The sequence below is a fragment of the Pollachius pollachius genome (assembly GCF_949987615.1).
Source record: "Pollachius pollachius genome assembly, chromosome: 17".
Lineage (NCBI taxonomy): Eukaryota > Metazoa > Chordata > Actinopteri > Gadiformes > Gadidae > Pollachius > Pollachius pollachius.
Window position 1 is genome coordinate 1,286,237 of NC_136950.1, and position 140,344 is coordinate 1,426,580.

At 45.0% G+C, this 140,344-nt stretch overlaps 1 protein-coding gene across 1 annotated transcript; it reads right to left on the reverse strand.

Annotated features, from left to right (window-relative positions):
- Nucleotides 1-31,550: 31,550 nt before the first annotated feature.
- On the reverse strand, nucleotides 31,551-107,298 carry vipr1b (vasoactive intestinal peptide receptor 1b; the record flags this gene model as incomplete). The annotated part of the gene is made up of 13 exons (XM_079754569.1): nucleotides 31,551-31,742; nucleotides 33,492-33,533; nucleotides 37,150-37,279; nucleotides 37,753-37,844; nucleotides 43,081-43,153; nucleotides 43,425-43,485; nucleotides 43,642-43,795; nucleotides 53,497-53,629; nucleotides 60,080-60,177; nucleotides 60,943-61,043; nucleotides 88,904-89,014; nucleotides 96,609-96,699; nucleotides 107,215-107,298. 13 exons carry the CDS (start codon nucleotides 107,296-107,298, stop codon nucleotides 31,551-31,553), a joined length of 1,362 nt encoding a protein of 453 aa, XP_079610695.1.
- Nucleotides 107,299-140,344: the final 33,046 nt, after the last annotated feature.

Sequence of the window (140,344 nt, forward strand, 5' to 3'; positions counted from 1 at the left end):
GCCGTAAAACAAAAGAAGGTTTGCAGTCTCCATTTCAAGCCGGAAGACTTCGAATTCAATGTCCTGGGAATGAAGAGAGACGCTCTTTTGAACACGCAATTCTGTCGATATTTACCTTTCCATATGGCGACGAACCGCCTGGGATGTCTGCAACTAGCAGCGCTAAACGCATTTGCCTGGAGGTAAGACTCACTTGACTATATTAATGATAATGATAAAACACACTGATATTCGTTTGCAGTAAAGCACCAGATCTCATAGGAGTTGTATATAAGTTGGCTGTTTATAAAGTAAATCTGCCTTCTTTCGCATGTTTTTGTCGCATGTTCTAATGTGCCGGCGACTCTAAAACTCGACTCCACAGCAGTGAATAAGCAAAGTTGGCAATTTAACGTTAGATAGACTAGCTAGGTTCTATATACGTTTGCTTTTATCGATGTTTTACGATGTTTCACGTGTGTTAGTTTGATATTAAAATGTTTATGCTTTTTAATAACTGCATTACAGACTCAAACAGCGTCTTCTGCAGCTTTGTTCTCGTCGTCAGAAGATGAGGAACACCAGTCAGCACCAATGATGTCAACACCAGTCAAGAATCCTCCCTCTGGCCAAGCAGTTTGCAAGTTTGTACAGCATATTGTCTCTAAAACTACTGTCATTTGTGGAATTTAACATTGAAAATAAACCTCTTTGTTTTATAGTCACCAGGCCTCAATACCAGTGCCAGTAGCCTTGAAGTTGGTGAAACCGACGAAAGCTATCAGCCTGAGTCAACCCTCACCCCCACATCGGCGTCGTCATCAGAAGATGAAGGTGTAAAGGACTGGCGAGAAAAGATTATTGTCAATGAATCCAGCCTCATGTCACTATTCAAATTCAAACATACTGGTGAGAATATATGCCCTTTTTCTCTTGCATATTAACGGCCAAGTTAATGGCAATACACTATGGGGGAAGTGGACATGTCTGCAAGGCTGCAAGGCATCTAGACAACAAAGAAGTCAGTCGATTGGCCTGGCCTCAGTATCAGACTTAATGGCTCCAGTGGGAAGGCGAATGTGAACTATCTTAACCTCTCTCAGTTAGAGAGAGGAAGCGATGTATCTTAAGATAAAGGGAGAATGTATACAATTCCTTTTAATTCGAATAGTAATTATATAAACAAGATTAATATAATTTGTATATTTTAGTTATGATTGATATTTCCACGACACTAATGAACATGTTTTAATGAGTCCTATCCATTCTCTTTTTAATTGCACACAGGGCCACTGGAGATCTTTCATAGTGCTCTCCTGAAATACCTCCCCAATCGCAGGCCTTCTCGTATGATGGAATGAGGGAGAGGTGCTACCTCGCTATCCTAGAGCACAATGAACACATTGTGAAAAGGAAACAAGGTGTGTTACCATGTGTTCTTTGAAAAGTGTAATAACCAAAATTAGAAAGTTCACAGCTAACTCAATGGGCATACGTCGCTGACAGGTTTAATCTATTCCTGGGGAGAGAAGTCTACTAGACAAATCTTCATTCAGATTTTCCGTGTAATCGTATTCCTTGTCATTTACAGGAGAACCACAGTTCAAACAGGTGTACTGCAAGAAGTCCAAGCAATGGATATTGAAAACAATCTTCACGCCACACACCACCCAGTTGATCGCACATCTACTCAAGAGGGTCATGGACAGATGACCCTAACATCAAGTTCAAAGTCCCAACCTCCTCACACACCCTGCCACCACCTGCTTTGTCACCCAATATTGTCCCTGTACCTAAACCACCAAAGGAGGCTGCCACAACTTTGTTCCAAAGCTGCTTCTGAGACCTCTTCCCATAGCACCCAACTCCATCTCTCTCTACTCTGCTCTTCTGGGACACCTCCAGCAGTGCCTTTTTAGATTCTCCCTCTACTGTATATATATTATAATTTAGTTTTACCCTGTTTATTTTAATTTGTTGTCTACCCATGACACAATTCTTTCATTTGTGAATGAAAAATATAATGGTACTCCTGCTCTGTCTGTCTACACCAAAGTTCAACATTATAAACTTGGAAGGAGGTAACTGATATGCAACTAACTTATAGTGCAACTTAGACTTATAATACTTTATAAAAATGATGTATGACCGTTATTCTGCTATTGTTTTCATCTTAGGCAACAGTAGCTTTGTAGCTCCACTTGTGAAATGTTGGTCGTCCAATAATATTATTTCTCAAATATACACTTCGAGCAACATTACTAAAGACTACAACAACGTGAATTTGAACCATTTATTTCAAGAAATATAAACTATGTGTATAAAAAAATAATGTCATTGTTTACATATAAAATATATGTAAACAATGAAACTTATAGTTCCTGAAAGTGTCGGTAGGCTGTTAGGTGATATTGTCTTTACAAAACATTGAGCACACAGTTAGTGATAGATGGGCTTTATGCAGTTAACATGCCACGATAGTCGATAATCACTTTACAGTCAGACGTCCGTTCGTCCCTGCAGGCTTTGGCTGACGTTTCCAGTTCACCTTTTGGATTCTAAAATAGGTCTCCAGGACGCCGCTGTCCATATGCGGTGAGAAACTAGGATGCTCCACAACACATACGTCCGTGTCCTCGTCTGATTCAGAGATTCCGTCCAGAAGACATCCTTGAAATTCTTTGCAGCAGACGGACTCTACCTCTGTGTCCATAGGCGCTCATTGAGAGCACGGGCACCACCAACCCGCCCCAGCTCGAGACATTCCGGCTCCTCGTCCGCGACAGGCAGGTCTTCTGCCTCGGCTGTAGCAGCACCCGCCTCCTGTTCCTCTAACAGCTTCAGCCGCTCGTCGCTATATTGCGGCTCGTAAAGGTAGCCACGAACATCTGATTCGAGCATCCGATCTTCGAAATCCCCATCTTCTATATCAGATCCAGTACCTTCCGCCATTGTCGTTAATTCAGTTTTCTCCACAGCGTCTGTTAGCTTAGCTTCAGACGCTGTGGATGTTAGCTTCTGCTGGTGAAGTCCCAACCGCTGGCACTGATCTAATAGGTCTGTAACGTCAGTGGATCCCACCGATGGACAGATTAAAGTCCCACCCCCTCTTGGGGTTTGGGACTAGTGCTTGTAATCTAGAATCCATCCCTCTTACACTTCCTGTTTTAAATGAGGCAAAAATCGTCCTATTGCGTCATTTAAAACAGGAAGTGTTAGAGATCGATACGGATCTCTCCGGTCTCGGGAAAATAAGGGAATGATGCGCGACCATTCAAAAATATGAGCGGGTTTCTAACGATACAAAGCTTAATGGAAATGGGTGAAGTTTCCCTTTAAACTCTTTCCATTCATTTGTTATCCCTCAGTCCTGACGCTCTGCGGTGACTGACCGTGGCCAGGCGTTTCTCTGAGGATCCAAAAGAGACAGATACAGAGAAAAGCTGTGAGTAGATCACTTCTAAATAGCAAACCAATAGTTCAATATAACTTCAGTTTTTGTCAATATACAGTTCAACACTTTACATCAAAATACTAAAAAACTAAAAAAATTAAAAGCGTTTGCTTAATGCCCTAAATGTACTTTTTCTGCATCTTTTATTCTTGACTTCCTGGGTACAGGATTATGAGGTGATGTTTTATTGTTTGTGCAGGGATTTGCGTGTATCAGGGTCAGGACAAGGTAGTTAATTAGATAATAGATAAGTTCTCAAACTAACTAACCATTTGAGAATGAGTTAGTTAATTCTCAAAGGAAGTCCTTCCAGTGATAATCTCACCGCACACTTTATTGAACAATTTATTGACTGCATTGGACCGGACCCAACAATACTCACAACTAAAACACTGCTTTAGTTATCGCTTAATGACTCAATAAATCTGCTGATAACCTGGAGTTCAACATGAGCTGAATCTACATCAACTCGTTATCCAAAGCTAAACAATTTCAAGTTGATTCAAATTACTTGGTCTTTAATCGTGTCCTTAAAGACACGATTAAAGACCAAGTTTTGAAGGTAAGCACACATTCAAAAACCCTGTCAAGCGTTTTCAAAAACCTGTATGCCTGAAAAGAAAGATGGCAGGGGAGATTAAACACACTCCCTTTCATGGATCGTCACAGACACAACTGCAAATGTGGGTCTGAAAATGTTTTACTACACCTTTCCTTCTTTCTAGTCGCTCTTTTTGAGTCCAGCCAGCCTCAAAATGGACTACATTCCCACATGCATTGCTTGAAAGGATGTCATTTATTTGTCCAATTGCTGCAGCACTTTTCATATCCAAAGGTCAACGAAGAAACGATTTCCAGAAGGTAATCGGCCACGTAATGCACAGGCAAATGTCTAAGAAGCTCGATTGAGCACATCAAGGGAGACATTCATCTTCAGACGCTTCTGTCATTATTTCCATGCCAGGTTGTTGTAGTAAAGGTTATTGGATTTATTTTAAAGGGAAGTGTTTCTAATACTACTTCTTTCTATGCTTTCAACACAGGAACTAAACTACTACTTGGCACATTTACTATGTGAAAGCTTTTGAAACATGCCATCAATGATGTATTACCTGGCTACGGCTGTGAAAGTAATAATGACAGATGAAAGATGTTTATTGCCAAGCAAGACTTTGCAAAACATAGCTTTACGTTCCCCTTCAGCATAAAGTTGTAACTTTGCGTATCATTGACTATTTGACAATAGTTTCATTGGATGTTATGTCAGTTGTTGAACATGAAATTATTATTCAAATATATGTGTTCAAAGTTGGTGAAGTTAATCTGCAAACTAATTGCCATATTACTACTTGAATGACCAAATACAGCATTGGTTCATCTCAGCGGTCAAGACAGAATGCAGCACCTTGTTAGGACGTGAATGCCCACACTGACCTGATCCATACTATGTCATGTAAACAGGGCCTGGGCACCGTGTGAAGCACCATGACTCATGTCTTACACTTCCAGACTCAATTGGAAAATTGGCTTTGAATCATACATAAATGTAGAAAGTGAGCCACAAGCATCCTGTTATTGTATAACTTTGTGAAACCATTTCCTAAATCCTGTTTACACCTAGTGTACACACGTTGCCACCCACCAAACTATACTTGGGTGACACTATCGTACTCTGTATGTGAGTCTTTGACAAATGGCTTATGATTTCACATAGTACTTGATATTTACTGCAGTTATGGGCTGAGTGGAAGCAGGAACAACCCGAGAGGCACCAGCATGAACAACAACATCATCAATATCATATCTTCAACTTCAAGCATACATGTGAAACACAGATTGTAATGGCTCTGCTCAGGCCCAGTGGGCAGTAATGTAGCATTTGAATAACCATGGAAACTGGTTATGAATGGATCCTATCATCATTAGTGTAAGTAGTAACATGTATTTATGGTAATTGCAATTATCAGAGGTTGGACTTAATCACATCTGTTTAATTTCTTCATTCATAATTTAAAAAATTTAAGTTTTTTATTCATTGCCGCAGCTTTTGTGATATTGTTGTAGTTTGTGGTAATATTGGAGGTAGTGTGTGGCATTGCTACCAGTTATTTCTTTGGGTCTGCCTGAGTTCCCATAACTGCTTCACAGCTCGCTGGAATCTTGGTGTGATACAGAGGCCTCGGACACCAGCCTTCCGAGTTGGAAGTGGTGAAATCTCCCAGCTTCCTGCGGCATTTCACGGAGGCACGCCCCCATTTGGTCGAGCCCCCTCGGAATTCTGAGAGTATACCGAGTTCAGTGATGACGCTCTCAACAAGAATAGCAGCGCCCGTAAAGAGATTTATTTTCTTTGTATTTGTAACACGTTGGTCATTTTAATGTTGATTTTAAATGCTCTTACACACTTGATAACATTGCTACTTTGTTCCGGTCACCAATTTATGCATTGCACGGTGTTGCTTTGCGTGCAATACAATGTAAAGTTGTGTTGTTTGTTTTGAAACATGAACACGGTCTGCCTTAATGGGCAGAAGGATCTGTGAAATTATGATATCTGCAGGGCCTCAAGTGAGCGCTTCCTTAAAATTAATGTCACGCAAACTAACAGATACAGATCAGAGTTTGAGCCACGCCTCCCTTGAAAGTCTTTTGGGAATGAATGAGGGTTCGACGCCCAAGCGAAGAGCACACGGTCATACATGCTTGGAGGTGTCCTTCTGTACCTCCACAGGGAGACGCTCATCAGGGCTGATCAGTGGAGGGGCAATGGGAGGTGATCTTGAAGTAGGCCGAGCTACCAAAGACGAATCACCTGACCCCAGGCCTACGAACCCATCCATTCAGAACACACCTCCTGGCACTTGCACATGCCCGCAGACACAGCCACACCTGCACACACACAACGCAACGGAGGTTGGACCATTGTTGACCAGTAGTCTCTTGGCGGACCAGCTCATATCCAGGTGTGCGCTTTACTTTCTTTTGTCTCATTTTGTGCTCCTATGTTGTGGAGGCGGGGGTCTGCCAGCATTTGATAGGGGAACATAAACTGAGGCAGCAGCAGCAAACCGTGTCTGTAAACACTTTCCAATCAACACCGTGTAGCCTAGTAAAATCCCCTCTCACAGCTTATTCCAATGAGCAAGTTGGTTTTCTTCGGTAGAATATCTCTGCAATTAAACTGGAAACAAGGCGTAGCTCCGCCCCTTGCACCAGACGAGGGAGACGGCCAAGCGAATCTCCCTAGGAGTTCTGCTATAACACAGTAGGACTGCTGGGTCAGAGGTTCTGCTATAACACAGTAGGACTGCTGGGTCAGAGGTTCTTCTATAACACAGTAGGACTTCTGGGTCAGAGGTTCTATAACACAGTAGGACTGCTGAGTCACAGGTTCTGCTATAACACAGTAGGACTGCTCAATCACAGGTTCTTCTATAACACAGTAGGACTACTGGGTCAGAGGTTCTGCTATAACACAGTAGGACTGCTCAATCACAGGTTCTACTATAACACAGTAGGACTGCTGGGTCAGAGGTTCTTCTATAACACAGTAGGACTGCTGTGTAAGAAGTTCTGCTATAACACAGTAGGACTTCTGGGTCAGAGGTTCTATAACACAGTAGGACTGCTGGATCACATGTTCTGCTGTAACACAGTAGGACTGCTGGATAAAAAGTTCTGATGTAACACAGTAGGACTGCTGGATTAGAGGTTCTGCTATAACATAGTATCACTACTGGATCAGGAGTTCTGCTGTAAATTACAGCAGAGCTCCTGATCCAGCAGTCCTACTGTAACACCTCCTGGATAGCTGAGCAACGTTTACGTCAGTCCACTGGGTAGGCTGGTAGACTGATCTATCCAGCACAGATCTAGGTGGACACGCCCACTAGTGATGTCATATGGGGCGAAATGGCTTGTAAGGCTAATCACACTCACACCTGGTGGCATAATATGTCCCCTTTAAAATTGTTTAACTGTTATTCAGGGCCGAAAAGTGCATTGACATTGAAAAATGTAAGGCAACTACTATTGGTTAGTTGAAAATAATAATCATCATTGAGATTAAAAATCTCTTCCAGTGTCCTGGCCAAGACAGGCAGCAATAGCCTAGAGTCACACATAGCATACACACAAAACATAACAAAAATGAAACAGTCCACAGGGGGGAAGGGGGATATCAATATCGCAAGACATTTCGGGAGGCTCAAGGAGGGGAGTAATATTACGTTTGAGCAACAAAGTGTAGTCTTGTGGTGGAGTCAATAGACATAATTCACCATACTGTGTTATTGACATATTTTCGTTGTGTTATAGGGAAACTGTCTCTTTAAATCACGTGACTTGTGTGTTGATATGCCGGTCGGTGCAATGTTTGAATTTAACGTTTTTTATATGACAAAATGAACAACCTGCCGTTGCTTGTCAAGGTGAGAAATTGTCTCTTCCCTTCTTTTATTGCAATTTCTACAGACAGAACGTCTTACCTGGGAGAGCTTGTCGACGGCGGAGACGTTATGTTTAAAAACATAACGTCTTACCTGGGCGAGTGTGTCGCTGCGGTGTGTGCGTGTGTGTTCTTACCTGGGCTCGTGTGTCGATGGTGGAAGCGTTGTAATGGTGCGGAGCATGATAAGCATGATAAGGCACAATGATCAGAAAAAGTTGACAAGGGTGCTAATTATCCGTTTAATTTTATCAGCTGAGGTCGTTTTCATTGCCGTAACAAATTGAGCTAATGAACCACTACAACATGTTCTAGACTAATACCATGGGACTCATAGTATTAGTCTAGTATGTTGTAGCCTACTTGTTGATTTTTTTGCATCACAAGTTTTATAAAAATGTATGTTGATACAATATTCCGAAACTTTATTTGTTTTGAAGTTCACATTTTACTTTGTCTTCACATTTTTAGCATCAATTTTCCATATTTACCATGCATAGTTTACTTTGAAAACCAATGTGTTTCAGTAACTGTGTAAATACAAAAAAAAGGGGAATTCCTTCATCCAAACCATGGACCTATTAAAGAAAGGACAGCTGACTAAAACATGGCCGCCCATTTATTCCTATGAAAACTGCTCAATGGCACTGGGCAACATCAAGGAGAGATTTGCTTCCGCATCATTGGCGCCTAGCCACGCACTAGTGCATGACGTGCCGGATGCAGAACTATTGTCGTTAACGAGCATTGCTAGCATTGTAGTATCATAAGCAAGAGGTCTGAGCGAGCACAGTCGCATTGTTTACCAACCATGGAAGTATAAGTTAATAGTCGATGATTCTCTATATGTGGTCTTTAAATTACACTCCTCCTGCCTACATAACTCGTACCTCGGCGACGTGCTGTGTGTGCGCGCTTCCGTGTATCTGTCGCTGCCGTTGTCTTGACGTGCGATGTGTGCACGTGTGTGTGTGTCTGCGCGTGTGTGTGCGTTTCCGTGTATGTTCGCGCGCATGTGCGTGTGTGTGCGGTGTGTGTATGTGCGTGCTTGCGGTGTATGTATGCGCGTGCTGTGTGTGTGAGCTGCAGGCTATGAGGGACCGCCTGGGACAGAATTCATACTTGGTCTTACACACACTATTATAATCTTGCATATACACCAGTTTACTCATGCACACTATTATACTATATACTCCTTTTACATGTATGCATGTGAGAGAGAATAGTAGTGTATGTGAGAGAGTATAGTTGTTTATGCAAGAGAATATAGTAGTGTGTGTGAGAGAGTATAGTTGTTTATGCAAGAGAGTATAGTAGTGTGTGTGAGAGAGAATGGTAGTGTGTGTGAGAGAGTTTGAATGAAACAGAAGAGGGTTTGAATGAAAAGGAAGTGAGTTTGATTCCTCAGTTCCTGATTGGCTGACAGAAGAGGCGGTAGCTTCTGGCGCTCAAAATACTGTGCTGTAATTTCACTCTAGGCATAGGCTACTGTGTAAAACACTGTTTAGAATTAATGTTAGTGTCATGTACTGATGACGTCAGCACGTCAACGTTGTAACGGGCATTCTTGACGGAGACACCTTGAAGTAAAGTACGGTAAAACTTGGCTCTCAGTGTGTGCGTGATTCAATTCAGTTTCTAGGCATAACATGCCATTAGAAGTGTAACATTGGCGACGAGGATGACCAAGCTCGGTACTAGTTAAATCTGAAGTGAGTTTAGTTCGTCTACGAGATGGAGAACAATAATTCTAACGTGCCGAAGTTTGAGTGCTACAATGAGCCTGCTACGCTAGGACCTCGCTGGACACGGTGGCTGACAGCGTTTGAGCTGTTCGCAGACGGCAAAGGTTTGATTATGGCGGAAAATGTGAGCGATAACACTAAAATTCGGAGAAGGGCATTACTCTTGCATCACGCTGGGACAGATGTGCAGGATGTCTTTTCCACTCTTGAGGACACGGGAGGTTCAGAGGACTATGTCAAGGCAGTGGATGCTCTGAACAACTACTTTGTGCCTCAGGTGAATACCGCGTTCGCGCGCCAATCTTTCTATCAAATATCACAGAACAATGGGGAGACTGTACAGCAGTTTGTAACGCGTTTGCGGCAGACAGCCAAAGACTGTGCTTTTGGGGCTGACATGGCTAACCAGCTAAGGGATGCTGTACTGAGTAGATGCACTTCGGAATATGTGCGGAGAAAGTTGCTCGAGGAGGGCTCGGCATTGACTCTAGCAAGAGCGCTGGAGATCGCTGCACAATGTGAACGTGTTGAATAGCAAATGGCGGCCATGCGTGTGAGTACCACGGAGGCTAAAGGCACTGAGACTGTAAACCAGATAGCCAAAGGAAAATGGGCGAATAAGAGCCGAAAACGTGATGGAGATGAAAAAGGGAAAGAGAAAGTGTGCTTTAGATGTGGGCACGGAGACCACTTTGCAAAAGATGAGAAATGCCCAGCACGTGGACAAACCTGCAGAAAATGCAATGGTAAAGACCACTACGCCAAAATGTGCAAATCTAAAGCTAGCAAGGGGTCGGTGAAATATGTAGACTCAAGAAAGGAAGAAAAGCAGGATAATGATTTTGCATTTGTAGTACGTGACAATAGCTGCATTGACAGACTAACATTTAATGTGGGGGGTGTAGACCTAGTGATGTTAATTGACTCAGGGGCTACGACCAACATAGTAGATGAAAATACATGGGAAGGATTAAAGAAAGAAAAGATACAGTGTAAGTCATTCAAGTCCGATAAAAAACTATACACATACTCATCAAATGAACCACTACCAGTGAAGGGAGTATTCACATGTGAAGTGAGGATAGGGAAAAGGGAAACAAAAGCAGAATTTACAGTAATAGCAGGTCAGGGAGTACCGCTATTAGGCCGAGAGACAGCTACAAAGCTAGGTGTGCTAAAGGTGGGTGTAGATGTAGCAGCGGTTACTGATGTAAAGGCAGAGGTTAGAGGGAAGTACCCAAAGCTCTTCACAGGGGTGGGTAAACTCAATACCAAGCAAATCAGGCTGCACATCGACGACAATGTGGAACCCATAGCACAACCACTGAGACGGATACCATTCCACCTGAGAGAGGCGGTTGACAAGAAAATAGAGGAGCTGCTGAGAATGGACATTATCGAGAAGGTTGAGGATCCAACACCGTGGGTAAACCCAGTCGTAGTAGTTCCAAAAGCAAAAGACACTGACATTCGTCTATGCCTAGACATGAGAAGGGCAAACAGAGCTATTATCAGAGGAAGATATCCGATCCCGACAGTTGATGAACTGCTACACGATATGAATGGCTCAGTTGTGTTTAGTAAGCTGGGGCTACCACCAGATGGAGCTCACAGAACAGTCAAGAGCTATAACGACGTTAGCCGTGCACAGTGGAACATACCGCTACAAAAGACTCATATTCGGGGTCTCATCAGCGAGTGAGCAGTACCAACACGAAGTGGCGACGGCACTGGCTGGCATCGAAGGAGTGGCCAACATATCAGACGACATCATCGTCCATGCACCCGACTGTGAGACACACAACAAGCGACTACACGCCGTACTGGAGAGACTAGAGAAATGCGGCCTAACCTTAAATGGTGAGAAGTGTCAGTTTGAGATGGACAAATAAGTTTTCATGGGCATACTGTTGTCAGAAAAGGGAATAGGACCCACAAATGAGAGAGTGAGAGCACTGGTCGAGGCACGCGAGCCAGAGAATGCATCAGAGGTCCGCAGTTTTCTGGGTTTGGCTGGGTACAGTAGCAGATTCATACCCCAGTTCGCTGCCATCTCAGAGCCGCTGCGGAGACTGACCAAGAAAGATGTGCCATTTGTCTTCGGCCCTGAACAGAAAGTGGCATTCGAGTCACTCAAGAATAAGTTAGCCGAGGCGAGCACGCTGGCATACTTTGACAAAGATGCCCCCACAAAAGTGATAGCTGATGCAGGGCCAGTGGGCATAGGAGCAGTTCTGATACAGGAGCAGCAGGGAGCTATGGTGCCTATATGCTACGTGAGCAGGAGCCTGACAGACTGTGAAAAGAGATATTCCCAAACGGAGCGTGAAGCCCTGGCACTGGTTTGGGCATGTGAACGCCTACATCCGTACATATATGGCAAGAGGTTCGACCTGGTAACAGATCATAAGGCCCTGGAGGTGATCTATAGCCCCAGATCAAAGCCATGTGCGCGGATTGAGCGTTGGGTGCTCCGCCTCCAACCTTATGACTTTCAAGTAATACACATAGCCGGGAAATACAACATTGCTGATCCTCTGTCTCGTCTCCTGGGGGAGACGGCGAAGAAGACGACACATGCACACGGAGCAGAGGAATACGTGCGCTTCGTGGCGGTGCAGGCGACGCCCAGGGCGCTGACTACGAGGGAGGTAGAGAGAGCCTCCGCAGAGGATGAAGAACTGTCTGAGGTGAGAAAAGCAATACAGACGGGCCGATTTGATAAGTGCTCAGCTGCCAATGTGTACCATTGGGCAATTAGTGCTGAGGGGGACACGGATTGTCCTACCACATGCTCTACAGAACAGAGCGTTAGCCTTAGCTCATGAAGGACACTTAGGCATTGTAGGGACAAAACAACATTTGAGGGGAAAGGTGTGGTGGCCAGGAATGTATGGGGCGACAGAAAAATATGTCAAATCATGCCATGGGTGCCAACTAGTGGCACGGCCTGACGTACCAGAGCCATTGCGGCCAACAACTCTCCCTGATGGACCATGGCAGGACATTGTCACAGACTTGTTAGGTCCATTGCCAACAGGACACTCCATCCTGGTAGTTGTAGACTATTACAGTCGTTATTATGAATACGAGATCATGCGATCCACCACGACAGACAAAGTGATAGACTGTTTAGAGAACATCTTCAGCCGCCACGGTCTGCCTGTCTCTATCAGATCTGACTGTGGGCCACAGTTCTTGTCATCACAGTTCCAGGACTTCTGTCAGGAGAACGGCATACAACACGTGAAGACGACGCCTAGGTGGGCACAAGCGAATGGAGAAGTTGAGAGGCAAAATGCGTCGATCATGAAACGGATCCGCATCGCACAGGCAGAGGGACTGGATTGGCAGAAGGAACTACGCCGATACGTCACCATCTACAGATCCATCGACCACTCCACCACGGGCAGGAGCCCCGCCGAACTCCTGTTCAATCGGAAGCTCAGGGGAAAGTTGCCAGACATCAGTACACCAAGGAGTGACCTTGAGGCCAGAGACACTGATGCTGAGCGCAAGGGCAAGTCCAAAATGTATGCTGACGAGCGGCGCGGAGCCAGACTGTCCCCAGTGCAGGTGGGAGACAAGGTGCTTTTGAAACAGGACAAGACAGATAAATTCACAACAACATTTAACCAGACACCTCACACGGTAGTTAGTAAGAACGGTAACTGTGTGGTAGTTGAGTCACCCACAGGAGCTCAGTACTCCAGAAACACCACACATGTCAAAGTGTACACACCAGCTCAGCAGACACCCCCACCCGGTGGAAGTGAACCAAAGACAGTGAGTGAGACAGTAAACACGCCACCAGAACATGTTGTGACGTCCACACCAGAGACGCTCGCTCAGGGGTCAACACCATGCCGACCTCTTACAGTTCAGACGGAGCGACCGCGCCGAGAAGTGAAAATGCCCCAGAGATTCACAAGTTTTGTTATGAAGTGAATGTGTTATAGTAATGCATATGTTCATGTTTATGTTCAATGAAAATTAATGCACAATGCTAGAGGACATAAATGTTTATTGGAAAAAGAACCAAAGGTTTATTCTGACAGAGAATATGTTGATTAGATTCATTATATGGTTAGTGTTCAAGTAGCCAAACTGAATGTTTATGTGAAGGGAATATTAGAGTTTTAATCCAAGTAAGGGGGGGATGTCATGTACTGATGACGTCAGCACGTCAACGTTGTAACGGGCATTCTTGACGGAGACACCTTGAAGTAAAGTACGGTAAAACTTGGCTCTCAGTGTGTGCGTGATTCAATTCAGTTTCTAGGCATAACATGCACAAGCGAATGGAGAAGTCGAGAGGCAAAATGCGTCGATCATGAAACGGATCCGCATCGCACAGGCAGAGGGACTGGATTGGCAGAAGGAACTACGCCGATACGTCACCATCTACAGATCCATCGACCACTCCACCACGGGCAGGAGCCCCGCCGAACTCCTGTTCAATCGGAAGCTCAGGGGAAAGTTGCCAGACATCAGTACACCAAGGATTGACCTTGAGGCCAGAGACACTGATGCTGAGCGTGAAGTGTAACAGTTAGTATCAAGAAAAGATAGACCCACCGGTGGGGGGAGATATTATGTTTTATTTATGTTTTTGTTATAATGCAAACGTGCATGTTGCAGAAAATGTGCAACAGCGCCCCCTGGGGTCACACTTTTCGGTGGGTCGCAGAATTCGGTGTATCACCGGAGCTCCTCCGGCGAGGAGCTGCAGGAGGTCCCGCCGGCCCCGGGAGCTGAGCTCCCGGTCCGCGCCGGAGGAGCTCCGGGAGTCCGCAAACGTCAACAACGCCCTTTCTCCTCCATGTCGTGGTTCAGTTGTAATGACCACGGAAGAGGCAGTGAATGAAATATTGCTTAGAAAGAGATTTATTAGAAACCACCACTAATAAACCGTTGGAACACACACAAGACCGGTAACCACGACAACGCCGGTAAACCACAACAAATCCTGCGAAGCCGAATCCCCACGAGAGCTCCCCGCTAAGGCCCGCCCCCATCTCCGTAACCCCGTGACGCTACAATATTATATTATAAAGATATCTATATATTATATCATCTTATATTATTTAGATATAGAGCTCCTGAACTCACGCCGGAGTTCCCGGAGGGTTCTAGATTAGAATATTTGATAGAACGGGTGATATTATGAATCCTAAACGACTGCGTCGTTTTTTTCTGACGTCTCTGGTAGTTCCACAACACGTAGAGACCGGCCATGGTTGAGAATGAATTGGCGGTCACAAGAGGAAGCCTCTCTCAACCTCAGGCGGCCACTTGAGCAGTATAACAACATCGCTGGAGATTCAAGAGTGAAATGACAGCGTATTATTTTCAGCGCCAGAAGCTACCGCCTCTTCTGTCAGCCAATCAGGAACCGAGGGTTCAAACTCACTTCCGTTTCAGTCAAACTCTCTCACACACACTACCATACTCTCTCACACACAATACTATTCTCTCTCACACACACTACTATATTCTCTTACATTAACAACTATACTCTCTCACATACACTACTATACTCTCTCACAAACACTACTATACTCTCTCACACATACATTGAAAAGGAGTATAATAGTGTGTGTGTATGAGTATAGTGGTTTATATGCAAGATTATAATAGTGTGTGTAAGACCAAGTATGAATTCTGTCCTAGGCGGCCCCTTATAGCAGGCTGCTTGGCACATGCGCACATTACCAACTTGAGTGACTGGTGCGACAGGCCTGCTATTATGGTAGTAATATTAATCAATAAAGATGTAATTGGTTATTGATGTGCTATTGTCTTTCAGTGTGTATATTTGGTAACACTTTATTTGAAGGTGTATGCATAAGACTGTCATAAGACTGTCATTACACTGTCATATCCATGACATGACACCTGTCATGAACAATATGAATAGTTATGACTGTTGTCATTAAGTGTCATTCGGTCAATTATGTCACGTTTAATGCAACATTGACATTGTATGAGATGTCTTTGTTATGACAACCTGAAATAAGCTGAGACCAAATAACTTGTCGATGTCTTTGTTATGACAACCTGACATAAGCTGAGACAAAATAACTTGTCCATGTCTTTGTTATGACAACCTGACATCAACAAAGGCCAAATATCTTGTCGATGTCTTGGTTATGTCGACTTGATATTAACCAATAACATGACCTGTCATAAACATGTCATAGTAGACTTAATAATCAAATGTAAAGAAACTATTTCGATTTAGGTAAGATTACATTAAACTGTCATATGCGGAAGTTTTTGACATTGACTGTCATGAGACCTTTATTATACTGTCATGAATGATTCTGTTGGCCTCAAGTAAAGTGAAACAATTTGGACAGTAATACAATAATATGTCATTAAGAGTTACTACACTGGCTGATTTTTGACATTGACTGTCATGAGACCTTTATTATACTGTCTGAATTATTCCCTTTACCTCAAAGTGAAACAATTTGGACTTTTCAGTAAATGTTATTACACTACAGTAGTCGCAACTTCATAAATGTAACATGAAGCACGTGGGTATTACATGAGGAAATACCTAAACAAAAGCAATATATAAGTCAAGACAGTGTCTTTAATTTACATTAAGACACAAATCAAAAAATGTATACAGTGGATACGCCTGTTTCCAAAATGATTTGGAAACAGGCGAAGAGTGTATGTTGGACGGAGGGAGGGGCAGAGATATAAAAATTAGTGTCTCATGCCATGTTTCTGAAATCTTTTTCTCATTTATCCTCTGATTATCATAAACGACCTCTTACAGCAAACAAGATCATTAGAAAGCTATTTTTATTTAGTTTTTCTGGGTCAGATTTCTCATTGGAACAATTAACGGCAGGCAGACTGGGACATCATGTGTTTACCGAATCCGAATATTAAATCAATGCTCTGCTGTCGTAGGAAACACTACCGCTTCAGTCAAAAGGTGCTGCTGGAATCAAAAGAAACTTCCTCTGAGCTACTTCAACCTAACAACCCTTACACTTTGACCTTAGCTGTTTTTTCACATCATGAAAAAGTCTGCCCAAGACACCATCATAATGGTGGACACCTAACCAGTTGTGCCACTCGATCATTTTGAGGTGAATCTTCAGGGACTCAGGAGTCCGATTACCTCTATGACGCCATATTTCTACTTTGTATCTCTGCCATGCACGCTCAATATGTTGGGTATGAGCACCACTGACTTGGTCGACAAAGTTCCTTTTATGGCAGACAGAAAACTGGTCAAAACCATAGTTAGAAAGCTGCCCTTTGTAAGCACGTCATTCATCAGTCAGGATGGATGTTCTTGGTCTGACGTGTTTTTTGATTTGGTGGATAAGGGTTTTCCGTGTGCGGTCCCTGACGAGCCTCAGAGTGGGTCTTCTGGAGGTCCCATCTATCTCCAGCATGCCGAAGACCCACTGGCGTTCCCTTCTCCAAGTGTTGCCACATCGGTCACGATGGTATTGCAAAGTAAACAAAAAAAAGGAACAAAGAAATATACTTTAATAAGGGTTGGGCTATTTAATTTTTAACACATTGGTATCCTTTCCACTTACACTACATACATACGGTATACAGTATTTTCGTGCTATTTAAAAAATAAATAAACACAATTTCGGACCAAAGTGTAATCAGCACTGTGGAAAAACAACATACTTACGAAGCAAAATATAGTCACAATAACAGAGTGGCACAATATTTATAAAATAAATAGAGGCATAAGAATATACTAAAAACACAGGTAATGATACACACAGAAAGAAACAATAGACACAACTAAAAACCTCTCATGCTGGGTAAGCCAATGAGTAAAACTCAAAAATTAGTCTTAAGATGTGATTAAAAAACAGGCAGTGTGGGGGGCCGTCCTCACATGGAGGGGCAGCTTGTTCCACAGTTGATGTTCACAGTAGATGCTAAAACTACGAAAGCTCAGTCCCCCCTGGTCTCAAGTGTTGTCTTTGAGTCTGAGACTGGTCAAACGACCTCAAAGACCTGGAGAGGACATACTTGTAAAAGGTCTGTAATGTAGTGTGGTGCTAGGCTATTTAAAAATTTAAAAGCATATAATAAAACATTAAAATTTATTCTAAAATGCACAGGGAAACAATGGACGGAGGCCAGGATTGGAGAAATGGGTTCTCGCTTTTAAGTGCCAGTTACAAGCCAAGCGTCAACTTTCTTCACTTCATTAGAGCCTCAATTGATAACAATCTTGAATCTAGAGTTCACTTGTTTATCTATTATGTTTACGCATGTTAATTAAAGCCGGAATAAGTGTGCACACAAGGAAACAGTGTACATCTGAATTATTCTCCTCAAATTAGTAAAAATTACAAATGTGAACTTAAGTAAAGATATGGTACAGCTGCATACATTGACAACCTACCTTTCGTTTGTGGGCATATTTGCTCTCATCTGTGATGACAAATCGATGACGACCACCAATTTTTCAAATCTAAAAAAAAAAGTAATATGGACCTAATTGGAGCAACTCAAAATTGTACTGTTGTTACAATAAAAGCCTGGCCTGCATAATTGCCTGTTATTGAATTGGGCTGACCTGAAACTAAAAGCAAAGGGTACTATGCTTAAAATTTGTTTTGCTAGTACCTAAGTTTAATTCAAATTCTATTTGAATCAATATAAGAATAACATTTGCAACATCAACATTTTGAAAAATGAAACTATACCGGAGCATGAACTCAAGCCATTACTTCAAAGGGGTGTGAGACCTATTGATACTTAACGCACCGAGAGTGTGGAACCTTTGTCATGCTTACAGACCCTGTGAAAAAATAAGGCAAATTTGTGAATAATATCAATTATTTTATTTATTTTTTAGATTTCAGGAGGCTAAATTGAAAAAATTAAAGTGAAGCAAATCCAATGATCCACTTAAATGTATCTGCTCTATGACTTCGTAAATCCGTAAATTATAAAAACAAAATATAAAATAGCTAGCAAGTTAGAGCGTTTACCACATTAGCCCATCGCTGCGATTGAATTTGACCAAATGCATACACATAGGCCTACACGTAGATCCACATTTGATCAATTATCGTATTGTTTTTGTCATGCTGATCCGGGTGAGTCTTCTTCGTTTGTTTATTTCCGGCAGCTAGCTGCCTCCCCACCATGGAAAGCTCCCCATTTTGTAAATGAAACGGAAACCGGACCGGAAGCGGAAAGGGGAGTGGTTGTCTTTTCACTCTGTTCTCCGTATCAACAGTAGGGCTAGAACCGAGCAAAAAGACTACAACCACCCCCCCATTTCCGTTTCCGGTCCGGTTTCCGTTTCATTTACAAAATCCCGATTTACAAAATGCAAATATAAAACATGACAGAAACTGTATTTCGCTACGATACTTGATGAGGAACATCAACGAACACCACTAACCACTCGATGAGTTTCACATTTCTGAAAACAAAGGTTAAGGGGTGTTTGTGAATGCCCATAGCCAGCCATTGTGAAGCAGGCAGGGGCGATTCGAAATTAGTCAAATGCTAATACTAATTATTAATGCGTTCCAAACAAGCTAACGCCAAGATTTAAACCAGCCAATCAGAGGGACGATTCTAAATAATGCTTTGCCAATGAGAGGGTGGTGGAGGCCATCAATTGAATTTGGGAAACGAAACAGACGAGTTGGCTGCGCACCAAAGACTGTCAGAAGAGTCAGACGATAATCTATTCTAGGTAAGCAAAAAAATGGTATAACATTTATATTTGACATTCACTTGTGTTCTTTGCTTTTACCAACTAGCTACCATATGGAAATGGAAACGCGTTTTAAGGAAAAAATAAATAAAAGAAGTTTGCCCAACCCAAATTGAGTCAAACAAGGACCAGTCAGTGGACGACCAGCCAGGAGAGGAGGTCCCCCCCCCGGACAGGGCTCGGAAGCCCTGTCCAGGGCGCAATTTAATGTCGAGTCGCCTAGGGCACCGAAACGGTCCTGCGCTGGCCCTGCCTGTTAGACCAAAGAAAGTCAAAAAGAAAGTCAAATATTCCCCAAGGAAATAATCTAAGTGTTTTCCTGTTACTTTTGCCAGCAGGGTTTAACGTTGTTGGACAATAGTGAACTTGTGGTATATGTGGAGTATTATAATTATATAGTTGTCACACTTAATTATTTGTGAAAGTTTAAATTAAACTCTTAATAGCTGAATAGATGTCAAAGTCAGCTTTATTGTCAATTGCAAAATATGTGCCAGACATGTAGAGTTATCGAAATAACGTTAGTATCTGACCCAGGGTGCAATAAGAACAAAAGGATACCATTTTTTAAAATAAAATAAGTAATATTTACAATGAATTAATTAATGTGCAAATGTTTCAGTGGAATACAATAGACTTATTTCAACTAATTGTAGTCTGTAGGCCTAGTGAATTGGTCTCGGAGTTTGTTCAGACGAACACAATCTTAAACTGATATCAGTTATAACAGCCAGTAATTTAAATGTGAAGACTGAATTCACAACCTATGCATGTAACAAACTTACAGGTTCTGAAAAACATCCTGTAACACATTTTATGTATTTTTCATTTATGAGTAATAGGAATTTACTTTGTTGTAATTTTCTGGATATTACCCTCCTTTTGGGGGAGCTTACTTCAAATCTTTTACATCTGTTACATTTGTTTGCTCAAAATGTACGGGGTCACCAACAGGGGCAATGGAGTTGAACAAACTTAAACAACAAACCAAGATGGATAAACAGAAGATTGAACACCTAGAGAGCAACATTAAAAACCTGGAGGAGGCAAACAGGGAACAAGGACTTCCTAATTGCCCAAATTCAGGGAGCCCCCAATGTCCATGCCTCTACTAGCAAGTCAGGTACAAAGGCAATTCAATTAACATTATTCATGCAGTATTAGAGTATAGCGTTGTATAAATATGTGCTAGATAGATAGCAATAAGAACACAGATGAGATGTCAAATTGTTTGGTAATGTGTTTGGGGAATTGTGGGGGAAAAAATGGGATTAGCTGTGATACAGTTGTGTGCTTTCAAAAACTCAAGAGAGTACCCAGAGTGAGCCTACATTGAGTCAGCTTCTTTCTTTTATTGAGTATTTTTTACTTAGGGTGCACAGGGGGAGGGGGGCCAATCGTGCTTGAGTACGAAACAGGGCAACTTTGCCTAGTGTGAGTGCGCCCTTATACATCTCTCTGCTTGTCTACTCCTCAGCCCCCCGTCTCACAGGCTCTGAAAGGACTGCAAAGATACTGTCTTCATCATCATCATCTCCCGCCCCCTCCTCTTCCTCCTCAGACTTCAGTCCTCTGAAGAAGAGGAGAGGAAGAAGAAAAAGAAGACAAAAAAGTCAAAGAAAAAATCGGATTCATACAGCCGTTCAAGAAGTAAGCACAGGTCGTCTTTATAATCAGATAGTTTCTTACACTAAAGTTGCCCATTACTTAACTGTTTTCTATAGTTCATATACATATTAAAAGCAGCTTAGGTAATTATAATCAGAGAGGGACTAAGAGTTGTTACATTATGTCCATATACTGCACGAATTCTGCAACCCTGTGTAATTGCTACATTACTGTCATAAGGCTATACTGTGCTCGTCTGGTAATGTTAGAAATACACTGCCCTGCCCAAAAAAAAGTCCCACACTCAAATATGTTGTTCAACCATCTTAAGCTTTGATTACGGCACACATTCTCCGTAGCACAATTTAATGACCTTTATTTGGCACATAAAAAGCAAATTGAAGCATTTCTTCCTGTTATGCCTCACTGAGGAGTGGTTGTCTTAAGGCTACACAGCTGTATAGTCGATATCCCTTATGTTCTCTTCACATTGCCTGTGGAAATGCTCTTACTTTCACTATTAAAAATAGCCAGGAGTTTTACTGTTGATATTTTATATTTTGATTGCATCAAATATTTTAAGAGATATTCCATCACGATCATTCAAGATTTTTTCTGACCACATTTCTCCCTCAAAGAATACGGTTCACCACTTTTTATTCCGGTCTAAATAATGCGTTGGACAGATCTTAACCCGATTTTAGTAGTTTCATCTTCTCCTGAGTAGTTTTCCTTGTTTGATGCAGGCCAATAATTTAACAGTTCTGAAACAGTGACATCTTTTCCACAACCACAGCATATGCCTTCTGACATGGTTGTTTAAGAAATAAGAAGCTATTCACTGCATCAGTTAGGGTTAAATAATTTGTTGCCAACTGAAACATACCACTGTATTTTTTGACTGATGGAGGGCTCTTTCCGATTTGCTTAGTAAAATCCAGGTGGTGACTTTCTTTTTGGCTGGGCAGTTTTACTAGCCTCCAAAGCAGATGCAGGATTCTAATTACCTTAGTTGTTCAATGCGCATCCTCCATCCTGGCTTGTTATGTTAGGTAAAGCCTCTGAGGCAGTTAAGAAAGGACTCTACTTTTCTGTGCTGGAACTTCCAGGCTGGCAATGGCACCATTGCTAGTCACAGGGGCATATAGAAAAGTTCAGTTCAGTTTAGTGTGTGACTTTTTAATTTCCCTTTTAAGTACCTCACTTAGTACTCAATACACCTAGTTCTCTTAAAAAACGATGAGAGGGGGTTTCAAAATAATTTAATACACTGTGTGCACATTGTGTAAACGACTGTACAAGCTTCATGAAAAAAACGATTTGGCAACATAACTATTTAAAGACATTGTACAGCGAATGAAATCATCAAAATATGAAACTGCACAGTCAATGTTTGAGTAAAAAATTAACAGCACTGAAGAACTACAACCTGTGCTCAAAGAGTACACTCATAGTTTCAGAGTTAATTTAGAAGGACTGCATGCAACAATGCAACGATAAGAATCAGCTCTGAACATACACACAAAATATCCAGTTAAATGTACAAATACTACTCTCACACAGACATTAACATTAGTTAGTATTTGTATGTATAGAACAATATCTCTCTTGGCATGAAATTATATCACACTCATATCCAAATCAGAACCCTCCAAAAACAGTCAAGTACTATAAATCGTAAAATAATTCAAACAACGTGTTACAGGTTCCAACATTATATTTTTGGCATGATGGTTTTCATGTCCCGATGAAGCTGGTATCAATATTCATGTATACATCCATCAATGTGATACTGAAGGCCTACTTCCACTGACTCACAATTACATTTTATTTATTTATTTATTTTTTACATTTATTCAGATCCCCATTAGCTTTCACAGCTGTGGTCGCAAATCTTCCTGGGGTCCACATAAAACAAAAAACAATACACAGACATATAAACATACATACAGTACAAAAACCTATCAATATCACAAAAGTTAGAAAAACTGTATATACAACACTTCAATACATTGTACAAACATCATTAACCTCTCAATAAAAAAAAAAAAAAGTTTACAAGTACATCAAGCATAGAGAGTCATTCCTGTTGTGTAGATTCCCTCAGCATCTGTTTTAGTGATTTTTTTAGACTATATTTACCTTTGCCGCTTCTTATGATAATGAGTAAGGAATTCCACTGACTGACAGCTCTGTAAATGACTGCCTTGTTCAGTTGATTTGTTTTGGGCTGTGGGAGGTCAAAACAGCCTTTTCTGACCAGTCTAGTCATATGACTGTGCCTTGAGCATGTCTGAACAAGCTGTTCTGAAAGAAAATGGGTTTCCTATCAACAACAGGATTTCAGGTAAACATTACAAGACTAGATGTTACATTAGCCTCAACGGTCAACCATGACAGACTGTTGTGCATCTTCATGACATTTGTTCTTAAAGTACATTGAAGAGCCAATCTTGCAGCTGTATTTTGAGCCAGCTGGAGTTTCTGTATATGTTTTTTAGCGACGCTGGACCACACAACCATACAGTACCCTAAGTGAGAGAAAACTAGAGCCTGAATCACCTAATTCCTGACTGAAGGTGTCACATAGTAAGAACATTTTCTAGTCATAGCAATACCCTGTCCCATTTTTACAACAATTGAATCAAATATGGTCAGACCATAACAATTGATCATCTATTATAATGCCAAGTAATTTAATTTTCCTTACTTGCTCTATTTGAATACCACCCACAGATAGATTTAAACAGGAGTCTCTGGCAATCCTTCTCCTGGTACCAATTAGTCTTAGTGATGTTCAATACTAATTTGTTGTCCTCTACCCAATCAGACACAGTTTGTAATTCTTTGCATAATACATCAGTCAGTTCCTTGCATGTAGACGCAGCACAGAACATAGTTGAGTCATCAGCATACATTACTACTTTTGTCTATTCCAGAACATAGGGCAGGTCATTGGTAAAGATAGAAAATAAAAGAGGACCCAGACAGCTTCCTTGAGGCACTCCACAGAGGACATCTTTGCTGACTGATAAGCTTCCATTGAAAAACAATCTTTGCCTCCTGACAGACAGATAACTCTCCATCCAAAAGAGGGCAGTATCAGCGAAACCATAGCACTTGAGTTTAGCAATTATCAGTGCATGATCAATAATGTCAAAAGCCGCACTAAAATCAAGCATAACAGTGCTTTTGTTGTCCATTTCTTTAAAACATTTGTCCGTCATATGAACAATAGCAGAGTTAGTTGAGTGACCAACTCAATATGCATGCTGGGATTTTGTTACAAGTTCATTATTAATAAAGTAGTCTTGAATTTGATTAAAAACAATCCTTTCCAATATCTTGCTCAGTACTGGTAGTAGACTGATGGGCTTACTATTAGCCCCAGAAAAGGTAGCTTTTTTATTTTTTGGCAAGGGGATCACTTTAGCTTCTTTCCATAATGCAGGGCACGAGGAGTTAGTCAAACATCTATAAAAAATATGACATACAGGAACACAAAGCTCTCTGGCTACAACCTTGAGTTAGACTGGGTAGCCCCGCTCATTCTGCCGGCAATTTGAGTTTGCCCTGCACAAGGGTCTGGAGAAGAGCAATTCATCGCTTCCGATATGTTTTTGAGGGAACCAATCACCAAGCTGGCTTTTCCCCTTGGCGCGCTATTGGCTTGTTTAATACAATGACAACAGGGAAGCGACGGCAAACAGCCAATCGCGTACAGAGTCAGTTAAACTAGGGCTGTTGATCATGCCTCTTGTGCTGAAGGAAATGAAAGCAGCTTCCCCAGACCAACGTGCAATCTACGATTGAGCTTGGTCTTGCAATAGCCAGACTAACCTTGAGTAGTATCCCATCTGCATTGTCAATTCCAGGAGATGCTTCATCAGAAAGGTGTAACAACATTTCCTCAACCATTTCAGGGTCTACATTTTTTAATTCAAAAGAACACCGTTTCCCTCTCATAATACAATTGTCAATCAATGCATGTGATAGAGAGCAATGATTAGGAGTCATAGTGGCTCTTAATTTATCAATTTTATTAATAAAAAAATCATTAAAATAATTAGCAATTTCCTGTGGTTAGGTAATGAAAACACCATTACAGTCAACATAAGTGTTGTTCATGTTTGATTTCCGTCTCACAATTTCATTGAGTGTTTTCCATATTTCCTTGCTGTTGTTTTTAGCATCGAGCTGAGCTTCTGTTGATAATAATCTTTTTGTATGTTCTTGTTCAGTTTCGTAACCATGTTCCTTAATCTACGGTATTTTTTCCTATCATTCAGGCAACCTGATTGATTTGCAACCTTTTTAGCATTATCACACTGGGTCATCAAAGCCTTCAGTTTCTTACTCAACCATGGAGCACTGTTATGTCTAGCTGTGTGTTTCCTTAAGGGGGCGTGCTTGTCAGCCACCTTGGTTAGCTTTTCCATAATCTTACTCAGCGCAATATCTGGATCATTCTCCAAACACACATCTGACCACTGCTCATCACTGATGTCCTTCACATAGAGGTCATGATTAAACTTCCTGAACGACCGGCGGAATTTTATCTTTTTACCTGCCTTAGGAACCTTGATTTTTCTAATAATGGCAACCAGGTTATGATCACTGAAACCTATGGATAAAGATACAGCTTTTGAGCAATGCTCTGGAACATTAGTATAGATATGATCAATACAGGTTGATGACTTGGTACCGGTCTTATTTATAAATACCCTGGTTGGTTGGTCAACAACTTGGGTTAAATTAAAGGTATTGACTACTGAAAGAACCTTCTTCTTCAGATGGCAATCTGAAGAAAGGTAGTCAATGTTGAAATCTCCCAGCATAAACAATTCTTTGCTTTTGTCAGAAATGTTATCAATGAGGTTACATATTCCTGTCAAGTATTGTATTCTAGCATTCGGGGGCCTATAACAGCAACCAAGAAGTATAGACTTTGAATGTGGTAGGTGAACCTGAACCAAAAGAGCCTCAATATCATCCACCATTAAATCATTACTCACTTTAGCTGCTGACTCTGTATATACATGGCAACCCCACCTTCATTTTTATTCCTATCTTTCGTAAACAGGGTGTATGCTCAATTCAGCATCCTCTAAAGAGGAGTCTAGGTGAGTTTCACTCAAAGCAAGGACATGTGTGATTAGATTAGAAAATTTGGTCTATTTCATGAATTTTGTTTCTCAGAATACATACGTTGAAATGAGCAATAACCAAGCCCTTTTTTGGTAGGCCTAGGGTTAAGCTTGTCATTTTGTCTTTGTAGAGAACCTTAAATTAACTGAATGACCTAAGTCGCTCAGCTTGACCATACCAGTGTCTACCTTTGGCCTTGTCCTCTTGGCTTCACAACGAGGCGGTCATAGCTGATGATTGTGTAATCTCCTCTTGCTCTCGCCTCCTTCATAGCAGGCAGCAGCTCAGCTGTTCTCTTCCTCACCCTTTCAGAAAAGTCCTCACTGATGTAGTTTAAGGTGTTCTTCAGGTTGGCTCTAGCCCTGGCCATGACTAGCTGTTTATACTTGAAGCGCAGCAGCTTGATCCCCACTGTTCTCGGCTTTTCCCCGTTGCCTCTGAACTTCCCATTCGTATGAGCACTCTCAATTTCCACAGAGGTCTCCATCTTCAGTGTCGTGGTTAACATCTCTAGCACCTTAGCCTCCGTTTCATCCCATGTTTCATCCTCTTTGTCAGGACCGAGACCATTTATCGCAAGATTATTCCTCCTGCTTTGATTCTCTAGGTCAGTGGTTTTCAAACTGTGAGGCGCGCCTCCCCTGGGGGGCGCCAGAGTTCTTCAGTTCAGGGGGGTGTTCAGGGGGGGCGCGACGTGAGAAAAAAATATACCAGAAAAGGTAAAGCAAAAAAAAACGCAAAGAGACGCGCTGTGTTCGAAATCGTTCCCTATTCACTCACTCACTATTCCCTATATAGTGTTTATGGTATAGTGCACTATATAGGGAACGAACAAACGAGAATTCGGACACTACGCTGAACATTTCTAAACGTCTTTTGCGTCAGTAAATGCGCCGGGTATTTGTGTGACGCAGACAGATGCGCCCACATCATGTAAACAAACCGGGCACCCACGAGGAAAACAGGAGGTTGTATTGATGTTGAATGTTACATTTCTTTGATCAAGTTTTTTTTTTAAATTAATTTTGAATATTACATTTTCTATGTTAAATCCCAAATAAATTGTTGACATTTCTATTCATTTTCGCAGTTATTCAGCTTCTTCTTCTCCTCCGGATAACACGACCGCATTGCATTGTGGTATACGGGAGTAACATGTACGGAACATCCTATGTTCACTCAAATTTTGGATATTTTAAGTCCACTATATAGTGCATGAAATTTGCCACTGAGAATTCGAACACCACTAAAAAATGGCGAGCACCCTATATAGTGCACTATGTCCGTGATAGGGAACGATTTCGAACACAGCTACGCAAACTCATTGCTCCCACTAAAGTTGAGGTGAGCTAAAAAGGAGGCTAAACAGGCAGTTTACAGATTAAGATGTTCAAATGTATTTTAAAAACGTTAAGCAAAAACATGCTTAGATAAAGATGTTAAAATGTGTTAAATGTTTAAAAATGCACAAAGATGTTTAGAATGTTTCAAAAATGTGTTTAAAATGTTTCAAAAATGTTTTAAAAAAATATGATCAGAGATGTTTAAAATGTGTAAAATATGATCAGAGATGTTTAAGATATGATCAGAGATGTTTAAAATGTGTAAAATAATTAAAAGATCTTTCAAAACACAGGGATTTAGAAAAAAAATTGGGGGGGGGGCTCAGCTGAAATTTGTTCTCTGAGGGGGGGCTCAACCTCTCATACGTTGAAAACCCCTGCTCTAGGTAGTCCATCTGCTCACACTCTCCCTTTGCAGCTTGACCTGATTTCAGATTGTTCACTTGCATGGTTAAGCTCTTGGACTCACTTTGTTGCACACTTAGATCTTATTTTAACTCTATATGGACTCTTTATAGATTTTTAACTCAATATCATTTTAGGAGTAATACAGGCTCACCTTAATTTCTTGTAGCTCATTCAGAACTGAGTCCACTCTTTTGTTTGTTGAGTCCATGATCATTTGAGAAAAACTGTGAAATGAAGTCTCCTGCCTCTTCGGCAGATCCTCATAGAAGTTCTTCTGATGGTCCAGTAATTCCATAACCGTGTCCATTGTCACAAACTGAGGATCACCAGGATCATTGCTTGAAGCACCTTTGTTTGTTCTTCTGTTGCCATTGCGACCAGTCATAGTGGAACAGCTCCAACTTTCCTAATCCAACTTTTAGGAATGATATACAGCAGGCTTTCTTACCAAGATGTTACCAGGAGTATGTTTGTTGCTGTTTATGGGGCTCACCCAGCTTTAGAACTCAATCCTTCAGATATCTCCACTTTTAAAAAACATCCACCATGTATGAAGCTTTGGAAGGAGGTATTTTCAATAGCACAACATATGGCTCTTAAAATGTTCAAAGAATTCTTGTTAGAAATCAAAGAAGTTAGAGCATTCCTTCACAAACAAAGTGGAGTGTTAGGCTTTAGCGGCCCTCTGGGGACATGTGATCTAGTGCTACATGAGAACATCAACTGGAGAATAAACCAAATCATGGTTTATTCATGGTTTATGATATGGGTTTAATCTCTTGAGGGGAACCATAAACAAGTTATTTCTCTGCCAGCACTCATGGCAGCTCTCTAGTTTGGGCCAGACGTTCTCTCTTAGAAAGCACACAAGGCAGTCTGCGTCTTGAGTTTCAAGTCCAACCTCCTGAAGTGGAAAACTGGTGACAGTATTGTGAAAGGGGCAATTCACTTAGCTTAACATAAACTCTGACAGCCGCTGCTGACGGAGCCGCAGCACCTCGGCTAGCTAGCTGACTCCTGGAGGGCTGCCTACCGTGAGCAGCTGTCTCCACACACACGCACGTGACTTCATTAATCCACTGATGACTGATGGAGAGAGTCAAGTGTTGTGAAGCGTTCTCGGCCCCCTCCTCGCTCCACAGTGCCCCGGGTGTCACAGCAGTGTCTAGCCTAATGACGGATCCGACTGGAACCATTGAAGGGTTATGATTGCCCCTTTACACGAGCAGTACGAATGTTCTGCATGAAATGTCCTGCTTTTTATCATGTCCCTGTAGATCTAATGGGTCGGAATTATTGTGCCAAGGCAGTTTATCTGATGTGGTTGAGACTATCAAATACAGTTGAAACATTGTCATACAAACCTTATTGACCATTCTTTCATGGCGATGCTCATTTCATTTTAGCACAAATAAATGAAAATGTAAAAACATTCCAAAAAATAAGAATTACTAAAGAATGTATCTTTAACCAGGTCAAAAAAGTAACTCTAACAGACATGCCTCTGAAAGTCTCTGGAGTGCCCATAGACAATGAAATGAAGAAGTTAGACAGAACAAACCTAACAAGAGAGAGAAAAGGTTACGATGAAGGCCCAGGGTCTGGTGAGGAGGCTGGAGAACAGTCTCTGATGAAGACGAGGCTCAGGGTTGGTAAGGAGGCTTTAGCTGGACTGTGGGGTGGAGGACAGCCTCTGATGAGGACGACGAGTACAGAGAAGAGCGTTTGATAAATGAACAATCAGAACCACCACCACTAACGATGATTGCTCATCCCACTAAGGCAATACGATATTGCCAACACATTTGTGTGAACAACCATCCCAATCATCAACACCCTTGGATATTCCGATTCAGTTTTCTCCCATTTACTCTCTAGCTGACACAATTCCAGTAGTATTGATTCCTAAGTATTGATTATGTTTTATTTCCTGTAAGATGTTTGTGGGAGGGGGGCATTCATGTAGGGGATCAGGCAGCATAGGGGTCAACCTCTTAAGTGATTTAGTCAATCAGTTCATAATTAAATAAAAGTGCAGCGCCAGCAGATTTTCTTTATTTTCCCTGCATTTCACAATTGGATTCTCAGCCAAAGCTAATAAGTTACATCTCCTGTTGCTCACTGACAGGGAAGCTTAGGGAATCAATGGGAAATCAAGCGAGTATCCGTTGTAACACGAATCATCCAGCGCCCTGAACAGAGGGCTTGGCCTGCGAGGGGATGCCTCTGTCACCTTCCCTGTCCTCCTACCTTCACTGTAAGTTGTCATCGCTGGTGGAAACACAAGAGGATCAGCTGTTGCTGGTTAATGAATGCATTGATATTTTTCTTTTTTTGTGAGTAAGTGTGATGAGCTGCTTGTGAAAATGGGATATTTATAATCAGCGATTTTACATGCATAACCTAATTTTCTAATTTTGTCTGCTCGTGCGCAAATATGTATTTATTTTTCTCTCCTCCCTGTGTCTGGAAGCTTCCATGTAGGGCGTGGATATAATGCAGGAGAGCTAAGGTGTTGGAAGCTTGTCGTTTGAGTGTAGAAGAAAAACATCCACGTATGAATTGCGATTCTTATCTTCTGTGATTCTGAATCGATTCACAGCTTCCAAAAGTCCAATAAATGTGTATCCTTTTGTCTTTGTGTGCCTTTGTGTGTTTACATTATTTCAATCAGTTATTATTATTATATTCTTTAAGTAATCATACACACTTCACTCCATCTTCACCCATGATCTGATGACTATATACACAGACAGGTACATAAGTCATGACCTGGGGACTATGTACACACAAGTACATAGATCATGACCTTGGGACTATATACACACATAGGTCATGACCTGGGGACTATGTACACACATAGGTCCTGACCTATATACACACAGGTATATAAGTCCTGACCCAGGGACTATACCCACAGGTACATAGGTCCTGACCTATATACACACAGGTACATAGGTCCTGACCTATATACACACAGGTACATAGGTCCTGACCTATATACACATAGGTACATAGGTCCTGAGCTATATACACACAGGTATATAGGTCCTGACTTAGGGACTATACCCACAGGTACATGACCTATATACACGCAGGTACATAGGTCCTGACCTATATACACACAGGTACATAGGTCCTGACCTATATACACACAGGTACATAGGTCCTGACCTATCTACACACAGGTACATAGGTCCTGACCTATCTACACACAGGTACATAGGTCCTGACCTATATACACACAGGTACATAGGTCCTGGTCTATCTACACACAGGTACATAGGTCCTGACCTATCTACACACAGGTACATAGGTCCTGACCTAGGGACTATACCCACAGGTACATGACCTATATACACACAGGTACATAGGTCCTGACCTATATACACACAGGTACATAGGTCCTGACCTATATACACACAGGTACATAGGTCCTGACATATATACACACAGGTACATAGGTCCTGACCTATCTACACACAGGTACATAGGTCCTGACCTATATACACACAGGTACATAGGTCCTGACCTATCTACACACAGGTACATAGGTCCTGACCTATATACACACAGGTACATAGGTCATGATGGGACAGCCAGTAGGCTTGATGACGGAGCAGTCCTTGTGGTCGGGGATATATACACACACGTTGACACGTCTCCATGGCGATGGAGGTCAGATGACGGAGGAGTCCTCAGGGCCGGAGTAGGAGGCCTGGCGGTTCAGGGGGCTGCACTTGGTCAGCATGGAGATCTGGGTGCTGAAGGTGTTCCCGTTGCTGGACGGCTGTGGGTACTTGGTGGAGTCTGAACTCATGTAGCGCTGCAGCAGCCACCGCCGCCACTTCCTCTTCACCTCCGCCTGAACCTGGTGGAGGAGAGAGGGTGGAGGAGAGAGGGTGGAGGAGAGAGTAGAGGAGAGAGAGGGGAGGAGTGAGTGGAGGAGAGAGGGTGGAGAAGAAAGTGGAAGAGAGAGAGTGGAGGAGAGAGGGTGGAGGAGAGAGGGTGGAGAAGAAAGTGGAGGAGAGAGAGTGGAGGAGAGAGGGTGGAGGAGAGAGGGTCGAGAAGAAAGTGGCGGAGAGAGAGTGGAGGAGAGAGGGTGGAGGAGAGTGGAAGAGAGAGGGTGGAGGAGAGAGAGGGGAGGAGTGAGTGGAGGAGATGGAGGAGAGAGGGGAGGAGAGAGAGGGGAGCATAGAAGGTGGAGGAGAGAGGGTGGAGTAAAGAGTGGAGGAGAGAGTAGAATAGAGAGAGGGGAGGAGAGAGGGTGGAGTGGAGGAGAGAGTAGAGGAGAGAGGGTGGAGGAGAGAGTGGAGGAGAGGAGGTGGAGGAGAGGGGAGGAGAGGAGGTGGAGGAGAAGAGGTGGAGGAGAGAGAGGGGAGGATAGAAGGTGGAGGAGAGAGGGTGGAGTAAAGAGTGGAGGAGAGAGCAGAATAGAGAGAGGGGAGGAGAGAGGGTGGAGTGGAGGAGAGAGTAGAGGAGAGAGGGTGGAGGAGAGAGTGGAGGAGAGGAGGTGGAGGAGAGAGAGGGGAGGAGAGGAGTTGGAGGAGAAGAGGTGGAGGAGAGAGAGGGGAGGATAGAAGGTGGAGGAGAGAGTGGAGGATAGAGGGTGGAGTAAAGAGTGGAGGAGAGAGTAGAATAGAGAGAGGGGAGGAGAGAGTGGAGGAGAGAGGGTGGAGGAGAGAGGGTGGAGGAGAGGGTGGAGGAGAGAGAGGAGAGGGTTCATGTTGTGTTCCATGTGTTGTCGTCTCTGGCACGGCTTCTAAATAACCTGACAAATGGAAACACATTAAATCCCTCTGAGCTTGGTCTTAGCATCTTCTCAGTATTCACATGGGCGTCACACAGCCAGTGACTTCATATTCTGGAGCGGCAGCCAGCCTCCACCCACCCCAACCAACATCCCACCCCAAATAAAAGAGTTCCAAGGAAGCTGCCCCAAGACACAACCCTCCATATACTTCTCCTCCACCCGTTGATCGCCCCTCAGACCCAACATCCACCTCTGTGAGTGTGGGTCCCTGCATGTTTGTGTGTGTTAGAGTGTGAGTGTGGGTCCCTGCATGTTTGTGTGTGTTAGAGTGTGAGTGTGTGTGAGTGTGGGTCCCTACATGTTTGTGTGTGTTAGAGTGTGTGTGTGAGTGTGGTTCCCTGCATGTTTGTGTGTGTTAGAGTGTGAGTGTGTGTGTGAGTGTGGGTCCCTACATGTTTGTGTGTGTTAGAGTGTGTGTGTGAGTGTGGGTCCCTGCATGTTTGTGTGTGTTAGAGTGTGATTGTGTGTGTGAGTGTGGGTCCCTGCATGTTTGTGTGTGTTAGAGTGTGATTGTGTGTGTGAGTGTGGGTCCCTGCATGTTTGTGTGTGTTAGAGTGTGAGTGTGTGTGTGAGTGTGGGTGCCAAATATTGTGCTTGTTGCATTGCATTAGCGGTAGCACATGTTTGTATGTTTGTGTGTGTGTGTGTGTGTGTGTGTGTGTGTGTGTGTGTGTGTGTGCGTGTGTGTGTTTGTGCGTGAGCAACTTTGTGTGTGTATGGGTGCACATGTGTGTGTGTGTCACATGCCATGGTGAGAATGCCAGGTCAGAACATGAATATCAGAGTGTGTAAGGCGCTGGTACCTACCTCCCCGTTGAGGAAACAGTACAGCACGGCCACCACGAAACCCTGAGGACCACACGTACATATCAGCCCGGTCTGGGGTACACACTCTACGAACAGCCCGGTCTGGGGTACACACTCTAGAGATCAGCCCGGTCTGGGGTACAAACTCTAGATATCAGCACGGTCTGGGGTACAAACCCTAGAGATCAGCCCGGTCTGGGGTACAAACTCTAGAGATCAGCCCGGTCTGGGGTACAAACTCTACAGATCAGCCCGGTCTGGGGTACACACTCTAGATATCAGCCCGGTCTGGGGTACAAACTCTAGATATCAGCCCGGTCTGGGGTACAAACTCTAGATATCAGCCCGGTCTGGGGTACAAACTCTACAGATCAGCCCGGTCTGGGGTACAAACTCTACAGATCAGCCCGGTCTGGGGTTCACACTCTAGATATCAGCCCGGTCTGGGGTACAAACTCTAGATATCAGCCCGGTCTGGGGTACAAACTCTAGATATCAGCCCGGTCTGGGGTACAAACTCTAGAGATCAGCCCGGTCTGGGGTACAAACTCTAGAGATCAGCCCGGTCTGGGGTACAAACTCTAGATATCAGGCCGGTCTGGGGTACAAACTCTACAGATCAGCCCGGTCTGGGGTACAAACTCTAGATATCGGCCCGGTCTGGGGTACAAACTCTAGATATCAGCCCGGTCTGGGGTACAAACTCTAGATATCAGGCCGGTCTGGGGTACAAACTCTACAGATCAGCCCGGTCTGGGGTACAAACTCTACAGATCAGCCCGGTCTGGGGTTCACACTCTAGATATCGGCCCGGTCTGGGGTACAAACTCTAGATATCAGCCCGGTCTGGGGTACAAACTCTAGATATCAGCCCGGTCTGGGGTACAAACTCTAGATATCAGCCCGGTCTGGGGTACAAACTCTAGAGATCAGCCCGGTCTGGGTTACAAACTCTACAGATCAGCCCGGTCTGGGGTACACACTCTAGATATCAGCCCGGTCTGGGGTACAAACTCTAGATATCAGCCCGGTCTGGGGTACAAACTCTAGATATCAGCCCGGTCTGGGGTACAAACTCTAGATATCAGCCCGGTCTGGGGTACAAACTCTACAGATCAGCCCGGTCTGGGGTACAAACTCTACAGATCAGCCCGGTCTGGGGTACAAACTCTACAGATCAGCCCGGTCTGGGGTACACACTCTAGATATCAGCCCGGTCTGGGGTACAAACTCTAGATATCAGCCCGGTCTGGGGTACAAACTCTAGATATCAGCCCGGTCTGGGGTACAAACTCTAGATATCAGCCCGGTCTGGGGTACAAACTCTACAGATCAGCCCGGTCTGGGGTACAAACTCTACAGATCAGCCCGGTCTGGGGTACACACTCTAGATATCAGCCCGGTCTGGGGTACAAACTCTACAGATCAGCCCGGTCTGGGGTACAAACTCTAGAGATCAGCCCGGTCTGGGGTACATGCTCTAGAGATCAGCCCGGTCATTACACATGACATTACAGTATGTGTAAGAAAGGTAAACTAACAGGAGATACATTACCATTTAAATACTTTTATCCAAAGCAAAGTGAGGCTGAGCACAACCCATCTCCCATCAGTGTAACTACAAAACACTCCACATGCTGGCGGAGAAGTCTGGGACAACTGAGACATCAGGTTAACAAGGAGTGTGGGGACAGAATGTTAATCTTGTTAATTAAGCAGTACTCTTAGTCAGGTGGTCTGGCTCCTCTCCCTCTCATGGCTCATTGGGCAGCAGGCTGACCGCTGTGACTCTGTGAGGGTGAGGGATCCACTGGGACAACTGGCATGTGCTCCAAACCTGCCCAGTCAACTTCACCCTGTTGAGGTCTTCTGTCTCCAGGGTGGAGTCGACTACACCCTGATGAGGTCTTCTGTCTCCAGGGCGGAGTCGACTACACCCTGATGAGGTCTTCTGTCTCCAGGGCGGAGTCGACTACACCCTGTTGAGGTCTTCTGTCTCCAGGGTGGAGTCGACTACACCCTGATGAGGTCTTCTGTCTCCAGGGTGGAGTCGACTACACCCTGATGAGGTCTTCTGTCTCCAGGGCAGAGTCGACTACACCCTGATGAGGTCTTCTGTCTCCAGGGCGGAGTCGACTACACCCTGTTGAGGTCTTCTGTCTCCAGGGTGGAGTCGACTACAGCCTGATGAGCTCTTCTGTCTCCAGGGTGGAGTCGACTACAGCCTGATGAGCTCTTCTGTCTCCAGGGTGGAGTCGACTACACCCTGATGAGCTCTTCTGTCTCTAGCACACAGGGTGGAGTCGACTACAGCCTGATGAGGTCTTCTGTTTCTAGGACACAGGGTGGAGTCGACTACACCCTGATGAGGTCTTCTGTCAACAGGGTGGAGTCGACTACACCCTGATGAGCCATCGCTCGCTGGCTCCCGAGAATACGGATCAGCAGGACAGATCCAGAAGTGAACGACTTGTAGTCACAATGTCTTTTATTTAATATGAAGACGATTGTAAAATAGTACAATGTTCTCATGGATTCCTTTGACAACTATTTATGAATATTTATATCAATGTTGTATCAATGTAATGAAGCAGCAACACCATTACAAATACATGACCACTCCTGATTCCTCCTGCTCCCACCGATGATATCGCAGACAAGCAGTTCTCTGCATGTGAGTAGCCAAAGGTGTGTTGTACAGTCCCACAGAGTATGAGACTTTTAACACTAGAATAGGGCCTTCTGCAGGATTTACACACTGAATTTTGAAAATGCTGACTACAAGGGCTGATCAGGGGTTGTTCTTAAGTGACATCTGAGTGCCTCTGTAAAGGCTTTCAGACGTCACTAAAGAACTGTCATAGATTACTATGTTGATAAAGTTTCATAGATTACTATGTTGACGATCATATAAGACATATATTTAAAACTAAATAAAAAGGGATTCGGGTTCAACGGCTCCTTAAAGAGGTTTGCCGGATGACATAAAAAAAACTCCAAAACACTTCCTGGTTAAAAGTATGATAAACTGACTAGCCTTGATCCAAAGGAGCTTCAATGTCTGCTGCAAGCTGCATAGCGGCTCACTATATAGTGGGACAGTACGTTCAATGGTGGTACAGAGGAGGACATAGAGATTCACCAAGCAAGGTCCAGCCAAAAACTGCAAATCCCAGCAGGAATCCAGTAAAGTCCATGCTGGTTCTAGGATCAGTTGGGACGAGGTGTTCCGCGCCATAGTTTAAGGGCACTGTGAAAATGAATTCATGTAGGCCATTTGGTGGCCGCTTTTTTTTAAAAGGTCTTTCCATTTGGATACACCCGTAGAATAGAAGAGTGGAAATTGAAACCCAAACCCGGTGCAGTGCAAACCCCATGCTATACCAGCAGAGCTACACAGAACCACAAGAACATACGCACTTATTGTACGTCATATTTTGTTACAGCACTTAGCTATGTAGCATCTTATCCTTTGTTGTTTACGGGGAATGGGTTAACCTAGATATGTTGTTTAACTTTTTTTATGACAAATGTACTTATTGTAAGTCGCTTTGGATAAAAGCATCTGCTAAATGTCCTAAATATAAATAAAATGTAAGTAGAATATCCACTACTGACCGTTTAAAACAATGCTAATGCTAAAAGGGCCCCAGTGTACCTGGAAGGATCCCAGAATCAGGTCGAACACCAGGCGCAGCTCTGTCTTCAACTGCTCCGGGATGAAGGCGAACACGATGAAGTTGATCCCGAACAGAGGGATCAGAAGCAGGGTAGACTTCGCCAATCTCCTGTAACAGAGGAACAAGAGTTTAGAGGCTTAGAAAGTTTGGATGAAGCCTAAAGGGGATAATAAAACTCTCAACAGAGAGTTCCTCTTCCCAGGCGATCGTTGAGACAGACGGAAAAACAGATGTCAACATCAGCTGGGAAAGAACTCACGCAAAAGTAAATCCTAGTAGAGAAAAATCAAATATTCCAATAATATTCCAATAATCTTAATCTCCCTGCCACAGGGAGATTAAGATGAGCCATGGTTTCATGTTTAACTCCCACACAGGCTATCGATCTTTACCCAAACGCTACCTTGTACACTTCTAAAATAAACTTGTACATCACGTTAACCTCCACAGAATGAGGACCAAGTTTGGACCAGGACATAAATAATACACCATAGGGTTACCATTATTATAACTAATGAAGAAGAAGAAGACAAAGAAATAATACAGATTGCAATAGGAAAGAAACATTCAAATTAACTTACAAATACTGGTTTGACTCGTTTCTTCCTATATCCGGGCAGTTGATTTTTTGACGAAGTATTCGAATGATACAGATGAAGAGGAAGAAGTTCATCTGCACAACATTTGCAAGAGATGGGAAGAAATTATGAAGCATGCTACAAAGAAATGCCCCAGACCCTGGAGCATTTCTTCATAAGAATCAATTTTTCTTATATACATATATATGAAAATGTCAACGATTTTAAATAATGTTTTAAGATAGAAGTTGAGAGCCATGTATAGTTGGAAAGAGGTTTCACCCTTAAGGTGATATCACCAGTCTGGAAGAAGGTTTTAAGACAATAATACACTTCAGATGAACACCAAGAAAACAGAAGAGATTGTATTTGGCTTGTATAATCCATCAAGAAAAAATCAAGCAGGTGTCTTCATTTAGATACTTGTGTTATATTTGTGGGGCCTATCTTGATGTCCTGTTTTTGATGTCCTTTCCTGATGTCTTGTCCGTGATGTTTGTAAATATAGATGCTGGGATGAAAGACAAATTTCAGACTTGCTCTGACAATAAAGTACTATTGTATCATATCGTATCGAATAACAAAGAAACGTTTAATGAAAATTTTGGCATTCAAATGGGATTAGCGTCCACGGCGGTGACCCAAGCTTTCTCCACCACTGTCCGGCCGCCCCAGACAGCTCAGGAGATACTACTGAGGCCAGGTCGAAATGGTAGGCTTAGCACCAAATAACAAAGCAGAACGTGCCCAGCCAAGTGACCTCCTAAGTAATGCGCCGAGAGACAGAAGCCTTGAAAAGAGGCCATCAAAACATGCATCACACATGAATAATAGACGTCAGAGAGCTTTATCAAAACACAAAAGTGTTTGTGTGCTTTTGATATAGTCTGCTGGAAAAAGACAGCTGAGACTCAGGGAATAATAGGACAAGACTTTCGCTTTATGCTTGTGTTCCTTTTCCAAGTCACTAAAGACCTAGAAAATACTTTGTGTTCTTTTTCCATGCCACTAAAGACATGAGAAGTACTTTATGTGTTCCTTTTCCATGGCACTAAAGACCTAAAAAGTACTTTATGTGTTACTTTTCCATGTCATAAAAACCTGAAAAGTATTTTATGTGTTCCTTTTCCATGTCACTAAAGACCTAAACAGGACTTTTGGGCTCTATTCTAACGGTCTGAAACGTGAGATGCTCAAAACGGAAGTAGCTTTGTGGGCGGGTCTCTGGTGCTGTTGCTATTATACCGGCGGAAAAATGACTCTTGCGCACGTCACAAATCTAAAAATGGCTGGTCTGAAGTAGCCTAATTACCCGTAGGTGTGTTTTGGGCGTAACATGCAATAAACCAATGAGAGCCCCATCTCCCATCCCCTTTAAGAGCCATGAGCGCATTTTAAATTGACGAGTTGACATTTTGACAGCGAGTTTGCAGTCTCCCCTGAAACAGATGCATGACCACATACATTTCAAACTGCAAATGGCTAAGTTTATTTGCAAATAATATGGACTAATTCACCCATGGAATAGCGTTTTCTTTTACAACTTCAGAAACACTGAGTCGTCATGTAAATTTCGGCAAAGAAAACTTAACACACATATGATATGCGGTCCTGTGGCCACAACTGTGGGTCTATTTAATGATATGCGGCAATACATTAACAAACATTGTTTCTTACCAGTATTGTATACATTATCGTTATCAACTTGTGTTCATAATATGCATGTGTCCCCCCATTAATATATATTGCCATGGACTGTATTATGTATTAGCCTACGTGATTAGTTTGCGTGTGTTTAAACAGACACACGCGCGCCAAGCATCCCCCGCATTCATTCATTCTTTTAAACACTCACTCGCGGTACAACTACTATCAATCCTAAAAGTTATGGGCTTGTACATGGTGTATTTTATGTGTTCCTTTTCCATGCGACTAAAGACCTAAAAAGTATTTTATGTGTTCCTTTTCCATGTCACTAAAGCTTTTTAGAAAATACTTTTCCACCTTTATTGAATTGCTGCTTCTCACTTTTAACCCGCTCATTTCACACATTTTAAAATGGAAAAAAACTCATAATTAACTGTGTGTACTTAAACGTACACACAAATACACACACACTAACATACTTCCACTAAATTCAATTGTTTTGCATTCTAAAAGATGCTATTCCCTATTGTGATACTGTATTTGAGTGCTTGGTGCTGTGAAACCAAAGAATGCTTAAATAGACATAGGAAAGCCTAACTGTCAGGTAAGCGACGCCATGGACAAGAGACCAATTGCTTGTTATCATCTTATCATCCGTTCCTGACAACTCTGGAGCCCTGAGAGGTCTTACTGACATCTTGGTTGTATCGACGTGTGATTAAAATGAGGAAGAAGAATTATACCAGCAATAATCTCCAGTGTTTGAGGAGATGGATATAGGGCACCTACTATTGAGTGTCGATGGACGACTATATAATAGTCCAGGAAATGTAACCCTTTTTTTACTCAACTTGGAATAAATTGCAACAGAATTTATTTTAATGCAGAGCATATCTATGATGGCCCCTGAACAACATACTAAAAGTCCTAAAAAATAACATTTGTTTGATTTGTTTGTTTGATGAATAACATGTTTAATTTGCATAAATCCAATATGGCCACAAAATACATAAATTGCCATATCTATGCTCGCACAACACACAATTTAATGATTTAAAATGCTAAAATATGTTATTTTTGATACAAGGATTAATTTAGAATATGTCATTATTTGTTTGGATTAAATGTTCATTTGCATAAATCCAAATGGCGGTATTTTGTCATATCCTTTCTCTCATACATCGTATGCAAGTTATTGAAATAGCGGAAAGTCACAGAACAATGTTTGCTGGAAAAAATATTATTGTGAATTGGACAATGTATCATGCAAGCAATACGTACAAGGGCCATACTAGCACCTCTGCAACTAGGCCTTCAATCACTTTTCATCCCGTTTCTTAGTAGACACGCTTCATGGACAAGGTTTCTCATGTGCCTATGAGATATGAAAGGAATGCAGCAGCACCACAAGGTACTGAAATACCTGGGTATACATCAGAACACAATATGTCGATGCAGTCGATGGTTCAGGTACGTTCTATGGAATGGGTATAATTGTTGCGGTTACACCAGCAACACAAGGCAACAAGCCTGTTCCTAGAGTACATTTGTCGGCTGCTGATATTGCTGCTGTTAGTCGTATCAATATTAAGTATTTCAAGATCTCTTCATCAATACCACCTCCCACCTACCTGCCCTTACATCATGTATTGAGGAAGAGCTCACTACTCCTTCGCTCTCCAAGGCCAGACTGGTCTTGAATGATGCAGCTGTCACACCAATGTCACCACCCAGGAAAGGCTTCTGTAATGTTCCTACCAATGATTGGCCTTGATCCAAGCGATGTATCCTGCATCTACTCTACACTGCAATTTGTATCAGCTCAGGCTGTGCAATTATAATGTAACTCAAGTCCTCACATTTGACCAGCCCTCATACCGAAAAGAATTGAAATTATTATCCGGTCTCAGCAAGACACCAGTCCCCTGATGCACATGATTCTCAGGCTTGTTGGATTTCACATGCACATGAGCTTCCTGGGCAGCATTGGACCCCTGATGGCAGGCTCAGGACTGCAAGAAGTCCTCGAGGTTGTACACCCTGGCAACACGGTCAGCCACATCATGACTTGCAAGGCTGTGTAAAGGGCAGTGCGTGGCCATATGCTAGTAGATGCTGCACTCAACCCCATTCTTGTTGCAGATGCATACAATGTACCAGTACCAACCAAGGAGACAGCTGAGGAATCTGAAGACCAAATACCTTCTTCTAATCCTGACGGAAATTATGAAGGGATACAAGACACACAACGAGATATAGTCGCAACCAACTTGACAGCAGCAGCGAAACTGTATGATGGCGCAATGTCTGGTACATTATCTGCGGTACAAGTGTGTTCAGCAGAAGCATTGGTGACAATCCAAGGTAAAATAAACGAGAAGAAGGAAACGATTGCACCTTTAATCGGTACATGAAATGCTGCCATACTTTGAAGCAGCCGGACATAGGCTATATGCAAAGTCTGCATTCGTATACCTTCATCAGATGATCAATCTGACTGAAACACCCAGATGTCCATCAGAAGTTTGTGGAAGAATATCATGTGGTGCGGCGTATATCATGTGGGGGGACTGTTCGCAGACCTCATTATTGAACAGGTGATGATGAGAAGTTATAAGACGCACGGGCCCCGACGCAAGGAAAGGGCATGACAGAGACTCAACGCATAATTTGGGTCATGATGATGCCTGCCTGTGCAAACGTCAATGACGCCATGCAGAAGTTCAGTGGGGTATCTTATGAAACCAGCGAACAGCACAAAGATATGTCGAAGGCCAGACAGGAGAGAGATTTCAGTGACACACTAGACTTGATCAGCCATCTCAGAGACAGAGATCCCTTCATCGAGAATGCTTCAAGAGTTCATATTCCGGAAGGCTGACCAAACGATGACACTTTGATCAAGATCAGCTGTGAAGATCAAAGGAGAATCCATAAAGGTGGACCCACAGCTGATATTTAAGAGACTGGTAACCTTGGGAGAGCAAACATAAGATCTTCCATCATTGTGTGCCATCAAGTATGAACTCTTTAGTCACGCCCCTGGACTGTTTGAATGACCCTCTCTTCCCCTCCAGGCAACCAAAGCAGTCATGCTGATGTCCTCTGGTGTCTGAAGTCCGGTGGAGATTTCCAGTGCTCTTGATGGTGGTGCATTACTCCACCACCACACTCAAATTGCAATATAGTTCAAATGAATCCTGGTGTACCAAAGCAATATTGTATGAGTTAGAATCAGTTGAATATGTCTTCTGAGAGCAAAAATATGGGAAATTTAGATTTTTGGCAGCCATATTGGATTAATGCAAATGAGAATTTCATCAAAAAATTAAATAACCATGTTTCCAAATATTATTGGAGTCCAAAAAAACAGATTTTAGTATTTTTAAATAAATTAAAAATGCCTTCTGAGAGCAAATTATGGAATTTTGCACCCATATTGGATTTATGCAAATTAGCTATGTTTCCGCAACAGTTGCTTCTTAGGACTTTCAGTATTTTGTTCATAAAGCATCATAGATATGCACTTTGGCAAAGTAAAATCTGTTGCAATTTGTTTCTAGTCAAATCTGAGTTTGCCTGGACTATATTGCAAAAATCTGAATTTATCTTTCAGTTTCTGTCTCTGATGATATAGTAAACATTCATAAATAATGAAGAATGTGTGTATTAGTGGGAACGTACCAAAATGGAGAACAGTATGGGAGTTTTAATTATCCACCAGAGCCCATCCGTGTTCTCGATGATATCCCAGCACCTAGCACAGGAAAACAAACACAAGTCAGTCCAGCATCACTCTAGGAAACAACGGGTTTGGGCCCACTACGTCACTCCAGGACACATCATTCCAGTTTTGGCCCTTTCTGTCACTCCAGGACACACTCATTCCACTTCGGGTTTGTTCTGTCACTCCAGGACACACTCATTCCACTTCGGGTTTGTTCTGTCACTCCAGGACACACTCATTCCACTTCGGGTTTGTTCTGTCACTCCAGGACACACTCATTCCGGTCTGGGCCGGTTCCTACCCCACATCGTTGTACTTGGCCTTTGCGATGGTCCAAGCTGTGATGAAGACCATCGGCCCTCCTGGAAACACAACAACAAACGTATGAACACAATCTAGACACATTCTTCCATCGCTGCCTGTCACTTCCTGTTGTGCATCTATACTGCCTCTAAAGGCCAAGTTCCTATTTTTGTTTGCAGTGTGGTGAAAAGGCATGATTCGACAACCATTCTTACCCCAACCAATCAGAATATAGGCCCAGAAGTACTTCCTCTCGGAGAAGAAGGAGACAGCCAATAGGGCGTGGAGGTAAAGCCCCTCCACCAGCAGCCAGAAGAAGCTGGCCATGACGCCGTACTGGAAGAACACCATCGCCACCTTGCAGCCCAACAGCCACTAAACACACAGACACAATTACAATCAGGCACATGCATACACCTACAAACACGCACACACAACACACACACACACACACGCATGCATGCACACACACACGCACACAACACGCTCAAACACGCACGTGCCCGCGTACACAATGCACACACAAATGCACAATCGCCTATGCGCGCATAGAATTAGACTTAGACTTGGCTTTATTGATCCTTTGGGATGACTCCCTCAAGGAAATTTCATTTCCAGTAGCTTACAGAAACACAACACAATATATAAACAATATAAGATAAAACAATAAACTCTTAGCTAATATTGAAAGTAGAGATAAATATAGATAAATATATGGCTGTATATGGCATTGTGTTGTCATACAGTGGATAAATAAATAAATGATGAATGACAAATGACCTTCGCAGAAATTAGCAGTTAAATAAATTTAATCTGAAGTTAAATTAAGAGGTGAATTAGGCTATTGCACAAAAAAAGAAGAATAGTGTCCAGTTATGTATTTCGGTAGATTAGATTATTGTTATTGCACTGTGCACCTCTCCTTCCCTTCTGTGCTCTTTACTCTATTTCCTCCATTTCCTCCTCCTCCCCCCGAGTGAGGAGGTGTAGAGTGTGATGGCATGAGGGACAAAGCAGTTCTTCAGTCTGTTGGTCTTAACCATGGGAAGGAGCAGCCTTCAGCTGAACAGGCTCCTCTGGTTGCTGACGACGGTGTGCAGGGGGTGGCTGGCATTGTCAATAATGTTCAGCAGTTTGTCCAGTGTCCTCCTCTCTGCCACAGTCACCAGTGAGTCCAGCTTCATGCCGACCACAGAGCCGGCCAGCCTGATCAGTTTATCCAGTCTGGAGGTGTCCCTCTTGTATATGCTGCCTCCCCAGCACACCACAGTGTAGAAGTGGACGCTGGCAACCACAGACTTGTAAAACATCCACAGCAGTTTGCTGCAGATGTTGAAGGACCGCAATCTCCTAAGGAAGTACAACCTGCTTTGTGTCTTCCCATACAGGTAGCTGGTGTGTGTTGTCCAGTCCAGTTTATAATCCAGCCACACCCCGAGGTATTTGTATGATTTTACAGTCTCCACCTCAGCTCCCTCTAGCAGGACTGGTCGTAGCCTTGGTCTGGACCTCCCAAAGTCAATGACCAGCTCCTTCGTCTTAGAGGTGTTGAGCTGTAGCCGGTTAGTGTGGCACTAGAGAGCAAAGTCCACCACCAGAGTCTGATACTCTCTGATCCTCTCTGTCACCCCTTATTCACCCAACGATGGCTGTGTCATCGGCGTACTTCTGTATGTGACATAGCTCCGAGTTGTAACAAAAGTCTGAGGTGTACAGGGTGAAGAGAAGAGGGGCCAGCTGTGTGCCCTGGGGGGCTCCAGTGCTGCTGACCACAGTGTCAGACATGGTGTCCTTCAGCCTGACGTACTGTGGCCTGTCAGTGAGGTAATCGTCAATCCAGTCCACCAGATAGGGGTCCACTCCCATCCTGTTCAGTTTGTCCTGAAGCATAGGGGGCTGGATGGTGTTAAAGGGACTGGAGAAGTCCAATAAGAGAATCCTCATTGTGCCGCTTGCCTTATCCAGATGGGAGTGGACTCGGTGTAGCATGTAGAGGATGGCATCCTCCACACCAACATCTGGCTGGCCTGTTCTTCTTTGGAACCGGAACGATGCAGGATGTCTTCCCTCTCCCTAGCCGCGGGCTAAGGTTGAAGATCCATTGTAGTGGTTTCCCCAGTTCTGCAGCGCAGGTCTTCAGTAGTCTCGGACACACTTTGTCCGGGCCTGCTGCTTTCCTGGGCCGGAGCTTCCTCAGTCTGTCTGGTCTGTGGTGATGTGAGGCGGGGATTGTGCTGAGGTTGGGGGGGGGCAGTCTGCATTGTCCCCCCTGTAGCTCCGGTCTTTGTGTTTTGACCTGTGATGGTCCTTCCCAAACCTCCCTCATGTTGTTCTCCCTCAGCTTCTGCTCCACCTTTCTCCTGTAGCTGTCCTTAGCTCCCCTCACACAGTGTTTCACCCCCTGCTGTGCTGCCTTCATGGCCTCCCTGTCCCTGCTCCTGCTCCTCCCTCCAGCCTTCTTCTTGTTGAGGACAGCCTTGGCTTCCCGCGTTACCCATGGCTTGGTTGGGTAGCAGCGGACAGTCTTGACAGGGGAGACCACGCCTGCGCAGAAGTTCAGGTACTCCGTCAGACAGTGTGTCATCCCCTCTATATCCTCACCAGGCGGGTCGATCAGCACATCCCTTACTTTGGTGTCGAAACAGTCTCTCAGGGCACTTTCCATCTCAGGGGACCACCTCCTGATGGTGCGAGTTGTCACCGGCTGTCTTTGGACCAGGGGGGTGTACAGTGGCTGTAGGTGAAGCTATGCATGCACACGCACACCAAAAAGAAGCTGGTTCAGGTGAAATCAGGTAACAATATAATATATACAATTTAAGAAGCTGTCGTAAGCCAAAACCTTAAGAAGCTGGCTTCTATTCAATGATGAAATGAAAGTGACTGAAAGAATTCTATGATGCAACATTTATATCCAAAGTACCACCCTAGGTGGATCAGGTCCAAGGCGTCAGGAGTCTGTCAGCGTTGACGAATGTTGCTCGCATGACAGGCTTCCGACACCGGGGATCGTACCTACAACCTCATGGGCCAATAGTCCCCACACCTTAGCCACTGTATGAATCATCACACCCCCTCCCCAAGCACACAACATAAGGTAGACACTCGACACACAGGCCTGCATTGGTAAAAAGGAAACCTTGGGGTCAGTAGATGGACAGGAAGTGGAGGGAGTGTGTGCCAAGCTGGTGGGCTTGTCCTGTGGGTGACGGAGGAGGACGGAGAAGGGCTCCGTCATGGTGTAGCTGGGACACTCCCTCAGTGCTTTGTGCTTTAACAAAGCAGGATCCCTCTAAGCTCTCTGTGAGACAGGCTGAACTCACAGCAGCAGAAGATAAGGAGGTGGTCTGTGGAGAGGGAGTCGGCGGCTGCTTATAAATGTCTGTGTGCGTCTGGCAGGGCTTGCATATCTTCTTTAATCTAAAAGAGGGGGCTTTAGGGTGGAGGATGTGTCTTACAACTTGGGTGTAATGCAGAAGGGAATACATAATGAAGGAGTAGGTTTCCTTGAATTCCAAAACCACCCTGGAAGGGGGTGGGGGGTCACAAACACATGGATGATACCAGGCAACGTTTATAGTGTATTATATTAATCCCTGCATATTTTATTCAGCACAGCTTGCTATCTCAACCAGAGACATATTGGCATATGTCAAGATGCCTTCACAGAAGATGATCTGCACCAATGCTGCGGTCATATGAAACCAGTGATTCTTGGACAAAGATCTTTACCTCTGGGAGCAGGGAACCAGGCAGAATAAATTAATCATACCCCCAAATCCCTCTCTGGTTCACGGTGGTCAACAGCCAGCTGTGGGCAGGCAGCACACAGGACGCTTCTGTCCAGTAACTAGTGGCAGTTTCTCAGAGGCCAGTCCAGCTCCTCCAAACCCTGTCCTAGGTGGCCCCATGTGATGAGGGACGACAGAGAACCAACATAGCTCTCTCCCAGAGGGGGAGGCTGCAGCCAGACCAAACCCTGTGATGAGGTAGCAGAGAGAACACTCAGAGCTCTCTAACCTTAACCCTCTCCGAGAGAGGGAAGGCTGCAGCCAGACCAGGCTGGAACGGCTCTGTGTGCAGTCCATCAATGCATATTAAAAATGTAAAATACAGAAGCAAAAAAGGCCTATGGATTGGAGAACAATGAAATGATGTGGACATTTATTAATAATGAACAACAACAATGATGAAGATGATGATGAGGAGCAAGATGAAGATGTGCAAAACAACAAAGCATTAACAAAGATCGCTGGCTCATACTCTACCAATTACCGGCAACAAACAAATCACACACATCACACACACGCACGCACACACGCATGCACACACACACACACACAGACACACACACACGCACGCACACACACACACACACACACACACACACACACACACACACACACACACACACACACACACACACACACACACACACACACACACAACACAGCTTCTGGCTTCTACCTCTTCCTCTTCCTCTTCCTCCCCCTCAGAAGCTATAAATGATGGATGCGTCTGAAGGCTTACCATGAAATATTAACCGTCTGAGCCCTGGAGAGAGGCCACACTCACCATCCCCGGACCTCAGCCACTGCTACGCACCACTGGGTCAATGGTCAGACACACTGACCCTCCAAAGACACATGCCAGCTAATGGTGGACGCTAATCCATCCCAACAAACGCACGGATACTGGCCTGTGATGCTCTAAAGACCTTTGACCTACATACAGAGAGACAATCAGAGAGACAGGCAGAAAGACAGACAGAGAGACAGCCAGGCAGACAAACAAAGATGGACAGAGGGACAGACAGAGAGACAGACAGATTGAGAGACAGATGGAGAGACAGACGGAGAGGCAGACAGAGGGACAAACGGAGAGAGAGAGAGACAGGCAAAGAGAGTGACTGACAGTACAGACCGGCATTGTATAAAATGTTAATGGTAAGATCTGTTTAAACTAGAAGAGAACCTATAGAGGTCTGACTGGAGTCAAAAAACATACTGCCCCTCTTCTGCTTTTGTCTTCTGCTGGTGGGAGGGTCAGGGTGGATGCATGTTAAGTGGGTTCTCTGTGGTCCCTCATCACATGGGGCCACCTAGGACAGGGTTTGGAGGAGCTGGGCTGGCCTCTGAAACACTGGACAGAAGCAGCCTGTGCGGGCCTGGTGTGAGGGTCAGGGTGGGGGTCTTGTTCCTCCTGTCCCGTGGGCCTGGTGTGAGGGTCAGGGTGGGGGTCTTGTTCCTCCTGTCCCGTGGGCCTGGTGTGAGGGTCAGGGTGGGGGTCTTGTTCCTCCCGTCCCGTGGGCCTGGTGGGAGGGTCAGGGTGGGGGTCCTCCGGTCCCGTGGGCCTGGCTCCTGGCTCTTGGGAGGGGGGTTTGGGTCTTATTCCTCTGTGTACTGGGGGCCTGACTCCTGGGAGAGGGCTGGTCATCCAGAGAGGGTTGGACCGGGCCCTTGCTGTCAGTAATCATATTCTAAGCTTGTCCGTCCAAAGGTTCCTAAACACCCATAGACGGGCTTGTCCATCTCTCGCCCCTCGTGGAGGTTCTCTGAGTGTCTGGTGGTACCATAGACTGGGATTGGTTGGACATGGAACTGGTTTCCTCACGGTCTGTTGAACGGTGTGAATGGGCCCCTGGTGGCTCACTTCCTTCCGCTGGTTTGAATTCTCGCAAATCAGTTCAAATCACTCTCATGTGCCCCAGCTTTAGCCAACAGCTGTCAAAGACGAATGGGTCGTATACACCAGAGATCAGCGGATGAGTCTGCTGCAGCAAAGCCCAGCCTTTAAAGACACCACTTTCAATACGCTTTCAAACACATGCAAGAACCTGTGCACACACACACACGAGCACACACACTCACAGTCCCTATCAGAGCTGTGATAACGGCCCAGGTCCGGGATTCAGCCTGGCCTGTAATGCCCCCTCGGTCGACAAACCTACCTGGGAGCACCATAATGAAGCTTACCACTGTGCGATTAATTTGCTGTTGTTACAAAGATTGAATAAAGAAGACCAACATTTTACAGACCACCTCACCAGTAGGACCACTCTAAGGGAGCCCCACTAAGACCACTGGAACAGAGCCCCACTTGGACCACTGGAACCCCACTAGGACCACTGGAACAGAGCCCCACTAGGACAACTGGAACCCCACTAGGACCACTGGAACCCCACTAGGACCACTGGAAACCCACTAGGACTACTGGAACCCCACTAGGACCACTGGAACCCCACTATGACCACTGGAACCCCACTAGGACTACTGGAACCCCACTAGGACCACTGGAACCCCACTAGGACCACTGGAACCCCACTAGGACCAGTGGAACCCCACTAAGACCACTGTAACCCCACTAGGACCACTGGAACCCCACTAGGACCACTAGGACCACTGGAACCCCACTAGGACCAGTGGAACCCCACTAAGACCACTGGAACCCCACTAGGACCAGTGGAACCCCACTAAGACCACTGGAACCCCACTAGGACCACTGGAACCCCACTAGGACCAGTGGAACCCCACTAGGACCAGTGGAACCCCACTAGGACCACTGGAACCCCACTAGGACCAGTGGAACCCCACTAGGACCAGTGGAACCCCACTAAGACCACTGGAACCCCACTAGGACCACTGGAACAGAGCCCCACTAGGACCAGTGGAACCCCACTAGGACCACTCGAACAGAGCCCCACTAGGACCACTGGAACCCCACTAGGACCAGTGGAACCCCACTAAGACCAGTGGAACCCCACTAGGACCAGTGGAACCCCACTAAGACCATTGGAACCCCACTAGGACCACTGGAACCCCACTAAGACCACTGGAACCCCACTAGGACCAGTGGAACCCCACTAGGACCTCTGGAACCCCACTAGGACCACTGAGCCCCACTAGGACCACTGAGCCCCACTAAGACCACTGGAACAGAGCCCCACTAGGACCACTGGAACACCACTAGGACCACTGGAACCCCACTAGGACCACTGGAACCCCACTAGGACCACTGGAACCCCACTAGGACCAGTGGAACCCCACTAAGACCACTGGAACCCCACTAGGACCAGTGGAACCCCACTAAGACCACTGGAACCCCACTAGGACCACTGGAACCCCACTAAGACCACTGGAACCCAACTAGGACCACTGGAACCCCACTAAGACCACTATAACCCCACTAGGACCAGTGGAACCCCACTAGGACCGCTGGAACCCCACTAAGACCACTGGAACCCCACTAGGACCACTGGAACCCCACTAAGACCACTGGAACCCCACTAGGACCAGTGGAACCCCACTAGGACCACTGGAACCCCACTAGGACCACTGAGCCCCACTAGGACCACTGAGCCCCACTAAGACCACTTGAACAGAACCCCACTAGGACCACTGGAACACCACTAGGACCACTGGAACCCCACTAGGACCACTGGAACCCCACTAGGACCACTGGAACCCCACTAGGACCAGTGGAACCCCACTAAGACCACTGGAACCCCACTAGGACCAGTGGAACCCCACTAAGACCACTGGAACCCCACTAGGACCACTGGAACCCCACTAAGACCACTGGAACCCAACTAGGACCACTGGAACCCCACTAAGACCACTATAACCCCACTAGGACCAGTGGAACCCCACTAGGACCGCTGGAACCCCACTAAGACCACTGGAACCCCACTAGGACCACTGGAACCCCACTAAGACCACTGGAACCCCACTAGGACCAGTGGAACCCCACTAGGACCACTGGAACCCCACTAGGACCACTGAGCCCCACTAGGACCACTGAGCCCCACTAAGACCACTTGAACAGAGCCCCACTAGGACCACTGGAACCCCACTAGGACCACTAGAACCCCACTAGGACCACTGGAACCCCACTAGGACCACTGGAACCCCACTAGGACTACTGGAACCCCACTAGGACCAGTGTAACCCCACTAGGACCAGTGTAACCCCACTAGGACCACTGGAACCCCACTAGGACCAGTGGAACATAGAACCACTAGGACCACCATAAGGGAGCCTGACGTGAGACCAGGGCTGAATCTAAAACGTTATTAATCCTAAAGGACAATAAGAACACTTAGAGCTATAAAGTAAGTGTAGCATTAGATTAAGTACGCTTGATATCTTTGAAATAGAAGATGTAATGAGAGTTGCATAATAGTTTTCCAAAACAATGTTTTTTTCAAACTAGCCCACTGAGCAATGTTGTGCTAACACTGAGAAACAACTTTTTTAATGTTCATTGTTCTGTTCACTCTGAATAAGAGTGATTCAACAACACCAGCCATCAGCCCAGGCGCGTAGCCACAAAAGGGCCAACCTGGGCCAGTGCCACTATGATTGACAGCTGATCCACCCTATCAGAAGTTATATACTTGCATTAACTTGAAATTCTAGGAGCGCAAAAACAGCCCATATACTACTCAACATAATGACATACAAAATTGTGTTAGATAAATTTTGTTTAAGTAAAGTATCATTATGTTACAAATACTTACAGAAATGCTATTTTTGTTCATTTTTTATATTCTGCGCTTAATTTTGATTGGGTTAAGCTATGTAGGCGGCCGCAGTGTGCGTCCGTAAGCTGTGATGACAATTGCTGGAACTTGTAGTCTAACTTCTGTTAGACTACAAATATGTCAAAATAAATGTTGTTGGTGTCATTTTTAAAAAAAACCAAGATTAGATTTGACCACTACAGGCATGGAGAGCTCTCTCCATGCCTTCGAGTGTGAGTAGTTCTCCAGACCCTTCTGCCCGTCAGTCCAGGGGTCTGCCTGCCGACCTGTCTATCCAGTCCAGTCCCTGCCCCAGCGCTTCAGCTCTCTCCGAGTCAAACCCAGCCACACCCGAAACGCACGCACGGAATTGTAAATCCCTGAAATGTTTGTTTAACCGAATAGCCTTCAACCTTTTGTTAATATTTTGTCCAGGCTACTTTATGTGGTTCTCTTCTCCATGGTGTTCACTAGCTATTTGAGCTAGTTAGTAGTCTCCATTTTCGATGTCAAAATCACAATTATGCATGCATGTTGGGCCTTAAATTACTTCCGGGGCTGAATAAATTATAATCTATTCATCAATGTAGGACATTATTGTTTTCCATTTATCATCTGATCTTTGATGAAAGCATGTGTTGTTTAATTTTGGGACAATTGCTGTACTGCCTATATCGGAATCAAAAATAGTGGCCAACCCTGTTGAAAAGTCCTGGCTACGCTACTGCGTCAACCTGCTGGGATGATGAGGAACCACGCTGGACAGAACCAGTTCGGACTGGTTGAATCCTCAGAAGTCGGCGTTGTCCAACTTGACGTCAGAAACAACACCATGGCCTTCACCGTTAATGGGATTTCAGTTTTTCTTCAAGTGGTCAACACATAGTTTGATGTGTAACTATGTAATATATGTTAGTTTTGCTATGTTTCGATCTGAATAAGGCCATATGTGGTGTAGGTGCCTTAATGCATATTTGTTTTTGTTTTAAGTTACTATTTTATGCTACTGTTTGGATTTTCATGACTGAATAATAAAATAGTCAAGTGTGATAATTCGGTATGCATAGTTTTATTTTGAAATTTGCACTTGCATTATTTTTAGTGCATTTTAGTGCAGTTCACTTACTATATTTTGAAGTGTGAGAGGAAACTTTATTGTGTTTATGACCTGTGACAGTCAGGATTAACAGGAGCGGAGCCACACTGTTTTTTGACCTCTGTCTCTCTCGCTCTCATTTGATCGTAACCTCCTATTATGGAAAAGGATTTTCGTATTTTGCTTTTGAGAAATAAACCTTTCAAACTTCACGTCGTCGTCCTGTGGATGATTATTGTGGACATTGGATGAGGTATATGTCGAGGGGAAATACGGAGCGTCAAGCTGGAGCGTTGCTAATCCGACCAAATAGATCCTACATGTGGAGTTGTACTGCTGTAGGGGATCCGTGTCTCCTCTTTGTGTTTAGTGTCAGCAGGGAGCAGCAACACGCTGAGCCCCCATATCCTAACCTCTCCGTTGAGCTGAAGGTGTGTAGGTCTGTGGACTTACCGACCCTGAGGAGCAGTTGTCCTCCTCCGCCACCTCGTACAGCACCACGTCCTTCACGAACACCGACACCGCCTTCAGGATGAATGACACGAACAGGTGGAGGTGGATGTAGTTCCTGGTGCAGTGCAGCTTCCTGCAGGTGGAGGACATCAGCAGGCAGAGTCCTTTAGATGGCTTGGTATTGATTAGGGCACGCAAACACACACCTTAAACATGCACACACACACACACACACACACACACATTGACCATGCACACACACCATACACAATACACACATACCACACACACCCAACATACACACGCACACAGGCCTTACACACACACGGACCATACACACGCACACAGCATACCCACGCACCATACACACCAACCATACACACACACACACACACACACACACAAACACACACACACACACACACACACACACACACACACACACACACACACACACCATACACACGCACCATGCACACCAACCATACACAAACATACACACACCATACACACACTCACACTATCAACACACTGGATTAGACTTGATAAAAATCACGGCAACTCTCATTATGCATTATAACACACGCACACACACACACACACACACACACACACAAACACACAAAAACCTTTGATAAGACGGTCTCTATGCTCATTACCAAATGTTCTTGAAGTTAATGGATAGAAGTTGTAATCAGTGCGAGGACATTAACATTTTAATGAACCTTGTATGGGCGGATCTGAAGAACATCATGGTTTTATATAAATATGTGTTCATGATGAGTGGATAAGAGCATTTATGGAAGTTGTAAGTTCTCAAAGGAAATCCAACAGATGTTCTGTCGTAGAATAACATGAGCGCAGATCTGCACCACTTAGCATTTCATTACATTTAACTGAACAGTCCAAACTGATTCAGCAGAAGGAAAGAATACTGTCAGATCAAAGAGGGATGGACCAGTGGGGGTCTGAGGAGGTCTGCACACTGCATGCTGCTCCGAGGTACAACGTAACAACCTGAACACTGCAATACTAAACAGAGTCGCTGAAGGTCAGCGTGTCTGAAGGTCACAGGTGAAGAACCACTTGTTGAGAGGACTGACGCTGACCACGGCTGCTCTTTCAGCCCTTTCTGCGGTTCGCTTACACCAGTGGTTCTCAAACCTTTTCTACTGATTTACCCCCTCTATGATATCGGCCAAAAACTATTATTTTTGGCCGATGTCTACTATTTTGTATTTTTTTTTTATAAATGAGCATAAATAATGTATGTGCGTTCTATTTGGCAGTGTAAACATGACAATTAAAAGGGTACAAATGCTCACAATTTAAAGGTCCAATGACATGCCACCAGGTGCGGGTTGATTAGCCGTTATAAGCTGTTTTGGAAATCTGTCCCTTATGACATCACAATTGGGCGTTTCCACCTAGATGTGTGACGGATAGATGAGCAACGTTTGCTACAGTCTACTGGGTAGGCTGGTAGACTGATCTATCCAGCACACATCTAGGTGGACACGCCCACCTGTGATGTCATAAGGGACAGATTTCCAAAACGGCTTGTAGCGGCTAATCAGCCCACACCTGGTGGTATGTCATGGGACCTTTAATGAGAAACATGGGTCTGTGCTTCATGCAACTGTTGGCTCATTTTTCCCCACAAAAAAGCAGACGCTAGCAGAGGGTCAGAGCATGTAGAAGTATAAGTTTTATCAAATATATTCTTCCTTTCTGGATGCTCTTCCTTTTTCACGTATTTTCCTTTCTCCTTGTTATCAGATTTAAGTTTCAAACACTCGATTTTCTATTGTCTAGCTTTCAGAATTGAAACTTCCTGATTACCCCCTGCAAGAACTCCAAAGTCCCCCTACAGGTACGCGTACCACCATTTGAGAACCACTGGCTTAGAGAATAGTCATGATGCCAATGTAAGCTGACAATATTCATTCTGTGTGTCAAGAGCGGGGGATTGTGGGATTGTGGTCAAAAGGGAGCGAGCGGAGGATCAATCCCCTGACGCTGTCACAGAGCAGAGACATCACTGTCCATCTGATCCCTACAGGCTCCCACAACGCCGTCCCACGGGGGAGAAACAGCCAATCAGAAGGCCTGCTGGGAGGGGAGCGTCGGGGGGGGGGGATGGACAACTAACTAACTAATTTCTGCTGTCAGTGTTTGTTCTCCCTCCCCCATATGCTGCCATGGTTTAACGTAAACCTTCTTCTTAGTATTTTAATTTCTATGCCAACGGCGTAGGGGGTCAATCAAAGATAATTCACTGTCATAGGCTGGAGCAGATAGCTGGCTCCCCTTTGACAACAGAATAGATGACATCTCCAGACAACTATTACATGAAGCCCAGAGTTAAGGAGGGGTCGAGCACACAGGAAGTTACAAGCCTTAAAGTTAAGTCTAGAAAAAACTCAATCTCAATCTCTCGCTTTCTCTCTCTTTCCTGTCTCTCTCTCTCCCTCTCTCTCTCTCCCCCCCTCACTCTCTCTCTCTCTCTCTCTCTCTCTCACTCTCTCTCTCTCTCTCTCCCTCTCTCTCTCTCTCTCTCTCTCTCTCTCTCTTTCCTGTCTCTCTCTCCCTCTCTCTCCCCCCCTTCTCTCTCTCTCTCTCTCTCTCTCTCTCTCTCTCTTTCTCCCTCTCTCTCTCTCTCTCTCTCTCTCTCTCTCTCTCTCTCTCTCTCTCTCTCTCTCTCCTGTTTCTCTCTTTTTCTTTGTCTCTCTCTCTTACTCTCTAACTCTCTCTCACGCTCTCCTCTTCCCCTCTCTCTATCCCTTTCTCGCGCCTCTTTCTCTCTCTCAGAAAAAATAACAGCATGGTGAGGTTTTAGGAGCAGGGTTGGGAATTAGTGGCAGGATGTGGAATTAGGTGCGGCAGGGTAGGGTACTAGGAGCAGGGTGGGCTATTAGGGGCAGCAGGGTGGGGGCATTAGGGGCAGGGTGGGGCATTAGGAGCAGGGTCGGGCATTAGGAGCAGAGTGGGGGCATTAGGGGCAGCAGGGTTGGATATTAGGGGCAGCTGGATAGGGCAATAGCAGCAGGGTGGGGGCATTAGTGCAGGGTGGGGTATAAGGAGAGGGGTGGGGTATTAGGGGCTTGATTGGGAACTAGCAGCAGGGTGGGTTAATTGGAGCAGTGTGGGGCATATGGGGCAGCAGGGTGGGGTATTAGGAGCAGGGTAGGGCATTAGGGGGCAGCAGGTGGGGCATTAGAAGAGGGTGGGGCATTAGGGGCAGGATGGGGCATTAGGGGCATTCTGGGGTATTAGGAAAAGGGTGGGGCATTAGCAGAGGGGTTGGGCATTAGCAGCAGGTTGGGGCATTAGGGGCAGCAGGTTGGGGCATTAGGAGCAGGGTTGGGTATTAGGAGCAGGATGGGGCATTAGCAGCAGGGTGGGGGCATCAAGGGCAGGTTGGGGTATTACGAGTAGGGTGTGGGCATTACGGGCAGCAGGTTGGGGCATTAGGGGATGCAGGGATAGGCATTAGCAGCAGGCTGGGGCATTAGGGGCAGGTTGGGGCATAAGGAGCAGGGTGGGGAATTAGGGGCAGCAGGGTGTGGCATTAGGGGCAGGGTGGGATATTAGGAGCAGCAGGGAGGGGCATAAGGAGCTGGGTGGGGATTTAAGGGGAGGGTGGGGCATTAGGAGCCGGGTGGGCATTAGGGGCAGTGTGGGGTATAAGGAGCAGGGTGGGGCATTAGGAGCTGGGTGGGGCATTAGGGGCAGTGTGGGATATTAGGGGCAGCAGGATGGGGCATTAGGAGCAGGGTGGGGTTATTAGGGGCAGGGTGGGGTATTAGGAGCTGGTTGGGGCATTAGGAGCAGGGTGAGATATTAGGGGCAGCAGGGTGGGGCATTAGCAGCAGTGTGGGGAATTAGAGGCAGGGTGGGGCATTAGGAGCAGGGTGGGGCATTAGGGGCAGCAGGGAGGGGTATTAGGAGCAGGGTAGGGGTATTAGGGGCAAGGTGGGGCATTAGGGGCATCAGGGTGGGGCATTAGGAGCTAGTGGGGTATTAGGGGCAGGGTGGGGTATTAGGAGCTGGTTGGGGCATTACGAGCAGGGTGGGGAATTTGGGGCAGCAGGATGGGGCATTAGGAGCAGGGTGAGGTATTAGGGACAGCAGGATGGGGCATTAGGCGTAGGGTGGGGCATTAGGGGCAGCAGGGAGGGGTATTAGGAGCAGGGTGGGGCATTAGGGGCATCAGGGTGGGGCATTAGGAGCTAGTGGGGCATTAGGGGCAGGGTGGGGTATTAGGAGCTGGTTGGGGCATTAGGAACAGGGTGGGGAATTAGTGGTAGGGTGGGGTATTAGGAGATGGGTGGGCCATTAGGGGCAGCAGGGAGGGGTATTAGGAGCAGGGTGGGGGTATTAGGGGCAAGGTGGGGCATTAGCGGCAGCAGGTTGGGGTATTAGGAGCAGGGTGGGGCATTAGGGGCATCAGGGTGGGGCATTAGGAGCTAGTGGGGCATTAGGGGCAGGGTGGGGTATTAGGAGCTGGTTGGGGCATTAGGAACAGGGTGGGGAATTAGTGGTAGGATGGGGTATTAGGAGATGGGTGGGCCATTAGGGGCAGCAGGGAGGGGTATTAGGAGCAGGGTGGGGGTATTAGGGGCAAGGTGGGGCATTAGCGGCAGCAGGTTGGGGTATTAGGAGCAGGGTGGGGCATTAGGGGCATCAGGGTGGGGCATTAGGAGCTAGTGGGGCATTAGGGGCAGGGTGGGGCATTAGCGGCAGTGTAAGCTTGTCCAGGCCCTGCAAGTCAGGATGTAGGCTATGAATCTGAATGAATATTAGGTAAGTAGGTAGTGGGCATCCCCAAAATGCACCAGAATACAGGAAATCAAATCTATTGAATTCCATTTTTTTTATGGGGGGGGGGGAACCCCAGACCCCCTGTCTAATACTTTGCCCCACCAACATTTTTGATCACCAGCCGCCACTGGTCGTGGGGTAGTAGGAGCAGGGGTGGGCTTAGGGGCAGCGTGGGGCATTAGGAGGTGGGTGGGGCATTAGGGGCAGGGTGGGGCATTATGAGCAGGGTGGGGTATTAGGAGTAGGTTGGGGCATTAGCAGCAGTGTGGGGCATTAGGGGCAGGGTGGGGTATTAGGAGCTGGTTGGGGCATTAGGAGCAGTGTGGGGCATTAGGGGCAGGGTGGGGTATTAGGAGCTGGTTGGGGCATTAGGAGCAGAGTGAGATATTAGGGGCAGCAGGATGGGGCATTAGGAGTAGGGTGGGGAATTAGGGGCAGCAGGGTGGGGCATTAGGAGCAGGGTGAGGTATTAGGGGCAGCAGGATGGGGCATTAGGAGTATGGTGGGGCATTAGGGGCAGCAGGGTGGGGCATTAGCAGCAGTTTGGGGAATTAGAGGCAGGGTGGGGCATTAGGAGCAGGGTGGGTCATTAGTGGTAGGGTGGGGTATTAGGAGAAGGGTGGGGGTATTAGGGGCAAGGTGGGGCATTAGCGGAAGCAGGTCAGGGCATTTGGAGCTGGGTGGGGAATTAAGGGGAGGGTGGGGCATTAGAAGCCGGGTGGGCATTAGGGGCAGTGTGGGGTATAAGGAGCAATGTGGGGCATTAGGGGCAGGAGGGTGGGGCATTAGGGGCAGTGTGGGATATAAGGGGCAGCAGTATGGGGCATTAGGAGCAGGGTCGGGGTATTAGGGGCAGGGTGGGGCATTAGGGGCAGCAGGGTGGGGCATTAGGAGCTGAGTGGTGACTTAGGGGCAGGGTGGGGCATTAGGAGCTGGGCGGGCATTAGGGGCAGTGTGGGGTATTAGGAGCAGGGTGGGGCATTAGGGGCATCAGGGTGGGGCATTAGGAGCAGGTTGGGGCATTAGGAGCAGGGTTTGGCATTAGGAGCAGGGATTGGCATTAGGAACAGGGTGGGGCATTAGGGCCCGCAAAGTGGGGCATTAGCAGCAGGGTGGGGGCATTAGGGGCAGCCTGGTTGGGCATTAAGAGCAGGGTGGGGGCATTAGGAGCAGGCTGGGGCATTAGGAGCAGGCTGGGTCATTAGGAGCAGGATGGGGTACAAGGAGCAGGGGCGGGCTTAGGGGCAGGGTGGGGCATTAGGGGCAGGGTGGGGCATTCCGAGCAGGGTGGGGCATTAAGAGCATGGTGGAGTATTAGGAGCAGGGTGGGGCATTAGGAGCAGGGTGGGGCATTAAGAGCATGGTGGAGTATTAGGAGCAGGATGGGGCATTAGGAGCAGGGTGGGGCATTAAGAGCAGCAGGTAGGGGCAATAGTAGCAGGTTGGGGGCATTAGCAGCAGAAGTGGGGCATTAGGAGCAGGGTGGGGCATTAGGAGCAGGTTAGGATATTAGGGGTAGGGTGGGGTTTTAGGAGCAGGGTGGAGCATAAAGGGCATCAGGGTGGGGCATTAGCAGCAAGGTAGGGCATTAGGAGCATGGTGGGGAATTAGGAGCATCAGGGTGGGGTATTAGGAGCAGCAGGGTGGGGCATTAGTAGCAGCAGGGAAGGGCATTAGGAACAGGGTGGGGCATTAGGTGCAGCAGGGTGGGGCATTAGGAGCAGGGTAGGGTGTTGGATGTGTGGGTTCCAGTGCCTACCTGAAGATGCAGAGGATGAGGACGGCTGTGAGAAGCGAGCCGAGGGAGACGCTGTGGCCGATGGTGTAGCCCACCTTCACCTGCCAGAAGAACCTCCCCTGCAGGAGACAGCAGACACTCACAAACAACAAAAGGGCTTCTGATGGAAAAACAAAGATGTTTGTTGTTGGGTGTGCGACACTGCCAGACAGAGGAGAGGCAGAGTGGTCTGAAAGATCCTTCTCTTTGAGAGGCATTGGATAGAAGTGTCAGCTGCTATCGAGTACCTGCATCTACCAAGGACATGTAATTTATTTCCTATATATTTACTCATTCAATTACAACATGACATTATCCATAACTCTCTCTTCCAAGGCAGGTCTGACCAAGAAAACAGTTGGCATCAGAAGTGACAGACAAAGACAACATTAAAGAACACCCTCCTGTCCATCAGGAAACTCAGCCTCCACAGACAGACAGAGTGAAACGAGGGTCAGCTCGCTGCCGCCCGCTGTAACATCTCTCAGGACACACACCCCTCCACAGATAGACAGGGTGAAACGAGGGCCAGACGTCCTGAACGCTGAAACATCTCTCAGGACACACGCATTTGATGATACCTTTGGAGAAACGTCCAGATCATTATCACTTTGAGGTTTGGCCGTACTGTCGACTCACTGATGAGGGGGAGATAATTCTGTGTGATATTTCTGTGTTTTAGGACTTCAAGGGTGGACATGAATAAACTATTGTCAGCTCCTGAATCTCCTGCCGGCAAATGAACAATCCCCCTAGCTCTGTGAGCTGGCTCCCTGCTGTGTGGTGGAGAGATTCTGTTAGGGCGCGGGGGGGCCCTCAGGGTCTCTGTCGGTGTGTGGCCTCACCTCGTCCCCACTGATGTTGTGGTTGTAGCCACAGTTGACGGCAATGTCGATGGGCAGCATCTCGCTCCAGCCGTCCGCGGTGCAGGTCTTGGTGAGGTTACCTGGAAACAAATGTCTGTTCAGAGAGAACCGGTCTGCAAACCCCGGCAGAGGGAATGGGACCGGCAGCCTTATAGATCCCATATCATGCTTTTTTAGGGTTAATAATTGCACTTGGGGTACTACTAGAATAGCGTTACATGCGTGTATGTTAAAAATACCCCTTATTATTCTCAGACTATTCATCTCTGCAAAACCAATTTCAGTGTCTTTCAAAAACATTCTGTTTTGTATCATGACGCTTTAAGGCCCCCCTCCCGAGTAGCCCAGTCTGCTATTATTGGTCAGCATGCCCACTCTGTTTCGATTGGTCGAATGGCTCAGACTTAGATTTTCTAGCTTATCAGACGTAAAACATGTATACATACATCATATAGAAGTCTAAAGCAAAGGGGAAGTTGAAAAAGCATGGTAGCACCCCTTTAACATGGTACTACTGTGGGGGAGGCCCTGTGTAGACGATGTCCTGTTAGAAGGACACTCAGGGGAAGGATACATGCGGCGGCAGCTGAAATGTCTACGTGAGCTCACTGTATAGGAAGAGTTTCCGATTATCATCTCCGTCTCCGGGAAGGAAATGTAAATTTGAACATTGACACACGAGTCCATAATATGCATGTATGAGCCATGACAGCCCATTCAGTCATCTGATGCATGTGATAAAACCAAGTCTGCTTTCGAGATTCGACCTTCCTACTTGCTTGAATATCTTAAAGCATTGAGAAGAAGGTCTAAAAACCCTGCAATGCAGTCAATGCTTAAAATGTTCCTGTCTGCGGAAGAGGCTGGGGTCTGGACCACACTGTATACTGTAGTGCTGCTGTCACTGAGAGGTCTGGTGATCTATTGCTGCATTACAGGATGGAGAGAGAGAGAGCCTCGTAGCTCGGCCAGAATTCCAAAGTAAAATGAAAACAAAAGAAAAGGGCATTCATAATGAGATCATCTAATGTGATGCTGCCATCTACAAGTTTTGCTGTGTTCACAAAATACACTTCAACTTCTATATGTTTTCACCACATGTTCCAGTGGAGTATATAAGACTGGAATAGCCTTTTCTAAAAGAACAGGGTGTCTGTAGGCCAAACGACTCCCCTGAACAAGAGCAGATATCAAATGTAATGGGATCCATACCACAGTAGCATAGTACTAGGTCCTTGAGACTCGTTTAAACCCTCCCCCTACCTTCCCTTGAATTTGTTAATTACTGAACATTAAACACTGGGGTTGTATAAAACTGCCCGGCTCTTAAAGGCTGTCGGGAGACAAATAGAAGGAAAAGGTTCAACCCTCTGCCCCATTCAAAAGACACTTACAGCAGGTCCACATTCAGATCTGTCACTGAAAAGACCACCACCTCCTCTCACAGCCGGTCTGTCACTCAAAAGACCACTACCTCCCCTTACAGCCGGTCTGTAACTCAAAAGCCTGCCACCCCCTCTGACAGCCAGTCTGTCACTCAAAATACCACCAACTCCAACTACAGGTGAGTATTCATATGAGCAACACCTGTATTCTGTGTGTGTGTGTGAGAGAGAGAGAGAGAGAGAGAGAGAGAGAGAGAGAGAGAGAGAGAGAGAGAGAGAGAGAGAGAGAGAGAGAGAGAGAGAGAGCACACCTGTGAGTCACTACAACGAGACAGGGGATTGTAAAGCTGTTCCTGGAGTCTTTCCATAGCAGCCTCACTGGGCGTGACTATAATGTAAGAATAAGCCTGACACAGATGACCCGGCAACTAAACATCAGGGTTCATTATATCAGAATAAAGGGGTTGGTTGGTTTTGTGATTGTGCAAAATGAAGCGGAGGAGGCTTCGCCCTTTCTCGTTTTGTTGAGTGTTAGATAGTGTCATCAAAATGCAGAGGGAACAACACCAATCCATCGATACAAGTCAGCACATCTTATAGAGCACAACTTGTTGAACCCTGAAACTAAACCCCCTCCCTGAAAGAGTGGGAGAACATTAGTGTAAATAACTCTTAAACGGGGGTTTTAATAACAGATTATCGCTGCCTCTATGCTTTTATTTGTTGTTTCTACTTTACTATTACATGCTTTTACTTTGGTACTCCCGGACCGGAAGTCCGCGACTTTGCACGGAGCAGACGATAACATGTGACGGTCAGAGATCAATATAGCTCCGCAATTATAAGGATTTCCCCGTATGTGTTAAGCACCTGGCTAGAATTGGGAACAAGGTATGTTGTAAAAATATGTTTTATGTGGAGTTATGTGTATTTAGCAGACTTAATGTGAGATTGTTTATTCTCCATGCTAATATTTGTTGCTGTTCATACTAACTTTAGCTTCTGTAGAGTGTATGTATGCCGTGATGCTAAGCTAAAAGGTTTATTTGAGTCATTTCAATGGTTAAGATGGTTTATTTGTTTCTAAGAGCTCATTTTGTTTATTTGACTGTCCTGAGCTCTTACGGTGTTCCAGAAAGGAAAGGACTAATGTACAAAATAAGGATGGAAACATCAATACGCTTCACCATTGTCTGGTCGGGTTCACTACAGTAGTTGACTACAGAATTTCATGTACAGACTTTTTTCAAAGTTTGTATGCGTGTGGGAGCACCATATACCCACAACAACTCCCCAAATCCCAGGAAAAGTGCTGTTTTCATAATATGTCCCCTTTAAAGACAGCATAGCCTTAAACAGGCTTCCCGTTCCTGAACCATTCGTCTTCAGTGGTGATCCAATATGATTCATTGAATGGAAAGCAGCGTTTACCTCGCTTGTTGATCAAAGAGCAATCTCTCCAGCTGAAAAACTCTACTATCTCAAGAAATATGTTGGCGGCCCAGCACGCCAGGCCCTCGATGGCACCTTCTACCGAAATGATAATGAAGCTAACCAAGATGCCTGGAACAAGTTGAATCATCGCTATGGCCAGCCATTCGCTATTCAGAGAGCGTTCAGAGAAAGACTCTCCAAATGGCCAAAGATTCAACCTAAAGACGCTGAGGGACTAAGAAACTTCTCAGACTTTCTGAACGCCTGTCAAGATGCCATTCCTCATGTCATGGGCCTTGACATATTAAAAGACTGCGAGGAAATCCAGAACCACGTTCATAAACTCCCAGACTGGGCGGCTTCACGTTGGAACCGTCAAGTAACACAAAGCCTTAACGAGAAGCAAGAATTCCCCACTTTCAAGGTCTTCGCTCGCTTCTTGTCAACTGATGCTGAGATTGCGTGCAATCCCATTACATCTCTTCAAGCTCTTCGTTCATCAGACTTAAGCACTGAAAGGAGAGATTCCCGAGACATGAAGAGAAATAGGGCCAGCATTCTCACCATTCAAACAGTTGCTGATAATGAAAACCAAAGGTCAGATAACGAGAACCAAAGGTCAAGAAAGGCTACGACTCCATGTATTCTTTGTCAAGATGCCAAACACCAACTTCATGCATGCTCCCAGTGCGCAGAGGGGTCATTAGTGGAGCGCCAAAACTATGTAAAGGAGAAGAAACTCTGCTACGGATGCCTGAAAACCGGCCCCAGCGCGAAAGACTGTCGCCATTGTCACTTTTGTGAGACATGCAAGGGAAAGCATCCAACAGCCCTTCACAACAACAACTATGTGAAGGAAAGGTCTTCATCCGAGGCAAGGATAAGTCAAGGTCCTGCTGCAACATCACTCAGTGTAGCATCAGAAGGCTCATCCAACACAGTTGAAGTTCTTCTTGACACCCAGAGTGACACTACATTCATCGACCAAGAAGTGAGCGATGGTCTTGACACTGACAAGTGTCCTGTGAAGTTAAAGTTGACCACCATGAGTGGAAAGGACACAATCATCAGATGTGAAAGTGTCTCTGGCCTTCTTGTAAGGGGATATAGTTCTGCCGTTCAAGTCAATCTTCCAGTAGCCTACACAAAGGACTGTATACCAATTAACCGCGCTCACATTCCTACTTGTGAGACAGCTAAAAAATGGAGTCATCTTGCAGAAATTGTTGATGAAATCCAATCACTGAAGGACTGTGAAGCAGGGCTTCTCATCAGCTACAACTGCTCCAGGGCTATGGCTCCAAGGCAAGTCATTGTAGGGGGAAATGAAGAACCCTATGCTATACAAACAGACCTAGGATGGAGCATTGTTGGACGCTCATCACAAGGCTATGATTCCCTGAGCACAAGTCATCTGTGTCACAGAATCACAGTAAAGGAGCTGCCTCCAGCAACCCCTGCCGATGTGATCCATATCCTGGAATCGGACTTCAAGGATGGCAGTGAAAATAGCAAAACAGTGCCACAAGATGACATCACATTCCTAAACAAGGTAGAAGAGGGCATACAGAAAAACATACATGGCCACTACGAAATGCCTCTGCCCTTCAAAACCAGACCCTCCTTACCTGACAACAAGGAATCAGTTGTGATACGCCTTAACCACCTAAAATGGAAACTACAACGGGATGAAAAAAGGAGCAGTACATCAGGTTCATGGAAGAAGTCATTGAAAAGGGGGATGCAGAGCTGGTTGAAGACGGTGGGAGCAAGGGGGAAAGGTGGTACATTCCCCATCATGGTGCTCGCCACGCGAAGAAGCCAGATAAACTTTGTGTGGTGTTCGATTGCTCAGCCAGGTACAGAGGGACCAGCTTGAACGACCATCTTCTCTGTGGACCTGACATGTTAAACAATTTGATTGGAGTTCTCATCCGCTTTTGACAGCACCCCATTGCCCTGATGTGCGACATCGAGAAGATGTTCCATCGATTCCATGTTGCAGATGCTGATCGCAACTACTTGCGCTTTCTTTGGTGGAAGCAAGGAGACTTGAAATCGCAGCCTAGCGAGTTCCGTATGAAAGTGCACCTGTTCGGTGCGGCGTCCTCTCCTGGAAGCGCAAATTTTGGGCTGAAGCATCTAGCTAAGGTTAATGCTGACGTCTACCCTCAAGGTTCACGATATATCATGAGGGACTTTTATGTTGATGACGGCCTCACGAGTGTGGAAAGCACTGAAGATGCTATTCAGCTTGCCAGAGAAGCACGTGAACTCTGTGCTACGGGTGGTCTCAGACTACACAAGTTTGTGTTGAACAACAGAGACGTCCTAGAAAGTGTACCATCCTCTGAAAGGGCAACCCATGTGAAAGATATGGACCTCGCCTTCGGTGACCTGCTACTTGAGAGAGCACTCGGGATTCAATGGGACGTGGCGTCTGACCACTTCAGGCTTAACGTCAGCCTCAAAGAGCAGCCTGTGACACACCGCGGCATTCTGTCCACAATGGCCTCTCTGTATGACCCTCTCGGGCTTGTGTTACCCGTCCTGCTCAAAGCAAAGATCATCCTTCAAGAGATGTGCAGACATGGCATGGGCTGGGATGATCCACCCACTGATGAACTTTGTTTACGATGGGAACAGTGGAGAAGTGATCTGGCTCATCTGGATAATGTCACCATACCCCGCACATACTTACCTGCTGGATTTGGAAGGGTCTTAAAGGCAGAGCTGCATCATTTCTCCGATGCCAGCACAAAGGGTTACGGTAAGTGCTCATATTTAAGACTGCAAAATGAAGATGAAGCTGTTCACTGCTCTTTAGTTTTTGGAAAGTCACGCGTCTCACCAACAAAACTCACTACTATTCCAAGATTGGAATTGACGGCAGCAGTTGTTTCTGTGAAAACAAGCAACCTACTCAAGGAGGAATTAGGATCTGCTGACACTGAGGAGTTCTTCTGGACCGACTCAAAGGTGGTCTTGGGATACATAAAAAATGAGGCACGGCGATTCCACACCTTTTTGGCCAATCACGTTCAGAAGATTCAGCTTAGCTCAGCTCCTCAGCAATGGAGATATGTACCGACCAACGAGAATCCTGCTGACCACGCTTCTTCTGGCTTGACCACCAGTGAGCTTCTGTCATCCACCTGGCTCACTGGACCCCGGTTCTTATGGAACAAGGAAATGAAGCTGCCGGCAGATGATTCTCCAGAGTTGACAATTGGAGATCCAGAGGTCAGAAGCGCTTTAGCACTTTCCACAAGAACCATGGAGCGAGTAAGCTTGGTTGATCGCTTATCTAAGTTCTCATCTTGGTCACTGGCAACTCGAGGTGTTGCACGCATTCTAAGGCGTATCCGCAAGAACAAGTCAAACAGTCTCACCTCTGTAAAAGAATGAGAAGATGCAAAACAGTGCATAATCAAGGATCTGCAAAAGTCTGTGTATCGAGAAGAGTTGAAACTGCTAAGCCAAGGGATTCCCCTACCCTCTCACAATCCACTTTACTCTCTCGATGCATTCCTGCATGAAGATGGTGTCCTCAGAGTGGGAGGAAGACTGGGAAACTCCTCTCTTCCCAACTCCATCAAGCACCCTGTAATCATTCCCAAGAATCATCACATCACAAAGATGTTGATTGCTCACTTTCATGACAGGATGAAACATCAAGGTAAAGGTCTCACCATGAATGAGATGAATGAGTCTTACATTCATCAATGTGTCACCTGTAGACGGCACCGGAAACCTACTGAAGAGCAAAAGATGGCAGATCTTCCCCCTGAACGTGTGGAACCATCACCCACCTTTACCTTCTGCGGAATGGACTGCTTCGGCCCATTCCTCACCAGGCAAGAGGTACGGCCTTCTCTTTACTTGCCTCAGTTCCCGCGCCATCCATATTGAGATGCTTGAAAGCATGTCAACGGACGCTTTCATCAATGGCCTAAGATGTTTCATTGCCATACGAAGCGCTGTTCATCAGATTAGGTCTGACCAAGGAACCAACTTTGTTGGAGCCAAAAACGAATTCAAAGAGGCTCTCAAGGAAGTTAATGCAGACCGGCTGGCTGCATTTCTGGCAGACAAACAATGTGACTTTGTCATGAATGCACCCTATTCAAGTCACGCTGGAGGGGTGTGGGAGAGACAAATCAGGACCGTGAGAAACGTCCTCAGGACCACGCTTGCCCTTTCCTCTGATAGGCTAAATGATGCTTCTCTCCGGGCTTTTCTCTATGAAGCCATGGCAATCGTTAATGGTCACCCACTGACCGTTACCAACCTCAATGATCCCCGCGGCCTTGAGCCATTCACCCCAAACCATCTCCTAACTATGAAATCTGCCAAGGCCTTACCTCCCCCAGGAGAATTCGTCAGGGAAGACATGTATGGGAAGAAAAGGTGGCGGCATATTCAATACTTGGCAGAACAGTTTTGAAGTCGATGGCGTAAGGAGTACCTTGCCAATATCGCTCTCAGACACAGGTGGCACACCCCCAGAAGGAATCTGCAACTTGGAGACATTGTGATGATGAAAGGAGACAACGTTAACAGGAATGAGTGGAGATTGGTAAGTCACAGGAACCACTATTGGCAAAGACGGACTCATAAGAAGGGTTAAGATCTGCCTCGGTGACAGGAATCTTGGCAAAAGCGGGGAGCGTCTCCAGAAGATGTCTGAAGTAGAGCGCCCTGTCCAGAAACTAGTTTTGTTGCTAGAGGCTGACTAAAACCAGGTTCCTGCTTCAATATCTTATATCTCTTCCACATACCTTATAATCTTAACACAGTTTAAAGAGGTTTTACCCGTGTTCTAAGCTACTCTATGAGTATTCTTACATAAGAAGGGTCTTTTTCAGTTAAAATCACTCGTGATTAATGCATGATTAATGTAATGTTCCATTATTCACTCATGATTGGTGGGAGTGTAAATAACTCTTACACAGGAGTTTTAATAACAGATTATTGCTGCCTCTATGCTTTTATTTGTTGTTTCTATTTTACTATTACATGCTTTTATTTTGGTATTCCCGGAGCGGAAGTCCGCGACTTTGCACGGAGCAGACGATAACATGTGACGGTCAGAGATCAATATAGCTCCGCAATTGTAAGGATTTCCCCGTATGTGTTAAGCACCTGGCTAGAATTGGGAACAAGGTATGTTGTAAAAATATGTTTTATGTGGAGTTATGTGTGTTTAACAGACTTAATGTGAGATTGTTTATTCTCCATGCTAATATTTATGTTGCTGTTCATACTAACTTTAGCTTCTGTAGAGTGTATGTATGCGGTGATGCTAAGCTAAAAGGTTTATTTGAGTCATTTCAATGGTTAAGATGGTTTATTTGTTTCTAAGAGCTCATTTTGTTTATTTGTCTGTCCTTAGCTCTTATGGTGTTCCAGAAAGGAAAGGGTTAATAAAATCTTTGGAAACATCAGTACGCTTCACCAGTGTCTGGCCGGGTTCACTACAATGAGCCTTTTGGCTCTATGTGCGCACACACACACACGTGTGTGTGTGTGTGTGTGTGTGTGTGTGTGTGTGAGAGAGAAAGATTGCCTGTATTTCCAGTATATGCGTTTACAATCAGTGTTCATTCTCAGAGGAAAAGCAACAGGTTTTTTCCAGGGCCTTAAATTGAAACTGGACAGGAATTAGACAATACCCAGTCCCACCCATCCGTCTGGTTGTAATGGGTAATTGCAGCCAATCTTCAACCAGAATACTTACTTCCATCTTTTTCCCGCCCGGTAGCCCTAGATAATTAAATGGCCCAGAGTCGAGCAGGGATTCAACATGTTCCCTGCAATATGAGGAGAGCCTTTTTCTTATTTATTGACCCTGTCTCATTATGGTGGAGGACACCAGCGCAATCACATGACCACCCAATGCTTTTGTTTTGAAAAGCCTAACTGTGAATAGTGATGGAAATGTGATGGAAATGATTGCAATTGAGGTTTTAAGCGTGCTTTGTCAGGAAAAATAAGGACAAGGGTATAAAACCAACAATATAATATATCAGTTTCACATTTCTCTGCATCGTTTTGCAATGGAGTTCCTCATCTACGAAAAGGATGTAGGGATATTACTGACTTGTATTTGCTCATTCAGTTGTTGGCTTTCCTTAATGAAAATGCAGTGTAATGCAATACAAGGAGTGCTGATAAAACAGGTTTTTGTGGAGTGGAAGCTACACGACATGTTGGCGGGGCTGGATCCCAACACCTCCCTCTCCTGCTAATGGAGAGAAGCCTGCATGTTAATCAAATCATTACTGCCTGCAAATGGTGTGATGGCGGGTGATTGAAAGTGTCCTGTGTGTGAATCAGAAGGCCCCGCTAAGGAGGTCAGGGCTTCACTGCTCCTGCTACGCGATAGTGAGTGTATCAATGTTTAGCGTACAATATTATACAATAATATATACAATATTGCCCAACATTTAGCTAATCATGCACACATTCACACACCGATGGCAACCATGCAAGGCGACAGCTAGCTTGGTAGTTAGGGTGAGGCGTCTTGCTCAGGGACACCTCGACACTCAGCTACGAGGAGCCGGAGATCGAACTAGCAACCTTCCGGTTACCAGCCAACCCACCCTACCTCCTGAGCAACCTGGTCTCACAGTAATCTGGGAAATGACCACGGACGCTTAACTCAAAATCTGTGGAATCCTCACAGAAACACGCCAATTTCCGTGATATGGCCACGGATTTTGCTCCAATGCAAGTTAATGACACTCCTATTCCATTGCACACACACAGATCCCCATTTCAATGAATGAGTCGACCACGGGCGCTTAACTCATAATCCGTGGTGGCCTCACGGAATCACTTAAATTGCCCGTGATAGGCCAACGGAATTTGCTCCAATGTGAGTTAATGAAACTCCGTGACACACACACAGATCCCCGTCTCAACGACCGAGTCAACCTGGTCTCACAGGGATCCGGGTAATTAACATAGCCTATATATCTATATGAATGAAATTCATATTGACAGAATGGCACTATATCGCTGTTCTCGCCCATGCACCCATCTTGAATTTAATAGACCATTTTCGTTGCTTAGAGGAGGTCTGGTGGTCTCCGTACATAATAAATAAATAAATAAACATCTATATATAACGAAATAAATAAATATCTATAAATATGTATGTGTATTTTTAGATATATATATATATATATATATATATATATATATATATATATATATATGCACATACATATTTATACATAAGGCCTATATATTTATTTATTTTGTTGCTTCGAGGAGGTCTAGTGGTCTCCGTATTTAACAAAATAAATAAATATAAAATAGGTATGTAGCCTATGTACCTATTTACATACATACATACATATTTATCTATATTTATTTATTATATACGGAGACCACCAGACCTCCTTGAAGCAACGAAAGTGGTGTATTAAATTCAAGAAAGGCCGGCGAGAATAGGGATATAGTGCCATACCGTCAATATGAATTTCATTCCTTTCCGAGAGGATGGTCAATGGTCAGATACAGATCTTGTTATAACAATAATTTATATCGATGTAATGAGAAAGGATGTAATGATAACGCCAACAAAATAAAGGCTAGGCCTACATGGTTATAATAATTTAAATATAATTAACTTATAAAGCGTATAACAGACAACGAGACAATCTAGTTGTGGGCCAGCAGAGGCTGCATTTTAACCAAATTCGGCCTATAACCTTATACATATAATAGTCTAACTCTATATGTCAAATGTATGATATGTTGTAGGCCTACATATAGGCTATTTTTTTATATTAGGAATATTTAAATATTGTCATACCTGAACCACATTCTCCATAGAAAAAGTACACTGAGTACAACCCTCTTCGTTGATTGGATTGATGGAAGTGGATTGTCAATGGTCAGATATAGATCTTGTTATAACTATAATAGCTACATGGTCTACTTATAATATTATTACTAAATAATTGTATATTTATTTATATATAATATATATTTTAATATTTCATTTATTCAATATTAAACCAATGCATTTCAATCGGGAGATTATTTTCGACTTCAGAAGGGGGGGGGCAGGCTGCTCAGGATTCGTCAAAACAACAATCCGATTTATCAGACCCCCTCAAAACCTGAAACTAACCACGTTCCTTAAACCCAGTCTCACACCAGATTGTAGCAAAACTGCCAGCGGAAAATACATTACAATAACGGCTCTAAACGCCTACGTTTTTTGGCCTATTCTTTTCAATGGGCCTGCGTCCACGTCACGTGACTGCCATGGTTGCTATGGTGGTTGCCATCGACTGCCCCCCATATCTTTCAAATTTTCACAGTTTAGACTTGTAATTAATAAGTTACCTTTGAAATCAACTTGACTCATTTTTTTTAGGTGGATAGTTACGTCACTCTCAGAGATGCGCACAGACATATTTGGTAGAAAGACATATTCGTAAAAGCAGAACATCAGGCTCATTGATTGAACGAGGCAGGGTTATTTGAAATAATTCATTAAGATATCATGTGTGAGAGGTCATTCCTCCCCCTGAGTGTGTATTAACTATTTTGGGTGATTGAAATGCTCATTGCAAGCTTCCTATTTATGTCTAGTGTACCCCTACTGTCCACAAGCCCCACCCCCCCCCCCCCCCCCCCCCATATGGATATGGAGAATTGTTGCCACGCCCCAGTGGTGGTGGTGTCATATCTATTGAAGAGGGCATTCAAATATACTACAATGATCAATAAGGAGGCCGAAGCCCTAAAGGAAGTGATGCAATAGGTAACTTCTGAATTACCTATTGCATTGACAGTGACAAGCAAGCTATAGACCTGGGGTGTCTTTTATATCAACAGGGGTCTCAAAGGACGCATACGATCATCATTTTAGGGATTCCAGCCCTACAAGAAATTACTCAGCAAGTGCTTCATCTCGTTGCACCTCACCCAGCGGCTTACTTGCAAGATTTTGGCCTGACGTTTTTCCCAGACCTACACACTAGCCATCCAACATTCATATGAGAGAATCAGACCTCTCTTTAATAATGACAAAAAGTTATGAGAGAAATTCACATTAACAATTTGTTATCTCATAAGGGGCGTGGTGCCGGCTCCTTTTGACCTTATGACCCCAGACTTCAAAATCTTGTCCACAGGTCAGCTGTATCTACACACCTTAAGGCACACATTTACAACTCCATCCCACCAAAAATTGGGACCAGAAACTAACCTGTCTTATGCACATTTACCTTACTGTTGGAGGTCACGCCCCTTTTCCCGCCTTTTCAAGATAGCTAGAGATGCCAAAATGTATATGCACTCCAAATCTCAGGGTCCCGAGAATGGGACCCTGAGATTTTGAGTTCTAGCCCTTACAGAAAAAGAGTTTTCCAAAATAGACAGTTTTTTGAACAAAGCCTCTTAAAAGTGTTACCTGTAAGACCTAGTGGATCAGAACGTGGTTGAAAGGCAGTTTTTGAGATAGGAAGGTCCTAACGCCCTGAAACTTGCCCTCTCTGACCCCGAGGGCAGGGAGGGGGGGGGGGTCTGAGGTTTTGGGTTAGGGTTAGGGTTAGGGTTAGGGCTGGTCTTTTTCCAGAGACTCACAATTTTCACAGAGTAATCCCAAGATACACCTTGGTTGAAGGTCTTATGGACAAGATTCTATCTCTTGTCAACTAATTTAGATTAATTTCTAGCAAGGGCTTGTTGCCAATGCGTTTCAATGGAGCATTTGATGATGCTGTGTGAGCCTTTCCTGTAAGGGCTGGAGCCCCCAGTTGATAATCGTGTGTGTTCTTTGAGACCCTCTAAAGAGATCCCAGGTCTATAGCTTACTTGTTAATGCCCTCGCCTCAGTCACCTATTGCGTCACTTCCTTTGGGGCTTCGGCCTCCTAATTGATCATTGTAGTATAAACGAATGCCCTCTTTCATATATAAGACACCACCACCACTGGGACGTGCCAACAATTCTCCATGTTCATATGGGGGGGCGGGGGGGGTGCTTGTGGACAGTAGGGGTACACTAGACATAAATAGGAAGCACACTCAGGAGGAGGAATGACCTCTCACACATGCATGATAACTTAATTAATTGTTTTAAATAACCCTGCCTCGTTAAATCAATGAGCTTGGTGTTTTGCTTTCACTTATAGGTTATAGGCTTAGGCTGTGTCACTACAAAATCTGTCCATGCGCATCTATCAGAGTGACGTAACTAGACACCAGACAGCGATTAAAAAAAAAAAGTCAAAAGAGTCAAGTTCAATACAAAAATATTAGACGCTTATTTTACGCAGTTTAAAATCACAAGACTAAACTGCGTAAAATGGAAAGATATTCCAAGGTGCCCTTCTATTTCCTAGCCAGCGGACCCTAGTTTACGACAAAAACGACACAATTGACGGCAACTCAGACCTGAGGCTTTTATTTTATCAAGCCGTCTTTATTTGTTAGTCTGACCGGAAGTGGCCATTCCGGAAATTATTCCGCTGACTACTACTTACATTAGCACTAGAGAAATCGCATCTTCCACCTTCCTAGTCTTGTTAGCTGTATGATCGCAATGTTTGTAAGTACTGCAGCTTGTTAGGTCCTTAGCTACGCATAAGCAGCATTATTTTGGTTATTGGATCATCGATTTGTACCATTTTATATGGCGCCAGCTATGTTTTCCAAATCTGTTTATTGCCTGTGGAGTGATACAGTAAAGCTCCAACTTCCGTGCACTTAGTTATTGCAATATGTTATATTGTGTTTTTGCATTTTGAGTGCATCCCGTTTTGTAACTGACTCATATATATATATATATATATATATATATATATATATATATATATATATATATATATATATATATATATATGTTTGTGTTTCAGTTTCACTCTTTGAACTTGAGTAAACCTTCCTAATCGGCGCCATGCTTCTTGGAGTTATTCATTATCAATTAGTTTAGCTGAGCTGGATAGTTGGATTGCTGCTCAGATCTATCCAGACCAGTACAAAATTATTGTCATAACGAGATCTGTATCTGACCATTGACCATCCTCTCGGAAATGAATGAAATTCATATTGACAGTATGGCATCCCTATTCTCGCAGGCCCTTCTTGAATTTAATAGACCACTTTCGTTGCTTCGAGGAGGTTTGGTGGTCTCCGTATATAATAAATAAATATATAAATAGGTATAAAGGCTACATACCTATTTATTTTTATTTATTTATTTATTTATATACAGAGAGCACCAGCCCTCCTCGAAGCAACAAAATAAATAAATATATAGGCCTATGCATAAATATGTATGTGTATAGATATATTTATATATAAATACACATACATATTTATAGATATTTATTTATTTCGTTACATATAGATGTTTATTTATTTATTATATACGGAGACCACCAGGGCTCCTCGAAGCAACGAAAATGGTCTATTAAATTCATGATGGGTGCATGGGCGAGAACAGGGATATAGTGCAATACGTCAATATAACTTTCATTCATATATGCTATGGTCATTTCACGGATCCCTGTGAGACCTTGTTGACTTGGTGGTTGATACAGGGATCTGTGTGTGTGCCACGGAATGTGAGTGTCATTAACTTGCATTGGAGCAAAATCCGTGGCCATATCACTGAAATTGGCGTGTTTCCGTGAGGATTCCACGGATTTTGAGTTAAGCGTCCGTGGTCATTTCACAGATTCCTGTGAGACCAGGTTGTCCTGAGCCACATACCGCCCCCTCCAGTCTAGTGAGTGTATCAATGTTGAGTGCCCAGTGAGCGTATCAATGTTGAGTGTCTAGTGAGCGTATCAATGTTTAGTGTCTAGTGAGCGTATCAATGTTTAGTGTCTAGTGAGCGTATCAATGTTTAGTGTCTAGTGAGCGTATCAATGTTTAGTGTCTAGTGAGCGTATGAATATTTAGTGTCTAATGAGTGTATAATTTTTTTGTGACTAGTGAGCATATCAATGTTTAGCGTCAAATGAGCGTATCAATGTTTAGTGTACAATGAGCGTATCACTGTAGTGGCAAACCCTTTGCTCACACTTCTTGTTCCACCACAGGTTAGAGGCAAAGATGTCCGACACACATTTCCTTGAAAGCACACACAGTGTGTTTGACTTGATACTGACAAATTTATTAAACAGTAATCTCCGGTTGACTTTCCAGAAAAAACAAAACGAAATAAACTAAACATACATATGCACATCACCACAAATCAATGTTTAGTGTAAAGTGACCGTATCAATGTTTAGTGTCTATTGAGTTATGGCGCACACTTCATAGCACTGAAAAAGCTCTTGTTAAAATAACCAATGATCTCCTCATGGCTGCAGGACTGACTCTGGACTACTCACCATTCTGATCCTCCTGGACCAAAGTGCGTCTTTTGACCACATTTCCCACACCATCCTCATTGACCGATTTGCCTCCCTTGGAATATCTGATTCAACCATGGACTGGTTTAAATCTTATCTCTCTGGCCGTACTCAGTTTGTCCAACTCAAAACATTTAGATCCCATTCTGCCCCCTCTCCTCTGGTGTACCCCAAGGTTCTGTCCTTGGACCCATCATGCTCATTATCTATCTCCTCCCTCTTGACTTTCTCAAGCTCCACTGTTATAAAACTGAAATCCTCCTTACTGGCACCAAATCCACCCACTCTTAAAAAAATACATTTTCCCTCTCCATTGACAATTCATCAGTGTCCCCCTCTCCCCAGGTCAAGAGTCTAGGTCATCCTGGATAGCACCCTATTATTTCAGTCCCATATCAATTATGTCACTCGGTCAGCATACTTCCATCTATGTAACATCTCTCGCCTGCACCCAGCTCTCATGCGACCAGTTCACATCCTGGTCGCATCGCTTTTGGACTACTGTAACTCTCTCCTCTTTGGTTTACCTGCTAAGTCCATGCATAAATTACAACTGGTACAAAAGGTTGCAGCCCGTATCATTACTAAAACTCCCTCCATCAGTCACATAACACCTGTCCTGCAGCAACTCCATTGGCTCCCCATCAAATATCGCATCATCTACAAGATCCTTCTCCTCACATTCAAGGCCATCATTAATCTTGCCCCTCAGTATCTTACCGAGCTCCTCCATATCAAGACACCCATCCGTTCTCTTAGATCCTCTTCCTCCATCCAGCTCATCCTCCCACCTGCTCGCCTGGTTACCATGGGGTCAAGAGCATGCAGTTGCTCAGCCCCCCACCTCTGGAACTCTCTGCCTCATGACATCCAACACTCCAGTTCCATTATCACTTTCAAATCTCACCTGAAAACTTATCTATTCAGACAAGCCTACTCCCTTTAAGTCAGTTGCATTCTTGGACTAGAATGACCCCACTCTTTTCTCTTGTACAATGTTTTATTATGTTGTTGTTTTGTTTTTGGTTTTTTTGCTTTGATTTTGTAAGGTGACCTTGAGTCTCAAGAAAGGCGCCCATAAATAAAATGCATTATTATTATTAGGATGTGTACGTGTGTAGAGGTCATGTGCATAGATGTGTTGATGTTATGTGAGTATATAATGAGTGTATTTGTACAGATGTTGTGTGTATAATGAGTTGGTTTGTACAGATGTTGTGTGTGTATAATGAGTGGGTTTTTAAAGATGTGCGTATAATGACTGTGGTTTTGAAAGACAACTGGATGAGAAGGATTTAGAGGGCGATCGTTGTTGGACTTTTGGACACAGCTACACAGCGAATACCCTGCGCTTATGAAAATGAAATACAGATACTGTGAGTGTCTATAGTGTGTACATGTTGTGTATATGATGTGTATATAATGTGAGAAAGCAACTCAAGTTCCCAGAAAAAGTCTGAGAGGGAGAACCCACATAAATCTACAAATCAACTCAATGAAAGATACCTCCAGGGGTGCCCGAGAGGGGGGGAGGATGAGCACCCAAGCCGGACAGATCTAAGAATGACGACAAATGGCAACGGAAATACAACGACGATTACGGAATGTTTTTGTGGCAAAGTCTGCAAGAACCCACGTGGCCTGAAGATCCACCAGGCCAAAATGAAATGCGTGCAGACGGTGCAAGTGTCACAGCGCACAGGAGCTACTCCTGGTTAGACGCATGAGGAGCCAGGCCCGGAGTCAACCCTCAGTGCTCGGGACCTCCAGGTGACACAAGCCTCAGCCCAACGCAGAATATCAGAACATCGTCGGGTTAAGTGGCCCCAAGCTAGCAAGGAGAAGGAGTTGCTCCAGTTTGACGAAGACGTTGATTCCATCATGGAAGCAACAGCCAAGAGGGAAGCTGACAGACGCCTCCAAACAATGACCACCATCATTGTCTCTCTAGCAGCAGAAAGATTCAGGTTGGAAGAAAATAAAGCAGCAAAGGCCCCATATACCATGAGCAACAGAGTGACCAAGATCTTCCATCTCAGGAAGGAGCTGAAGAGCCAGAGGCGACAGTACAACGAAGCGAGTGAGGAGGAGAGGGATGCTCTCTCAGCGCTGCGCCGCATGCTCCGCAAGAAGCTTACTACCTGACGAGAGCCGAGTGGCATCGGAGGCGGAGGAAGGAGAGGGCCAAGAAGCGGACCCCCTTTCTAGCTAACCCGTTCGGGTTTACTAAACAGCTGCTGGGGCAGAAGCGCAGTGGGTAGCTCACCTCCCCCAAATCTGAGATCGACAGCTACCTCAGAGACACCTTCAGTGACGCAACCAGGGAACAAGATCTGGGCCAATGCAAGTTCTTGAATAATCCATCTGCACCAACCCTGGACTTCCAGGGAAAGGAGTCCACCTTGATAGAGATCCAGGAGGTGTTCAAAAAGGCAAAGGCGAGCTCAGCCCCAGGACTGAGTGAGGTACCCTACAAGGGGTAAGTATTGCCCGAGGCTACTCCACAGGCACTGGAGGATCCTGAAGGGGATTTGGCGGAGGGGCAAGATTGCTCATCAGTGGAGGTGTGCGGGAGAACATCGATCAGAGAACATTGATCAGTCGCACACAGGCCTGGTCACCCAGCTGATCCGGGAAGCCCGGGAGAACAAGGGGGACCTGGTGGTGCTGTGGTTGGACTTCACAAACGCCTATGGCTCCATACCCCACAAGCTGGTGGAGGTGGCTCTGAACCGGCACCACTTCCCAGGCAAGATCAGAGGCCTCACACTGGACTACTACAACAGCTACAGTTTGAGGGTCTTCTCCGGGACTGCAACATCGGAGTGGATCTCAATTTCTCAGTGATTACAATTTCAGTGATACTCTTCGCGCTCACAATAATCATGCTGGTGATTTCTGCTGAGGTTGAGTGCAGAAGACCCCTCACCAAGTCTGGTGTCCGACAACCTCCCATCAGGGCCTTCATGGATGACCTGACTGTGACAACCACATCTGTCCCGGGGAAAAGGTGGATCCTGAAAGGTCTGGAGGAACAGATCAATTGGGCTCGCATGAGCTTCAAACTAGTGAAATCCAGATCCCTGTTGCTAAAGAAGGGCAAGAACGTTGACAAGTACCACTTGACTGTTGGCGCCACTCAGATACCATCGATCAGCGAGAAACCAGTGAAGAGCCTGGGGAAGGTTTTCGACTGCAGTCTGAGGGACACAGAATCCATCCGAGCGACCACTGGAAGCGTGGGTGGCGGCTGTGGACAAGTCAGGCCTTCCAGGGAAGTTCAAAGCCTGTATATACTAGCGTGGCATCCTCACATGGATCTTCTGGCCCCTCTTGGTCTACGAAGTCAAGATCTCCACCGTCGAGCGCTTCAAGAGGAGGGTCAGCAAATTCCTACAGAAGTGGTTGGGTCTTCACCGAACCTTGAGCAACATTGCCCTGAATGGGAAGAACAACATGCTGAAGCTGCCCTTCAGCAGCCTGAAGGAAGAATTCATGGTGACCTGTAAAAGGGAGGTCCTGCAATACCAAGAGTCGAGCGACCCAATGGTCTCCAAGGCCGGCATCCAAGTCAGAACAGGTCGAAAGTGGACGGCAGCAGAGGCCGTCGAGGTCGCAGTGTTTTGGCTGAGACACAGCGCACTGGTGGGCACGGTGACACGCGGGAGGGCTGGCCTTGGTAGTAGCACAAAACCACGCTTTGAAAAGGCGTAGAGGAAGGACAGGAGGCCCATGATCCAGGAGGAGGTGCGAGCGTCAGTCTAGGAGGAGCGAGCCAGCCGAATATTTACAATCAGGCAGCAGGGAGCCTGGACAAGATGGGAGCAGGCGGTGGAGCGAAAGGTGTCATGGGCCGAGCTTTGGATAAAGGAGCCCAATTGCATCAAGTTCTTGATCCAGGGACCCATGAGCATATTCTCAGCTCCTACTCGAAATCCCTGTGGGAGGGAGCTACATATTCACTCTGCAGCGGAATCAACCACTGCAACCATATCCAGCCAGCGAAGAAAACCATCAATTTCATCAGAGCTGGTCAGAGGCCAAAAGCAACTTCCAGGACCTCCTCCTCCGGCCTGCTCTCAATAGCACAAGACTGGGAGCTGAAGGTTGACCTGGAGAAGATAGTGTGTACATGTGCGTATAATGTGAGTGCGGATATTGCAGTGGCGGAGTGGTAATCTGGAAATTTTGGAGAATTTCCTTTGGGCCGTTAAAAGTTCCATGGCATGAAAAGCTCACTTTATGAGGTTTTCTAACATTAATATGAGTTCCCCTAGCCTGCCTATGGTCCCCCAGTGGCTAAAACTTGCATTTGGTGTAAAACAAGCACTAGGTATCCTGCTCGCCTTTAAAAAAAATAGATCTCAGGCGCACTGATTTTGAATGTGGCCCCATATGTCGTCATAAGGGGCCAAGTTACCTCCCCTTTCTCTGCCTTGCCCGTCCAGAGAATTTGGCCCGCCAATGAGACAATGAGTTACGACGTGCAAGCGCCACGTGTGTGTGTGTGTGTGTGAGATTGCACACACTGTAACAAAGTGTTGTACACTTTGCACACTACAGTGTGTGCAACACTTCTTATTTGGATAACCATTCTGCTGTTGGTGTTATGGCGCATAACATGTTGGTTCTCTGACGTCTCTGGTATTTCCACAACAGGACTATAGTGGGAGTTCTCTCAGCCATGGTTGAGAAGGAATTGGGGGAAAGGAACTTTGGCTCTGACTCCCTGAAGTACTTGAATCGCGACATGGAGGAGAAAGGGATTGTTGCCCGCGATTGTCTCCCGCTGGAGCCCCGCTGCCCACTGCTCGCTGCCGAGGCGAAGGTCACTCGGCAGCAGTGTTGGGAACGTTACTTTAAAAAAGTAATTAGTTATAGTTACTCACTACTTGTTCCAAAAAGTAACTGAGTTAGTAACTGAATTACTCTATAATAAAAGTAACTAGTTACCAGGGAAAGTAATTATTTGCGTTACTGTAAAAAAAATAAAGTTGCTATATGTCAAAGAATTTGAATTTTTCTGAGAAGTTTTCACTTGGCCTTAATGTGTTAAATGGTTGAACTGCCCATTCAAGGCCCCGATATGCTTCCAACTGAGGCCCCGTCCACACTAACCCGGGTAAATCTACAAACTCATAAATATTTATCTGTTTAGCCCTTCTGTCCACACTAAAACTGAGAATTCCGACACTGAAAACGATGCTTTTCGAAAATGATCGCTGAGGTGGATAAATGTGAAAACGCTGGGTTCGCGTTGTAGTGTGGACAGGGTAGACAGAGGCTTTCAGAAACGATGACGTTCGGTTGCCATGACACTGCCACAAGCTAACGCTCGAGAGCGAGACGCTCATCAAAAAAATGGCAGGTGAAATGAAAATGATGATCTCTCTGTACAATGTACTAATTTATCTCAAGAAACAATTCGACATGTTGGCTCAAACATATTCGTTGCTCCAACGCCGGAGGCGAGCGCTGTACTAATGTTCTTCAGTGATGGTAAAAAACCCGAAAGACGACAGTTCAAACTGTACTTGGAGCGGCGTTTCTGGATAGGACCGGGTCGAAAATGATTAACCAGCTGATCACCTGTAAATATCAGCTGATCGTGCTCCTTTAATCTAAACAGAGAGGCGTCTCGGGCGGTGGTGCCTCGGTGCTGCCCGCTGGTGAGGCGGTGGTGCCTACGTGCTGCCCGCTGCCCACTGCTGAGGCTGTGGTCCCTCGGCAGAGGGCAGCGGGGTTCCGGTGGGAGCCAATCGCGGTCAACAATCCCTTCCTCCTCCATGTCGCAGTTCAGTCTACTTCAGATTGATGTGGAAGTGGAATACCATAGACATTGGAGAACCCCTCGCAGTGTCGTTTGAAATTCATACTATCGTTTGGAGGCGCACACAGCTTTTGGCCGTGATAATATATATTATTTGATATAGATATCTATGTATAACATGATATTATTTAGATATAGAGCTCCAGGACTCCCGCTGGAGCACCCGGAGGGTTTCAGAATATTTACAGAACACAGCCAAAGGCTGTATAAGCCTCGCCATTGCGATACATCCACTGTAAACAGAGCTTATGGTACCGTGGCTGCAAGCTGCTCAGGGCCACACCCCCACCCTCCTCCTTGACCCGCCTCTCTCCTCCTCATGTCCATTAAAGCTACATAAATCTGCACCACGACTGAATTTTGGGAATGACTTCAAATACTGTGTTAGGGGCCCACTAATATCTATATTAAAGCATCCATAAAGTAGCATGCCATGGGACCTTTAACGTTCCAGGGCTGCCAGGCTGATTACTGCAGGATTACGATATTGCCTTTATAAAGTTCCTTGCTGCGCCGTCCGGCCAGCCTTAGCTGTGCGCTCACAACCTCTCACTCACTGCCTCCCACATACATACACACGCAAGCTCTCACAAACTGTTAATGTCGCAACCAAACCTATATGTGCGAAGGCTCATAGAGAGTGTGCAGGTTATCCTGGAACAGTATTCACATGAAGTGACATGTTTCCGAGCATTGAGCATTGAGTAAAGACACTGGAGGTGAAATGCTAGGAGGAGCAGGGAGCATTCTCCCAATTACTTTTTTATTACTAGCTGGCCAGCTTGGCCATCGTGCTATAACAAATAAATGTGAGTAAGCAATGAAGAAGATGAAAATGGGCAGATTTTAGAAAAAGTAGCTAGGTCACCATCAGTATCAGTATGATTTATCAGTAAAAATGTTGCATTGTGGTAGCATGTATGTAGCCACAGAATGTTTTTATTTTTGCAGCCACAGAACTGAGTCAGCCCAGGCATGCTGTTGAGACAGGGCTAGGAGTTAGCAGAGAGGTGTGCACACTGCACAATGAAATAAGAGCAACAAAGGAAGGATGGGGTTTCTTGGAGCAAGATGTAATATCGCAGGAAATTACAGGATTTTTTTTATGATTGCAACATATGGAGAAATATTGGAAAGGATATGCTTTCATATGTAGGCCTCAGAGTCCCCTTGTGATTTTAAGGTATTTTTTCGAAACTAGAATGGGTTCTTTAGTTGATTTTTCAATTGTGTGTCAATCGTTATTGTTGGTTCGGAGGTACGACAGATGAGTCCAGTACAGGGTTTCAGTGTTCAGTGGCTCGTGAATAGAAAAAGCACACCCACCCGCTCCCCCCAAAGTGAGTCCCACTCTGGCCCTGGTATAGTGTGTATATAATGTGAGTGTCTATGATGTGTACATGTTGTGTATATTATCAGAATGTCTATAGTGTGTACATGTTGTGTATTGGATGTGAGTGGCATTTTTACACTGCCAAGCCGGAACAGTCGCAGCTTGGAACGCCATGCAATTTCACTGTCTTGCCTGTGTAAAACCGAGGGGGTCAAATCCCCCTTAGTCAAGGAGCCGGCTTTCTTGGTTCATTGAAGAAGGCGGGAGTACACTTCTTTAGAATGTGTAAAAACGTTTTATAGTTTGTACATGTTGTTTATATGATGTGTAGTAGGTTCTGGGTGGTCCGTGAGGCCAGCGGTCTGTGAGAGAACGGTTAGCCCCAGACTGGGGCAGCCAGATCAGCACCAGGCCACCTTAACCTGACCCCCCAGACTGAAGCAGCCAGAGCAGCACCAGGCCACCTTAACCTGACCCCCCAGACTGAAGCAGCCAGAGCAGCACCAGGCCACCTTAAACTGACCCCCCAGACTGAAGCAGCCAGAGCAGCACCAGGCCACCTTAACCTGACCCCCCAGACTGAAGCAGCCAGAGCAGCACCAGGCCACCTTAACCTGACCCCCCAGACTGGGGCAGCTGATGGGTTTCCAGTACCTCCTCCATCTGACAGCCCAGCCAGGGGCCAGTGGATAGCGTACAAAGGGAAATGGACGTTAGATCAGGGAACTGAGAGAGGCCATGACACGATACAAAACACGCCACGCTCCAAAGCAACACAAAAACAAGGCAGCCACAGTCTCCATGTCACCTCCCTAACCTTCTGATGCAGCCACTCAGACTGCTGCCTCTAAAGAGAAAGGGGTTGGAACGTCTCAGCCCAGGGCCAAGACAGGCTGTCAAAGGAAAGACTCAAAACTCCTTCATCTTAATGGCCAGAGCCTCTCCACCGCTCCTGGTAATGAATCCTCCCAGGAGACAGGAGCTATGGAGGAGACCGCCCTGCATAATAAACACTTTGTGGATGTGGATCGATAACACAGAACTATAAATACATGCCCATGATGATGTACCGCTAAAAGTTTCTGACACTCGTAACAGCTTGTAACGTTCTCCAACTCTCATTTAGAACCAAAGAAACAGAATAACAATGATCATTTCAATTTGTTCATTGTGAGTGAGGAGAGGAGGGGAGAAGGAGATGAGGGGAGTTGAGGAGGAAAGGAGGGAAGGAGGGGAGAAGGAGGGGAGGGAGGGTAGGAGGAGAGGAGGGGAGTTGAGGAGGAGGAGAGGAGGGAAGGAGGGGAGGAGAGGAGGGGAGGAGTCAAAGAGAAGGAGAGGAGAAGAGGAGGGTAGTTGAGGAGGGGGAGAGTTGTGGAAGGGAGGAGAGGAGGGGAGGAAGAGAGGAGGAGGAGGAGAGGAGGGGAGTTAAGGAGGAGGAGAGGAGAGGAGGAGGGTAGGAAGGGAGTTGAGGAGGGGAGGAGAGGAGGAAGAGTGAAGGGGAGGAGGGGAGGAGAGGGGTGGATTGAAGGGAAGACAAACAGGTATAAATCTAAAATAAGTCATCCCAGTGGCACCATGAAGAGAGATGGGAACCCACCAACGACCCTCAGTAAGGGGATATCTAATCTATATGGAGGAGAGATGAGTCAGAGAAAAGGGAGGGCATTATCTTGACGCAGGAGCAGTTGAAAGAAAGTGGCAGTGAGAACATTAGGGCTGATATTAATTCCAGTGGCGTTCTCTGCATTGTGTCTTGCATCTGACGCAGTTAATGACCCCACGTTGCTGTTGGTGTTATCACTGATTTACAATCTTCTCTTTAGTGTGGTAGATATGGCTGCAGTAACAATCCACCCCTGAGGACGGCTCTCTGAATTCAACCCTGAACCTTTGTCCACCCCAATGAGTGTTCGGGAGAGACTTGATTGACTCCAAAGTTATAAAGAGGACGCTTGGGAAATTCAAGTCAAGACGGCATTTATTAGGACGGGAGCCCATTTACTGTCAAAACATTGACCATCAGTATGGAGTGCGCTTCCTCAGTTGAATGTACAGCGCCAGGATACGAAAAAAGAGTTGTGAAAAACACATTGGTAGCTGTATGCATCCAGGTTCATCAATGTGAAGAAACACTATTCAAACGAATAAAATACATGTATATGTAAGGATAGTATTACAGTGCTGGCCTGATAACCCACTCTTTCAGAGGGGTTTAAATATTTAAAGGGGAGCCTAACAAGGCTTACACCCTAACCCCATGAGGCCCAGGGGAGCCTAACTAGGCTTACACCCTGTAGCGACCAATAATGTAATAACGGCCAATGGTCAGCTAACGTCTCATTCCTGCAGCCCCTAGCGTTCCAGCGGTGAAATGCAATAACATACTAAAAACTGCAACGCGGAACTTCGAAAGGCTCACAACTCCGTCGAAGCATCTGCGTGGTCACGGAGTTGGATACACGGAGTACTATTACGGAACCCTAAGAGTTACATATAAATCGACTCTTCGCTCCTTTCAGGCATCCAGTGGAGGGGGGTATGAGGGTGGCTATCTGTAAGGTCAGATATTTAAGCATTTTGCAAGGTGCAATATTAAGGCTAAGTATGACAGTTTCTCTTCAGAAATTGAAAATAAAATAAAGTGATACCTCAGTTATTACATTATTGGCTCAGTTATCACATTTTCAAAAGATTTTTTTAATACAAGGCCAATAACGTAATTATTGGCAAAAAGTTAATACGTTATTGGCTCAACAACTTTATTACATTATTAGCAAGTTATTACGTTATTGGCTATATTACTAGTGCTGTCAGTTTAACGCGTTATTAACGGTGTTAACGCAAAACAATTTTAACGGCGTAAATTTTTTATCGCGCATTTAACGCTCTTTTGGCTTGGCAAACGTTGTCGTTTTTTCACCTGCTGTCTAGCAGCAACTATTCACGTTATAAAAAATGACAACACCCTACCGGATCTACACCGGAAAGAAAACAACAAGCACGCCACACAAACTTGTTGGGGCAAGCAAGGATACGGAGCGGGTGAAAAACTCCTTAAAAGTGTTTGTGTGTTTGTGCGTCACTCTGTTCGAGCCTGCAAGAGAGTTCAATGTTGTCATTAGCTGTTACGTCTTTCTGACCAATCGCAGTTCCACTTCGGGAGGGGCCGCTCAGTTACTCCCCTCTAGACAAAATCGACTTGGTTGCGATGTTAACAGTTTGTGAGTGTTGCGTCTATTGAGAGGTTGCGGGCACACAGCTCAGGCTGCCGGATGGCGCTGCAAGGAACTTTTATAAACGCAATATTGTTATCCCGCAGTAATCAGCCCGACAGCCCCGAAACGTTAACGGCCCACCGGGAATTCTCCCGACTCTCCCGATTACCACTCCGCCACCGCGTGTGTGTGTGTGTGTGTGTGTGTGTGTGTGTGTGTGTGTAGCCATTATTCGATAGCCTGGTAATGTGTATAGGCCTACGTACGGTAGGAATATTCATACTGGCTTAAATAATAAATGTTATAGTATTTCCCATCTTTGCTGAGTAAGAGTTTTGTTCGAAAGTTCAGTGATTGAAACAAATAAAAGCCTGGGCTATTGAAGTTTTACGGTAGGACTACCACTGTCATGCACCTACCCGATGTCAAGTGGACCGGGTTGAATTAACTGCGGGTCTCTCTTCTTACTGTCCTTCTCAACACTCTCCGATCTCACTAAAAGGCAATCAGCATGAAATCAAGGGATATTTAGAATAGAAAACAATGTGCGATTAACCGCGAGTAAACTATGACATTAATGCGATTAATCGAGATTACATATTTGAATCGCTTGACAGCACTATATATTACATAAATTATTACGTTATTGGCAGATATTTCATTATTGGGCGTTATTATGTTATTGGTTGCTACACACCCTAACCCCATGAGGCCCAGGGGAGCCTTATGGAGGCGACTGTTGCAGGGTTCTACCGAAGCTTATCGATCATGATGCCCACACTACGAGATTTGGAAAATAGTTTTCACCTGCAGCCTCCAATGCCTTAAAGGTGAACCTCGGGGAATGTAAAGTCGTTGGAATGCACGGTCCAGAAGATTCTCTCCTCTGTTAAAAAGCTCTGTCAGTCAACCCCCAGCCAGCCAGACATGGGGAATACGCATAGCCCTGAATACCATCGTAAATGTCTACAAATGCACTAGTGGTAAAACATACACACCAAAGGGGATTTCTTATGGGGATTGAGTACAGGTTAGTGTACTGGTTATGGTGTCTGATTCACGGACTGTCTCCACCTCCTCCTCTGCAGATCTCCTGTATCTCAAGTAATTTGATAAACAATACATACTAAATAGTATTTGTGTAAACAACTGGGATCACTGGATATTTTGTAGAATGGCCACAGGGAAGGATGGCCAAGTCGTCTCCCAGCCCAGAGCCTCTCTATGGGGCCTTTTGACTGTGGTGCCCAATTAGGAAATGACTCCTAATAACCACGACAACACGGCCCAGACACTTCACTATCTGGTGGTGTTAAATTGCGGAATAGGAGATTCACATGCGAGGTAGGGGTGAGTCCAGGACATGGCAAAGTGGTGATGCAAGCAGACAATTGGAAATATTTAGCTCATTCACCTTCATACAAGGGCTTCTTTGAAAACCCTTTGTTTCACTGTGGGTTTGCTCTCTCTTGACTCCCTTTTAGTGCAGTCAAATAAAAGCCTCTTTAATAACATAACTTCCACTACTGTTACCAATGAAGATTGATTTTTCTGTGTTGTAATTAGCAAGAACGAAATCCAGTTGCATTATAAAATAATGTTACATCTCGCACAGGTACTAACCATGATGTAAAATGTATTGACTTGCGCAAGTAACTCATTCCACGTAATTTAGTTGAAATTCAAATAAGGCCAGTTTTACTAGAAATTAGGCGAGTGTTGAGTTCAGAAGACATTTTAACGCTGAGCTCAAAGTAGGGAAATGCTAAGATACAACAAGAGTTATTAGTAGGAAGCATGAAACCTGTTTGGTCATGGCTCCAGTAATAAAGTTCACCTGACAACCAGCTTCTTCTGCCTCCCGATGACATTCCTTCACCTCACAACACAATGCAACATGCAGAGCACCGTCAGAGCGCTGGCATTCACCCACCACGAACAGAGGGGATAACCTTTCCCTAAACACTGTGTCTCAGTGGTGCTGCGTGTGTGTAATACTGAATCAATACAGTCCACCTGAAGGGAGGTAAACGCCTGGGAATTTATCCAGGAAGTAATACACAAATATATAGTGAGAAGTTTTGTCTGTGCAGACATAGACCCATTGGTTAAGTTATTATACAATTAAACCCAAACTGGGAATATCTTATTGAAACACGATAAATACCAATAATTAAAACATAAAGACATCATTTTCTAAAAGCTTGTGTGCCTGTGTAGTGTTTTTGTGCTAGAATAGCGTTGTATGGCATGTGCAACGTTACTCAACCAATAACCAAGCAGCTCAGTAAACATTTCATATGAAACATAGGACAGAACATGGGTTGTGTTTTGAGCAAGATAAATATTTACCTTTATGCTGGTCGCTGAAGTAACTGAAGTAATGTGGACATGTAATGGTGACCACCTCTCCCACCAGGGAGGGGGGCCAGCAAGCGACCACATCCCACATCCCCTGGCACCCTGCCAAGAGAAGATGGTACTGTTAACGCAGCATAACTCACTCTCACGCACACGCACACATAGGAGGGGCCGCCTGGGACAGAATTCATACTTCAATCTCGCATATACACCAGTATACTCATACACACACACTATTATACTCCTTTTACATGTATGTATGTATGTATGGGTGTATAGTAGTGTATGTGAGAGAGAATAGTAGTGTATGTGAGAGAGTATAGTTGTTAATGCAAGAGACTATAGTAGTATATGTGAGAGAGTATAGTGGTGTGTGTAAGAGAGTTGAAACGGAAGTGAGTTTGAATGAAACGGAAGTGAGTTTGATTCCTCAGTTCCTGATTGGCTGACAGAAGAGGCGGTAGCTTCTGGCGCTGAAAATACTGCGCTGTCATTTTAATCTGGAATTTCCAGCAGATCTGTTATGCTGCGTTCGCACCAAAAATATATTTGGTCGCTTGTTTGCGTGGTCTCCTGAGTTTGAGAGAGGCTTCCTATTGTGACCGCCAATTCATTCTCAACCATAGCCAGTCTCTACGTGTTGTGAAACGTCTCTTGTACTTCCACAACACGTAGAGACTGGCCATTGTTGAGAATGAAATGGCGGTCACAAGAGGAAGCCTCTCTCAAACTCAGCAAGCCACGCAAACAAGCGACCAAATCAACCGTGGTGAAGTTAGTTTGTTGTTGGATATTCGACAGATATTCAACAGAAATTCGGATATTCATTTTTTTTCTTTTTGTTTTTAAAGCCCTTAATGTGTTGGCACCCCATTATTTAAGCGACCTACTAAGTCCTTACTGTTATTCTAGGCCTCTTAGATCTTCCTCTCAGCAACTACTAGGCTATCTGTCCCAAACTCTTGCCTAAAAACAAAAGCTGATAGGGCTTTCTTTGATGCCCCCCGCCTCTGGAATAACCTCCCTATACATATAAAATCCTCCTCCACTATCAGTAGTTTTAAGTCTAATTTAAAGACCTACCTTTTTTCCCTGGCCTTTAACATTCATTAATTTCCATTTGGTTGTTTATTTTATTTATTTCCTTCATCAGCATTATTCATTCACCCCCTACCTACCCCACCCCGCCCCACATTGTCTTTGTTTCATCTTTATTTTATCAACTGTATCACCAGTGTCATCAGCCTAGTATTAGTATTAGTATTTTCACCCAGTCAATAATCACATTGAGACCATCATTATTCTTTTTGACATCAATTCTTATCGTTGTTATTCATTGGATGATTTTTTAAAATCTTTTTCTATGACACTATTCTATTCATTCACTTATTTTCACTTTTATTCATTTATTTGTATTTTATTATCTTCTATATATTTTTTTCTTTTATTTTGTGAACTTTGGGTCTATTTAAAATTGTGTTAAATGTGCTATATAAATAAACCTTACTTGACTTGACTTCTCTATTGTATTGCACTGTTCTCACATACTCATAATGAAGTGCATGGGCTCTTTGGAAAGCGAAGACTCTGTAGATCAGCAAATAACAGACACAATAACTGTGTCTAGTACAGTAACAGAGTGACAGATGCATGAATGTTGTTCTTCTCTTCCTGGCATTTACAAACATTTTGGTAATATGGGTATTATAGGATAGTTGTGACCTTAGAAATACAACTGAGCCCTAGCCCCATATGTCTATGTCAAAGTAGATCAATAAGGAATGATAAATGAAATTTTGACACATGTAAATGTAAAAGTATTTCCATTTTTCTAGTGTATTTTTGAAGATATAGAGAAAAAAATACCTGTTCACCTACAATCCATATTGTTATCAAATAAGAACCCCTATGAGCACAAGCACAAGATAGGTCTTAAATGAATGGTAGTCATCTGTGGATTCCTGACAACTACTTTGATTGCATGTCAGAGGTTCTGCTAAACAGATATAACCATACAAATATGTATTTTCTCTGTGATTTCTGAATTATTTTTTATGATTTTCATAACCCAAACATCTCAAACAAAGTGATTTGTTATAATACTATTTGCAAATTGTTGCCCTCTTCATTCATATTTCATTAATGTTTCATATGGATTCTTACTGACATTTTAATACCCAACATTCTGTATCAGCATGTTCCTAAAGGTATGTACAAGGACTAGTAGGTGGAGGAGCACAGTGTGTGTGTGTGTGTGTGTGCGTGTGTGTGTGTGTGTGTGTGTGTGTGTGGGGGGGGGGGGGGGGGGGGGGGGGGGGGGGGGGGGGGGGGGGTGGCACTTTGAGGGGGGCTTTTCAGCATAAAGTCGCTAAATACGTCAGTAAAACCGACGCAGTCGTTTAGGATACATAATATGATGCGTTCTATGAAATATTCTAATCTAGAACGCTTAGGGAGCTCCGGGGGGAGGGGGGGGGGGTCCTGGACTCTATATCTATCTGTAGAATAATATATATAATATAAAGGCCAAAATCTGTGTGCGCCTCGGGATGATATCATGAATCTTAACGAGATTCACAAGAGGAAGTCTCTCTCAAACTCAGGCAGCAATGCGAACAAGCGACCAAATCATTGGTACCAGAAACGTCAGAAAAACCGACGCAGTCGTTTAGGATTCATAATATCATCCGTTCTATAAAATATTCTAATCTAGAACACTCAGGGAGCTCCGGGGGGGGGAGCTTATATTATATCTTTATAATATAATATATAATATAATGGCCAAAAAATGTGCGCCTCCAGATGATATCATGAGTCTTAACGACTGCGTCGGATTCTCGGACGTCTCTGGTCCTTCCACATCAATCTGAAGTCCAGATAGAATCACGACATGGAGGAGAAAGAGATTGTTGATGTTTGCGGACTCCCGGAGTTCCTCCGGCGAGGAGGTACAGGAGGTCCCGCCGGCCCCCAGAGCTGAGCTCCCGGTCCCCGCCGGAGGAGCTACGGGAGTCAGCAAACATCAACAACGCCCTTTCTCCTCCATGTCGTGGTTCAATTGTAACTAGAAATTGCATTTCCTGCAGAAAATGCGGTGAGTGCTGTAATACAAAATGAGGTTGAAAATATTTTTTAATAAAGCCACATAGATTAAGACATAAAGAAACGTTAAATGGCTTAATTCAAGTGAAGGGATTTGAACAAAAGTTCAAAAGTCTGAATGGAGTAAACAATGTAAACATGCACACCATTTAAGAAAAAGTAAATGGTTGGAAACAAATAAAGTGAACGCTGATTGAAAAGCGCAAAGCATTGCTAAAAATGCAGCAATGTAAAATGAATTGAACTGAAGAATCTGAAACGTCAAATGTATTGCCCTGCACTGTGTGTGTGTGGGTGGGTCGCAGAATTCGGTATAATGGTGTGTTCCTGAATCCTCGGACGCCAGCCTTCCGAGTTGCACGTTTGACGTCACTTCCGGTCTCGGTGCATTCTTGGCGTTCCTGTTCGTCTTTGTGATTGTGGCATGAAATTGTCTAGTAGTTGTTTATTGTTAGCTACATTAGCCTCTTTAGCAAACAAGCCTGAGAGCAAACAACACAACTTAACATTGTATTGCACGCACAGCAAGACCATGCAATGTATAAATTGGTGACCGGAATAAATTAGCAATGTCAAAATCAAGTGTGTAAGAGCATTTAAAATCGGCATTAAAATGACCTACGTGGTACAAATACAAAAGAAAAATCTCTTCACGGGCGCAGCCATTTTGTTGAGAGCGTCATCACTGCTCTCGGTCTACTCTCAGATTTTCGGAAGATGAAGACAAAAAGGGGGCATGCCTTCGAGAAATGGGGCAAGAAAGCTGGGAGATCTTCGACTTTCGAATCGGAAGTCTGGCGTTCGAGGATTCGGGAACACACCATAACACCGGCCATGGTTTAGAATGAATTGGCGGTCACAAGAGAAAGCGTCTCTCAAACTCAGGTGGCCATGCGAACAAGCGACCAAATAATTTTTTGGTGCGAACGCAGCATAACAACATCGCTGGAGATTCAAGAGTGAAATTACATGAATGAGTGCAGTATTTTGAGCGCCAGAAGCTACCGCCTCTTCTCTCAGCCAAACTCACTTCCGTTTCAGTCAAACTCTCTCACACACACTACTATATTCTCTTGCATTAACAACTATTCTCTCTCACATGCACTACTATACTCTCTCATATACACTACTATACTTTCACATACACTACTATTCTCTCTCACATACACTACTATTCTCTCTCACATACACTACTATACTCTCTCATATACACTACTATACTTTCACATACATTACTATTCACTCTCACATACATGACTATACACTCTCATACCTACATGTAAAAGGAGTATAATAGTGTGTGTGTATGAGTATACTGGTGTATATGCGAGATTATAATAGTGTGTGTAAGGCGGCCCTTCATACACATGCACGCACGCACATGCACCAACGAAAATAAATTACTTTGTCATCTAACATTTAGAGTCATTTTTTGCATTATATGCAAGTGACAATTATGTATATCTAAATTATGATTGTAATATTTTGGATTGCATTACTTGAATATGGTTGAGTATAACCCTGAAGTTAATAATATCTCTAATATTGAATGATTATTGAATATGTACATAACTATTAACCTAATTCATCATTAGCTGAGAGTTGGGATCATAAACAGACATGAAAATATGCATACATATATACATCATTATATGAACGCAGCAGTTAGAAGCTGTGTTAACAAACTGACCTGAGGCGTGTTCAGCGTCTGTGTGCACAGACAAAACGTAACAGAGGCACCCCATTTGGAGTTGGATTGCATTAACCAAATTGTCATTCGGTTTTCCATTAATCAAAGTGACATTGCCAGAAGTTGTCTTGGTCATGACAAGTTGACATTCAATTTGTTTGGGATGACTTTATATCTTTATAAAGACAACTTCACATTAACCAGGATGGCATTAGAAGAGGATGTCTCTGTCATGACAACTTCACATAAAAAGAAAATGCACCTCTTTTTGTATTCATGAAATGTTCACACAAGGATTATTATAATTAGATGTGCAAGGTTACAGACCAATTCTAGTCAGATAGATGTGCAACAGGATATTTCACAAAACTTTGTAATGACACCATTATTTCCCATTGTTTCCCTTGGCATTGGTGTGCCCAAAGAGAAGGTAATGGAGATCATGGAGATCACCTGTTTATTAAACATGCTTCATGGAAAGGATTTATTTTCCATTACATTCATTAGACCCGCACTCCTTGTTTTGTTCTGATGTAGCTCTGTGGAGGAACTTCAAACAAGTGAAACGGCAGATTTAACCAGGGGAGGGCAGAGTACAGACAAGTGGTTGGTGTTTAACCAGGGAACAGGGTTCAGTCTAGTGGTTGGTGTTTAACCAGGGAACAGGGTTCAGTCTAGTGGTTGGTGTTTAACCAGGGAACAGGGTTCAGTCTAGTGGTTGGTGTTTAACCAGGGAACAGGGTTCAGTCTAGTGGTTAGTATTAACCAGGGAACAGGGTTCAGTCTAGTGGTTAGTGTTTAACCAGGGGGCAGGGTTCAGTCTAGTGGTTAGTGTTTAACCAGGGGGCAGGGTTCAGTCTAGTGGTTAGTGTTTAACCAGGGAACAGGGTTCAGTCTAGTGGTTAGTGTTTAACCAGGGAGCAGGGTTCAGTCTAGTGGTAAGTGTTTAACCAGGGGGCAGGGTTCAGTCTAGTGGTTAGTGTTTAACCAGGGGGCAGGGTTCAGTCTAGTGGTTAGTGTTTAACCAGGGAACAGGGATCAGTCTAGTGGTAAGTGTTTAACCAGGGGGCAGGGTTCAGTCTAGTGGTTAGTGTTTAACCAGGGGGCAGAGTTCAGTCTAGTGGTTAGTGTTTAACCAGGGGGCAGGGTTCAGTCTAGTGGTTAGTGTTTAACCAGGGAACAGGGTTCAGTCTAGTGGTTAGTGTTTAACCAGGGAACAGGGTTCAGTCTAGTGGTTAGTGTTTAACCAGGGAGCAGGGTTCAGTCTAGTGGTTAGTGTTTAACCAGGGGGCAGGGTTCAGTCTAGTGGTTAGTGTTTAACCAGGAAACAGGGTTCAGTCTAGTGGTTAGTGTTTAACCAGGGGGCAGGGTTCAGTCTAGTGGTTAGTGTTTAACCAGGGAACAGGGTTCAGTCAAATGGTTGGTATTTAACCAGGGAACAGGGTTCAGTCTAGCGGTTAGTGTTTAACCAGGGAACAGGGTTCAGTCTAGTGGTTAGTGTTTAACCAGGGGGCAGAGTTCAGTCTAGTGGTTAGTGTTTAACCAGGGGAAAGGGTTCAGTCCAGCGGTTGGTGTTTAACCAGGGGGCAGGGTTCAGTTTAGCGGTTGGTGTTTAACCAGGGGGCAGGGTTCAGTCTAGTGGTTAGTGTTTAACCAGGGGGCAGGGTTCAGTCCAGTGGTTGGTGTTTAACCAGGAGGCAGGGTTCAGTCTAGTGGTTAGTGTTTAACCAGGGAACAGGGTTCAGTCTAGTGGTTAGTGTTTAACCAGGGAACAGGGTTCAGTCTAGTGGTTAGTGTTTAACCAGGGAACAGGGTTCAGTCTAGTGGTTAGTGTTTAACCAGGGAACAGGGTTCAGTCTAGTGGTTAGTGTTTAACCAGGGGGCAGGGTTCAGTCTAGTGGTTAGTGTTTAACCAGGGAACAGGGTTCAGTCAAATGGTTGGTATTTAACCAGGGAACAGGGTTCAGTCTAGCGGTTAGTGTTTAACCAGGGAACAGGGTTCAGTCTAGTGGTTAGTGTTTAACCAGGGGGCAGAGTTCAGTCTAGTGGTTAGTGTTTAACCAGGGGAAAGGGTTCAGTCCAGCGGTTGGTGTTTAACCAGGGGGCAGGGTTCAGTTTAGCGGTTGGTGTTTAACCAGGGGGCAGGGTTCAGTCTAGTGGTTAGTGTTTAACCAGGGGGCAGGGTTCAGTCCAGTGGTTGGTGTTTAACCAGGAGGCAGGGTTCAGTCTAGTGGTTAGTGTTTAACCAGGGAACAGGGTTCAGTCTAGTGGTTAGTGTTTAACCAGGGAACAGGGTTCAGTCTAGTGGTTAGTGTTTAACCAGGGAACAGGGTTCAGTCTAGTGGTTAGTGTTTAACCAGGGAACAGGGTTCAGTCTAGTGGTTAGTGTTTAACCAGGGGGCAGGGTTCAGTCTAGTGGTTAGTGTTTAACCAGGGAACAGGGTTCAGTCTAGTGGTTAGTGTTTAACCAGGGAACAGGGATCAGTCTAGTGGTTGGTGTTTAACCAGGGAACAGGGTTCAGTCTAGTGGTTGGTGTTTAACCAGGGAACAGGGTTCAGTCTAGTGGTTAGTATTAACCAGGGAACAGGGTTCAGTCTAGTGGTTAGTGTTTAACCAGGGGGCAGGGTTCAGTCTAGTGGTTGGTGTTTAACCAAGGAGCAGGGTTCAGTCTAGTGGTTAGTGTTTAACCAGGGGAAAAGAACATAAAAACCACCTCACTCAACATGAGTTATTGGTTACATTGCAAGTCATACTCGTAATGTATAATAACAAATTGGCAATTGGTTATCATTTGGTTATAATTAGCCTTAATTAATCAGTTCCTTAATTAATTGCAAGTCTAGTCATTCCGAATCATTTAGGTGCACATAGTTCCTACACACCCAGTGGGTGCTGGGGCTGACCTGAGGTGCTGTTTCCAGAGGTGCTGTTGTGACAGCGTTCCTTCTCCTGCTCGATCTCCGTCTCCACCTCACACTTCTGCACCGACACCACCTTCAACACAGACAGCATAGGTTGTTCCTGAACACACACTCATGTTTAAAACCAGGCAGCATTATGTGTGACGAGGATCCATAGAAACCACCAGACCCTGGTTAGGAACTAAACCCTATCATGAAGATGACAAGTCTTACAGCAGGACATGTACGCATGCAAACACACACACACACACACACACACACACACACACACACACACACACACACACACACACACACACACACACACACACTGAGACCATGAGAGTGATTTGTGTACGTTGAATGGTGACATCCTTGTTAGGGCTGCTCGATTATGAAAAAAAACCATAATCACGACTATTCAAACGATTATTTTTGAGTTTGAAAACATGATGTATTAATTTAGCATGACTCTCCCAAAAAAAACCTTTGTAACTGAGAACTTTGAAATGTGGCCTCGAAAAAATACACAAAATGGTCCAAAAGAAAATGTTCAAATCTAAAATAATAAATAGAAAACTTGATTATATTAGTTTTGGGTTCTTTTGATGCTAAAATCGAAATCCCGATCAAAATTTGATTTTGATTAATCGTCCAGCCCTTATCCTTGTACAATAGTAAAAGTGTTCATGCTCTACGTGTGATTTTTTGGGACACGCAGGGTTCTGTATAACCGATACATAACAAGCCCTGTATCGGTTGTGATACAGTGACACCCCAGTCCAGGGTTGATCCGAAGGGACATGACCTTTCATACACTAGTGAGGTTTGGGGTAGCAGCAGAAACCCTTTTGGTATTCAATGACAGCAGCAGGCTTAGGTTCAGCGTATTTCATTGGTTACACGTTACTGCTCAATACATAGACCATCTATGAAGAGCGATAAGCAGCTGCTGTCTTGCATCACATTAGCTCTCTGTATCTCCTGGTAGTGGGCTCTTATCAGCCACTGCTGGAGGACCATCAAGCCAATCAGCAGTATCTAATTAACAAGCCAGAAAACAATTACAGCTAGGTGCCTGTTATTCAGGGAATAGTCAACCATCCTATCAACAGAAACCAAATTAGCTGAGATAATACTTAATTAATCCCTTGAGGGAAATCTTGCTATTACAGCAGCAACCGTGTGCAGGAGGTGAGATCCACAATTAAATAAGGATGAATCAACATCAATCTAAAATGATAAACTAAAGTAAAGTACAATATACTTTAAATAGACATGATCATCCAAAACGATGCACTGAATCCCTTAGAAAGGAGACAGCCTGGATGTGTGGGGGGTGGAGAGTCCAGGTGAAGGAGGAAGGGGTGGAGAGTCCAGGTGAAGGAGGAAGGGGTGGAGAGTCCAGGTGAAGGAGGAAGGGGCGGAGAGTCCAGGTGAAGGAGGAAGGGTTGGAGAGTCCAGGTGAAGGAGGAAGGGGTGGAGAGTCCAGGTGAAGGAGGAAGGGGTGGAGAGTCCAGGTGAAGGAGGAAGGGGTGGAGAGTCCAGGTGAAGGAGGAAGGGGTGGAGGTCAGGAGGCCAAGGCTCCTCCCCCACAGTCAACTGAAGCAAGCTTCCCGAAAGCATCAGTGTGATACGATGATGGGCCGTTTTGACTACCGGTCACAGAGAGCATCATGGGGGTGTGGGTGCATAATCTGATAATAGGAACATGGGGAAAACTGATGCTCACAAGAACCTACACTTTGTTTTGGTTGAGAGGTTTTTCTACATTAATATATGTTATATTTGTTTGCAACTTCAACATAAAAAAAAAAAAATTGGGTTAGAGTGGCCTGTTTTCACAAAAACGTTACCTCAAAGGACGACTTATAATCAGCATTGGCAGCCACTTTACTGTATGAGTACTGTGTACTGTGCAGAAGGTGGGTGGTAAACACAGCACTCTGGGGGCGGAGCATTAAACCACTCTTTTTATACTGGAAGGATCAAATCCACAGAATGTCTTAAACCCACTTTCGGTAAGTAATCTGCAGTAGCAAAACAAAGTTCCACAGGAGGCTTAGGCAGAATGAAGTGAACATCAGACGAGATGGCAGAACATCACTGATGGTATCTCTCTCCAGAGAGCCACCCAATGGCAACAGAGCAGGATCAACGAGTAGCGCTCCAACGCTGCATAAACAATGGAGGAATTAGCCCCTCTGCCGGAGAACAACTGAACACAGCGGAATGCGTGACGGTGTATGTGCATCAGTGTGGGTGTGACGTGTGTATGTATTCTGTCTGCGTGTTTGTGGGTGTCTTTGCATATGTGTTTTTTGATGTGCATACTTGAAGGTACTAGATTTGTACATATGTGTATAAGTGTGCTTGTATGAGTGTGTGGTATGAGTGTGTGTGTCTGTGTGTATTTAGGGTGTAGTGTGTATCTGTGGTCTGCACACACACGCACACAGAGTGTGTGTGTGTGTGTCTGCACGTGCATGCATGTGTAAGGGTTTGTGTGTGTGTGTGGGTGTGTGTGTCTGCTTGTGTGTGCACGTGTGCAGCCCGTGTGAGTCCTATGTCTGTGACAGAGGCATGGAGTAACAGATTTGAGTGGAAGATTTTGATTTAAAGAGATTGCTGAAATTAAAGTGATTCCCTGATGGAGGTCTGGGGAGCATGAATCAGACACTAGCCAGCTGCCCAGGACCATTTAAACTGTCATCCAAGCCGACACTGACAACATGCTCATCTAACCTCCTCCACAGACACAACTCCACTGCAGGGGGCGGACTGGGCAATACATCCAGGTGACAGGATGGCCCTATGCAGACATCCAGTCGTTTTTTCCAGCTCCCATCAGGCAGCCTCCTTGTACTGGTCAGAGCCTATCTCTAGAACACAGTTAACCCTGTTTCACACTGCAGTTGTTTACACCCTCTATTGCTAAGTACAAGATAACTGGCGCATTACATCTTAGGAACTGATGAGAGCAGTGCGACCAGACTAGAGCTTCTCTGTCTATCAATCTACAGACTAGAGCTGCTGTCTTTATCAATCTACAGACTAGAGCTGCTCTGTTTATCAATCTACAGACTAGAGCTGCTCTGTTTATCCCTCTAAAGACTAGAGCTGCTCTGTCTGTCAATCTACAGACTAGAGCTGCTCTGTTTATCCCTCTAAAGACTAGAGCTGCTCTGTCTGTCAATCTACAGACTAGAGCTGCTCTGTTTATCAATCTACAGACTAGAGCTGCTCTGTTTATCCCTCTAAAGACTAGAGCTGCTCTGTCTGTCAATCTACAGACTAGAACTGCTTTGTTTATCCCTCTAAAGACTAGAGCTGCTCTGTCTGTCAATCTACAGACTAGAGCTGCTCTGTTAATCCCTCTCCAGGTGGAAGGTAGAAAATTAAACATTTCAATTTGCTTGTTTTCAAGAAGCTAATTTCACCACCTGGTTTAGAGGTTGATATGTGGTTGGAGACATGCTGTACACGTAGGAGGGCTGAAATCTCCTCTGATTAATACCCATACCATTAAAGCCTTCGAGCAGTAAGAATGTGGGAGTTTAGTTTCAGCCCTCTCGCTTTTGACGTTATCATTTGTGATCCGGAGCATATTCAGAGGCAGCTGAGAGCGCTCATGACGTGATGACGTGAAGTCTGCTAATTATTCCAGCCCACATTCTACTTCCCCAACTCGTGTTGGGCCAAAGTGCTTTACAGCAAGGGACATTACAGCAGCAAAATGGACAAAATGGGCCAGGGAATTAAACACAAGGGCAACGCCACCTGGCCCAATGAGGGGGTGAATGGGTTGTGTAAGTAATCCATCAAACTGTTAGTCTTGGTCTCTGATTGGTGTACTCTCAATGTCACACTCTGATTGCCCTATTATGTTGTTCTTTAATGTCAGCTGCACAACTCTCCAGCGAACCCTACAGTCACTAATGCATCATCTTTGACATTGTCTGTACAATCCTTCACGTTAAACAGACGGACCAGACACAAATCAAACAAAGGAAGGCATGTTGCAATAAAACTGGATGCAGGCATTTAAACATCGACCAGGGTGGTCAATGTTTAAATGATTTCCAACGCCATGGGGACAATAGTGACGGCCACTCAAACTATGTCAACAGCGATGTGTCCTGAATCAGCAAGCGATGTTCAGTCTAAGGATGAGACATCAGCCTCAAGCATCCTGGGGCCAAACAGGAAGTAGTTTCACATTCCCTACATGTTCAAAATAACTTAACCTAATTTCAACACTATGATTTCCTCAAAAATAGGTTGGTTGAAGTTACGTTAAAATCTTTCAATGAAACCTTTACTCCATAATGATTATGAAATCAATCATTTAAAGACTTACAATCACTGCCATTTATGGCTGCCTGGCTGTTTACAAATGAAACGTGTATGATCCAACCATTACATCACATCCCCGCTGTTAAACGCTTGATGACTATCAATCTATATTGACTTATTGTTATCGGCTTTCCATTAGGTGGGACATGCGTTAGTATCCTGGGGAAAGATATGTGATCTGCATGCTCATACACCAGATAAACACAAGGGATGCTCTGCTTCATAAGCAGACTGCTGTTGTTTCTTTAAGTGAACGTGAAACGGTCATTGCTACAGCGCGTATTAAACAGTATTAACCAGTATTAAACAGTGTTACTTGAGAAAACACCTGTCCCCCGTTCCATCCATATTAGTGCAGTTCTACAAAGAATATTGCGAGAATAATGCAAACAATTAGACACACGATCAATAGCATTGATTAGGACCCAATAAACTCTATGCGTAAAATTTTGGCCAATACGAAGATATAGTCGACTGCAGCCTAATCTCACAAACCGGGTTTAAGGTAAACATGTAAAGTGTGAGAGCAGAGAGGCTCAGGTTTTGGCTATGTTGTGTCCTACTGAGCAGGACGGTGCCCTTCTGATCACCCCCAGCAGGGTCGTAGAGAGTACTATGCCTTCTCTGGTCCGGCTCGCTGTCACTCAGACTAATGAATTGTCTTTGGCAAAAACAAAACAGGAAACAAGGAGTGAAAACATCCCTGGCAAATGTTGGTCTCAGGTAAGTTCTGTCTCTCTCAGGAGAACTACTTTAACATAGGAGGACTGCTTGATCCCACACCGGGGTTAGTGTGGGATCATAGGTGGGTCTATACACTCTGCAGCCAGTGATGAAGCCTGCACATCACTTTCTTTACTCTCATCTCATGCATTCAGCAAAAGCACATGAGAATTAACAAAAAGGCTGCCATCAGCTCTCTATTTAAAGGAGACATATTATGGTATTTTCCCAACAAGTATACATAATAAATGAGTTCCAGAAAACTTGTTTTTGAAGCTGTTTGCTAGAATTAGCTTTTCGGAAAAGAAATCTCTCCTACCACTATTTCCCTCTTTTTCAGTCCCTTCAGAATGCACTGTTTCTGGTTTTTGTAGCTTTAATGCAAATGAGCTGCTGCCCATTGACCAATGAGCTGTCAGAGTGAACCACAGCATGGAGAAGTGATTGTTACCTATAACATAACTCTCTGAAGTCTATGCTGAACCGCGACATGGAGGAGAAAGGGGTTGTACTCTGGGAGCTGAGCTGCCGGCGGGGGGGCTCGGCGGCAGTCTGGCAGCTCAGCTCCGGGAGTACAATCCTTTTCCCCTCCATGTCTCCTCCTCCGGACTGCCATCTAAGCTTCGGCGGCATTTCAGCTCCCGGAGTACAACCGCCTAGGCTGCCGGACTGCTGCCGAAGCTTCTGCGGCAGTCCGGTGGGGGGAGTCCGCCGGACTAATCTAAGCTGTGCTCTGATTGGAGGGGGGTGGGGAAGTGGGGGGTAATATTCAAATGTGCCCACTTCCTACGTAGGAGGGGGCGCCGAAACAGACTCACTCGTTTGGTTACCGAAAAACTCAAAAGATCAAGTAGGCTACAGACTTTTTTCAAAGTTTGTATGCGTTTGGGAGCACCAGAGACCCAAAACAACAGCCCAAATCCCAGGAAAAATGTTGTTTTCATAATATGTCCCCTTTAACTAAAAAGTAGCTCAGAAGAGGTTGAATAAATAAAGATAATACATTGTAGTTGTATGCTCATCATTTTTAACCATACATTTTTAACATACATTAAACACTAAGAGTACTTGCCGGTCGATTTCATATTGTATCCTAAATTCATGTTGTATCTTAATTTATTACGGTATCTGAAATGTATACTGTATCTTAAATTCATAATCTATCTTAAATTGATATTGTATGTTAATTTCATATGTATGTTAATTTCATATTGTACCTTAATTTCAAATTTTATCTTAATTTCATACTCTGTCTTAATTGCATATTGTATATTAAATTCATATTGTATCTTAATTTCATATTGTATCTTAACTGCATATTGAATCTTAAATTCATATTGAATCTTAAATTCATATTGTATCTTAATTTCATATTGTATCTTAATTTCATTTTGAATCTTAACTTCCACCGACCAGAAACATGAGAATATCAGGCGACATAACCTTTGAGTTGTTTTAAGGTCTGCAGACTACAAAGTGAAGCTAAAGTTTGAAATAACACTCCTGACAAGAATTAGGTTTGAATAATAATATCAATATTAGCCTTCATCACATGACGTGACTGTACGTACGTTTAGTAAAACATTGATATGAAACAATACTACATCAAATTCATTTCTCCGCTGTTCACATTTGTATTGAGGTTTTAGTTGCAGCCCAAAGAAATGAACCGAGGGAACACACAAACACACTTACCTTCGGCAGGCAACAATAGAACCCCAATACAAAGTACAACTTTACATCCATCGTGATGTCTGGGTGCGTTACGCTGCAGGTTCTCAGGCCACTGAGCTCAGAGGAGGATTCTAGGAACCCGGACCACCGGGCGTCGGAGCGGACTGAGCTCATATACAGGGAGGAAGAGGAGGGGAGGGGGAGGAGGGGAGGGGAGGGGAGGAGGAGGAGGAGGAGGGGAGGGGAGGGGGAGGAGGAGGAGGAGGGAAGGATGCGTCCGCTCAATCGCGTCTTAGTGGCTCTGAATTTAAAATGTTCCGCCTCTAAATGTTCTCCTGCGTTTTTTAAAAAGCCATCCCATCAGTTCAGGGGGTGGGGGCGGGGGACTCTGTATCATCTGGCGTCTGCCATTATAAAGACTGCATCTTGTACCACATGTATGGTGTTGATTTGCGAGTCGTGTTGATTTGTTTCCAGTGAAAGACCTCAAACGAATGATGTTGGTCTAGAGTCTGCTCCGTCCAGTATGACGCTTTTAACTTCTTCATCTTTAAATCGATGCAGAAGTAACACACCAATCAAAGCCTTTCTGCTCCCCAGCCTCTTTGGAGTTAGCCTATTTCTGTCCAAAAGTCTCACATAAGTGTTTATTTGTTGGCCCCAGACAAAGAGCATTAAATATCTTAAACATACCAATAATCCCATATACTGTATGTTATTACTTGTCTCTCTGGTTCTCCAGAGGAAATGTATATGCTTGGCTCTGAAATAAATTTGAAGGATTTACGATAAGAAAAGCAGAATGACTAAATTGAGATTTTAATTACAGCACATTAATTATTGGGATTAATCTGGTCCCATGCTGTGGAACATTGAAGGTGTAATGTGTAGGATTTATTGACATCTAGCGGTGAGGTTGCAGAATACCCCCCCCCCCCCCCCCCCCCCCCCCCCTGCCAGTAGGTTCTCCAAAATAATGTCATCGTCCATTCCATTTGTGTCAAGTTGTCCAACTAGATGACCCTCAATTTTACACGCTGCACCATTAGATTTGATTTATCTTCAACATCCCAGGTAGGCCTACAACACAATGCAGTTGGGAATCTGAAAGTTAAAGCTTATACATCAAGTAAAGCCTACTTCATTTCACCGTGGTCAACTGGGAACTGATCTATAAGCATAGCCCAAATCCAATCAGCAGGAAGCTGACCTTTATGTCATCCGAAGGTAGAGTTTATGTAACCATTGTTACATTGAGGACTTCGGAAAAGGATATTTTTTTACTCTGAAGGTAAAAGGTCAAGAGCAATTCTCTGGTACGCTACATACCGCAAATTAAGGAATGCAACACCACCGGGATTTTGATATGTACCCTTATGGCATCCGGTGTTGCCTGGATACCAGAGAGCATCATCAGACAGCGCCTCGTGTTTCCTGAGTTACAGACAGATTCAGGTTGATGAGCTACTGTTGTACTGTTGCCTCTCCACTCAAGAGTAACATTAAGGTTCCTGTGGTATCGGTTTAGTCCATGTATAAATAGGACTTGGGCTTGGTGAAGTGGATGTCTATGTTAGTAATAAACAGCAAGCACTGTGAAACCCCAGAACCACAGGGGCTTTGGGTTTATCACCTCTTCTTCTCCTCCCTCTGAGCTACACACAGACCCCATCTGTTACCAGGAACACAGACCCCATCTGTTACCAGGAACACAAACCCCATCTGTTACCAGAAACACAGACCCCATCTGTTACCAGAACTACAGACCCCATCTGTTACCAGAACTACAGACCCCATCTGTTACCAGGAACACAGACCCCATCTGTTACCAGGAACACAGACCCCATCTGTTACCAGAACTACAGACCCCATCTGTTACCAGGAACACAGACCCCATCTGCTACCAGAACTACAGACCCCATCTGTTACCAGAACTATAGACCCCATCTGTTACCAGAACTACAGACCCCATCTGTTACCAGGAACACAGACCCCATCTGTTACGAGGAACACAGACCCCATCTGTTACCAGGAACACAGACCCCATCTGTTACCAGAACTACAGACTCCATCTGTTACCAGGAACACAGACCCCATCTGTTACCAGAACTACAGACCCCATTTGTTACCAGGAACACAGACCCCATCTGTTACCAGGAACACAGACCCCATCTGTTACCAGGAACACAGACCCCATCTGTTACCAGGAACACAGACCCCATCTGTTACCAGAACTACAGACCTCATCTGTTACCAGAACTACAGACCCCATCTGTTACCAGGAACACAGACCCCAACTGTTACCAGAACTACAGACCACATCTGTTACCAGGAACACAGACCCCAACTGTTACTAGAACTACAGACCCCATCTGTTACCAGAACTACAGACCCCATCTGTTACCAGGAACACAGACCCCAACTGTTACTAGAACTACAGACCACATCTGTTACAAGTGGGAATGGGTACGGCTCTAGCCCTTTGGTAGCCCTAGGCGAGATTGAGTTTTGCGCCCCCCGTTCCCAAAGTGAGAGTTGCACTGTTAATTGACAATTAAACAATGTGTGATGCATGGACACCAAACAACAGAAAAGTTTCAGAACATTTTCTTTTTAATTCTTTTAAGTAACTTATTACACACTCAAATTCTGGTTAAAACTCCATTTAGTGTAGAGGTGCTCATGTGAGGAATCTTAAAAAAGCTAAATATGGCTAAAATATGGTCTACCTCCATACATAAATTAAGGAAGCTCAAGAATATTTAACATGAAATTAAATTTATTAACTGTAGAAATAAGAACACTAAAAATATGAAAAAAGGGTCACCTCGAAAGAATTGTATTCAAAAATACAAAATATGCAAAAATATCCCACATTGGAAAATGATTTACAAAACTCATCAATTAAATCTAATAATCTGGTTGACAAGAAAACGCGTGGCTGAGGGGGAACCCTGGGATGATCATGTTTAATAAACATGTTTTATTTCGCTTGTTGTTCTAATTCAATGATTAGTGGGAATTAAGGGAGACATTAGAGGGCGCCCCAACACATTTGTCGCCCAAGGCAATCGCCTAGTTTGCTTATAGCAATCGCCGGCAGAGTCTTGCACCGGTCTTATTTTGCAAACCCGCACCCCTCTTACCCGCAATACTTAAAACCGCATCCGACCGTGTTCCGACAGTAGAGCGAATTACATTCTGCACCCGACCAGCTATAAATTGATTCCGAAGCCCAACCCGCACCCAAAGGAAAATTAGACGCATTAGATGAAACGCCGGAGAATTACACTATCTGGTGATTTAGATTAGTGTGCAAAAAAAGCACATCATCACATCATCACATTGACAGTTTTAGTTGACTTCTTCGTTACTGAATATTATATCCAGCACCGGAGGAGTCTCGCTCGCTTGCTGCGCTGGATGAACTGAGCAGGGATGGCAAGGATAAATCTGGCAATCTGAGCAATATTGGGAAATTAGCAACCTCCCCACCACGATAACACATCAAAAGAGTAATCTTTAGGTGTTTTGTTTTCAATATAAGCAGCAACTTCATCCCGATACTGCAGAGCCTCATCACTGGAATCCTCCATGTCCCCGGCCCCCTCCCCTTCTCGGTGGGGGCCGGGGAGACTGCTCAGTCACTGCTCTCATCATTTTGAAATGCAGGCATATTTTGTAGATGTGTCACTTGTAATGTTTTTTTTATTTGAACGTGACGCCTTGAAAATTGCAATCACAAAACCCGCGGCCAACCCGCGCTATTCAGGCGTCTGACCCGACCCGCACCGTTTCCAACACATAACATTATTCACCCGTTTCATCCAAATTGTGTGGGTGACCTGTCAGGTACCCGCGGATACCCGAACCCGTGCAGGACTCTCCGGCCCTGAGTGCCGGTGAAGGTTGAGGTGAACTGGCTTGAATGCGGTGCCATTGTAAGCCTTGAGCAAAGCACATGCTAGCAGGGAGAAACCAGCTGAGACAAACCACAGTGAACAAAGCCGACATGATTAAATTCCTTTCCCATAAAATAACATTGCATGCCTTTGTCAGCAACGAACTGAACATAAAGACAACATTTGGTGAACATCAGACCTGAGTAGCAGTCCCAGTCCTGCTGATGTGATCTGAACTTGTTGTCGTTTGTTGTTGTAGACTGCCGAGAGAATTGAAGAAGTAAGACAGAGTGCTAACACAGTATGTAGTCGTAACATTTATAGGTTACTCATCCTCCTTACCGACTGCCCTAGTTCAGCAGCACACGCTTGTGAGCAGGACAGATGACAAGCTAATGTCAATCACATATCCCCATGTTGGAACCTATGGCAGATCTACTGGTGGCTATATAAGAGAAGATGGCTCAGCAGTTGTAATGATGACCACAGTACATCAGAGGAGAGACCTGGAGGCCTCTGGCCATCGTTCATATTGAGGGGTTCCCTGTGCCCCTCTTAATTTCCAGACTAACTTTGTTGATGCTTTTATTTCGAAGTGAGGTACAGTGAAGCCCGTGGAAGGAGCAGGTTTAGGGTCAAGGGATGTTGCTCAAGGAGTCCTGCAGGTAAGCAGAGTAATTCAGGCATGGTGTCTTTACTATCCACTCACAAATAAATAATAATAGTAATATGGTCTCAAGCTTAATCAATATTATATATTAAATATATTATATATATTATCTAAATATTATTTAGACCTCAACCTGAACCAGAAAACCCTTTCTGTGCCAGATACAGAATGCCCATCTGGACTGGTTCTCAGATCTGGTCTACGTCTGTTCCTGTATCTACCTGTTCAACAGGCTTCTACCAGCCTGGCACTGAAACAAGCCTGCTCCTATTCTAACATTAAGGGCCCTCTTCAGTTCAAACAAACACATCAGCACAAAACACAACATACAAACCACACAACACAAAACACAACATGCAGAGCATCAAGGGCCATTTCAGCCCAAAGGTGGTGAAAAGACTTGAAGAAGAGCAGTACTGTGTGAGCAGCAATCAGGAACCATAATCAGGGGTGCATGTTTATTTAGTTGGGGTGCGGGGGCAGACCTCCAAAAAAGAAAATATATTTCAGGCTACCCTCTTCAACACACCCACCTGTGCTTTATGGGGTCATAAGTCTCACGGTCCGTTATTAGATGTTCTTATCTGAAAGCTGTCCTGACGCGGTGCTGGTCTCACAGGCAGCTGGAGGTAAGTGGGCCGCCACAACGGGTTCCACGGAGAACCGCAGGGGGGGAACTGTGGCGTTCTAATGAGACAGGGGTCTGGGGTTCGAAATAGCATGGCCCTTGTGTATAATAATAAAATCAGTTTTCAATGTCTCACAATGGGGGCTGTATCAATTCTGTGGGCAAAAGACATGTGAAACTTTTGTTACGTCAGCCTTGGATTTGCCGGCTGTCCAGTGTTTATGACGTTGTGTTCTTGGTTGAGGACTTCTGCCATATTATTCTTTTACATGTATAGATAAATATTTCATGGTTCAATAGTTCAAACAAGAGTGTTCCATTTCTGTCACTGTATCAACAAGTACTCAGGCTTGTAGATTTATGGTTTAAACATTGTCATACTATCATGTCAGTTAGCCCCTGCTCGGACCCATCATCCAATCAGACAAACACCTTTACTACCACCGTATATTCTGTATCTGCAGTTGAGTCCAATCTGAATCTGGATCCGTAGTCTCTACTCCTTTGCCAAAACTCTTGGTTCTTCAAAATAATGGGTTCTCCAGGGGAATAGAAATGGGGACATTTAGGGTGTTTTGAGTTGTGTTTAAATCTCCTTCCTGGCAGCTAGTGGTAGAAACCTTTCTAAAAAAGATCCAGCCCTGTCAGATGAATGGGGGACACACTGCGCCCCTCGGCCCTGTTCAACACAAGAAGGTCATGGACAACCATGACTGAGGTAAATCTGTTCCTTTCATTGATATGTACCCACTAGAGTACAGATGAATAGATGATCATAGATAATGACCAACGTGGTAACGCCATGCCTGGATGAAGCGACCTGCAGTCGGTTATGGGTAGCATAGATCCATCTACACTAGGGACGGGGATGTCCTGATGGTCGTTCTATAGGGAATGGAGCGAGAGCAAGATAAAAAACACGCTGCAGCAGACCATCAGAGATCAAGTTCAGGGGGAAGAGAAAAAGTTTAAGAAAAGAATTATGAAATATGGAAACATATGAAAGTGGTCCTGGACCTCTTGCTCATCACCTGACGACTCCCTGCCACATTTCAGACCTCTGGTATTTATAGTTCACAACAGTTCCAGTAAATCACGGCTTCTTCCATTTTAGTCGGCTAGAAACAGACACTCTCCACCTTTCTGACTCCCTCTCTTTCCACTGTCTCTCTCTCATTGTCTCTTTGTCTCTCTGTCTTTGTTTCTGCTCTCTATCTCTCTCTCTCTCTCTCTCGCTCCCTCTCTCTCTCTCTCTCACTCTCGTCCCTCTCTCTCTCTCTCTCCCTCTTTCTCTCTCTCTCTCTCTCTCTCTCTCTCTCTCTCTCTCTCTCTCTCTCTCTCTTCTCTCTCTCTCTCTCTCTCTCTCTCTCTCTCTCTCTATGTGCATCTTTTTCCCCTTCCCTTTCAGCCGTTCTTCAGCGGGTGAAACCATGAACCTCCATGTTATTTTTAACATGGATTATCATTCCCGTAATGATAACCATCCTTTGCTCCACCTTTGCTCACTTTGAGAAACACGGGACGCCATGAAGTTTTTATGTCATCTGAATGCTTTAACACTTCAGCCCAGTGATGATGAGATTGAGACGGGGGACCACGGACCAGGAGGCTGACTCATCCATCCCAGCCATGCATCAAACGTGAGGAGACAGCTGGCCAGCCTCCTGGGGACTCACAGTGGCCTGCTTTCCCAAGACGCTCCAGAAGTACACAGTACCACTAGCATTTGACTGTAGTACTACTACTACTAGTGTACTACTACTAGTGTAGTAGTACCACTAGCATGTGACTGTAGTCGTACTACTACTCGTGCTAATGGTACTACTACTACTATAATTACTAACTCTACCACTATGCTATTCATCATGTACTAGTGGTAGTGCTATTTTTACTTCTACTTCTATACACATTAACAATATTACTATTACTTCTAATCACTACTTTTAATGATAATTATTATTATCAGGTAACAATAGTTTAGTATTATACATTTAATAATAATAAGATATATATGTATGCAATAATAAGATATGTTTGTTCAACATTTTTCCTGCTGTGCTGTATTCATGATGCCGGTCTGGTACCACGATGACACAGTGATGGGACATCACTGTCATCTTGCGACCTGCGACAGAAGGTCAGTGAGCGTCTGAACACAAAAGAACCAGAATCCGATGGACCCGCGGCCACATGATGGAGGAGAGCAGGAACCACAGCTGGCCCAGCCAGGGGATCAGGAGAAGTAACTTTATGTTTGGGGAGGGAGACAGTTCTCATTTCCTGCGCAGAATACTAACTCTTGTCTGAGGCCAGTTCCTGTTCCCACGGCTACTACCTGTGATGAGGCCCGAGAAGAACCCAGCTCACATGAATCCTGAGGACGTACATTTATAATATTCATTATGTTGATGGAGGTTCGACTTCATTCCTAAAGCCAAGAGTTAACAATATACAAAAACATTCCACAAATTTCATTCATAAAGCAATACATATGCTGGGTCTCATTCAAGAGGGCCGCGGCTCTCTAGAGCCCATGATGGACTTAATAAAGTGTTTAATGTGGAGGATTACGGAGATGAACCTGATTTACTGGAGGGGCTCAGTCCACAGGGTCCTCATCTAGATGTTAAAAAATAGTTGCTTAATTGTTGGGAATATGAAGTATTCATTAGCAGTTATATGTTGTCATGAGAATGGTTTGGTTTGAGTTCACAGCATAAAAATGTCATAGCCTACAATCAACCCAAGTGATTTTCATTCATGTTCTCTTGTAACTGTTAAGCACTCAAAAGAGCTTCATCATTTATATGTATGCATAAAGAAATGATTGAATATATTATCAAATATATGCTGGATGAGCCGGCTGGCACAAGACAGCATCAGAGTCGTCCACAGAGTCATCGATGGCCAGAAACTGTCTGTCTCTAGCCATCTCCACAGATCCAAGATCTGTGGGTTTAGCTCCCATCCACATGCCCCATCTCCACGGTGCACTGGGTGCCCTCTAGGGTCCAGGTTACCGTTGGTATGAATGGCATCTCCTTCTGAGTACTGGTCCAATTCTGTGTGTCCAATGGACTCTCTGTGAATTGCTTGTTCTGAGAAGTTTGATGTTTGAGATGGTCTTTGGGCAGATGATCTCTATCATTTGAGGCACAATGTGTGGCAGTTGGCACATTTTATAAATGGCCAGTTTTCTGTCTTGATTGGCCTTCTACTATTGTGACCTCAGCTGATCTTCCTGCCCCATAATGACCCTAATGCCTGACACTTTCCCCAAAAGCCTTAGTTTCTTTTATTAATCACAATCATTTGAAACAAACTGCCACTCTAACGGCCTATGCTACGCTACCCTCTTGTTGCCCATCAGGAGATCTGCAGTACAGCAGAAGAGAACGGCCAGACGACGCCCTGAGGCCAGCCTCCACCATGAGGCCAGACTGAGACCTGAGGCCAGCCGCCACCATAAGGCCAGATGACGTCCTGAAGCCAGCCTCCACCATGAGGCCAGACTGAGACCTGAGGCCAGCCGCCACCATGAGGCCAGACTAAGACCTGCGGCCAGCCGCCACCATGAGGCCAGACTAAGACCTGCGGCCAGTCACCACCATAAGGCCAGACGACGTCCTGAGGCCAGCCTCCAGCATGAGGCCAGACTCAGACCTGAGGCCAGCCGCCACCACTAGGCCAGACTAAGACCTGCGGCCAGCCGCCACCATGAGGCCAGACTAAGACCTGCGACCAGCCACCACCATGAGGCCAGAAGAAGACCTGCGGCCAGCCGCCACCATGAGGCCAGAAGAAGACCTGCGGCCAGCCACCACCATGAGGCCAGACTAAGACCTGCGGCCAGCCGCCACCATGAGGCCAGACTAAGACCTGCGGCCAGCCACCACCATGAGGCCAGACTAAGACCTGCGGCCAGTCACCACCATAAGGCCAGACTAAGACCTGCGGCCAGCCGCCACCATGAGGCCAGACTCAGACCTGCGGCCAGCCACCACCATGAGGCCAGACTCAGACCTGAGGCCAGCCGCCACCATGAGGCCAGAAGAAGACCTGCGGCCAGCCGCCACCATGAGGCCAGAAGAAGACCTGCGGCCAGCCGCCACCATGAGGCCAGAAGAAGACCTGAGGCCAGCCGCCACCATGAGGCCAGACTAAGACCTGAGGCCAGCCGCCACCATGAGGCCAGACTAAGACCTGAGGCCAGCCACCACCATGAGGCCAGACTAAGACCTGAGGCCAGCCGCCACCATGAGGCCAGACTAAGACCTGCGGCCAGCCGCCACCATGAGGCCAGACTAAGACCTGCGGCCAGCCGCCACCATGAGGCCAGAAGAAGACCTGCGGCCAGCCGCCACCATGAGGCCAGACTAAGACCTGCGGCCAGCCGCCACCATGAGGCCAGACTAAGACCTGCGGCCAGCCGCCACCATGATCACATTCAGTGCAACAAGATTACAACAGCCCTGCAGTTCACCCAATATAAACCCAGCTCAAATGACACTAAATACCTACTACTCAATGTATTTTCTTTGAATAATTGTATCTTTCCTTCAACTACTACCAGTGTACCCAGTAGAGCATTTATTTGATAGAAAAATAGTCTGTACAAAAACAGTTTGTTTCCAATGGAATTTGGATGTTGATGTGATGCATTTCAATGTTATAGACAGCCTTTGTGCTATTCTGCTATCACAATAAAGGAAGCTATGGTGAGAAGACTTAATGTATAATGCATTTGCACATGTTTAATTTGGTGCTTTATTTGACTGACTGCTCACAGACTGACTGAAAACCTATTTAAAGTTGCTCATTCGTGACAAACGTGGATCTTTGTGACACCAAAGGCATACCAAAACAAAGAGGGTGAGCCGAGCTGTCAGTAGAGGGGACATATTGGTGAGGTTATCACCATTAAATACAATCAGATAGGACTTCTACTTTTATGAAAAGGGCTTAATAGGGAGATTACGAAGAGGTTGCAAAGTCTTCTATGTTGCTTTTGGCTAATGCTTTGCTGAATGAATGCATAAAATGACATTTTGAAATTATCCAAAAATAAGCGTTAGAAAGTGATGGGAAAGTGTGACATTTAACATAATGTGAAAAATATGTGTGATGTAAGAGTAATTGGTCTCCAGCGCCTACTGAGTTTGTGGGGAGCTACACCCAGCCTCCTCACCTCTGTAAATCAATACACACACACCTTCTCTCAATTGAACATGGGATATAAATTATTAAATTGTCCTGACAATCTTTTTAGCTAACTTAAAGGGAAAAGACGTTAAACACATCAAAGATCTGTGTGAGCCGTGATAGCCTTCACACCCAATTAATTGATTGAAAATTTATTGAAAACTTTATTGCAATTAACAGAAGTATTCAAAAGGATTAAAAAACACAATGAAGCCCAAAGACTTGTTTCCATTGTGGTCTTTTAGATGGGAAGGGAGGAATAACAAATGGACTAAAACATGGAGAAAAAACCCACAGCACATGGACTACAACATTGAGGAAAAAAGGGAAATAAAATAGATAAACCAAGGGATAAGTTCCCAGACAGACAAGCAGACACACAGACAGTACAATATTCCCGGTACTTCAGGGATCTTTTGATTTTGTTTATGAGTTAAATAACCATTTTTTTTATTGAAGATTTAATGAAAGTAGGAGGAGTTCAACAATTTAAGGTTTAAAGGTAGGCCATTCCACAAGACAGCTGCCGAGTATAGGAAAGAGTACTTTCCCATACAGCTCTTAAAACGGCAGAGCCTGAAATCAGTGGAACTCCCCCTGGTGGAGTTTGAGAACCACTCTGATCAGTTAATTTTGACAGATCGGTAGCTTGTCTTTGAGGCCTTTAGTAGTGCCTGTGTACCAAGATGTACAGGCATAGTCAAAATGGAATTGAACAAGGGCATTGGCTAGGGTTTTCAAGGTGTTACTATCCAAGAGGCTGGATACTCTTGCCAGGAACTTTGTCCTTTGGCTCACCTTTGAGATAGCTCTTTGGGCCATAAACACCCCTGATCATTTGTTGTCTAATATACAGCCTAAGTAAGTGACCACTTCCTTGGCCGTAATTTCCACATCACCTACTACTACACTAAACCCCAAAGACTTTCTTAGTTTGTCTCTGGACCCAAAAATAATTGACTGTTTTGCCAAGGTGGAGAGACAGCTTGTTATCTGTCAACCAAGCACTGAGGTTAAGGAGTTCTACGCTAAGCAGCCTTTTCACCTCTGATTTCTCTTTATGAGAGACTAGAATAACAGAGTCATCTGCAAATAAAAACAGATTGCAATCTGTGGCTGACGGCATATCATTCACATATAACAAAAAGAAGACCTAAAATACTCCCCTGGGGAACTCCACATGTTAATTCAAGTGGTGAGGACAAGGTCCCTTCCACATCCACCACCTGTTTTCGGCCAACCAGGTATGACCTCACCCACTGGAGAGATGTATCAGAAAATCCCAGGGCTTTGAGTTTGTTCAAGAGGATATCATACTGGACTGTGTCAAATGCCTTTTGAAGGTCTATTAACACCATGCCACAAAAGTTCCCCTTATCCACCTCTTTCCTGATGAAGTCTGTAAGATAGAGCAGACAGGTATCAGTGGAATGGGCTTTTCTAAAGCCTGATTGGAAGATAAATAAGAGGTTCTGCTCTGTTAAATACCGTCTATTTGCTCACAAATGAAACTTTCAACAATTTTTGAACACAGGATAGATATTGGGCGGAAATTTCCAGGATCAGATTTGAGCCCCTTTTTATATAAGGGTATCACTCTTGCCACCTTCAATTTATTTGGGAAATGATTATTTTTAATAGATACATTTATAAGATGAGTTATGACAGGAGTGATTTTTTGTTATGTATGTGGTATACCCACATAATGAAGGAACTACTTTTTGTTGTATGCGTTGCCTGTTCTATGTGTGCGCATTGATTAATGTTCCCAGTTATGTAGATCCAGTAAAAACTATGTTGACTACAACTCCTGGTCTAGACATCCTTATTACGTTATAATTATTAAGTAATACATAACAATTGGCGACGAGAATCGAGTTGTATCCCCGCGGTGCAATGCTCCATAAGACAGGTTGAATGTGTCTTTGATGGCCGTCAGGATCACGTTGTTTACCCACCCGCATGGCGGCTGCGTTAATGGAAACGCTACGGAGTATCCTACGGAAGAAGTGACCGGATAAAAGTTTCACAGTGAGTGAAGAGCAACGAAACAAGTGAAAATGAATATTGGACGGATGGATTGTTTTGACAGTACTGTAGAAGATTGGTCGGCTTATGTGGAAAGACTTGAACAATACTGTGTGGCAAATGACGTGGAGGAGGAGAAGAAGGTTGCGGTGCTTTTGAGTCTGATGGGAGCTAAGACATACAATTTGCTACGTAACCTCACAATACCGGATAAGCCGTCTGAGAAAACGTTCCAACAGAATGTGGATTTGCTAAAATGCCACTTGAATCCGAAGCCACTAGTCATAGCCGAACGTTTCCGATTCCATAAGAGAGATCAGTTAAAGATGGAGTCTATAGCTGAATATATGGCGGAGCTGCGGAGATTGGCTGAACATTGTGACTTCGGGGCGGGACTTTTGGATGCACTCAGAGACAGGCTCGTATGCGGATTAGACAATGACAATACACAGAAAAGACTTTTGACGAAGAGAGATCTAACACTGGATATGGCATATGACATCGCCGTTTCAATGGAAACTGTTGCAAAAGACGCAATTCAATTGCAAACGAAAAATATGGGAGAATGCTCTGTGAATAAATTTCACACTAAACCAAAGGACAGAACACAGTCATGTTTTCGGTGTGGGAAAAATTCACATGACCCAACTGAGTGCTGGTTCAAAGATAAAGACTGTAGACAGTGCAACAAACCTGGACACATACAGAAAATGTGCAGGTCGAAGCAAAGTGATAACAAATCATACCAAAGGAAAATAGGAAAGAGGGACAGAAATGTACATCAGGTCAGTGAAACTGATTCAAGCGATTCAAATGCAGATTTGTCATGTCTGAAAATTCATTCTCTTAAAGAGACAGATCGTAACATCATATGGGTGACACCTGAGGTAGAGGGAGTGAAATTAAAGATGGAGTTGGATACAGGATCTGCCCTCTCAATCATCTCCCACAAAGATTATGTGAGTACATTTCCAAAGGTGAAACTGAAACCAACCTCAGTAATGCTGAAAACATACACAGGGGAGAAAATCTCTCCTATGGGAAAATTGAAAGTTAAAGTGAAACATGGGAAGGACAAGCAAAAGTTGGAGTTGTATGTGCTGCAGAGTGAGGGTGTCCCTTTATTTGGACGTGAATGGATGAGAAGCATTCATCTCAACTGGCAGTCAATAAAGGCAATACAGATCACCTCAAAGGAAAACAGAAGCACTACAGATGAAAGACTAAAACGGATACTGACACAGTCTGCACAGGTTTTCCAAGATGGAATAGGCACCCTGAAGCACCTGAAAGCACAGGTTGTTCTCGAAGAAAATGCAACACCAAAATTCCACAAGGCTCGTCCTGTGCCCTACGCCATTCGCCCAAAGGTGGAGGCGGAACTACAGCACTTGGAGGATCAAGGTATTCTTTCCAAAGTCGACTGGTGTGAATGGGCAACACCAATTGTGCCCGTGGTCAAGAAGACTGGTGCTGTACGAATCTGCGGTGACTTCAAGGTCACAGTGAATCCTGTCCTGCATGCAGACCAGTATCCCCTCCCACGCATTGATGATATATTTGCGTCCCTGGCAGGTGGAGAGCGTTTCTCAAAGATAGACCTTGCTCAGGCATACTTACAGATGGAAATGGAGGAGTCTTCACGAAAGTATCTGACGATAAATACCACAAAAGGCCTTTACCAATACAACAGATTGGTCTTTGGTATATCTAGTGCCCCAGCGATATGGCAACGCGCCATGGACCAAGTACTCCAAGGGATATCGGGAACCCAATGCTATCTGGATGACATCATTGTCACAGGAGTTGATGATGAGACACACTTGACAAACCTACAAAGAGTTCTGTTGAGATTGGAGGAGTATGGATTGAGGGCCAACAAGGACAAATGTGAGTTCTTCAAAGACTCAATTGAGTATTGTGGTCACATCATTGACAGACATGGACTCCACAAATCTCAGGACAAAATCGATGCTGTTCTGAGAGCACCAAAGCCGGAGAATGTGAGCAAGATGCGCTCATTCTTGGGCCTCATCAATTACTACCACAAATTTCTGCCAAACCTCTCCACTGTGTTGCACCCTCTACACGGTTTGCTACAATTGAGCAAGAAATGGAAGTGGTCCAAAGACTGTGAACGAGCGTTTAAGACTGCTAAACAGCTCATCACATCGGAGGAGGTCTTGACACACTTTGACCCCAGTCTCCCTCTGCGCCTTGCCTGCGATGCTTCCCCGTATGGTATCGGCGCTGTTCTCTCACACAGAATGCCTGATGAGACGGAGCGGCCCATCGCTTTTGCGTCAAGATCTTTAAACGCTGCAGAATGCAACTATGCCCAAATTGACAGAGAAGGCTTGAGTTTAGTATGGGGGGTGAAGAAGTTTAACCAATATCTATACGGAAAGCATTTCACATTGATCACGGACCATCAACCCCTTGTGTCGATATTTAACCCTCGAAAGTGTGTTCCAGCAATGGCAGCGGCACGCTTGCAACGATGGGCTCTGTTTCTAGGTGCTCACACCTACACCATTGAATTCAAAGGAACAAAAGAGCACGGAAACGCGGATGGACTCTCACGCCTCCCACACGAGCCACACCCGGTGGGGAACATGACTGATCCAGCTGACGCGTTCCACTTGACCCAACTGGAATCACTTCCGGTCACAAGAGCTCAGATACAAAAGGAAACCAACAGAGATTCCTCAGTATCCAAGGTATATGAGTTGACGTTGAATGGATGGCCAACTCATGGCTACCCCCTGCTACCTGAGTACTCCACCCGTCGTGACCAGCTATCAGTGTGTCAAGGCTGTGTCATGTGGGGCTCACGTGTCATTGTGCCATCCAAGCTGCGTTCAAGAGTGCTGGAGTCACTGCACGAAGGGCATCTCGGTGTAGTAAAGATGAAAAGCCTTGCTAGAAGCTACGTCTGGTGGCCTGGCATAGACAGCTAAATTGAAAACCTCGCTAAGACCTGCAGTGGGTGCCAGCAGATACAGCGCCAGCCCCAGACAGCACCCCTCCACTCATGGGAGTGGCCCACTACTCCATGGCAACGTATTCACATTGACTAAGCAGGACCCTTTATGGATCGGATGTTCCTCATTGTGGTGGATGCCCACTCAAAGTGGCCCGAAGTATTCACAGTGAAACAGGCCACATCTGCTCAAACTGTGGACATGCTGTGAACACTCTTCTCACGCACGGGTTTGCCTCAACAACTGGTGAGTGACAATGCAAGCGTATTCACTGGGGAGGAGTTCCAGAAGTTCATCAGGAAGAATGGTGTCAAGCACATTACCTCAGCTCCTCACCATCCTGCAACAAATGGATTAGCGGAGCGTTTTGTACAGTCTTTCAAACAGTCGATGAAAGCAAGTGGGAAGGAGGGAACGTTGTTACCACAAAAAGTGGCAAACTTCCTGCTGGCTTATCGAAACACAGCACACGCTACAACGGGACAGACACCAGCGATGCTGTTCATGGGCAGGAACCTGAGATCGCGTTTGGATTTGCTAAAGCCAGACATTCGCAAACATGTACTGGAAAAACAGTGTACAAGTGGACAAACACGAAAACAACTGAGAACCTTCAGTGTGGGACACCAAGTGCTTGCCAGAGACTATAGAGGTAAAAAACAGAAATGGCAGCTGGGGGAGATTCTGTCACAGACCGGACCACTGACGTACACCGTGCGTGTAGGGCCTGACATGGTCTGGCGCAGGCATGTTGACCAGCTACTGGAGGCAACGGCTTGCAGTACCATGGCTAAGGATTCAATAACACGTGAAGTCTCGGAGGAGGTTGCTTCAACAGCACCAGAGGACTTTGATGATGACATTGAATCCACAGGGGCTGCTGAACGCCAACCAAGTTCTACTGGTTCTCCACCCAGGCGTTACCCTGAGAGAAATCGCAGAGCACCTCAGAGACTTGATTTGTAGTCATGACTGACTACCACCCCTTTGTTGTTGTTGTAATCAAGTGATGTTTGTTTGAAGATTGATTAAGTGTCTTATTTCTGTTATAGTTATAGTTATCTAACACAGTACTTACCTTCTGATGTTTACAGGTTAGGTCAAAGCTGGAAGGGAGGAATTGTTATGTATGTGGTATACCCACATAATGAAGGAACTACTTTTTGTTGTATGCGTTGCCTGTTCTATGTGTGCGCATTGATTAATGTTCCCAATTATGTAGATCCAGTAAAAACTATGTTGACTACAACTCCTGGTCTAGACATCCTTATTACGTTATAATTATGAAGTAATACATAACATTTTTTCAGCAGCATCCCTGAGAAATTTGGCAGGAATGTTGTCAAAAGCAGTAGCCTTGGAAGGATTCAGGCCTTTGAGTTTTTTTAGTACCAACTCCTGTTACTTGTTTGAAATAAAAGGTGTTTGGCTGGACTCCCTTTTCTTCATAAAACTTGTGCACCTTCTGTGGATCACTAAAAACACAAGAAGTAGAGCGAAGCTTCTGCACCACGTTACTAGCAATTGTTGTGAAGAAACTATTAAAGGTATTTGCCACCATTTCTTTTAACATATGATATGGACCCATTTATATCTAGGCTTATTTTACTTTGTTTTTGCTTAGGGTTCTCTTTCGTCTCCAAAGGCCTAAGAGTTGCCAACAATTTCTTGGGATCCTTTTTATGCTGCTCAATAATAGACCTAAAAAAATCATTTTTTGCCTCATCCACCATTCGCTGTACCTTATTTCCAAGTGTTTTATATTCTTTAAAAAGAACAGGCAGTTTGGTTCTTTTAAACTCACTTAAGACTTTATCTCTCAAGTGAATGGTGTCCAAGATATCATTATTTATCCAAGGCTGAGATCTCTGTTTAATCCTGGTCTCTTTTAATGGGGCGATCTTGTCAAGTACTTCCAAGAAAGTAGTTTGAAATTGATCCCAATCTATATCAACATCACATATGTTGGTAATTTCCATCCAGTTAATATTATTAAGTATTTCCTGAAATTTGTTAGCATCTCTTCAGAGATTTGTGACATCTTATCGGAGCCCTCTTAACCTTCGTGGTACAGTAGGTTAAAAAACGGTCACTAATTCCATACACAATGACACCACTTTGTAGGATTTTACATGTGTCAGATACCATAATATGATCAATAGCAGTTTGGCTATGTTTAGTTATTCTTGTTGGAACATTAATTAATTGGGTTAGACCATGCGTTTTAAGAAGTCACAAAAGCCATTGTACAGTGGACGTTCAGTTTAAACAGTAGACCTTCAGTATAACACATTAACACATTTTCAAATCAATCCATCTGGCTGTCGGGCTAATATAATATAACGTATCAACACAATGTCTTTACAATTACCGGTTCATACCCTCTAAATACAAATATCTATATAACCGTATCTAGGTTACTCTATGTGTTACCTGTTATGTTTGAATAACGGAGACTGAAGCCAGAGCTTACTTGGAGCGTGCTCTCCGTTTATTCTCCAAAACGCAACTCGCTGAAAACAGGTACGGTCACGTGAATCGCACGTTACCGTAAAACACATTGCACTGACGCAGCAGTGCCAGATGTAACAATTCCCCCACCCTAACAGAACTAGGAGTGATACTCAGTCACAAAGTCACGCAGGTGCTGGGGCCTGCCGCGTGCCCGAGCTGGACGGGGTTCAGGTGCAGCAACAACCACTGGCCCGTCGGGCTGGGCCGGAGGAGCTGGGATTGGTGCAGCCTCTAACCATGCAGCCGGCAGAACTCTAGCAGCGGGCACCACCAGGTCTGGGCTCGGGAGGGCGTGTACCTTGCCCAGGCGGCTAGCATGCCAGCGTGTGCCGTCGGCGAGCCTGAATGTAGCCGGGCCAAGCTGTGTGACCTGGACCGGGTCCGACCAAAATGACTGGAGCTTGTTGTCCCGATGAGGTCGACGAATCCTGACCCAGTCCAAAACAGCGATGGCAGGTGGCTTAGCACGTCGGGCCCTGTCGAAACGGTCCTTCATCCGACGCTGGCGTGTGACGACGGCGGCTCGAACCGGGTGGGCTGAGGCCCAAACTGCTGTAGGGCGGAGCCTATCCAGAGGCAGCTGGAGCTCCCGCCCCAGCATAAGGGAGGCTGGGGAGACTCCTGTGGTGGCGTGTCGGGTAGCCCGGTAATGCAGCAGCGTTTGGAGGAGGCTGGTGGTGAGTGTGCACCCTTGTGCCAGATGGGCCCTGATGCCATTTTTTAATGACTGGTTCAGCCGTTCCACCCCCCCCATTCGCAGCCGGGTTGTAGAATGCTGTGCGAATGTGGCGTATTCCTTTCCCCTCCAGATAAGAGGACAGTTCGTGGGAGACCATCTGGGGACCATTGTCGGTCGTGATCCTCTCGGGCAGGCCCCACCGCGCGAACAGAGAGTCGAGAATGTCAACCAACACCTTGGCTGTGACCGAGCCCACAGGCGCTACCTCTGGCCACTTAGAGTGGAGGTCGTAGACAACGACGAGGAACCTCTGGTGATGCGGTACTCCATGCAGCTCGCCGCAGATGTCAATTTGAAGGTGCTTCCAGGGTTTGGATGGCCAGTCCAGTGGTTGCATGGGCGGGGGTGGGGCTGGGGCCCTGGTCTTACCACTAAGAAGGCAAGCAGTGCAGTCCTTGACCAGGGTCTCGATTTCCCTATCGATGCCTGGCCACCACACCACGTCGCGACACCGCTGTTTGAGCTTGACTATGCCCAAGTGGCCCTCGTGCGCCATAGCAAGGGCACGCGCCCGAAGGGCACTCGGGACCACAGTGCAGAGCCCACGAGCGATGCAAGTGTCGCTCCAACATGACAGTTCGTCCCTGACCCTGGAGTAGGGGAGCATCTCATCTGGTACCCTCACCGGCCAGCCCTGTCTGATGTAGGTCGAGAGTGTAGAGAGGGTGGGGTCGTCAGCTGAGGCGTCCTGGATCTCCCTCAGTGACACTGTCTCCTGGAGGGGTGTGTGGAGGAGCTGGACGAGGTCGTGCTCGGCCTGGTCCTGACCGGGGGCCAAATATGGATCTGGGGGTGAGTTGGGGATTGCACGTGACAGCAGGTCAGCCACCACGTTGTCCCGACCCGGCGTGAAATTCAGGCAGAAGTTGAACTGCTGCAGGCGGTCGGCCCAACGATGGAGACGGAGTGGTTTGTGGCCGGTGCCAGACGTGGCTAGGAGGGTGGTGAGGGCCTGATGGTCCGTCCTCAGTGTGAATGCGCGTCCGTAGAGGTACATGTGCCAGCACTCACATGCCCAGAGGCACGCTAGGGCTTCCCGCTCCCCTACCGAGTACCTCTGTTCCGTGGGGCTGAGAGCCCGTGAGGCGAAGGCGATCGGCCTCTCCACACCCCCTTGCAGCTGTGACATCATAGCACCGATGGCCATGGCGGAGGCATCACATGTGACGAGGGTGGGGCTGGCTGGGTCAAAGTGCGCCAGGACCGGCGGTGTGGTGAGCTGGGACTTCAGGAGGCGCACAGCGTCCGAGCAGGCAGACGACCAGAACCAGGGCTCACCATGTTTCAGCAGCTGTCGCCGTGGTGCAGTCGTGGCCGAGTACTGTGGAAACGTAGGTAGAATGCTGTCATACCCAGGAAGGAGGCCAACTGAGTGGCTGAGGTGGGCTCCGGGACACGGTGGATGGCCTCTGTGTTCGAGTGGAGAGGGTATATGCCATCAGCCAAGAGACGGAACCCCAGAATCTCAATGGCCGGGGCAGCGAAGACACACTTCTCGCCGTTGAGTGTGAGGTGGTGCTTGGCCAGTGCACTGAACACTCTGTGGAGGCGCTCGTCGTGGCTCTCGACAGTGGCCCCGTGAACCACGATATCGTCCAGGTAGATGGCCACACCCGGGATCCCAGCGAAGATGGAGGCCATTATCTTTTGGAAGCAGCTGGGGACAGAGCTTAGACCAAAAGCAATGCGTTTGTAATGGAAGACCCCTTTGTGGGTGATAAACGCGGTGAGGTTGCGGCTCTCAGGGTGTAGTGGCACCTGGAGGTAACCCTGGCGGAGGTCTAATTTGGAGAAAGTGGTGGACCCGTGGAACTGGGCGGTAAGCTCCTCTATCGTTGGCAAAGGGTATTTGTCTGGGATGATGGCCTTGTTTACCGCTCTTAGATCCACGCAGAGTCGCAGCCCCCCAGACTTCTTCTTTGCCACCACAATGTTGGAGATCCAGGGCGATGCATTCACCTGCTCGATGATGTCGCCATCGAGCATGCTCTGTAGCTCAGAGGAGATGTCATTGCGGAGGGCCAGAGGAGAGCGGCGGAGGGGCTGGATGACAGGCGTCACCTGCGGGTCTAACAAGGGCTGGTGGGCGAAAACATCGAGGCAGCCCACACCGCTGAACAGCATTGGCCACTGTTGCTGCCAGGGGATGGTAACAGTGTGAATCTCTGAGCCAGCGGTGTCTAGCAGAGTGAAACCGAGGCTGTTGAAAAGGTCGAGGCCAAGGAGGTTGATCCAGCGGCGTGCAATATTGAACCTGAAGAGTGGCAGTGTCTTCTCTCCGTATTTCACAGGCAGCTGAAGGGAGCCCACGATGTCAATCTTTGAGTTGGCATAGCCACGCAGGGTGGTGGTGGGCTGCCCCAGTGGCTCGTGGGAGAAAAACTGTGTGTAAGTCGCCAAGTTCAGGAGGGACACCGTGGCTCCAGTGTCTAGGAGGAGCGGTAGAGTAACATCCCCAACCATCAACGAGCATGTTTTAAATGGCGCTCGTCCTGAGCTAACATTGTGGATGATTGTGGTAGGTGGCTGGGAGGCTCTAGCTGGGTCAGACCTACAGACTGTGAAAGAGCAGGTTTTACCACGGGAAGGACAGATCTGAGCTCTTGAATTGTGCGCAGAAGAGCCACAATTCCCACATGGCTGGTGTGGGCGGTCACGTGACTGAGAGGCTAGTAATATGTTCTCCTCGCTGCTGTCTACACCCACGTGGAGGAGGGGCACCCGTGACTCGAGTGGGCCTGCTGCCTTGGCCAGTGCTAGAGAGTTGGAAGAGGTGGATAAACTAGCTGCACATTCCAGAGCAGATTCAACCTGAACTGCAAGGTGTAGAGCTGCTGCTAATGTTAAATCATCATTTTCCAGTAGGAGTCTTTCCCTTATTTTGTCACAGTTCGTGTGCAGTATCAGGTGGTCCCTTATCATTTCGTCCTGTAAGGCCCCGAACTTGCACAAGCTAGCTAAACCTCGTAAATCCGCCACAAACTGCGTCACTGACTCACCCGACCGTTGGTGCCTCCGTCGGAATATGACGCGACGGAGCAGGGCACTTTGTGGGGCTGCGAAATGTGCTTTTAGTAGCTCCACGGCATCTGTGTAAGTTGTTGCGTTGCCGAGAGTTCCAAACACGCGCTGTCCCTCCGCTCCTAGGCAGTGCAGCAAGAGTGCACGTTTCCTTACTGTCGAAACATCTTCTAAGCCGGCAGCTAGAATATATGTTTCGAACGAGGAAATCCAGCGAGGCCACGGCACCGGAGGTTCTCCCGGTAGGGCCAGGAAGGGGGAGGGTGGTGGTAGGGAGCAATCAGCCATCTCTCGTCGCCAATGAGACTGAAGCCAGAGCTTACTTGGAGCGTGCTCTCCGTTTATTCACCAAAACACAACTCGCTGAAAACAGGTACGGTCACGTGAATCGCACGTTACCGTAAAACACATTGCACTGACGCAGCAGTGCCAGATGTAACATTACCGTATAACAAGTCATCACTACCACCATCCAAAGTGACTCTGAAGGTCACTTTGTAAAGTCAACGTGGTGCGACCCGCTCACAGCATGCTAACAGCCAACCAGCTTGAATCCTTGTTTTGTGTGTGTGCTCGGGTGTAGGCATGTGCAGTAGAACAGTGAACTCAGTGAACACATGATTGCAAGATGCTTCTCTTCGTGACCCCCATGGTGAGGGTGGGCGGCCCAACTCCTCCCAGAGGCCTGGAGACGCTCCAGACCTCTGTCACATTAATCATGTGTTCCCACCAGGCTGTGTGGCCTCTTCCCTCTACTGTAAGAGGCCTCAGGAGACTCCGTCTTAATGCTGCCATTTATGTTCTAACTGTTTGTTTGGGATGGAAACGCTGACTGATAAGGATGCATCTTGGTGTACTGATAATTGACAGCAGAGAAGCTGTGGATATTTCACCATCGTGATGGAAATTGATGTTGATCTAGACCACAACGGTCTACACAAGTAAAGTCCACCCTTAACTAAGCATAGGAGTCTGTCCACCAATAACGAAGCATCGGAGTCTGTCCACCCTTAACGAAGCGTCAGAGTCTGGCCACCCTTAACGAAGCATCGGAGACTGTCCACCAGTAACTATGTGTTAGAGGCTCTATAAACAAGAGTTGGAGCCTCTTTTTGTCTCGCCAACCTGTTGGCGAAACTCCAGAGGAGGAGGGAAATGTGAGAAAAGGGAAACCCCTTCTCACTGTCTCACTAACCAGCGAACTGATGTTTGGATTTTATTTCTGCTGCAGTATGGGGGCAATAGGTCATTCCAGAGTTATAGATATAACAGAGTGGCGACACTTCCATTGGACTCCGTTGTAGCGTTTTTTGCCGCCTACTTCCGGGGTATGGAGCCTCGCATAGTTCCAAAACATCCATTTACGGAGTAGGAGATCTTTCATTTCCATTGCTAGACGTCGAGTAACTTTTGAGGTAAGTGCATTAAAAAGCTACCTCTTTTGAATTGTCAACTGTCTATATTGTATCAGAGGCCCTTTATGATGCATATACTCAGGGTGCGATTTGCCGGTGGGGATGGTGGGGATTATCCCCCCCTCTGGTTTACACGTCCTACCCTCTGCTGAATTATTTTTATCCTCGGTGGGGATAAAAATTATCCCCCCCACCCAAAGTATTTTCACCATTACATCGTAATAATTAACAACCAAAATACACAGGGTCCGTCTTCATTTTGAAACATTTTAAAATGTTTCTCAAAATTATCCCCCCCTCTGGTTTTTTCACAAATCGCACCCTGCATATACTGATATTTAGTTATATATGTGTAACCGGTGTATTGATAGTTATGTTATATTTCACCAATAATCCTTTTATTCCTGGGGTTGTAGTCACTTCCTGTTTGTTTCGCGCCGTCCTCTCCAGTCGGAAGCCGTTTCTCAATACCACCATCTCATGTAGGCATGAACTACTGAACAATATAAACAAATTATGTAAAACAAAACACCAGCCTCTTTCGTTTTAAAATAGTATGTTAATATTTTTAATGAATATTGTAGCGACCCTGGGACATTTAAATAGTTTGTGTGTTATGCGTTGCATTGTATTTCGTTGTCCGTTATGCCAGTTGTTCTATGTGCATGTATTGCAATGTTCTTCTTGTCAATCAGTGTGGGGGCGAATCGTCAGGTCAGCTGGGGGAGGGCCTTGGAAGAACAGGAGGGTGGGGGCTTGCACGTTGGAGGGACCGTGTTGGGGGTTGCCCGGGTAACCGGTGTTTGTTTTGTGTGGTATTTTTGCCGTTGATTACTCGTTTCAGTGACCTGGTTTTTGTAACATTAAAAGATCCTTCAAATACTTATGACTGGACATTGTTATGTCACCGGCGAGGTCATTACAATATAAATGAAAAGTTATGCGTATTCACACGGCACGCCAGCTGTACCCTACATATGAACAATCAGTGGCTTGAAAAAGATTGTATGAGATTGCCGTTTCTCAATGTTCCTATATATTATTGGAGAGTAGGCTATTGATATAAGAATTACGAACGAGCAAGTATAGAATACAAACACACACACGATCGGATGGATCCGACCGGGATTTCCGTTGTCGTTGCGACGGGTTTCCTCTATTTGCGACTTATACAATATAAACAAATGATGTAAAACAAAACCCCTCTTTCATTTAAAAATTATAGTATGTAAATATTTTGAATTAATCGGTCTCCATTTTTGTTATACTTTTAAAATGTTCCTATATAGCGTATTATTATAGCTTACATACTGATATTTTAAAACATAGGACTGCGAAATGCATCCTGGGATATTTAACGGTCCCAAGTCCACACAAGTCACCTCCGATGCATCCTCGATGAAACGGCCAATTTAAGAACGCATCAAGAACACTTCCGGGTTTTACGACAGTACTTGACTTGATGCGTACTTTGAATTGGAACAGTACTTGGGCTACGTCTGATGACGTTTCACAAGAACGCAAGTACACAAGTACAGAAAAGAACACGAATTGAGAAACAGAGAGAGGTAGGAATGTAGAGTGCTCCCTGTTTATTAATGTTAAGTTATAAAACATGGTCAAAACATAAAACAAGCGTACATAATAATATTTTGAGTTTGTGGTTGTTAGTTTCTGATTAAAGGACGCTCTGTTTAGTGGGTAAACATACGATTATATTCAGTTCGGTCGTCTTTATTTGATTTGGCCCCTTTTGTGTCCCCTTGTTTAGAGTGCTCGTGAGACGGACAGCAATCACAGCACTGACGTATATATTAATGTGTCCCCACCAGCTTTCTTTTTGTGTTTTTATGTATTTATTTCGGTGTATTTTTGTTTAATTTCATTTGTTTAGTAGGCATGTTAATTCTGATGTCGTAATGTAACATGTTCGCGAGTCGGAGAGTTGCCCTGCTGGAGAGAGTGCTCGTGAGACGGACAGCAATCACAGACGTATACATAAGAGATGGATTTATTGATTCGTTTCCGCGAACCAGTTCGCGTCATTCAGTTCGCCAAGAGGAGTCGTTCGCGAAGCGTTCGTTCGTTCGTTCAGTCGAGTTTCCGGTAGCGGTGAATCGAATCATACACGGTTCTCTGAGTCAGTCAGACTCAGCCCCTCGTTCGTTAGTTAGTTAGTTCGTTCAGTCGAGTTTCCGGTTCAGTCGAGTTTCCGGTAGAATCATGGAATGAACGGCTCAGACTCAGCGCCTCCCTCGTTCTCATTCTCATACGTCAACATTACAACTTTAACCAAACGCAGCGGGATGGGGGGTGTAGTTGATTATTGGATGTTTGACATATCAGCAAAATAATTTTTAAATCACAGACTTGATTTAGCAATGATGGTGGGTGTCCCGGGTGTTTTAGGCTCCCATAAACAGAACCCTGTGCAGCCAAAGACTAAATCTAGCTGCCAAAATTAACACTGCCTTCAAAACGAGAGCTGGTTAATTGTGAAAAATGCATTAAACTGTCATCAGACAACACAGTTATACGCTATTGTAATGACCTCGCCGGTGACAAACCATGTCACTGAAAACCCGTAACCAACGGCAAAAAGCCACACTAACAACAACCGGTTACCCGGGCAACCCCCCAACCCGGTCCCTTCAACGTGCAAGCCCCCACCCTCCTGTTCTCCCAAGGCCCTCCCCCAGCTGACCTGATGATTCGCCCCCCACACTGATTGACAAGAAGAACATCCAATGCATGCACAGAGAACAACTGGCATAACGGACAACGAAATACAATGCAACACATAACACACAAACTCTTTGAATGTCCCAGGGTCGCTACACTATAGACTCTGTATACTGTCGCGATGTCCATTGAAACGAATGGCGCGGTGAGTAGTCTTCACAACGAGAGCTGGTAGGTTGTGAAAAATGTGGTATAAAGGCTGGGACGAATTTCGAATTGTAAATATGTACAATGCATCCTTTAAATACGTCCATGTAACAGATGGCCAATGTGAATAATAGATAGCTCGCTCACTAAGCCCATTTGTTTTTTCCCCATTAAACCTGTTGATTTCTGTCTCTCATTGACTAAAATTCAACGAGAGCGTCCTAGACTCAGTCCTAGAACAGCATACGATTGGCTGGCTCTCGTGAGTCATGACGTCTCTCAGTCGGTCCCTCCTCACCACTCACACAGTGAGTGAACGAACTGTCAGCGATTCAGCGACTAGTGGGTCTGGGAGGAGTCGACTCTGAGAACGAACGAGGCGAACGAGACGAACGAGGCGAACGAGAGAGAGGAACCAGTTCAGTTCGTTCGTCTTAACGATTGGTTCATTCGAACTGATTCGTTCGCGAACGAGTCAACACTAGTATACATTCATGTGTTCCCACACAGGACCCACACAGAATAAAAGCTCCTGTGGCAAATCAGCAGTTGTTTCCCGATTCATTGACGCAACGCAGAATTAGCCGATGCAAGTTAATGCCGGCTACATATGCACAGCGTAATTATGTATATTTTTATCTTTGTAACGGCCAATTGCCTGCTAGTTTGTTAGCTCGACTTCGCCATCTGTGAAGGTATCTCCGGGGGTAAATTGATTAAATTGCTACCTCTTTTGAATTGTCATCTCTATATATTATATCGGAGGGCCTTTAGGATGCATATACTGATCTTTATTTGTATGTGTATATATATATAGCGTAATTAAAAAAATATTTTCAGTCATTGCCTGCTAGTTAGTCAGCTCGATATCACTGTATCACTCGGTATCACTGAACCAGAAGTTAAGTAGTGAATCTCTGGCAACTTCTATTTAGTTAGTTATTGATGTAGGATAACTAGGATCAATAAGGTTGATTAACGACGGGTTTAACCTGCTGAACCTGATGGTGTTAGCTACGGCGTTGGAATACTGTCTGATGCTATAGCTAGTAGAAATAAGGTTGCTTTTGTTTAATTATACCCTTGAAAAGGCTGTTGGATTATATATGAATAGAAATTACTCCACACAAAAAAATATAAGCCATAATGACAAGCTTTCAAATGTTATTACACAGACAGTAGTGTCATTCTTTTTTCATAATGTATGCTTCTTTCCACCCCTTCCCAAACTTGTGGCTGATGGTGTATGCGGCTGATGGTGGATGCTGCTGCTGGTGGCTTGAGCTGGCTGGTGCCGGCAAAAACTGCTGCTGCAGGTCCCTGCTGCTTGAGGCAATGGCTGCTTGAGCTGGCTGGTGGTGGCGAAGGATGGTGGTGTCGACTTCTGCTGCTAGTGGTGGCGGCTTGTGCTGGCGACGGCTGTCGGTGGTGGCGACTGCTGGTGGTGGTGGTGGTGGTGGTGGTGGCGGCGGCGGCTGCGATTGTTGTCCTTCATTTCAACCTGACGCACTTTGCTATCCTTAACCTCAGCCTGATGTATGTGGAGTATTTTCTTTGTTTTAACTTATAATATTCCTCCCTGTTCCTTCACTTTGTTCTTGTTTTACAAGTTAGATATGCACACACACCTTATTGATACCCCCTGGCTCTAGTTTGCTGTTCTTGTTTCCACTTACTGGCCCAATCCCAAAGTGAGCCCTGAGGACTAAGGACTCACAGACTTAATTGATCTCAGGTGCTAAGTGAGCGAGTGTGTGAGGCCGCATGGCCTCAGATAGGTATATATGGGATTGGGACAGCACTTCACGAGAGCACATTTTACCTTGGCAACGTTTGATGACAAAGATATTGCTGACAATTGCCGGTTTGGGAATTCTCATTTTTAGTTATTTCTTTGTTCTTTTTGTAAATGCAATGAAAACAATCGGCTACAGCAATTTATTGATATTACATTTTTTTTTTTTTTACTTTTGAATACTTCAGTATAAAGGATGTATTGAATACTTTAGGTGATTATTGGCCTACACATACTAAATATAAATCAGAACGAGCTACATTTGGCTGAATTATAAAAGGTATAAGTAGTAATATGATTAGCCGTTTGGGAGCAAAAAAGCCGGCTCTTTTTGGTGAGCTGATCCAAATGATCGGCTCATTAAAATATGGCCGAAATTCCCATCTGATCGCGCATTGACGGTAGCGTCGTCTTGTTGTTAACCTTCCTAAAGTCCGGATTTCCCTATGGTCTACGCGGTAAACGTCACAACGCTTTGAACTGTGGGTAATTCCCTTAGGCGAGGTCTGCACTGATGCAGACTCACGGAAAGGGCTCGATAAGTGTGGACTCAAACCCTCACGCCCTTTGGAATTCGATATTGGGACAGGCTTAAAGCCTTAATAATTTCTCGAGAATGCGAAATAAAGTCTGTGACTCCTTGAGTCATGACATTGGGATTGGGCCACTGTATGTTTGCTTTGTTGTTCTTAGTCCTTGATCCCACTTGTTTTTGGTTCCACAAACCTCAGTCTGATATATGTGGAGAGGATTTTTTTCTAAACCAATCAGTATCTCAAACACTGGGTCCAGCTTTACATGGTGCATCCTCCTTTGCAGCGTGCAGATGTTAGGCAGTGGAATCTGCATTTGCTGGAGGGTTTTATAACCAGTGGTCCATTTTACTTGTATTGCTTTTTTAATTGTCTCCTTTCCTCACCGTATTCCTCTCTTGTTACCACTTAAATATACAACATTCATCCCTGTTCCTTCACTTTGTTCTTGTTTTTCAATTTGGATACACACACATTCTTGTCTCACCCATTGTTTAATAAAAAAAATACTATTTCATTCATTCAAGCGTAATGATTTGTTATTCTTTAATATATGTGATACTTTGTGTATGGCTTAGTCTTAAAAGTATCATGGTTGTGTGGTCAGCTCCTGCCTCATCAGAAGAAGTTGCCTGGAAACTAAATTCTAAATGGACTGTTGCTACTCTGCTTTCTCAATCGCTCTCTGACCGCGGGTAAGTGAATAGGAATTACAAGCAAAATCAAGGAAATCCAATATTCCAGTTGCGCAAAAATGAACATCTTGAATCGTCTTTGATTTCCACCAGGTTAAGCCACTAAAGTCAGTAACGTAGTGCTACCCATGCTAACACAAACGTGAAGCTTTTCCTCAAACTTAAAAACGTATATAAGTAGCTTGCGGTTGTCACCCTACCAATCCAAATGTAAAACTGACATTTACAAATATGCAACAAGTCAGAAAAGTACTTGGGTATGTGTTTTTTAATTTATATTTACCATTCAATATTGCAATCGCTGTCGTTCCCATAGAAGAACACAGCAGCGCGGCATGTTTTGGAACTATACAGGCTTACATGAGCCTCGTGACCACCCTGACGGCGAGATCAGGGTCGGGGGCGTGGCTTGGGCCAGGGCCCAGGGCGTCCGTCGGGCCCCCGCGCTGGCGGCGGTGTGAAGGCAGCTTAAAGGGGACATCTCATACCACCAGGTGTGAGTGTGATTAGCCATTACAAGCAGGTTTGAAAATGTGCAGAATTGTGACATCACAGGTGGGCGTGTCCATCTAGATGTGTGACGGATAGATGGACACGCCAACCTGTGATGTCAACATGCTGCATATTTTCAAACCTGCTTGTAATGGCTAATGACACTCACACCTGGTGGTATGATTTGTCCCCTTTAAGATATCTAAAAGTAATTGTAGAAAGGAACTGACCGGTTTATATAGACTCTCTTCTCTCATAACATCACAGTCAGGGTGGCTCATATATTTTCTCTTCCTCTTCCTTAACCCATTTGTGCCGGCTGCTGTGCGGCGCAACATTGTATTTAGTAGATACAATGTTGCGCCGCGCAGCAGCCGGCACAAATGGGTTAATGAATGTAATTTGGTTACAGTAGTGATATTTTGGCCACGAATAAAAAAGCATATACAATCGCACTTAGGCTACTTCATTTATTTTCTTTTATTTTCAACATTTACAAAAGAATAGGGCCTGCTGGGAAATATGTTCGACCAATGTGATGTTTCTGATCATAGGCTAATGCTAGGGTTGTCTTCTTGAGAGTGAGAGTCTCCAACTCTAACATATTGTTAAAAGCTAAGCCGTACCATTGCAATGTTTAGTAAGCTAAAAAGTGGTGCTAAAAAACGTAAAGAGAAGAAAGACCTGGATGCGCGCAATTCGAAATTGCCGAAATTAGACAGATTTATTTTTAAAGCAACTCCGGCGGTCACTTCCAGCACTAGCACCACAAGTGTTAGCAATGTTCAGGAGTCCGACTTGGGGCCTACTGCCACCACCTCAGTGCCCTCTTGCTCCAGCTCCACTGAACCAGAACAGTCAACGGGTCAGCCCGAGACCTACCCCCATCCCAAAGGTTTGGAATGCAACGTGACCAGTGGTGCTACTGCTGCTAGTGTTCGGCCGACCGATAGGGGACTCTATGGTGCTCAGGAGGTCCCGGGGTGACACTCCCGTGAGGAGCTATGTTGTAGCCACGGGTTCATGCAAGCCCTGCGGACCATTCCCTAGAGACGCAACGCAAGCAAACAGGTCTTTTTCTGAGTTGTATTATACAACTACAACGAGGGCAGGTATCAAACTTCCACGTTCATGGCTGTGTTATTCGCCCATCTTGGACCGAGCATATTGTGAACCCTGCTGGTTGTTTGCAGACAGAAGTGCACCTTTTTACAATGATGCATGGGCCAGAGGTGTGCGAGACTGGAAACATTTGAGCGATAGAATAGTCACACGCTAAGTCTGATGTGCGTTCGTTTCCCTGTGTGAAACCAGTGCACTTTTCCAGGCTATCCAACCCTCAGAACTGAATAGTGCCCCCGATGATGCCCTGTATGAGCACGCACAGCGCCTTGCTGATCACTACAACAGGGACTTAAGCCCATGTTTCCCGAGCCAACTCATTGCCTTCAGAGCTTGTTTTAAGGCTGAATTTGCAAAAGGACCATCAATTAAGGATATGGCTAAAATGCTCATTGTTGATCACAGCTCTTTGGCAGCATCATTCAGTGATGTTTGCACAGCGTTTTTCCTGAACCTCACCATACCAGTGCCTGTAGCCACGGCAGAGCGGTCATTTTCCAAGCTCAAATTGATAAAGACTTACCTAAGGAGCGCCATGGCACAGGAGCGATTGAGTGGATTGGCCATACTCTCCATCGAGAATGAAAGAGCAAGGAGATTGGATTTCACCTCTATTATCAACGAGTTCGCTGAACAGAAGGCACGCAGAGTTAACTTCTGAACGGGTAAGAGCAGTTGTTATTTTATTATTGGTAATGGCCGCTGTGCCATGTAGGAGTATGTTACCATTGGCCATTTTGATTAGGCCATAGTTGTGCTGTTGTGGGAAATGTAGTTGTGTGGTCAGCTGAATGGAGTATTTATGTTTTGTTTTTGATAGTAGGCAGTGTGTTGCAAATACGGTGTACGTGGTTCTAATAATGTTTCCGCGAATTTGACGTGTGATCTAGGGATGCTAAGTCTCTGTTCATGGTTCTGATGATGATTTTGCATTCTATCGTTGTGGCGGCTGTTGGCTTAGGCCCTATGGGGAAGTGGATGCATTCGCGTGTATGTGTGCATGTGTGTCTGTGTGTGTGTGTGTGTGTGGGGGGGGGCAGCGCGATCTTGCCCCGAGGCCTAGCACAACTATGCTACGCCACTGATCAGAGTGTCGCAACTCTTCTCTCTATGGCTCTGGGTCATTCCATCTAGCCCTGGCCAATTAATTTTCCCCCATAGTAGTGGTATGGCCCAACTGGCCTTGATGGATCCAATTCCCTGTCCTTATTTAAGGGGTGTCTCATTTTATTGTTGCTATCCTAAAGTATGCTATGCTAATTTATGCTATGATTATGCCAAGCTATTGAACCGTGGATTTATTTTTGTTCATTTATTTTTGGTTTTGTTTGAAGGAAATAAAACTTCACTCTTTCCAAACGGAATTGCCACCCCTTGCTTTTCTCCAGTCCAGTGAGTCCGTATCCCAGATACTCGGATGACCACGTCGGTCCCTCACAGGGTCTTTGAAACTATGCTTTTACTGTGGATACTATTTATTTACTCATTGACAAAACCTTTGTAAATTAGATGATGCATTCTGAATGCATTCCTTAACATAATGTTAATTAAACCAAATAAAAATAGGTGTTATTAGATGGATACAACCCGGCCCATGGCAGTTTTAATTACATTCTTTGAAGAAATATTTGATCAAATCAATGGCAGCTAAAGAGATACGGGACTGGTTAAAGCCCTTTGAAGAAGCACCCTAAAGAACAGAGGAAACCAGTTTGCTTTGCATTCTCTCTTCATCCCCATCTCCTTATCTTCCTCCATCAATTCCTCTGACCACATCCTGTCTGTTTACAGCAATGTGCAAACAACACAGATGATTAATTACAGCCAATGATCTTTCAGGTCCACTGAAGTCTCAGAAGTGGAAACTGTGCCAACACAAAGAGCAACACAAGGACCCCAGAGAGGAGCCTGCAGCAGGTGCACCCAGGGACGTCCCTGGGGGGGGGGGGTAAATTAGGCTAATTCCAGGGGCGCAGCACTGATGGGGGCGCCCCAGAGGACACTGGTATTATTACAACTATATGAAAGTACATTTTGGCGAAATATTGATTCATATTTATTTTAATTTTATTTTTCGGATTAAATCATCAAATTAAATGAACATGTGGTTTGTTTCTCCATTTTTACATAATCATTAGAAAGTCTTCACCCTATTATCACCCCTCTCATTTGTCAGTATTTGGTACAGCCCAAGTCTTACAGTTCTGCAGAGCAAAGTAGCCAGGCAGATCGTGGTGAAGCAAGTGCAGTCTAAAGTCAGTCAGTCAGTCAGTGTGTGTATGCCGGTCGGTGAAATTAAGTCAGGTTGTCAGGACAGGAAAGAGAGGAAAGAAAGAGAGGAAAGAGCTCAAAGGGGTCGACAGTTGGTCACCCAGTTTTTTTTTTTTTACCAAGAAAGGTATATTCGCTCCCTCTACACTTTCCAAACAACCTGATAACAAGCCTAGCCTAGCAGCTAGTGTAGCCGGCTCTGCCTGCATTTCGCCAGCTACTGCATTGTGTTCTGGTGCACTCACGACAGGACGCTGACGTTCATTTATGGCACTTTATTCTGTTCAAATTCCAATGAGAGTAAAGATTAATAATTCTCTTCACGGAATGAATTAGCCTCTCCCAATCAAGTGGAATGCAGACTCACTACAATATAATATTTCAAAACCAGAAAACAAAATTATCATGGAAAATATATAATATATCGCATTAGGCTCAAGTGTAGCATGTGTATGTCTGTGTCGTACGTGTATGTCTGTGTCGTGTATGTTGCATGTACTTTACATCGGGCTGTTTAGTACCATGGAACAATAAACCATACAAGAAAACATTTCAATTAACATATTACATCTTAAACCTGGTATTGGGAGTATGCTACATACCTGTTCAAATTCCAATGAGAGTAAAGATTAATAATTCTCTTCACGGAATGAATAAAACTCCCCTAAGCACAAAATATAAAATGCATTCTTTAACCCGTTACACTAGCACTACTGTAGCTAAAATAATTACAGCCTGCACTGGATGATAAAACTGAAAAGATCGTCCGCATTACCATTCACATGATATCCAATAGCCTACCTATCTACAAATAGCCTACACTGCTACTGAAAAGGAAATGTCAGGTGTAATGTGTAATGTTGACATATGTAAGGGATAATGCCCGACGAGGTGTCCATTAACAGAAATGAATGTGTTAAAATCGTGAGTTTTTTTTTTTTTTTTTACAAGTCGAGCGGACTATTTAATATCTCCCGTATGCAGGCGTTGCCAAGCAACGTGGCCATAGCGTCTTCATAGCGTCAACGTGTTTCCTAGGTGTCACTTTTTAACCTACACCCTTCAGCCAATCAGAATCGAGTATTCACCCAGACCATGGTATAAATGGAGATAATGCAATTATTAACAGTCCATACTGCTTGCCAGCCATAGCATGATAGCTGTTGACATTAGCTAATGAAAACTGCCCTCATGCACAGATGCAGCCCCAGGATTATCCCCCTCAGTTGAAAGGCAAGAAGGTGAGCCTATGCGCAATCCATGAACAAAAGTCCTTGGGGTTAACATTTATGTAAGCTGATTTTGAATATTTTTATTGGCTGCATTACAATATTGGCAGTCATTAAGCTAAGGATACTTGTACATTTTAGCTGTCTTTTAAGTTTTAAGTCAGCTAAAATTACAAGTTGTCTACCCTTAGATTAATAGCTGCTATTTATTGTAGGCTAATGCAGCAAATCAAAACATACAAATACATATTTAGTCATGCCCAGCTCAATCCAATCAAATAGACTGTTGACAACATTGTTTAATATGTTCAGATAATTATGAGACATATTCTGAATTATATGATGTATCTTAGAGTCAGGGCCCTCTTCAAGCCACGATGAACCCACAGAAGAAACCAGTGAGGTTGAAATAGAAGAAGGGGAGAAGGACAGTCTAAGTAGAAGCAGCACTGATAAGGAAGTGGAGGAACCAAGTGAGGGACATGTCAGACAGATGTGAGCCACAGGCAGTTGAGCCACATGTACTGGTCTCAGACCCAGATCAGCTGCTTTCTGTTGACCCAGGTTTGTGGCCAGCAAGATTGACTGACAATTACAGGGCAAGTATTTTCAGAAAGATTGCTGTTAGTGAAGATGAGGAGATGCCCAATGATGGAGAGGGAAAGCCTTTCCCTGATTACCTTAAATGTTCCAAGACACCAAATGGCAGGGTAAAGGTAAAGAGGGACTGGTTAGTCCATAGCAAGAGTTTCAATGCACTTTTCTGCATTCCCTGCATCCTTGATGATGATAATGACTACCCAATTTTGACCCAGTATTACCCAATATTTAATGATTATAAAATGTGAATGAATATATAATATTTAAAATGTATATATGTTGGTGGGGGGGGGGGGGTGCTTCATAACTGAATTCTGTCAGGGGGCCCAGAATTCCTAGGACGTCCCTGGGTGCACCCCTCTGACAAGGCCATCCTATAGCGAGCGTTCAACACAGTCACGTGGTGAAGATTTTTCTGGGATTGGTTCTTGTTAAGATCATGACGTGGAGAGACACATGTTCTCTCAGGCTCTTTAGTCCTTTTCTTTCTCCCAGGACATTTCACGCCAGGGGGCCAGTGGCCGACTTTGATTGGGGACTAAAATAAGAACGGTCCTGCCTGGACCTGAAGGAGAGGAAACTCACGGAAGTGAGATAATCAGGGGGACAGACTGTTTAACAGACCCTAAGAGTCAATTCATGATTTAATGGAATCATCAAGAAAAATCACAATGGTGTACAATATGGTTTAAACTGAATACTGGTGAAGGGAAACCCCCACTGGTTCCCTCACCAAAGCTTGAGTAACTCTCAAGTATTATGAATGGCAGGGGAGAGAAGCCAAGCAGCTTGTTGTAGGAGTAGTATCTGAGGGGATCTGGTCCATTGTGGACACACCAGCTGTCAGGAGAGTGGGGGCCAAACGATAGGACATCATGGCTCAGCTGAACTCATGGAGCGATGGCCAAGGCCATGCTCCTGTTGAGTCCCTTTATACAGTTAGCCTGTATAATTTAATACAATATTATACAGTTACCTTGTATAATATATGAACAGAAGCTGTTTTAATTCAAATAATTCCATTTTTCTGTCCGCCGGTATTGTTGAAGAAGACATGGATAGCCGTTTATTATATATATTTCATATTACACATGATGTGGCCCAGGCCTCCTTTCCCTCCTGATGAAGACCTCAATGTTTTGGTGTGGTGCTGTGTTATATACACTGCAGAACTTTACAGTAAAGTGCTGGCACCAGTTTCGCCAGTATGTTACTGTTTATTTACAGTAGTATTACTGTATCATATAAACACAGCTAGATTGCTGCAATCTAAACAAATTGCATGCCTCTGTAGTATTACAGTAATTACAGCGGCGTCCTTGGTCTTTAAGCGCCCTCCTGGGTCCTTTAGGACCCAGCTAAAGTGCCCTCCTGGGTCCCTTTAGGACCCAGGAGGGCACTTAAAGACCAAGTAGGCCACTAAAGGACCCAGGAGAATACTAAAGGATCCAGGAAGGCATTAAAGGACCCAGGAGGACGCTAAATTACCCAGGTCCCAGGAGGGCGCTAAAGGTCCCAGGAGGAAGCTAAAGGACCCAGGAGGAAGCTAAAGGACCAATGACCCAGGAGGGCGCTAAAGGTCCCAGGAGGAAGCTAAAGGACCCAGGAGGATGCTAAAGGACCAATGACCCAGGAGGAAGCTAAAGGTCCCAGGAGGAAGCTAAAGGTCCCAGGAGGAAGCTAAAGGACCCAGGAGGAAGCTAAAGGACCCAGGAGGAAGCTAAAGGACCCAGGAGGAAGCTAAAGGACCAATGACCCAGGAGGGCGCTAAAGGTCCCAGGAGGGCGCTAAAGGACCCAGGAGGAAGCTAAAGGACCAATGACCCAGGACGGCGCTAAAGGTCCCAGGAGGAAGCTAAAGGACCCAGGAGGAAGCTAAAGGACCAATGACCCAGGAGGGCGCTAAAGGACCCAGGAGAATGCTAAAGGACCAATGACCCAGGAGGGCGCTAAAGGACCCAGGAGAATACTAAAGGACCAATGACCCAGGAGGGCGCTAAAGGTCCCAGGAGGAAGCTAAAGGACCAATGACCCAGGAGGGCGCTAAAGGTCCCAGGAGGAAGCTAAAGGTCCCAGGAGGAAGCTAAAGGTCCCAGGAGGAAGCTAAAGGACCCAGGAGGAAGCTAAATTACCCAGGTCCCAGGAGGGCGCTAAAGGACCCAGGAGGAAGCTAAAGGACCAATGACCCAGGACGGCGCTATAAAGGTCCCAGGAGGAAGCTAAAGGACCCAGGAGGAAGCTAAAGGACCAATGACCCA